Below are 115,259 nucleotides of genomic sequence, written 5' to 3'. Positions count from 1 at the left end.
AACAAGAATATACAATATGAATGAAACTGGCATTCATGCATCTAGTAATAAACCTCCGAAAATTTTGTCAAAATCAGGGAAAAAACAGGTGGGTGTAACTTCAAGCGCGGAAAGAGGGAAATTGACGACTGTTATCTGCTGCTGAAACGCGGCTGGATCTTTTATACCTCTATTTTTTTTATTTATGGTAGAAAAAGAATGGTTGGTAGATTGTTAGATGGAGCACCCTCTGGTTCCCTTGCTACATGCACTGACAACGGATGGATTAATGGACCGAAATAACTAGATTGGCTTCATCATTTCGTCGAGAATACCCGTCCAACTCCTGAGAAAAAGTAATCTTAATATTAGATAATCATGAATCTTACAAATATATTGAGGCCCTTGAATATGCTAGAAAAAATAATGTAATTTTTATATCGCTGCCTCCTCATACAACTCATCGCATACAACCTCTGGACCGTTCAAAACTTAGTTTGAACAAGAAGTTTCTACTTTTCAACGAAGCCATGTAGATGGAATAATTACTCAGTACGACGTAGCTTCACTTCTTTGAAAAGCATATTTAAAAGCAGATAGTGCACAAAATGCTGTTCAAGGATTTAAATCCTCAGGAATATGGCCTTTTCCCAAAACACTTAGTATGGTGTTTATCAAAAATTATATGATGAGATGCCTAATGTTGTTTTCCACGAAGGACTCCCGTCTGATTTGAATCAATATTCAGGTGCATTAATTGTGATTGATGATCTCATGAGTTAATTGGGAATTGACGAAATTATTTACAAAATTTTCCCACCATAAATCTCGCAGCATTATTTTTGTGGTTCAAAACTTTTTTCATAAAGGAAAGGAAATGAGTGAAATATCCTTAAATGCTCATTATCTTGTATTATTTAAGAATCGAAGAGATCAACCGCAAATTACACATTTAGGACGTCAATTGTACCCTCGAAAAGTTAAATTTTTTCAAGAATGTTATGCAGATGCCACATCAAAACCGTATGGCTATTTACTCATTGATTTAAAGTGTGATACCGAATAATCTATACGCATGTGTACTGGTATGCTTCCTGGAGATACTTATGTGTACCAACCTCGATAACTTCATTTCAACTGTGAATTTCAAGGAAATTAGATGTCAGCTTTAGTCATTGATTTTGAAGGTTTTCAACTTTCATCAGGGACCTACATTGTCAAAGAACTTGCTTTTCATGCCGTGAAAGGTAATCCCATTACCGGAGTGTGTACATTCCAACCACCGTTCCCGTTCGAAGAACTTCCAACACAGCAGAAAATACAATATTCTTGGATAGTTAGAAATATTCATCGAATAGATTGGAACCAAGGAGAATTACCCTACATTAAATTTCATACTATATTGACTTTTTTGTGTGATATGTATTCACATATCTATGAGATAGGACTCGAGAAACGGAAATTTTTAGAAATTCTAACCGGCAGAGTGTGTTACAGTTTGGAAGATTTTGGCTGTCCTAAAGTAGAAGAATTGATACCAACTTTATCTTCGTGCAATATACATTCACCAGATTTTAAACATTGTGCTCTCGTTAAGGCGAAAGCGTTTGGACGATTTCTACAAGACCTATAAATAGGACAAGCACTCGGAATTCAAATCATTTGAAGGTAAGATGTCCGTATGTAATGAGCGAACATTAGAGCTCATGAAATTGAACACTAAAACTAAACATTGCAAGCCTCTTTTCAAAAAAAGTGAAATAAAAACTTTGTGTGAGTGTGTAATGAATGTATTGCGTGGTAATATACCAATAACGAAATCTCAGAAAAATAAATTAGCTCCTCATAAAGAAAGTTTAAGAAAACTTTCTAAGAAGAAATTGCCATTGTATAAGAAGAAGAAAAATTCTTGTACAGGAAGGAGGAGGATTTTTATTACCTGTAGCTATATCTGTCATTAGTTATATCTGTCAAGTAGCGGAACACTTATCACAATTGGATCAACAAATGGAAAATATTCTACAGAAAAAGGACTTAGCAGATGACGAGAAAGCAGCTCTGTATTAACAAATATTGTAGAAGTATACGCACTTTTCAGTTTCGAGACCGAATAAACCAGAATCTCAAACCGACGAACAGGAAATTCCGAACATAGATGATCCTCTAGTAGAGTCTGCAGAAGAGATCTCTTCAAATATCAAAAAAGAAACTGAAGACTTGGAGGGAAACATTTTAACTGTTGTTCCAGTTCGATTTCAAGAAAAAGCTAAAGATATGTATCAATTCTTAAAAAATAATGAATCTCTCCTTTGGAACGCTAAAGGTGAAATTATTCATGAAGCCGTTCCTGGAAATAATATAGTAAATCTTATAAATGACTTTTTGCGAAATAGAAAATCAGCTCCAGTGGGGAGAAATATATTTTAAAAAACATTAAACGATGTTCAATTACCAGCACATTTATATGTAAATAAAAAATGGTATAGTAAAAATAAAATTTTTAAGAAACCTATGATGTGTGCCCGCAGAAGTGCTTGGGTGAAACTTTGCCCAATTTATCTGTTTCTAAAATTAATCATCTCGTTGAACATTACATTACAACTTGTGAAATATAATGTGCTTATGCGCATCGTATTTTTTGTAAAATAACTTACTTATACAGTTTGAAGATGGCAACGAGAGGAGTTTTTGTGGTTACCATGGTGATGGTTTAGATAGAATGTAAATAGTTTTTGAGTAAGTGATTTGTTTTTTTGGTACGGCGATGCTGCAATTTTGTTTAGTTAATAAATCTTCCTTTTATATTAATAGTAATAGTCGTGTTTTTTCAATTATTTGATTCGAAGTCCTTTGAGTTTTACTTGAGGTCAGTAAGTACTTTTCGACACCACTCAAGGACAACCAGTTAATACCCGCTCCCGAGTTTTAGATTATGAAAGGTTGCGTATAGCTAAACAAGAATTTCAATATATGTTAAACAACGATATTATCTGTCGTGTGCTATATGTGGTAAGCAATGTTTACGAACCACATATAGCACGACAGCTATCTAAAAAATGATATGGATGTGATTAACGCTGAAATGTTATTTTCTCATTGAGCATAACGTACCACTTACGGCCGCTGATCATGCAAATCAGTTCTTCTTTAGAATGTTTCCGAAATCAAAAGTTGCCAAACAGTATGGATGTGAATGAACAAAGACGTCTGTTCAAATGACTACTGATCATGTTGATACAATGGTAAAGTTGAAGCAACATAGTTCGTTTTCTACCGCTTGTATTAATGTTGATCATAAGTATCCGGTAGTAATCAGTTTCTTTAATCCGGCTGAAGGATAAATTCAGAGCAATCTTTTATCTGTACCCAATTTATATGGCGATGGAACTGGTGAAAATATTAGTGCATTAACATTAGATGAATTTAAGGAATTCCTTTTGAAAATTGTGTAGCATTTATGTCTGATAGGGTTGCTGCATTATAAAAGAAAAGAAATAGAGCTATTGTTTTTTTAAAGCAACAACACAGCAAGGTGTGCTAGCCATTTAATTTATGTTGCAGCTCTGTCTATTTATGTATATATGATGAGCCTACAAACTATGATGTGCCTCAAAAGGAGTTAAGATATTAATCTGTATTTTAATCCTTTAAGAAAATAATATTTTCTTAAGAAATAGCCCAGGATTTTTCATGATGAGTGCAGAATCATGATGAGTGCAAAAAGAATTTTTTTAAATTCCATAAATTGGTATAACCTCAGGAAAAAGCTTGCATTTCACAAATATTGCGATACATTACTGTGTTATGACAAATTCTAAAATATATACATTTTTTGCAGTGCCTCTGGACTTTTGATGACCATTTATGCATATATGATGAGCCTACGAACTATGATGCGCCTCAAAAGCAGTTAAGATATTAATCTGTATTTTAATCCTTTAAGAAAATATTACTTAAAAAATAGCCCAGGATTTTTTATGTGAGTGCAGAATTACCCAAAAAAGAATTTTTTCAAAATTCCATAAATTGGTATAACCTCAGGGAAAAGCTTGCATTTCACTAATATTGCGATACATTACTGTGTTAACGAGAACTAATACACTAAATATAATTACAATTTAGTGTTAAATACGCCCAATATTTTGAAATGCAAACTCAAATAAGCTCAATTGACCAAGCAGATCCAAGAGCTGATAACGTACAAAATCGTGCTCCTCGAAGGGAAAATTTCTTTGGTAGAAGCAGAGACAGAAGTAACTTGTGTAACCGTTACCAAGAAACTGGAAATGTTTGTTTTTATCGCATACATTTTGGGCAAAATGATAAAAAATGTAAATTAACTTGTACATATCGTGAGGTGGGAAACTAAATCGTAAACTAAAACGTGTACATTTAAAATAAGAAATGCAGATATTTTCAAAAATCGGCGGGAAACGGGACAATCCATCAAAAAGCGGAACTGCCCTGCCGAAATCGGGTCGTGTGGTCACTTTAACATAGATGGCAGCAGTGCTGTCATAAATATAATCTCTTATCTGTAAATAAAATCAACAGCAAGCGGCGGAAAGGTTCTCCCTTCCGGCCGCAAGCCAACCTCGACGAGCGACGAAGAAGCAGCGTTTAAAGAAGCGTTTTCGACTTGTGGAATTTCCACGCAATATTTTCCACCTCCACCTATGGATATACCTTCTGCTAAGAAATTCTTCCGACACATTACCATAGACCAAGAAAAACTGAAAAGTTTGAGAGAGTCATATTCAATATTGAAGGTGAAGTATGACCCGTTGGTCGCTACTTCCTCGCTCTTAGAAACAGTGCCTGGTTAGTCTACAACGAAAAGGAGAAAGCCCTAAAGGAACAAGAGCCCACTCCTGAATCCAGTCCACCAATGCCACAAAACTTGGCAATTAGTAAGGAGGTTTCTGCCTCCGAGACAGAAAATACATCGGAATCAAACACCAAAAAGAGAAAGAGGAAAAAAGAAGAAGAAATCAACTGATGTAGACTCGACAAAGCCTGCAAATTCTCCTTCTGATCCTCCAACTCCACCGGTGAATTCTACTCCAACCCCAATGGAAACCCAGGAGGAGAGTACAGAAAAAGATCTGGAGCCATCCACAAATGATCAGAGAGCTCAACCACCCAAGAACCTAAAAGTTCTCATTCGAGGACTTCCTTTGGACTTTAATTTGGACATTATTTTCCTTGAATTAGGGAAACAAAACTTGGAAATCCTGAAAGTAATCCAGTTCAAAAAGAGAGTGGGCGGGGCCTATAGACCACTCCCACTTTTCCTCATCATTCTACCTGAGATTCTATCATTCTACCTACATGAAGATCTACCACACTGAATGCATTAAGGACATCCCGATCAGTGTGGAGAAATTCAGAGGCGGCCGCTACAGTGTTTCCGTTGTCAAGGCTTCACAGTGAACCTGCACATCCGAACCAAGATGCATAAAGTGTGCCGGTGGCCACTACTCATTCCAATGCAAAAAGAGCAAAGATACACCAGCCACTTGCTGTAACTGCAATAAGGACCACACATCTAACTGCTCTGGGTGCGAGGCCCGCCCCAAGAGAAAAAGATTCACCAGCAAAGAAAGCCACTACTCCAGCAACCTCAGCTCATCGCTTGGTTACTCTAATGAAAGAGTTACAAGAACTTTTGAAAAATCAGGAGGCACTCAGCCTTCTTCATGGGAAAACCCCATCCCAATGAGGATTTTCTTCCGTGCAACTCAGGCCCAACATCTACAATGGACTTTTTTGTGTAGATATCTTACAAATATCTTGTGAACCTAGGACATTCTAATTTAGGACTTTTTAGACTCGATGAATCGGTTAGAAGCGCTTCGCGCTTAATGCCGAGATTCAAACAATTTCCAGCATAAATAAAATCATATGTGAGTAAGAATGCGCATGTGTTAGTAAAGAACAACATAACTTGATTGCTCAAATCCGAACTAAGATTTGTCCTGTTTAGGTACTTGCTTCCTCGAAGGAGGTTTTCAGGAAAGTCAGGATGTACAAATTGTAGCCGTCATATAACGATTCAACACAGTTTAAGCTGACAATTCAATAACGCAAAAATGGCTACCTATCATCACTACGGACGTGGTGGAAAGCGACAAACTGAAAGGCCAACACGAGATTCAACGATGCATGGATCCTTATTCCCGAAAGGGAAAGCGACTGACTGAAAGGCTTATACGAGATTCAATGACCGAACAGGAAACCATGAAATTTGCCGAATTATTGGAAAAGAGCAGAAGCTCCGTTGCAAACTGGGACAAGAAAAAGATAGGCCAGCATTCAAGGGACGCAGCTGAAACTACAGCGCATCCCACGCCAGAATCAATGAAGCCTGAAGTGCCGACTGAAACAGCTGTTGACCCAGCCATGGAAACTAATGAAGTGGACCTACATTTGAAACATAAGAATTAAGTGACAACCTCTGATTCCGAAAGCATCACCACAAATAGTACTGTACCTCCGTCCAAAAAAAGAAGAAAAAGCCATCTGATGACAAAAAACCTGAAGATTTCCTAATCACGACTACAAATAGCTGCTCTTCTTCGACGCTAGATACCGCCACTTCCTTACCACCACCTGAAACCACAGCAGATTCTTACATTGCTTCACCCATGGAAGTTTCCAATGAAGTCATAGACCCACCCACAACTCCAGCACAAGCATATTAAAATCTTATTAAAGTGAACCGACAGCAGAGTTTAAAACAGAAGAAATCTCCCATCAATTGGCAGAATTAAGCATCAAAACTTCTAAAGTAATACAGTTCCAGAGAAGAGTGGGAGAGGCCTTTTCAACCGTAGGTCTGACTCACAGACTTGTGACAATAATTAAAGAACTTTAAAAAAATGAGGAAGTGCTCAAATTGCTACAAAATATCATAAGGGAAACTACTCTTGCACAGTAATGTTATATTGCCTAAATTTGGACTTTTTATTTAACTCAGAACTCTAATTCATATTTCCATTACCATTCTGCTGCTTAATATACAAATATTGTTATAATCCAATTCAATCAAATTAAAGTTATTTCCTCCAGATGGCGCCACTATGGCTTGGCCAAAATTTATTTAATTCATGATTATCCATATATTTATCAACATGTTCAATTATATTTAATGCTTATTATTTATTTTTCTCTTCATATATTTATAGTAATCAATTTTTATTTTCTAATCAAGATTGTATGTAATGATGAATATATATTTTTCTAATCATGGTCAAAACTAAAATTGCTTGCACTATTTAAAACCATAAAATGTTTATAATGCTCAATATTAATTTTTCTAGTCATTTACCTATTGCAAATAATGCATAATTCTCTAATCAAGTCAGTATATAATGTTTATTTCGCTAATCATGGTTGTACAAAATGACTAAAATCAAATTGTTTGTACTTAAAGAAAGAAAAATAAAATATTAGTCCAGTTTCAACTTCCACCCAGGTATGTTGTTTCATTTCTTGCGACCTGTATGCTTGATTGTTGGGTTAATTGTTCCTGCGGGCTATAGCTTAGCTCATTTAAAGAACAAAAGGTTAACAGCGGTAGATGTTCCACAAGCGTCTTTGCTCTTTGTAGGCAGCTGCGCATTCCTCATTCCACCACGGCTTGCGGTGGCGAGAGAGCGAACTTGACGTGATGTTAGTTGTGTTTACGATTTTGTAAGCATGGATTATGGCGTGATTTTGTTTTAAAATTTGTAATAATGCCTCCTTAAGTTTATAATCAGACATATTTAGAATCTTATTCTAAAAGCTTTCCTTGCATAACAAATCGGAGCCCCAAGCGTTTTGTAATGTTTACGGACTAGATTTTAAAATAACAAATGGCGATAAAAGCTATATAAATGATCATATCATATACGCTCGTAGAAACATAAGAATTTAGCGGAATGAGTAAATAAAAATGAAAACATTAGCAAGTATTTTGCGTCTAGAAGTGATGAAATGTATTTTACTTCGTTCATTGTAAAGCGCAATCTATCTAATAGTGTTGCAGATCACGCGGGTCCTTTATTTAGGAAAAATGTTCCCTAAAAGTGATGTTGCAAAATAACACGATGCAGGATGAACAAAAACTGCTGTTATTGAGTCAAAAATAGCAGATGTTAAAAATGCTTCAATTGTTGAAAAAGCAACGATACAACTGCGCAACTTTATCCTATAGTGTTGCAGCGGCTGCTGCTTTTGAGCCAATTTCATGCTAAACGCCGAAATGTGACAAACTTACGTCGCCAGTTGGCAATAAGGACAATCACGATTGCAGACCTAACTGCACCTGTTTTTTCTTTTCAGTTCGTTCTGTGACGACGCCTGTGTATGTTACTGGGACAATCTGTCCGCCACGATGTTTAATCTAGAACTTAACTAACTTGTAACCTTAATTGTTATCCTTTTATTAAATTTATTATTATTTAATTATGGCTGGCATTCTGTTAACTAATCGTGCTAATTGTTTCTTTTCTTTAATCAACTTAATTATTCATTTTAGATCATCTCTCTATTTGAATATTATGTTTTTATTTTAGGAGCCGCGTTAACTTCCACGTGTGACACGAAAGCCGGCGAAGTCAAAATACCACTGCTTGCAGAGCCGACTTTTGATGCAAGCTCTACAAGACAGAACATCGGTAATTTGGTGTTAAATACTTCAAAATCGAAAAATATTCCTACTTGGTGAATGGTTAGGCACTTTGCTGAGATAACGCACCAGTGATGGTTGGGACAAAGAATGGTGTTGCTGATGTAATTAAGGCAGCCAATCCAGAAATTTTTGTTGTTTTGCCATTCAGTGCACATGTCCTTGCCATTATTATTAGTATGTTAGTTAGTCCTTGGCATTTAGTACACATTGCTGCTAAAAGAGGGGCTGCTGCTTTACCTGTATCAGTTAATGATGTTTCGGTTGATATTATTTTTTTTGTTTTTGAATTTAGAGAAGACTGCTAAAAAAACTTGAACTCAAAGCTTTATAAGTTTTATTTGATGCTGATACACACAAAATTATTTTGAAACATAGTTGCACAAGATGGCTCCACCACGTAGATGTTTAAAGAGACTCCGGGAACAATGAGATCCTCTGTGTAGTTTTTATGAGGATCAAAAAGATTCGGTTTTAATAACTATTCCATACCTTTAAAAAAAATCAGCAAATGACATGGAATTGTTCTTTCTTGCTGATGTATATAGACGTCTGCCATATTCGTCTTTGTTGAAATACTTCTAGTTTCTGTTTCATATATTTTTTCCTTGGAAATGTCAAGTAAAGAAAAAAATTGCTGATCTATTAAAATGAAAGTTGAAAACCATATAAAATTGGTCGAAAAACAGTTGATCGTGGACTCTCTTGTTAGTAAGGCTTGACGAAATAATTTAATATCTTCTTGCCGCTCGTCTGAAAGGTATATATATTCTAATATTGATCATTAAAAGTTTTTATATTTTTTTTTCTATCTACATTCTAGTTGTCTTTCTGGTAAAATATTACTTTTGAAAAGTGATCGGTAAAATTATTTCAAAGATGAAAATGTTCATATTTAAATCTAAGCAATAGTTTGTAGCCCTTTTTAATTCACGTTATCTCCTGATAAAAAGAAGATATAACACCAGGATGAGGCAGAAAACATTATGTGACTCTGCCGGTAAGGCATGGGGCCCCACTGTTTGAGGATAATCGGTTGATTCCAGATTTTCCTAAAAGAGCAACTGTGACACTTTTCCGCCTTACTACAGGCCATGACTGGTTTGGGCTTTGTGATTCTCCTTTTTGTCCTTTGTGTGAACAACATCAAATTTTTGATGCTCTACTTATCTTGACTTGTGTTTTAAATTACAATGTTCAGAGATATTGAAGGCCAGAGAACCAATGGCGTCACAACCAATCTTCTAGGCATTTGTAGTAAGTAAATGCACGATATTAAAAGAGTTTAAGAGGCCAAGTGAAAGGAAATGAATCTGCTCTTTAACATTCTTCAAAGCTAGATTGCTATATTTTGGGTTAATATGAAATGTATTAAAGTAACTAAATATTAAGAACAAATTAATTTTTGTCTTAAGAAAATGCCTAGCAATGTTAAAATTTTGAATTAGGATACTTAAAATAATTAGTTTTGATAAAACAATTTTCAATTATATATCAAATATCATCTAAATTTCAAGTATTTTTATTTTATCATAGTCAATTAATTATATGCATTTCAATCTAAATTAATAAAATATTTCTGGCATCATAAGTTGTTTGCAATCTACTGTGATTCAAAAAATTATTCTTATTTTGCAGATCTATAAATTCTGCTTCTGAAAATAAAAATTCTGAGAATGAATCTACTACCATCATAGAACCAAATGATACCAGCACTTCAGAAAGTATAAATGATTTGGAATCTAAAAAATTTCGATACTGAAAGTGATTTTAACTGGTCACTGTCTGAAGACAGTAGACTTTAGCTCTAGTGAATCAGATATTGAGGAATTAGAATCTGGTACACACTCTAATTGTAGTTCTAACACAACTATCCTTGCTACGAAGAGTAATTGTTGTTCAAACTAAGAATTTGGCCGTTAGGTTTAAGAAAATGTTAAGTACTTATAACCCAGAGATACCCCTTGATAGTAGAACTTCATTAAAAACTGCTAAGCAGTCGAATGTTGTAAAACTCGGAAATTGCGAACATTGTTATTTTAGTATAACAAACTATTTTAAAAGACTTAATCTAATTGCTTTCTGTCCTAACAAGGTAATTAATATGCGTTTTCATTTTGACGGTTTACCTATCAGCAAGAACACCGGACTTCAGTTCTGGCCCCTTTTAGGAATGATAGTATCTGATATCGATTTTCTTTCTCCATTCGTCATTGCTTGTTACTGTGGTCAATCTAAATCACTGTCTCAAAGTCAGTTTTTTGAAAACTTTATGTAAGAGGTAAAGCAAATTAAAAATAGCTTTCAATAGAACAATACTAATTTGAGATTTTCTATAGAGCATTTTAACTGTGATGCTCCTCCTCGAGCATGGGTTAAATGTGTGAAAAGCCGCAATGCTTTTTGGGGCTGTGAGAAAGGTGTCCATGTCTGTTGATGGACACGTAAAGTTTCTGGAAATGTTAAGTTACAAAAGAGCAGATGAGGATTTTATTTCCCATGCCAATCACGAACACCACAATGGGATTTCTCCACTAGATATATTTTTAGTTTCTCAGTTTCCTCTAGATCCTATACATCTGGTTGACTAGGGAGTGACAAGAAAGTTAATTCTTTATTGGATTCGTAATGGCAAGATACAAAAAACAAACAGTTGCCGAATAAGTGGTAGACAGTCTACAGAAGCTTCTCAAAAGCTTGCTTCATTAAAAGAATGTTTGCCTTCTGAATTCAGTCGTCAGCCCAGATCTTTAAGATCTAGGTGGAAGCCATTGAATTTCGTACACATTTTTGTTATATACCGGTCCCATTGTTATGAAAAATATTTTGCCTGAACCACTATACATACATTTTCTATGTTTACATGTAGCCATATCTGTTTTGTCTAATCCTTTATTGTGCAATAATGAAATTTACATTACCTTTGCTGAGAAAATGTTATACTCCTTTGTTGAAGACATGCAGAAATATTATGATGATGCTTCTATAGTATATAACGTTCACAATTTGCTGCACTTAGCTGAGCTGATGATGTTAGGCGTCAAGGCAGATTGCAACATTTTTTTGCTTCCAAATTTAAAAACTGTCTTGGCCAGTTGAAGCAACTTCTAAGAATAAAAAAACAAAGCATCTGGCTCAAATCAGTAAACATTTATCAAAGGATACTTTTTTCCTTAACCCAAAACTTGCCATTAAAGTGACATGGTTGCATCCCTTAGGGAATGTTTTCAGCAATTACACATATGATGCAGTTTTGTTTGATAATAGGTTTTCAACCATCAACTAAAAATATTCATTCATACAATTATACAGTAATAAGATAATGAAAATAAGACATTTAGATTTACCAGATAGTTTGAAAAAACCGAACGAGCATGCTATATGATCTGTGATATACGGATGTGATGTTCATATAATCAGAAGTTTTTATTCGTTTCCTCTTTTATTTAAATTTTTCACAGTGATATTGTTTATACCGAGGAATTATAAAAGATCAATAAAGAATTTACTGAATTATTTTTTAATTTATTGAATTCTTCTGTAATAGTTTGCTTTGTAAACATTTTTCTTTTAGTTTAATTTTGTCAACAAAAACAATTACGAATAACAGTTGGTAGTTTTTCTTAATATAATTTTTTGTAATACTAGACAATAAACGATAGGGATTTCCATACAATGATTGTGGATCATACAAGGACTAGGTATGCGGGACTGCACACGTGTCTTCTGGGTGACGGCTGTGTGGTTTTCGTGTCCGTGGGGCCTAGGTCCTGCGGCCCACCGGATGCGTGGGGGATATTGTTTACGCAGTGGCCACGAAAAGTCGTAAACCCGCTTCGCGGGTCGGCTGGCCATTTGCGGTGACCAAGCTTTTGCTTTCAGATTCGTTGTTTTGATAGCATATGATATGGTGAAACCATATCTGCGTTCTTGCTGAGCAGATGCAGAAAAATTCTAACAAAAAGCTTGCCATGCAGTATTGAAGGCTGGGTAGGAAAAGAAAGAAATCATTTGAAAACCTGCCTGCCATCACTAATAGGAATAGATTTACTAATAATTTTTAATACTCTTATAGGTTAAATATTAACATAATTTGTATTCTTCTGTAGCTGTTTAAAAAAATTATCAAACTTCTGCTTTTGTTTTCAGATTTGTTATTTTGACTGAAAGCAAATATCGTAAAACTATATCTGCCTTCTTGCAGAGCAAATGCAGAAGAATTCTAACAAAAGAACTTTCCATGCAGTACTGCACGTTGGGCTGGAAAGGAAAGAAATCATTTGAAAGGTTGCCTGCTATCATTAATGTCATTTGGGGATAAAATTGCTATGCAGTAATATTTTTCTTCCAGTTTTTAACGCTTTGAGAAAAAATTTGGAAATTTTTTTAAATTTTAAATTTCCTCTTGTTTTTTATTTTTATTTTATTTAACTTAGCAGAAAATAATTTGTAGTTAATCCTTAACATTTCTAAGTCTAATGAAGAATTTGTTTCATATATGCACCACTCACAATTTTTTAATCTGTATAAATGTATCACATTAATAGATTTTTATCTTACTCTGCAAGCTGTAGTTAAAAACAGAATTATTAGTAAATTTAATTTAAAATAATGCGAGGAAGAGATTCTCGATATTTGAAAGATACATGAAAGAAAAATTTGTTCCTATGGTAAGAAAACATAATATAAAAAGTTTTAGAAATTCGAACAGAAGAAAAATAAATGGCTTAAATAAAACACAGTTGTAGTCAGTTGTCTAACACAGTTGTAAGCCAATAGTTTTTGAGTCTGATCACAAAGAGAAAAAATAATTTTGCAGAAAAAAATGATTATATCTAAGAATTGAATACATTTGTAAATGCAGTGTACTTGTGTGCAATTATACTAGTAAGTACATGCAATCCTAAGTAATCAATATCAAATCTAAATTTTAAAATTAAATTTTACTTTAAACTTCGATATTTCTTTCTGTATTCACTTTCTTGAAAAGTTAGTTTTTTTTTAGAGAATGGTTTTAACACATAGAATTAAGAAATACAATTAAAGCTGAACAAGTTTTCTATTGTTGTATTGTATTAATCAAAAATACAGCATGTCGTTATTTGGACCTTGAACCGATTTTCTAAGCCTTTCATTCAATTCTCAAGGTTTCACTATATACTCACTAATAAATTATGTTCTGTTAGATTGTGTTTCAATTTTTATTTTCAACTGTTGCAATATTAATATGTACTCAATGTTTTGTTTCCAGCTACAGTTCTAATACGTTTTGAGGCAAATCGGCAGGAGTTTGCCTAACGAAAATCAAAGATGATCGACATCACCAATTCTTTTCCAATCCCAATATTCTAAACTTTAATTGGGAACATTAAATTTTTATAACTATTTTTTCAACTTTCAGTAAAGAAAATTTAAATGATTTGCCTAAAAGACAAACGCAAAGAAAATCTTTTATATGCATAGACGGCATCTCAACAAAATATGAACATAAAGTCTGCTGCCGCATTCGAGAACAAAATGAAAAAGACAAGGAAGCTTTAGAACGCAGTTATGAATTTCCTGATGAAAAATCAATGCTAAATTGGCATTCGGTAAGTTATTTCCATTATTTTATTTTTCAATTTACCTTATAATTGGTTTTACTTTTAAAAATGATATAAAAAAAGGCATTATATAAATAAATGGTTATAATGCTAAAGATTCACAATTAAATCAGCTAAATCATTAGAGGAGTAATTGGCTAAAGCTAAACCGGTTGAAAACCCTCTTTATGCTCACTTCCAAACTGACTCGCATGGAGAGAGGAAGCGTTCCTCAAACCTGGATTACCTTAATTTTTTACATTGTAAGCTTTTATTACATGTTTCCGTTATTCAATACATTTTCCCTAAACTTACGCTTTTATTCTTCATTTTTTGTAATTAACTAGATTAGTTTTTTAATAATGCAATTTATAATACAGCATGTGACTCTTAACTTTAGAGCACGCACGTGCTCTATATAATACTAGCAGGTTTACCTGGCGATACTTGGGTAAAAGGCACATTTTTGATTAAGTGATCTCTATAAACAATATGAAAAATTCTATAAATTAATATTTCAGATGTTGCTATTTTATTTATGTGATACATGTTTAAGAGAGGCACATGATATCGGCAGAAAAAATTTCCTTTTATCACAAGTGTTTATTTCTTGACAACAAAACAATACTTTTCTATTCAAATAACATGAGAAGTGAGTGCAGAAGTGTCGTTTTAGTTTTGAACCAGCGTTACAACCTGCGCGAACTGGATAAAGAAAGACACATTATTGATTAAGTGATCTACATTAACAACATATTCAGATGTTGCTATTTTATTTACGTGATACATGTTAAAGAGAAGCATTCATGGTAACCGCAGATAAAAATCTTCTTATCATAAGTGTTCATTTCTTGACAACTTTTTTTTTACTGGAACTTATATGTGTAAAACTAGCAACTTATACCCTGTGCGAATTGGATAGAGAAAGACACATTATTGATTAAGTGATCTATATGAACAATACATTATTTCAGATGTTGCTATTTAATCTGTGGTAGATGTTTAAGAGAGACACACGTTACGCGTAGATGTTAATTGACAACAAATGTTCACTAATTTTTTTGCACGTCACTCTTCTGATTATCTCACCTGGGGGAACCATTACCTGATGTTGTTTCCCAGTGAAGATTTAGGCCTTTTGATTAAAGAAATTAACATCTATGAAACGGATAAGAAACTAAATGAGAGTTTCTTACAGCTTATAGATAAGGTGTGTAAAGTGTTTCATATGAAAAAAGAAGATAGTTTACAAAAATTTAAATTTCTTTCAATTTTCCTCAAACCAGCATTATCTATTTTTACACAGGCTCTTGTTGGAGTATCCTTTAATATTGAAAACTACATGGCATCAAATTTAATCAACAGAAAAAAAAGATGTACAATATTTAAACCTAATGAGGTTATGAGTTAAAACACTCACTTCGTTCACTTGACGTTTTTCAGCAACTTATGGATGAAAAATCACTTAAATCACATTAGAAAACTGATAAAGAACATTGCTTTGTTGTCTTCCAGAAAGGAAAAAAAACCCTCCATATTACAGCCAAAGAAAAAAAAGCTTGTGTTTTCGTAACTCCTAAATGGGTCCAGGTGAACGGAAAAAAAAAAAGAATACTTTTCTCCTGGACGACCCGATCGAACCTGACGCTTAATTTATATCATTGTTCTTGTCCGATGCGAACCCCCCTCCCCCCAAATAGCATCTAGCTAGTAATTATTTGAATTTAGCAACAAATTCCACTCTGGCTGTTACGGCAGGTTTAATGTCATTAAATATTTATTTGTCTGAAATTAATTTAAATTTATTCTAGTGTTACCCAAGATTGTTTTAACGTATTTTTTTTTATTCATTTTAGCTTATTTTGTAAACCACTACACATAAATGATTTAAAAGTTCATATGCAATACCCCTTAACGCTTTTAAATTGCAGGCAAAAATACCAAAAATTTTGAAAACTTCGGTTTTAAAATGTCCACCACTCTATACACTATTTTTTTTATAGAGCGCAGTAGTTGGCAGGCCTATTATTTTCAGGATAAAAATAAACTAAAAGCTAGTGTCATTTGTTTATCTAATGTGCTTTAATTTGATTTTTTTATTTTACAGCTATGATACGAGAATGTATGGAAAGAAGTTCATCAGTATAATTATTGAAATTCAACATTTATGTAAGTCAAATACTTTTGTAAATTATATGTGTAAAATTAAAGGATCATTAAAAGATGTAGTCCATATACTTCCAGTAAAAACTTTAAGATACTCGTGTAAACTTCAGCAGTTAAAAAGATAATTATTGGTTTGGAAAGGATGATTTTCAAATTGTTGTTGTTACAGAGAACTCAATCGGAAAGCTGCCGTTTTTCCCAATCCATCAGAATTAAAATAAATGTTTAAACATTCCTGTGATTCAGAAAGACCATTTTTTTTTTTCGTTATAGACACTGTCCATTTACGTAGATGTATATGTAACGATTGGTTAAATAAATAAAACTGTGGTTGTTGTATGCATTATCCAAAATTTGACACTTTAAAACCTTTTGAGACTGCCTGTTTTAATTCTCTGAAAGTTTTAGAAAATGATGAATTAGTTAAATATGCCTATGGTTTAACAGTTAAAGCTTTAAATCCTTCAAACCTTGAACGTTAAAGTCGTTTGTAAAAATTGCCACCATATAATTTTGTATTTTGAGAGTTCTAGCAATCTATGTCAAAAAAATTCTTCCATTCCAAACTATTTTTTAATTGAAATTACTTGAAAGATATGGAATAAATATTTTTTGTTAGAATAATCAAGGCTTTATTTATAATGAAATACATTAAATCATTATTTAATAAATTTCATCGGTCAAGGGTTAATAATTATAGAAAGATAGTTAATTCTTTCGAATACTGAGCGTTTTTAACATTTAATCCAGGTGCGTGGGGGATATTGTTTACGCAGTGGCCACGAAAAGTCGTAAACCCGCTTCGCGGGTCGGCTGGCCATTTGCGGTGACCAAGCTTTTGCTTTCAGATTCGTTGTTTTGATAGCATATGCTATGGTGAAACCATATCTGCGTTCTTGCTGACCAGATGCAGAAAAATTCTAACAAAAAGCTTGCCATGCAGTATTGAAGGCTGGGTAGGAAAAGAAAGAAATCATTTGAAAACCTGCCTGCCATCACTAATAGGAATAGATTTACTAATAATTTTTAATACTCTTAAGGTTAAATATTAACATAATTTGTATTGTTCTGTAGCTGTTTAAAAAAATTATCAAGCTTTTGTTTTCAGATTTGTTATTTTGACTGAAAGCAAATATCGTAAAACTATATCTGCCTTCTTGCAGAGCAAATGCAGAAGAATTCTAACAAAAGAACTTTCCATGCAGTACTGCACGCTGGGCTGGAAAGAAATCATTTGAAAGGTTGCCTGCTATCATTAATGTCATTTGGGGATAAAATTGCTATGCAGTAATATTTTTCTTCCAGTTTTTAACGCTTTGAGAAAAAAATTTGGAAATTTTTTTTACTTTAAATTTCCTCTTGTTTTTTATTTTTATTTTATTTAACTTTGCAGAAAATAATTTGTAGTTAATCCTTAACATTTCTAAGTCTAATGAAGAATTTGTTTCATATATGCACCACTCACAATATTTTAATCTGTATAAATATATCACATTAATAGATTTTTATCTTACTCTGCAAGCTGTAGTTAAAAACAGAATTATTAGTAAATTTAATTTAAAATAATGCGAGGAAGAGATTCTCGATATTTGAAAGATACATGAAAGAAAAATTTGTTCCTATGGTAAGAAAACATAATATAAAACGTTTTAGAAATTCGAACAGAAGAAAAATAAATGGCTTTAATAAAACACAGTTGTAGTCAGTTGTAAGTCAATAGTTTTTGAGTCTGGTCACAAAGAGAAAAATAATTATATCTAAGAATTGAATGCATTTGTAAATGCAGTGTACTTGTGTGCAATTATACACTAGTAAGTACATGCAATCCTAAGTAATCAATATCAAATCTAAATTTTAAAATTAAATTTTACTTTAAACTTCGATATTTCTTTCTGTATTCATTTACTTGAAAAGTTAGTTTTTTTAGAGAATGGTTTTAACACATAGAATTAAGAAATACAATTAAAGCTGAACAAGTTTTCTATTGTAGTGCATACTTTGATTTCAAAAGAATTTATTAGTTAATCAATAATACAGCTTAAATATTCATTACAAAACCGTGTCTAATGCAGCACGTCTTTTTTCGGAGCTTGAACCGAGTTTATAAGCGCCTCATTCAATTCTCAAGGTTCCACTATATACTCACTAATAAATTATGTTCTGTAAGATTGTGTTTCAATTTTTATTTTCAACTGTTACAATATTAATATGTACTCAATGTTTTGTTTCTGGCTACAGTTCTAATACGTTTCGAGGCAAATCGGCAGGAGTTTGCCTAACGAAAATCAAAGATGATCGACATCACCAATTCCTTTCCAATCCCAATATTCTAAACGTAAATTGGGAACATTAAATTTTAATAATTATTATTTCAACTTTCAGTAAAGAAAATTTAAATGATTTCCCTAAAAGACAAACGCAAAGAAATTCTTTTATATGCATAAACGGCATCTCAACAAAATATGAACATCAAAGTCTGCTGCCGCATTCGAGAACAAATTGAAAAAGACAAGGAAGCTTTAGAACGCAGTTATGAATTTCCTGATGAAAAATCAATGTTAAATTTGCATTCGGTAAGTTATTTCCGTTATTTTATTTTTCAATTTACCTTATAATTGATTTTACTTTTAAAAATGATATAAAAAAAGGCATTATATAAATAAATGGTTATAATGCTAAAGATTCACAATTACATCAGCTAAAGTGGAAATATTTATGACAATAAATAATCTCGGCCATTTTTTTTCCTTTTTTGTTTTGTTCAGAAAGTGTCATTCCAATCGTCCCAAGCCCTCACTTTAAAAACTGTCTCCAGATGGCGCTCCGAGCACAGAGAAAAATAATGTTTTTCTTTTCTTTCTAAAACTTTCAAGTTAGTTGTTAGTGTGACATCAAGTCACAAGTTTAATTTCAATTCGGCACAATTTCGTTAATTCCTGTTACAAATCCTTATTTCCTGATATAATTCCTTTCGCCCAACCCTTTTTCGTAGAATTTTACAGATGGTTGTCGGTATCTTTGATGTCAGCGTGCCTTACTAGATCGGTGATGTGCTTCTTAACCGTAACGCTCGAAATATAATTGTGGTAACATCTCAACTTGTTAAAAATAAGCAATTTAACTTTAAGCATGAGGATAAAAAGGCAGAGCGCGAAAGGCGAGCAGAGTTATTCGAGTTTACATCGTCCATCTACACTGCAGTTGCCATCTTTCATGTTGTCTCCCATTTATGAGACGAACCCTTTTTTCGACCATTTTAAGAATTTATCTGACTGTCTTTTGCTTAAATACTACTAGAATAGAAGCTTCAATTTGCACTTAAATTAAAATTTGAATTTTGAACTTAGATCGCAAAATCTTCAACAGAAACATGAACGTTATCTTCGACTTTTGGAAAAATCTTATTTTGAGATGGAAAGCCGAGAAAAATCCCAAATTCTGGCGTATGCTCCAACCGCTGTTTCCGCTTCCGGTATCTGCTCAGTTCCCACTAAATGATGGGATAAAATGATCCAACGTCAACCTACAGTCTTCTGGATTTCATCTAAAATTTCCTTTTCCCTGAATGTCCTGCCCTTCACCCACTACTCCACCATTGGATACTATTTGCCTGCCTTTCAATATGGATCCCCCTAATAAAAAAAAACCTTTTGGTTTTTCTAAAGTGACCTATCTTTTTGAGTGATTTATTTATCTAGATCTACTAGAAGATAACTCCAGGTAGATACTTGTTTTTAGCCCTGTTTCTCCTTCAGATTGTTGTATGGGTTATGCTAACTATACGTAATTTTATTAATTCGGCCATATTTCTTCTAAGTTCGTTTGTTAATTTTATATAATATAACTTGTTCATTTCGATACTCAACCGTAAACAGTGCAGTTAGAATGAAACTCAAGATGCGGCTTGCCGCAACTTTCATCAGCTTGTTAAACAACATAAATCATTTCATTTAATATATTTTCCTCATCTTGTAGATCAGAAACAATAAATTTTTTATTCAGATTTAAAAAAGGCGGTCCATAATAAAAAGAAAGTGGAAACCTTCCATTATCTTTATTTAATACTGAAAAACTAAGAATTAGATTGAACACTAATATTGGCGAAATAAAAAACCATATCAACAGCCTGAAACATCAGCGTAATTCCTCTACTAATACGAAGAGTGATATAATAAATACATGCAGAATGTCTGTTCACATTCTTAGTAGAACACAACCTGCTCTTCAGTTGTGTAGATCATATTCGACTTTAATTGAAAAAGATTTTCCCAGATAAGGAACTTGTAAACGTCCAAAGATATGAAAGAACAAAAAATACAAGTATGGGAGAGCTTGCTGCGCATGTAATTGAAAAATTAAGATTTTTTTTTTTTATGTTGCTACTGATGGTAGTAACAATTTTGATTCAAAGCTGTATTCCGTGATTGTAACTTTTTTTAATCTCGAATCAAAATCTGTTGAAACTAATTTACTAGGCAAAAAATAAAATTATAGCATGGTAGGTGAGACATTGTGATAAGAAGCATTCGGTAACCGCTGATAAAAATCTTATCATAAGTGTTCACTTCTTGACAATTTTTTTTTTTTTTACTGGAATTTATATATGTAAAACTGGCAACTTATATACTGCACATATTGGATACAGAAAGACACATTATTGATTAAGTGATCTATATGAACAATACATTATTTCAGATGTTGCTAATTAATCTGTGGTAGATGTTTAAGAGAGACACATGTTACGCGTAGATGTTAATTGACAACAAATGTTCACTTAACCAGTAAAATTACTTGCAAAAAAAAAATTATTTCACCTGGGGGTACCATTAACTGATGTTGTTTCCGATGAAGATTTAGGCTTTTTGATTAAAGAAATTAACATCTATGAAACGGATAAGGAACTTAATGAGAGTTTCTTACAGCATAAAGATAAGATAACAGGTGGTGTAAAGTGTTTCATAAGAAAAAAGAAGATAGTTTACGAAAAATTTAAATTTCTTTCGATTTTCCTCAAAGCAGCATTATCTATTTTTACACAGGTGGAGGATCCTTTAATATTGAAAACTATATGGCATCAAATTTAACCAAGAAAAAAATATGTACAACATTTAAACCTAATGGGGTTATGAGTTAAAACACTCACTTCGTTCACTTGATAACGTTTTTCAGCAACTTATGGATGAAAAATCACTTTAGAAAACTGATAAAAACATTTTTTTTCTGGAAGACAAGAAAACTAACTCCATTCAGAGATATATTACAAAGAAGCAAAAAAAAAAATAAGCTTGTGTTTTGTAATTCCTGAATGGGTCCAGGTGGACGAAAAAAAAGAATACTTTTTTCCTGGCCGACTTGATCTTAATTTATATAATTGTTCCGGTCCGATGTGAAACCCTTTTTTTTTTGGTCCGCCATAAACACTTTGACTGATATGTTTACAGAGGTGAACGGAAATAGCATCTCGCTAGTAATTATTTGAATTTAACAACTAATTCCACTCGAGCTGTTAAGGAAGGTTTTAATGTCATTAAATATTTATTCGTCTGAAATTAATTTAAATTTATTCTAACGCCATCTAAGTTGGTTTTAACGTATTTTTTACACCACTACACATAAATGATTTAGAAGTTCATATGCAATACCCCTTAACGCTTTTAAATTGTTGGCAAAAATATCAAAAATTTTGCTTTCAAAATGTCCACCACTCTATACACTATTTTTTAAAGAGCGCAGTAGTTGGCAGGCCTATTATTTTCAGGATAAAAATAAACTAAAAGCTAGTGTCATTTGTTTATCTAATGTGCTTTAATTTGATTTTTTTATTTTGCAGCTATGATACGAGAATGTATGGGAAAGAAGTTCATCAGTATAATTATTGAAATTCAACATTTATGTAAGTCAAATACTTTTGTAAATTATATGTGTAAAATTAAAGGATCATTAAAAGATGTAGTCCATATACTTCCAGTAAAAACTTTAAGATACTCGTGTAAAACTTCAGCAGTTAAAAAGATAATTATTGGTTTGGAAAGGATGATTTTCAAATTGTTGTTGTTACAGAGAACTCAATCGGAAAGCTGCCGTTTTTCCCAATCCATCAGAATTAAAATATATGTATAAACATCCCTGTGATTCAGAAAGACCTTTTTTTTTTTGTTGTTATAGACACTGTCCATTTACGTAGATGTATACGTAACAATTGGTTAAATAAATAAACTGTGGTTGTTGTATGTATTATCTAAAATTTGATCCTTTTGAGACTACCTCTGAAAGTTTTACAAAATTATGAATTAGTTAAATATGCCTACAGTTTAACAGTTAAAGCTTTAAATCTTTCAAACCTTGAACGTCAAAATCTTTTGTAAAAATTGCCACTATATAAGCCTTTTCGAAAAAGCTTTTGAGCTCGGATTTATGCCCTAATATTATATCGGAGATCAATATTCAGGATTACCTCACATGCTACGAGATGTTTGGTATTCCCTAACCCAAGAAACTCTTCTAAATGGCATAAATCATGGCCAGAGTCACTATTTTTTTTTTAAAACAGAAAATTATGTTAAGAAATTTTCTTGATCTGGTCAAGAATACGAGTATAATAAAATAATACGAGGCTGATGATGAGCATAAAATATTTAACAACTTGTGTAGAAACAGTTTCTTCTGTTTTAAACCGAGGATAACATAAGGAAATCAAACAAATGTAATAGAATTGTATCAAGGTCTGCAGGCGTCTCTTCAAAATGGTGCATACTCAAATAACAAGAAGCTTGGGAAGTTGATAATTTTTCTCACTATCTTTCAAGTGTCTCCCTACGACATACAACAAAACTATCAGGATTCAATGGAAATTGTAAGGAAACTTGGGGATCTAGAAGTTTTCATAACTTTTACATGCAACTCAGCAAGGCCTGAAATTTACATGGCTAGCACCTCAAACCTGATATTGTAGGAGTATTCAAAATAAGAACTTTTAGACACTTTGAAGTATTATTTTATCATACATCTAGGTTATTGAAAATTAAAACCGAGGATTGCTGCACGCACATATTATTGAAATTAGATTCCACTTCCAAAATCCGAACAAAAGATGTCAACAAATTTGTGTGCCAGACATAGACTTTAATATACCCCCGTAATTTCAGGGATAAGGGTATAGCGATTTAATTGAGAAACCATCTGGAAAATCTATTTTTGTCTTAAACCCCTAAATTGTGCCTCTTCAGCCAAGCCTGAGAGGTCGGGATTAAAGATTTTTTATTCATTCCAGATAGTATCCCGTCAGCTATCAGTCGCACAAAGTTGCTTTTAAGTTTTAATAAAATTATATTAATTTTTTACAATCGTCATCCTTGTTCTTTCCACATATTGGAGTCATAAGAATAAGTTATTTGATTAGAGGCAAACAATTGACCCTTCAAGCCTATATATTGGTGATCGACTATGAAATAATAAAACTTCTGATTCAGAACAATGGCTGACGCCGCCGCCGTAGTCATCCCTCCTTCCATCCGAACTGACCCCGCCCTTGGTTCTTTATGCTGGAATCAACGTCCCCGTTAGCAGCTCCTAAGGCAATCACAGAAGCGATGACAAAATATAATTACATCGTCGCTCATTTGCCACCGGATACGGCGACGATCGTGCGAGACGTGATTATGCAACCGGACGTCACCGATCCCTACATGGATTTGAAATCCAAAATCATCGAACGCTGTGGAGAATCAAAAACAGAGGAGATCCGACGACTACTGGCCGTTATCTCGTGGATAGAAAACCAACCGAGCTCTTGAAGGATATGAAACGCAGAGCGGAGAATCACAAGATCGAAGACGAACTTGCTCTTCGAATTATTTAACCAAGCGATGCCTCTCCCCGTCCAAACAATTCTGGCTTCCATTTCCCCTTTGGTCAACAACTGCCGAAGTTGCAGACTTGAGCGATCTCGAATCCTCACAGCCCATTCATCCAAGAATAAAACAACCCTACGGGATTCTCAACACACCTTTCTCTCTCCTTCTTCATCAGGGGTGGATATTTCTCTCTCCCAGCTGTACCAGGAAATAAAATCATTACGGAAGCAGGTATTTCTGCTTTGAGGGTAAAGAACTTCGATTTTTTGGGAGGAGTTTTAGTTATGGAGATTATTACCGTTTCGCGCATTTTCTTCTTTTTCAATAGATTTGGGTCTTAAAACTAAATTTTTGGGTTAGAGATTTTTTAAATCAGTGCCAGGTCTGTTATGTTAACTTTCCCCCCTTCATCACCATAAGATCTAAGCATGGTTTTTGGATGACTCCCATGTTGGATATTAGGTCAGCTTGTTATTTTCTAGATTTTCCCATTTGTGTGTTGTACGCCTTTAGCTTCTGGAAAAAGTATGCTGTCAAGATTTGTTTTGGTTGGAGGTGTTTGATTTGGTATTTTGAATTGGTATTTTGGTTGGAGGTGTTTGATTTTGGTGATAGAACGCATTTACAATAGTGTATGCAATTTTTTTTTTATTTACAGCTGTACATTTAGAGTTTTTTGACAAACAGCACACTTTAACCTGCAGCAGGCTGGTGCAACGTGGCGAAATATAAAACGAAGAGATCACTAGGGCACCTCGGGGTCGTGGATCCCGTATTTACCTACTGAAGGTAAATCCCTTGAGGAGCGAAATGGAGATCTTGTGATTTAACATCCTATTAATGTCAGACAGCAAATGATATGTCTTTATGAAAGTAAAATGTTATTTCCTCAGCCAATTTATTATGCATAGTGCAGCACGAATCAAAATGCATAGCAGGTATTTTCTGATTCTTTTTCAGAACAGTATACATTTGTAAGTACTGTTCTGAATACGTAACAAATTATAACCGGTTATTTTAAATAATCTTATTTGAAAGATGAGGTACAATCTCAGGTGATGGCTTGAAGCCCACTCATGGATCTAGATACACTACTCTACAATGCTGGAAAAGACACTCAGTTTTTGACCTTTTTTTTTTTTAATTTCTCAAGAAATATTTAAAGGATTATTTTATAACTTAATTTTATAACTAATTTTCATATTTAGTAATAAGATTTAAAGCTTTTGAGAGAACTACAATAAACTACAAAGAAAAATAAGCATTTTTGAACACCCTATGCCAGAAAAATCAAGGGTAAAAAAACTTGTATCGATTACTTTAGTTATTTTTAATAACTACATAAAGTTTTGTAAACCTAGGGTTAATATTTATGGTTATATGGATACTTTTACAAAATTAATTTTTTGCTTTAACTTCATAAATATTCTATGGAATTAAACAAAGTTTTTGGAGAAATTTAAGATTAAATTTCGATTTAATATTTTAAAAAATTCCTTAAGAAATTAATTTTTTAAAAGGAAGCTCAAAACAATAAACCACAAATTTCATCTTGTACCATTACATAAGTATTAAAAATGAGACTGGCATTGTGGGGATACCCCCTCATAAAAGTATGTTTTCTTTCTCTATACCTTCAAAGTTTAGTTTACAGATGATTATTTTAATATATTATCATTTGCTATTAAATTTTGTCGTATGATACAAAATAAAATTTGCAAAAATATCCCCCGATTAATTTGAATTTGCTTTTGAAAAGTACAAGAACTACTTAGAAAATTGGTTGAAACTTTTTAAAACACTTAAATTAAAATTTTTTTTATTAGTTGCAAAAAAAGATTCCCTACAAACTTACTTTTAAACTTTTATTACTTTTTAAAAATATTTTTAATGCATGCACAGCATAAAAGAACTAGCTTAAATACCCATAATTTGTGCAGTTTTCAGCGAATTTTTTTAAAATTGTAAATTGACAATTTCATAATTAAATTGAAATTGCTTCAAAAATTTTGTTTAATCCTACAGAACATCTATGAAAATATGCAAGGCGAAAAAATTTTTTTTTTACAAACATGTTCAGAACTCCATAAATATTAACTCTAGGTTTACGAAACTTTTTGCAGTTATTATAAATAACAACTAAAGTACAAGCCTATTGTTTAATTTTCTGACATGGGGTGTTCAAAAATACTTGTTTTCTTTCATAACTTATAGTAGGCCTTCCTAACCTCTGAAAGCTGTGACTCTTATTGCTAAGTATGAAAAATCGCATGAACTAAACATCTCTAAAGTTACACAATTAATCCTATAAGCATTTCTTGAGAAATTTAAAAATGTACAAAACTTAAGCAGGGCGCGTAGCCAGATTCTTCAACAAAAAATAAGCACCTTTTAAGTACTTTTCAAACACTAAAAAAATATTTTTAATCACTTTTCAAAAAAAATAAAATAAAAAATCATAATTAGGATGTGTGCATTAATAAAGATTATTTTTTATATCGTTTGAAGTTCTTAGTTTATAAACATAAAATCAATAAAATTCAAAAACATACTTTACATAATCATGATTAAATAACTAGTTTCTGATAAATATTGCAGAGAAAAATCATGCTATTTTTGTAATTTATAACAACAATCGACAAGGCAGAGAAAAAATATCTTTTCAAAAGATAGAAAATTAAGCACTTTTCACAAACTCCAAATAAAAAAAAAAGCACCTTAAAGAGCTTTAAAAAAATGCAAATCAAAAATAAGCACCTTTAAAAAATGCTACACACACGTTAAAGTGTCTTTTCCGTTATTGTAGGGTAGAGTATATAAAGATATATTTATCTCAGATACTAACTTGTTTAGGAAATATAGGCAACGCTAATCACATTGAAACAATTATACCGTTGGTCATGAAATAATGGAGTCTTAACCTCCATAACACCCTGTTCTTTGAAATATTTCACATTGAATATCATATTTCATTATAAAGAAAATATACCTCATATGGTATAAAAATGGTAAATTTTTTTGCACCACCTTAACATCACATTAAATATAAACTACCATACAATATATGTTATATGAACTTACATTGTGTAATTTTTAACTATTTCTTATTAGAGAGCAACAGATTGTTAATCATGATCAACTGCTTAAGTTGGAGAGCCAGTGCCCTCCACCCCCAAAAGTACTTATGTAAATGCTAAAGGCATGTAAATCTGTCAAAACATGTACATACAAGACCGGACAGGTTCTTAGTGCCAATCTCTTGAAATCTGTTTGCAGATTACAGGAATAATTTATAATTGTGACTTCTTTTTATTGGAAATTTTGATACTTTATAGTAATTACTAATTTAGAAATGAAAGAACAACTTAATGAAACCATTAACTATAATATAATATTTTAAAGTACAGTACATAACCCGTTATCCGGAAATCAGAAAACCGGAACGAAATTCGATAAATTTTCCTGTCATTTTCAAAATTTTTTTTTTTTTCCTCATAAGATTTTAGGATTTTTTTTTCTATTTTGAAAGATGGTTACATTACCATCGTTTTGGAAAGAATCATTAGTGTATTACTTTATAGTTTTTTCTTCTTTTTCAGATTATTTCCAAATTTTTTTTTTTTAGTTGGGTTTAACAATAAAAAAAACGGCTTTTTGTAGCGATTCAGAAAACCGGAAAAATCAGTTATCCGGAATAGCGATGGTCCCGATCGTTCCGGATAATCGGTTCCCTACTGTATAAAAAAAATCCAGTTTTTTTATGTCAAAGATATATGGATTCTAGATTTTTAACTAGGCTGTAGTTAAGTTACCAGTTTTTTAGTGTTGACCAATTAAAATGCTGACTTACATCTGATTTTTAAAATTTTTTGTTATTGGTTTTCTTTTCGCATTAATTATGTGCAAATAAAGTACTTCTATTTAGTACAGATCCACAACGCAGATAACAGTTATATATCTTTTATGCAAAACAAATTTTTTCAGAATATTGAGACGCTGATAAACTAACATAACATCTTAAACATTTTATTTGAAATTACATACACTAGTTGTTACCTATAGCAATGCTAAACCATTTCGCATTGCACAACAAAATTGTTTTCAAGCGTAGCAATGGTTTTTGGTACAGTTATTACCAGATGATGTACTTTTGAACACTGCTCTAAAATCAGTGTTCTAACACACAAAAATTTTTTTTCTTTAACTCTTCTTAAAAAAAAAAAAAAAAAAAAAAAAAAAAAATCAACAAAATTTTTGTAAAGTATTTTTATTTAAAAAAAAATCAGATGACTTGAAGTATGCTAACCTTAATTAGAAATACAAAATTGTCAGAACTAATTATGTGACTGATATGTGAAATAAGACTAAGAGAATTTACTAGGCAATATTAAAAAAAAAAAATTATAAATACGAAGTTATTGCTAAAAAAAAAAAAAAAAATTATTAATAAAAATATATTAGTAAATTTAATCAACGCAAGAAAATTTCTGAAACCAAAAATGCAATACGCAATTGTAACTCAATAAATTAAAAATTTGCACCAAAAATCTTAATTAAGAGATTTTAATTCAAAATAAAAATTTAAAATAAACAGATTTTTCAACACCAAATCATCTAAAAAGAAATAAACAAGTACATAAAAAATCCTTATTTTAAGTTCACGACGGCCATTTGTGGGCCAGAGCCTTCTCTAGAATCATAATAGAATCTTAAATTGAATAGAATCTAATAGATTAAATGAATGACGGTCGTAACGGTAAAAATCTGATTATTTTTTAATCCTCTACTGCGCGATTGAACGCGTAAAATCTCACAATTCGATAGGGTGATAAATTCCCTGACAATTTTGGCATAAAGTTATGTTTTTCCTAGAATCTAGTTTTCCCCGACAATTTCCGGTATGTACAAACCCAGTAAAATATTTTTTTAACAAAAAGTCCACCCCAAAAGATGTAAAAGAAATGATCATATTCTATAATAAAATACATATGCAGTTATAAAGAATATTCCAATTTTTAAAATAAAAATGCATTTTTATTTAAGCATGATAAGTTTGAAAATTAACAATGCATTAATATTTTATTTACACATATGCAATGCATTTCATCATCATTCTGCAAAACAAATTGTTGTCATTATGAAACAAAATATAAGTCAAATTTTTCATACTTCAGAAAAGGGAGAAAAAAAATTATTTTACAATGATAAAACATTCTAACAAAAAATACAAATTTAAAACTTCTGATAAAGTATGAACAATTTTAATCTTTGGTCTCATAACTTTTAAGATATCAATAAGGCATAAATATTATAAATTAAACATAAAAATATTTAACTTAAGAATATTTACAAAATTTATACTACACACATATGTATAATAATAGCAGCCCCTTAAAAATGAGGATTCAATTTAAACACAGAAAATTGGGTCATTAGATTGTCCTCTTCGGAATCTGCAGAAAAAATTATGTTTGCAAGCTTGATCACACTGTGGCACAGCAAAATCAGTCATTTTTCTATAATATCTAAATTTAGAGAAAAAAATATTTAGTGAGTTTAGAAGAATCAAACAAAATTACTAAGCTAAATTTAAAAAAATACAGTTATTACGATAATAAAGAACACAGAAAATGTAATAAACAAAAATAAAAGTAGGTTTTATTATAGCACTAAATCAGCTGTATGTGTTCATTACATTATTTTTTTTACATTACTTTTTCCAAACACAAAAATGACCCTTCCTCTTTTTTTTACATTAAGGTAATACTCAAAAGCAAACAAAATACCCATACTAATTAGTTTTTATCAGGAGTGCAGTGCACAGAACATTGACTATAAGATATTACCAGTTCATGCACATTTTCACTAGTCCTTTTGATGTCTCTTAGTTTTTTTGTTAAGTGAATTGAAATGAAAAGCTACAGTATATAGAACATGTTATGTTCACAATTATGATGGAATATTCTATTTTGTGACAAGAATACAGATCAGAACAGGAAATAGAAAATGGAAGAAGAAAAAAAAAAGCCAAAACAGCATACCTGTCAATGTTGGAGAAATGAAATAACATAGATTTTACCAGACATTTTTTATGCTAAGATGTAAAGTTTTGATTTATCATGCAATTTAAAATTGAAATAATATAAGCACTTACATTTAGCGAAAAAATTTACTTACTTTTTTTATTTTTTATAAATCTTAATCTAAAGAAAAATGATTCAACCATTATTTATAATTATTTAAACTACTTTATTTTTAAACCATAGTTTGAACAGCCAACCCGATTTTGGGTTTATGACTACTAATGTTCAACTCCAAAGCCTTGTAATTTTGACCCCAATCCAGAAGACAAGGGAAATTCTGGATCAATTATTGAGAGAAGTTCGTCTTCGCAAGGATATTTTGATGGAACTAACAAACATTTGGGTTACGTGGGGTGAAAAATCACAAAATCTACCACTGTTAGCCTGAAGGCAAGGGAACTATCCCATGATCCGTCTACCACTGAGGATATTTTAAGTCAGCACTATGGTTGTTCTAGCCGAGTACAGAATTCATATAGACTAGCCATTGTTGGGATTCGAACCCAGTTCACCTCATTGGAAGACAAACACTCTATCCTCTGAGCCATCAGAGCTCTATATAAACTATTAACTTTCAACATACTGCAGTACTGGAAATAGCACTATCTGTTGAGGAGTAAGTGAAGTATTTTTGCCATTAGCGGATATTTTATCGCCAAAATATTTATTTTTTAAAAAAATTCGATAACAAATACGGAGAAATTTTAGAATATATGGGTAAACAGGAAATAGTTGTAAAATGCAGGAATCTTCATTAAAAAACAGGAGATTTGGCAGGTATGCCCTTTAAAGTTCCAGGGGGAAACTTATAATAATTTCCTGATGGTCCAAACCAAATTTTAGTGGTTCAGGTAAGAATTTTTTAACCTGCACCATTACTAAATACCTGGTTTATACTTCTGCACCAATGACTCAAACTTAGAATTCAAAATTTTTCTCACCATTCCATAAAAAAAAGGACTTATACAGCTTGAATTTTTTAAAAATTGAATTGGATGGTTTAAGAAATGAAACACAGAAAAATGAGCAAGGATTCAAGTCAAAACAGAACTGATAATGTACAAAGCAGAGATTCATCTTTAGATTCTTTGTCTAAGACATAATAATAAAGAAAGAAATCATTTATTAAAAGCACCAAAGTATTGCAGTGTGATGGCATACAAAAAGCTTAAAGTTAAAATAAAAGTTAATATTTTGTGGTACTACTAAACTATTATTATTATTCAGACTATCCAAGTCATTTACATAAAAAAAAATTTCAACATATATATTTACAAATCTTCATGCCTCTTGTGTAAATCTTACTAAATCAATTCAGCTACAAAACTAATGGAGATTTCATAATTTTTTTCAGCATATTATGTGAGAAAGGTATTTATTCCTTACAAAGAATCTAAACATGTGTCTCACGTGAATGATCAATTAAAAAAAAAATTAATTTCAAAATTTATTTTTTTATTAACAAAACAGTTCTTTTATTCATTAATTAAATGGAAAAATTAGTAAGAAACTAGCATTTATGAGAAAGGTGAAATATGATTTAAAAAATACTTACAAGTAGAATTTTTTAAACAAAATATCATCCTCTTGAAATCTATTCACTAAATTATCCCAATCTTTAGGCAATAAAGACTTCATATTATAAGCTTTCTTTGCACTATATTCAAATTTCCATGTCATTGTTTTACTCAAATTGGCTTCAGTTAAATTTGTGATATATGTTTCATGGTCTAACACAACCTAATCATTTAAAGAGAAAAAAAAATCAAAAATAAATATAAAATAAAAAATAATCTCATAATATACAATAAAATGGATAAAACATAAAAAAAAAAATCTATTTTAATTATGAAAGACACATTAACACTGTTTGAACAACTTTCACTATCTCATCCAAAGCTCATACTCTGATATCAAAAATCATGACTCTATAAAACTATATGAACAGAAAAAAAGAAAGAAAAAAAAGATTTTTTTGTCATTTTAAATTAATTAAAAAAAATTTCTTCCATATTTACCTACCAAAGCATTTGATAAAATATTTTACTATTAATTCAAAACAATACAGCTAAAATCATTAATATTTCTTATTAAAGTGGTTGTTATTTACAATGACACTTAAACAAGCCAAGCTATAGTTTGTCTACAGTAAGAACTCCCCTCACCACAAAGTCTGAGGCAGTCTGCTGCTATTGAAACAAGAAGAGTGCATTTCAGGGAGGGCAGCTTCTCTTCATTCTAGGGCTAAAACAATAGACAGAACAAAAAGATTCCCTTTCTCTCGCCAACCTATGCCAAAACCTATCCTAAACAGTGTCTGCCCACCCTAACTTGAAATAGTTATACCTCATTACCATAATCATTGCCATGGGTCCAAACAAATGGCATGGTGAGTTCTTACTTTAGACAAATTATAGACAGCCATTGGCCTTGCGAACTATCACGTATATACCATGTGTCTTTGAAGGATCGAACCATGGCTTCCCAGGAACGTAACTCTAACAAATGGGCAACCAAGATCACCAAAGTGGTTTAAATTATCATTTCATTATCGCAACATTAAACACTGTGTAAAACACATAGTTATTTCTGTTGAAGCTCAACAACCTTATGAATTTTAAAAACGGGGAGCAGGGCTAGAAAAACCACCCGTCCTCGGCGGTCAAAAATTCCCCGCGGACAATGATTTTCTCGAATCCGACGTCCGCGCGGACGGCCATTTTCCCGTTAATGTTGGTGATACATTTTCAATTTTTGTTATCTTACAAGAGTCTAACACCTCACTTCTAAAATGACCTCTAATCTAGAAATACAGCAACATACTGCGCAGGGTGGAATTGATGTTTTCTCTGTCTCCCGTACTGCAGCGGTTGAAAGGGGCTTTTCAGCAATGAACTTACAAAAAAAAAAAAAAAAAAAAAAAAACATTACGTACTGGTCTTAAAAAAGAAGCGTTAAACGCAATTACGAACATCTACCAAAATGGAAAACCCCTTTCAGATTTCTGTGCAGAAACCTCTGTAAATCATTGGCTTGATTGTTGGAACTGGCAAACGTCATATTTGATTCATTTAAAAAACGCAGTATCCTCGGATAAATTGACATTCCAGATAACTTGACAATTGTCATTTAAATTATTTCATAAAAGAAATAAATTGTTTCATAAAAGAAAGATTTTATTTTATAAAAGAAATACTAGGTTCCTATTGGTAACCTAGTATTCTTTTTATTACTGTATAATGCAATCCTATTTGTAATCCTAGTAACTACTAATACATTGTACAATTTATATAAATGTTTGTAACAAATAAGAGAAAATTATATGTTTATTTATTTAGAAGCTACGGGTTAGTTTCAAGGGAGGACGGGTACATTGTTGGATAAGCCGTCCTTGGGGACGCGTAAAATTTCTGAATTTTTTCGAGCCCTGACGGGGAGGCTATTTGTCAATTAGGATATTCAATAAGAGGTAAATTGGTTTAGATCCGAAAACATTATTGAAAAAAAAAAAGATTCATTTTAAGATTTTATATTCTGAGTAGAAGTCTTTCTTCATTATTAATATAAACTAACTACATTCTTAATAAGTTGTTAAAGTACTCTTTAGTCGTTGTTTGTATGTAAAGTTGTAAAAGTACTTTACATTCAGAAAATGGAAAATTATAATTTAAAAATTTCATCACCACTATTAAAATTTAATAAATGATATACATCCTCCTTTCATAATTTTTTAGGAATTAAACATTCACTATCAATGATATCGAATAATTAACATGCCATAAAGAATATGTTTTTTAATTTTATTGCATATTATTTTAAAATTATAGTTGATTTAAATCAGAAATTTTGATCATGATTTAAATTACGCCATCTCTGCACTCAAATGAAAAAATAAGAGCTTTTAAACACATTTCAACCTAATTGACATTTAGACAAGCTAATTCTCTAATACCCAATTCTCCGGTGTAACTTTAAGATTTTAAAATTCTTTAAAAAAATAATTGCACTAAATTATCGTGCATATTAATCTTATATCATGCATAGTAAGAACTTTTTAAAACCTTTTAACATAGTTGACATTTAGACAAACTAATTTTCTAATACCTAATTCTTCTGCATAACTTAAGGCAATATTTTAAAATTCATTAAAAAAAAATCCTTTAATTGAACTAAATAATTACAGTGCATATTTGCACTTACTCTGGAACTCTTTGGGTAATTTCCATCAACAGTGTAGATGCGGTATCCAGGATTTACACCATCATAAGTTGTGACACTTGGCCCGATGTACACAATGTTAGATGGCCTTGGAGTAGGACCAGACTTATCATAAAATATTTCAAACTCATCTTGATGTGTATGCCCAAAGAATTGTGCAGTCACAGTACTTTCATACCTGTTTATGAGCATTTCAAATTTTGTAAAGCTATTTATTTTACAGATTTATCTTATTTTCTAAAGTAATATCAAACAATAAGTTACATGCACTAACAAGATTTCAAGATTAAAATCCTTTAAGTAGGTAGTGAATATGAATTATTAGTATTATTATTATTTATTATAAATATTTTTTTTTTTTGGAAAAAAAAATGGTAAGGAAAGTTTTGACAATTTCTAGTTTAAATACACAATATTTTAAACAACATATTATTTTAAAACTGCAGGCATTTAATTTATTTAAACTGCAGGTAGTTTATTTACTTATTTTTAAAGTTTACGCAATATTAAGAAGAAATTGTTCAAATATGGGACAAAAAAAAAGCTGTTATTTAAAAAAAAAATGATTTTTCATAACTTTTTTTTTTAAATTTATGAAATTTCTTCTTTGATTTGTTTATTTTCTCCTTTTTCAGTAGTTAATAAAAAAAAATTTCAGTAATTTCAATAATCTCTATTTTCAAATTTTTGAATAATGCATCACAGTTACTGTTAGACAATTTTTAACACAGCAATATAATTTTATCTTTATTTTTAATAAAATCACAATTCTAATTATATTCATAAAATTTAAAAAACCAACACACACACACACATATATATATATATATTAAATAGCATTTCATCAAAATAAGAACATTTTTAAATATTAAAAGCAATAAACAATTAAAACAAATAAATTAGCATCCATAGGAAAAATTAGAAAAAAGATAAGAACCAATAAGATTGCAAAACTTAATTGATACTAGTTTAAAAAGAAAATTATTAAAAATACATATTTTAAACTTAAAACGTTTATAAAAACATATTATAACATATTAAAAAAAAGCTAACAAATATATAAACAATCCATGTTTAATTAAAATTAATGCATATTATATAAATAAAATAGAATAACTAAAAAATAATGCTTTTTATCAATGGACAAAATAAAATAAAGGATAAAAACACGATCTTAGCTATAGAATAATCCAAAAATATGAAACAAAGCTGCAAGGTAACAAAAAATAAAGAGAAATTAATTCATAAATTAAAAAAACTTTTCTACCAAGTTATCCTAAAAAAATAATACATTAATAAAAATATTATGCAAATAGTCTGTATTTAATTGAAATTAATTAATATTTAAATCAACTGAGCAACATTAAAAAAAAAAACTAAAATGCAATATGTTAAGATTTTTTATTTAAAATAATGAGTCATAAATAAGATGGATAAATAGATAGAAAAATATAGAGTGCAATGCTAAAACACTAAATAAGATTTAAAAAAATTTAAGAAAAATTATTTAAGTTAAGCCAAATCATACTAAACTAAAAATTTATTAAAATCATCAAATAAACCATTTTAAAACAAAATAAATAATTAAAAAATGAAATATATTTCATATCTGATTATAAGGAAAAAAGAAAATGATAAAATATATTGACATCTTATTAATCAAATTAAATAAAAATTACCATATTTCATTATACACCGAAAAGCCATTACATTATGACCACCCTCCATCTATAACAATGGACTCACCCAGGTTTTTATGGTTTCTCTCCCAGGAACAATGTTTCCATGGGGCACATTAGAACCCATAAACCTCATAGAACAATCGCTGACGTCTGTAAGCTACTTGAACATAGTTGCAGACCAGGGTCACCTATTCATGGCAACAGTTTTTCCTGCGGGGGATGGTGTTTACCAACATGATAATGCACCATGTCATAAAGGTCGAATCGTCATGGATTGGTTCAAGGAACATTCCAGTGACTTTCAAGTCATGACTTGGTCCCCACATTCACCTGACTTTAATCCAATAGAGCATTTGTGGTCCTACTTGGAAAACCAAATTCGTGCTGCCACGCTACCCCCTCGCAATGTGAGGGAATTGCAGGACCAGTTGGTGAGCGCTTGGTACCAGATACCTCAGACAACCTATCAGCCCCTTGTGGAATCAATGCCACTTCAGGTGCTAGCAGTTTTGAGGGTTAAAGGTGGTCCTACAAGTTATTAGCAGGCTGGTCATAATGTAATGGCTCTTCAGTGTATATACACATATATTTTAAAAATATTGGTGTACAATAATATTCTGCATTGAAATCAAATCATGTTTTAAGAACCGGATTTAAATTAAATATATAAATCATACTAACCTGTTGATTATTCTGTAATAATTACTACTCCATACACCCATACAATCTGGTTCTCCAGGAGGAATATGCCCAATAATATGCACCTAAATAAATAATTATTAAATATGAGTAAAAAAAGCTTTTTACAGATATTTTAAAATTGGGTTAAGGTCAAACAATAAAATACACTTATTACAAATTCAAAATGATCACTTTAAAAAAATTATGCAGTTAAAATTATTTTAGTAGTTACAAACTTTATCAAAATTGAAAAAAGAAATCGTGCTTTTGAGATATTTGAGAATTAAATTATTCTGGCTTTTATTTATATAAAAAGAGATAGTTTTGAGCAGTGGCACCTTTCACAGCAATATTAAAAAGTAAATTGAAATAATTTATTGTTTTTCTGTAAGCTATTGTTATTTCTTTAGAATGAAATATGCCAAAAGAATTCAACTATAGAACAAACAGTTAAGCCAAAGTATGATGTAATAAAAAAATAAATAAACAATTAAAATACAAAGTAGTCTCTGGAGTACAAAAACAATAATAATTAAACAAAACATGCTAATAACAGATTGAAAAAAGAAATGTTTTATTTACTAAGGTGCTAAACAGAGAGAGAGAATTAGATTATTATAGTTTCAAAAGAAGAAAAGAAAAAACAGTAGCAGTTAAACATTCCTATAAGTAACTAAAAAAGACAAGAACATCTTAACAAAAAGAATTAGTCAGAGAGGAAAAACCAAAGAGTTGGATAATTGAAGTTTCTTGCCACACGACTGAAAGCCTTTACATCATGCCAAATACAACAGCTATAAAACAAGTTTGACATAAGAAAAGATCACTTAGGTTCTCTGAATTTAAGTAGGCATATTTGAGGGCAATAATTTTTTTTAAAATTTGCTCATATTCAGAAACAAATCGAGCATTTTTTAGAAATTATTCTCATTTACTTCAGTTGATATAAATTTTGTCTTGATTTAAATATCAACAGATCAAAAAGTTTAGAAAATTAAATTCGAAATATGTAACCGATTTTAATACATTAAAATACATAAAACAGTTTTACTTGGTGTTCGCTTAAGTTGGCAAAAGTCATTTTTTTTTTGTTGCTTTCATAGGCCATTTAGGCAAAAAAGCGCAATTGTTATTTTTCTCAGTGGCGCCATCTATAGCTAAGAATTCGACTTATGCCACACCCACACGTTACACCTATTTATAAGACAGACATATTTCTGCATACATTTATTCACCCACAGATCTTAATTTTGATCTGCACCCGAGAACTATCAATCTCCAATCCAATATCCATAAAAGTACAATTTGTTATGGCAACATGGAGAACTTTGTGACCCGACAGATTTAACATGCACCAGTCACCATTTACTAGATCACTGAAAAAGAAAAAGCTAGATAGAAACCAAACAGAAATCATTCTTAATTTTTAAACAAAAGATTTAATGCTAAAAATCTTAATTCAACTTTTTTTTTGTTGCTGTATTTAGAAAAAAGTGACCATGATAGAATAACATTAATTAGAAATGCTCTTTAAAAATGCTACCAAATAAAAACACAGATAGAAAAGAAAAGTTAAAAAAAAATATAATAATAAAAGAGAAACCTTTAATGTTGAAAATAACAGCTTCTTATGCTACTAGTTATTCTTACTGTGCAAGAAAAAAATGACGATAAAAGAATAAAGTCTATTAAAAATGCTCTATTAATATGCTTCATTTTAGATTAAAAAAACAAGAAAAATGATGAAATTGACTTACCTGTGTATAATTTTTTTAAAAAAAGAAAAGATTCAGCATTACAAAACTCCCGGTTCAGTATAAAGTACTCTAGTTTCAATTCTACAAATTTCACTATTCCATGTACCTTTCAGAACATAACTTTTAAGTTTTAGAACTTAACAAATATGTGTAAAAACTATTTCTAATAATGTCTGGTAAAAAATACAATTTTAAATTATCCTTGACTGCTAATGATGGGATCATTAATCTTCGGGCTAAAGTGGCAGTTATATTTTTTTCTCTTTGGGAGCAGCATGCATGCAACTAAACAATGATTTTCTTTTTCCTTGCATACATCATGATTATGCTCTCTGCTTGCTGTACTTTCATTTCCTCCCACTGCAAATTTTTTTTGTGTGTGTGGATACTTTTTTTATATTAAAATAAATATTTTTAAAAAAGTATTTGCAAAAGTGGAGAATCACCACTAAAGTATATGCACATGGTGTGAGTCTATATTGTCTAAATATGGTTTAACAGACCTGTTAAAATATTAAAAAAAAAAAGTCTTCATGTAAATACACTTAGAAAAAAGCCCGAGAAAATATTTCGGAGTGCAGAAGTCTTGAGATTGAATATGAAAGTCTGAGAGACGGCAGGTCAGGACCTACTATAAAAACTGCCTTTAAAAAAATAAATTAATAAATACTAACTTTTTCCCCTCTGTCTTCTGCCAACTGGAGTTGAGTGACAAGCCAAGCTAATTCCCCTGTTGGATCTGTTGAATTGATGAGCAACCACCTACAAAAAGAAAGATTTCTTCAGTACAAAGGAAAAAAAAAAAAAAAAAAAAACAGAATAGTTAAACACTACAAAATTGTTATTAATTAGCGATATAATCAATTTAAGTCCATAACATTATTAGTAAACAGTGAATTTATCGTTTTAAAAATCTATTTTTAACTCAAAAGTAAGCTTACTTGACAAATATTATGCACATTTCAGATACTTTTACAGAGCTACACGAAACTCTTAAGTTTCTCCTAAGTTCTATAACAGCTGGCACCAAAACAAAATAAGTAATATTCATTAAAATATGGATATTTTTATATAAAAAAAAAACTAATTTCTTGGCTTCATGTCTTCTAGCTATAACTGTAAAAATACTGAATAAATTGAAACAAAACTTTTGGGGCAATTTTTATTTCATTAAAAAAACATTTAAAAAAATGCACAAGATTTGAGCATTTAAAACATTTCTTTTATACTAAGCATAAGCAGATAACTATTAACATTTTTTCTTCATAATTTTGTTGCGAATCCTATTTGGTAACTCATTTAAAAAAAGCGTCCAATCTGAGTGACTTCAATATTTAAAAAATTTCGAGCAATTTTTTTAAATAGTTTCTCTAAATTTTGTAAGAAAGCTCTGAAGGGTAAAAGGATTTCCAAAAATTTCATTTTTTACTTATTCTTCTTCTTCCTTATCCCCAAAGTTAGCAGGGCTAAGCAATGTCCATGAAATTCATGACCCAGAGGAAGTCGGCCACCAAAAGTGGGTTATTCTGAATGTCCCTTTTGTCCAGACCAAGACAGTCCAGGATATGTTGGAGAGAAGCCTGCGTGTTGTGGCAGCTGCTGCAGTTTGGGTAGATTTTAACACTAATTAAATTAGATTTATTAAAATTTACACCGCCATAATAGGAGACCATCCCCTATTAAATTATGTTTTTAACAAGTTTTCCTTTCTTTCACCATGACATTTCATTGTCCTGACAAATATTGTAGGATATTATTTTTTATTAAATTTTGTTTCATAATACAAAATGATATTGTGCAAAACCCTTCACTATTCACAGCTGTTTTCAAAAATTAATTAAACTTTTATGACATAATTTTTAATACTTTTTCAGTGGGTAATTTTTAACACTTTTGCACAGTAAGGAAGGAGTCCTTAAAGAATAGGATTGTATAGTAAGAAAATGTAAGGCAAAATTATTATTATTATTTTAAAAATCGATATCTTTATGAATCTTAAAGCTAAGTTTACACATTTTCATGCTGTTATTGTATAGAATAACCAAAGTAATTGATACAAATTACAAACTTATTGCTATATTTCTAGGCATAAGATGTGTAAAAACACTCCCCTTCGTATATAATTTTTAACTGGTCCCACTAACCTCTTAAAGCTTTAAATAAGTATGAGAAATCACTTGCTGTAAACACCCCTAAAGTTATAACTACTTCAGTATTTCAGGTCAAAATTACGATCTGCAGATGGATGTATAGGGAGTAAATATGTCCTCCCTGTAATATCAGGCATGACGTATGTGTGTGGCAGAAGTCTAATTCTTGGCCATAGATGGCACCACTGGAAAACAAGATGTGCACCCCTCTGCCTTAAAACAGGTTTGTTAGTATTGACAAGTTGCATAAGACAACAACAACATTAATTGTTCAGGAGATGCTCGTCTTCTTTAGGTGATTATCCTTACAAATGATAATGTGATTTTCTTTACAAATGAAGATCAATATATGTTTTTTAAAATTCACACACATAAAAAAATAAAACATGAACACTTACCAGTTTAAACTGTTACAATAATTCATATTTAAAGAAATAATGCGTAAGCCAGGGCTAAAAACTGTTGAGTAATAGGCTCCTCTATAAAAAAAAAAAGGCAAATTAGAAAAAATTAAGACAAAAGAATTCACTGTTTTGCGTGCTCATGGAAATGTTCTAGTTAAAAAAAGTTTACTTAAAACCTATGCAGTCAAAGAAACTTAACATATAATTAATTCATCTAATCATCAATGAAGATTATTAATGTTTCTAAAAAAGCTTTTTAATCGTTAAAGTTAAATATTAGAGCACAGAATAATTCTATTTCACTCACATTAGATTTCAACCAGAAAGTTGTTTCAAATATTTTTTAATGGAAACAAGCTCAATTAATTTAAAGTAATCATGAAATAAACACTCCACAACACAAAAACTAAATTTATAAAAAAAAAATTAAAAGGGGAAAAAAAACTTTCAATAAATTAGTTGCCACTTTTTAGTTTTCTAAATGAAAATATGAAGCAATTTCTTTAACATTTTCAAATTAAGCAATTGTGATAGAAATTTGCGTGTAAGAAGAGAGTTAAAATAAAAAAATATTCATTTTACTTTCCTTTAATAATGTATGTTAATAAAAGTAGATTCTAGCGATCAGATTGATCAATCAGGAAATATTAAATTTCTGAAATATCAAATGCATAGTGATGAAATGCAGCAGAGGAAATACCAGTTGGTTTTAAAATAAAACATTAACTTAATTTTTTCATAATAAACATTTTTTAGTTGTTAACTGACATTTGTTTATCAATTCTACTATTTATTTATACACAAATCAACTGAAAATTATTTGGTCAAGTCGTATCCTTTTTCTCATGGGATGCAGATAAATATTTGGAGCATTAGACTCTTCTTAGGAATAGTTCTACAAAATTTATAATTATTATTTATTAATTATGCAGTGAAACCTCTCAGGAGTGAACACTCCCTGTTCCAAAGAAAAATTGTCGTTAATGGAGAATGGTCGTTCTTAGAGATTATCCCCATTGATTTCGAAATGAATAAGACATTTTGAAAATAATTGAAAATTTTTCTTTATTTCAGTGTCATTTTCTTGGTGCAGAAATGGCACACGCGTTGGCATCATGAAAACCAGATCAATGACTAAAATAAAAAATTTCCCTACATTTATGTATAATATATTTTCTATAATTATGTGTAACAACAAATTTACAAAGTATGAATGATAGAACTATTTTAAATAAATAAACAATTATGTTTTTTGTTTAAGTTAGCATTTAATTTTATATCAGAAGCCTAAAAAGATGAGAAGATGTTTGTTTGTGATGCTCAGTTTTTTTAAAAATAGCTTTAATTTTCATAGCATCCTCTTTAGTGCATTCTGACGGCAACATGAGGTTGTAGACCTCTTTCAGAGATCTTCAAAAAGAACTTTCTAAATAAGAGTCAAATTTTTTTTTTTTATAAATACATTTTAATCTACTTAGTTTGTTAATATTTTTTGCTTATATATTTTTTCGTGTTACCTTATTTGAATTATTCTGCATTTGGAGCAGAGGTACTGGCGGAAGTTCAAATGGCCTCTCCTAAAGGTTTTCTTAAACACAAAAACCAGAAATTTGACTCAAAAGTAAGTTTTAGTTATGTCAAGAACCAAAAGTCTTATCAATTTAATTTACTTGTAAGACTACTTTTTTCATGAGCCAACTTTCATGGTTCAAAGAGTTAAGAGCATAAAAAATTGCATAAAGAAAAAAGTGATAATGTTCTAAAAATCCAAAACTGTCAACTTACTTACAATTTCACAGAAGATGGATTATTGGGCAACCACCGAGACCATGCTTTCTGAACCTCGTCATATAGCCAAGAAATAGAGTCATTTCCAGTTATAGAGGGAATAGGAAAACTAAAAGCAAAAACTTATTTAGTTTTGCAGTATTACTAGACATTATTACTAGGCATAATTTCCTGAAATAAGACATTTTTTTCAAAGAAAATGTAACAAAAATAGGCACATTCCTTCATACATCATTTTAAAATAATTTGTAACTACAGTAGCATATTTAGCATGACAATTAAGAATAACAATTCAGACTTGTATAAAGACTATCAATTATGCTGATTATTACTATTTAAATACAATTAAAAAAGCCTGGCTGAAGAGCATGCAGCAACATAGAAGTTTAGAAACAAGATGTTCCATAGTCCACTTAAAACTACACTTAAACACTACGTTAAACTACACTTAAAATTCAGTAGTTTCACTTGAAGTTATATGACTCATCGGTTGTTCTAAATCATCCTTTTAAATTCTCTGATGGAATCTTTTTTTTTACATAAATAATCTAATTTAATATTCTGTTCATAAAGTAATCAATAATCTACTGTTCATAAACTGATTATTTTGTATACTTAATATTTTTAAGTAAAGTGTTTCACTAATCTCAAGTGTAACTAAATATGAAAATAGTTATAATTTGTAGTATACATTTTCAATAAATCCAAGATTGTTGAATTGTAAATCAAATTAAAATCATTTTAATGAATTGCACTAATTGACAATTAAATTTTTTAGAACAACTTATCTCCTTCATGAAAAATTCTAAATGGTCTTCTAAATAAATTAAATAAGTAGATCCCCAATTGTTCTTCACAAAAGTTTAGGATAGAAAATATCATTTAATAGATTTTTTTTTAAATCCTATTATTCAATAGTCATAAAAATTCTAAAAAACATTTTTTAAACGAAGTAAAATAAAAGCAAAAATATGTAAAAGACCATATTATGCACTGTTTCGATATTTTTTAAATCACTTACTGTCAGAAGGAATTTGTATAAGACAATTCTTTTTCCTTTGACATTTAAACAAAAAAAATATATATTATAATTTAATTTAGAAAGACATCATTTGGTCTCAAATTACAAATTAATACTTATTATTTTTTGATTGTAATTTATACAGTCATTAACTGACTGGCAGAGGGGTGAAAAAGCATGATTTTTTAAACTTAATTAGTTGTTGCTACTTCCCATCTGGTCTGATGGGGTCAGACCAGATCAATAAATCCGTTGACAACTAGAAAATTCGAAACCAGAATGGGAGAGGAATGAATGTCGTTCCAGTTCAGCCCTAAACATTTCAAGATATGCTCAGGTGATGCCTGGTTTCGTTGGCATTTAGAGCAAAGAGGAAAGATCTTTTGATTAGCAGAAAATGTGAGACTTTTCAGGTGACCACTGGCCAGTCAGGATAAGCAAGTGTTGGTTTGCCTGTCACCAGGAAGAGAGAGTCCTGGTCTTTTTGCTTTATACCAATAGTGAGTAGGTGGAAGCAGCCACTTTTGTTTGTTCTGGGCCTTTTGCCTTGCGAAAAGTTCAAGGTATGTAAGCTCTGAGGTGGAGGGGACTGGATGGTCTAGTCCAGAGGTTCCCAAACTTTTTTTTCTCGTGGACCACTTTCAAAGTTTTACTATTTTCGGTAGACCCCCTGCTGTTACATTTCTACTGTATTCTAAAAATTCCAAAAAAATATCACCCTAAATTGGTGGTGTTAAGAAGAAAAAAAAGTAGCACACTTTCTTGTGTCCTATTTATTAAAATAATACTTGTGCTAATACAAAATTAATGCACATTTATTATTACAAGCAATCAACAATTGACAAAAAATCAACAATAAACTCTGAAATGTAAATCAACAATAAAAAATAGTCATACTTTTAATGAGACGGATGTAGTTGATGAATTGACAGAAAATTATCAATATTTGGCTTCAGTTTTGTAACAAGTAATCTGTGATCCCCGTTCTGTGATGTTCAATCTGCTCCTTTTTTTTGTTAACAGGTTGGTAACAGCACTAAAACTTCTTTCGACAAGATATGGCGAGAGAAACGCTATCAAAAATTTTCTCGCAATTTCCCACAACGAATCCAAGCCAAAATGTTTGTTCTTTATTGTGAAAACCAGAAAATTTTTCGTGGACCCCCACTTACAACTAGTGAACCCCTGTTTTCTTTTCACGTTTACATGGACCCCCGTGTGGTCTCCTATGGACCCCTGGGGGTCCACCTGGACCACTTTGGGAACCTATGGTCTAGTCCCTTCTTTGCAAGAGTGTCAGCCAACTCGTTGCCGTGGATATCGACGTGGGACAGGATCCATTGAAAGTGGACCTCATGCTGCTGGGAAATGAGCTTTACTTTTTGTAAGATCGAAAAACTGGTTTTATCTCCAATGAGGGCCCAATTTTTGAGGTGTTGAATTGAACTACGGCTGTCAGATAGTATCCAAGTATTTCCAAGGTGCCCTTCACTAGTCTAGTCCCCTGTCGATTGCAATTAGTTCGCTTCGAAAGACGGAGCAAAAATCGGGGTTTCGTTGATGAAGAGTGTAGTTCTCTAGAGGTGTTTCAATAAATACCCCACTGCCAGTCTGTCTATCCATTTTACTGCCATCAGAGAATATTTTGATGTCGTTTGGAGGGATTTTATGGATGATTTCCAGGGACAATTGTCTGAGGAAGTCAGGCACACAGTCTTTCTTGTCAAGCATGGTAGGGAGGCTTTCATGGAAACTAACATTGGAAAGATCTAAGCAAGTACTGAGATTGCTATGAAGATAAAGAGGTTCAATATTTTCAGCGATTAGCGGTTGTTGTTTAACATGACTAAAAGGATGTTTTTCTTTAGACTTTGATTGCAGGTCCAATTATTTAGGTAAATAGCAGTTAAATTGCCTAGGTCTAAACTGGAAAGTTTATTGTAATATTTCACTAAATTAGCTTGCCTTCTGAAGTTAAGAGGTTGCAGATCTGCTTCGTAGTTATGTAATATGTTTTATTCCCCCCACACTCAATTAGTATAACATAAAAAACATTACACATAATTTTGCTTTTGAAATAAATGCTTTAAAATGTGCTAATGATTATTCTATATGAAATAAATGTACCTAATAAAGCACTTAAAATAAAAAAATGAAAAACTGCAGAAATGTCAATTAACCTATTTACAGGAGAACTTTCATGGTTTCCAAGAGCTGGATAGATGGGCACTTGTCCAAGGTATTTATATACTAGGTTTGAAACCTCATGAAGTAAGTAGATAGCTTCAGATCTTGAATTGTTCCAAATATCATGGGGAGGAATGTCACCTGTCCAAATCACATAGTCCAACTAAAATAAATATTTAAAAAAAATAAGGAATTAAACAGTTTTACAGCCAACAGCAAAAACTAATACTGTATGTATAAGTCTTATGCTTATGTATATGACTTATGCCAGTGAAGTCGACCGCTGAAAAAAAAAATGAAAATTCCTAAAACTGAAAAACTCTTTAAAGATAATATTCAATTATCTTGGAAGGAATGGTCAATGGAAAGAGAAAAAAAAATTCTTACAAAAAAAAAAAAAAAAAAAAACAGACTGTTTTTATCAGGTGCTAAATGATGTCCACTAGACATGTGGCAAAATGATGACTTAAATGCTATTGCCTACTGTATTGGACTATGGGGCCAGTGGTTGTGGCTTCGAATCCCACTGTAGGCACGGATGTAACTTTTACTCTCTCTGTATGTTTTGTGTCTTTTCTTCTGCATGATTGTGTGAATGTAATCTGTCCTATAAACAGATTTGTGGTTGTATGACGTGGGCGATGCTACTCCACTACTGTGGCTTAGCCACAGGTTCCCACTGGGAAACGATAAGAGAGTAGCAATTCTGGTATTTCTGAGGGCAATAGACACAAGTACCTGCCATTACAAAAAAATAAAAATAAATAACTAAAATAGGGGTGCACAACCTGCGGCCCGCGGGCCAAATGCGGCCCTTCGACTACTGAAGTGCGGCCCGCGAGAGCTTCTGAACACAATAAAAAAATTTTAAAAAATGGCAATTTTTTATCGCACTTTTAAATCATCACGGTTTGACACAATCAATTTTAACAGATTCTTTAGTAAATGTACGTTTAACGCGCTTTCTTTCTTTAAGCCGATTTTATCGTAATTATTTTATTTTATTTTATAACCGTCGTTGAACAGCCGACCCAATTTCATGGGTTTACGACTACTAACTATCAACTCCGTAGCCTTGTAATTTTGAACCAATCCAGAAGACAAGGAAACTCCTGGATCAGTACCCCCAGAGGTATTGATTTGTTGTGGGAACATGGAGGACTTTGAGACTCGACAGATTTAACGTGCATCAGATTTAACGTACCCACGACCTCTTGGATATGGGCCCAGCGCCCTACCGACCAGGCTATCCCGGCCCTATCGTAAATATAAATGATTTTTTAAAACAGTTATTTCCGCTTTTCTACGTGATTTCAAAAATCCCGAATTTTAATCACGATGCGAGTTTCAGATCGCCCATTTAAATAATCACTTTTTGGTGCACTTTATTTTTGACGATTTCATCTTAAATATAAGTGATTTTTTATCTATTTTTTTGCAATTCTTTCTTTTTTTTAAAAATTTTTTTCAGCAGTTATTGCTATGCATTCCCACATATCATAAAAAATTCCAATTATTCTATTACGATATGCAAATTTTAAATCGTGCATTTTGACACGCTTTATTCGTGCTGAGTTCAGCATAAATATAAGTAATTTCCCCCCCCCCAATTATTTCTATACTTTTCCACATGATTTTGATGATCCCGTTATTTAACTATGTTATTACGACACGTGATTGTTAATCGCGCTATTAAATAATCACTTTTTGATACGGTATTTCGGCGCAGTTTTATCGTAAATCCTAGTTATTTTTCCTTCGTTTTTTTTTCCCGTAACGAATATGATTTGGTCGAATGTGGTAATGAATTGTGAATTGGTCAAAAACCAAATATTCGGCAAAAAAAGAAGAAAAAAAATCGACTGAACGCCGTACACTTGGAGCCAAATAGCAAAATCTTTTAGCAGCATAGCAACATTGAAACTAAAACTTCAATGCTCAGAATAATATTTCCTGGGAAAACGTATTCATAAATTAACTCTAAAAAATAAGGCTAATCAAGAACGTTTTTGAAAATATCGAAAAGCGAAACAGAGAACATAAAAATCAATCTTAGTTTTTGAAAGAAAATTTTAAAGCTGAACATCTCTGTTTTCCAATTACCAGAAAAAGCCAAGAAAAAAGAACTAAGTCAACAGAAATGCTATTGAAAATTACTGCTTTATAATAAAAACGTCTAAAAAAAGTTTTTTTTTACTTAAAGAAAATAAAAAGTTAGAAAAAACGTTCTTAATTTTTTTAATGAAAATCTTATGCTGAAAGTTGCAATTTAAATTTTTCTCATTGCCATAATTTTGGTAGAAAAAAAATTGCTATAAAATAAATTTTATTAGTAACTTTATTTTTAAAAAAAATGCTGAGTCATAATAAAAATGCCTAAAAAAGAAAAACAAAAAAAACAAATTTTTCTTAGTTCCAGAAACAAAACTTTAATACTGAAAATCACACTTTTCTATGTTACTGGTTATTTATATTACAGTACAGGGAAAGAGTGATAATAAATTAATAGTCTGAGACGTTCTGTTAAAATGCTGAGTTATAATAAAAACAGCAAAAAATGGAAAAAAATCCTTCTCAATTCTCAAAGTATCGAAAAAATGACAAAATTGACTTGTCTGATTATAATTTGAAAAAAAAGTAATATCTATAAAAATTCAAAAATGAAACAAATTTAGAAAAATACATTTCTAAAAAATATTCTGCCGAATATTTGACTGATCATTCAACCAACTGAATTTTTCACAGAAGGGCCAAATACTCGTTACATCCCTAATTTAAATGCAATGTTATTGCAACTTGAGAAATTCATAAAATGGCGGAAAACGTGAATTTTTAAACTGCTCACTGTTTGTAGTTTAAATTTCAATTTTTTGTTGCTTAAGTGATCTTTTTCGATAAAAAAAAGGAAAATTTTTACGATGTAAAAAAAATTTAATAATTAATAAAATTAAATAATAAAGTACATTACTAAATAAGCATTGAATTTTATTTTCCTATACTATAACAGTTTTGTTTTTATTTTAGGCTTTTGTTTGAATTTAAATTTTCCTCAGTTAAAATATTTTATTTGAATTTATTTTACTTAATTATGACTAAATTTTTTTCTACTTTCATTCTGCGGGCATTGCAGTTTATTTAGTTATTAGAATTTACAAGGCGTATCCAGAAAGTAAGTTTTCCTATTTTTTTTAAAAAAAAGAACTCATACTTTCAGGAACATATTTTTTGGCAACAAGTACAACAGTGTTTCAGCTATTTTTCAACATAGCATCATAGAATTGAGACACTTGTCGTATCATGGGTTCAACTTTTGTATCCCTCTGTCGTAGAACTCTGCCGCCTGTGAATGGAACCACGTTGTGAAACAGTAAGCGCTGACCGTTACTGTGAAACACTGTGGAAATTGCGACGTGCCATTCAAAACAAGAGGCGTGGAATGCTTACTGCAGGTGTTGTGCTCCTCCATGACAATGCTCTTTCACATACAGTTTGACACACAGCAGCTGTTTTGACGAAATTTGGCTCGGAGTTGTTTGATCATCCACCCTACAGCCCTGATCTTGCTCCCAGCGATTTTCATGTTTTCTTGCACCTCAAGAAATTCCTGTCCTCCGGTGAGCGTTTTGGCAACGACGCAGAGCTGAAAACGTCTATCACACGCTGGTTCCATTTACATGCGGCAGAGGGATGCAAACGTTGATACCACGATACGACAAGTGTGTCAATTCTGGTAGTGGCTATGTTGAAAAATAGCTGAAACATTGCTGCACTTGTTGCCAATAAATATGTCCCTGAAAGTATGAGTTCTTTTTAAAAAAAAAAAAATAGGGAAGCTTACTTTCTGGATGCATCTCGTAATTCAAAAATGAATTTTCGTATTGCATGATATGATTAAAAAAAACATTTCTTTTATTTATTTTGATAAATCTATTGTTCATATGATTAAAATAGCAATTTTTTTTTGTAAAAAAAAGTATAAATTTTTTTATTTTTGAATGAATTCAAAAAATGGAACACCTTTAATTTTTTACAAATATATTGCTAAGTTTATTGATAAAAAAAATAGAACACTAATGTTAAAATAAACATTGCTACATTTGTCATTAACATGTCTCAATACATGTGCGGCCCTTAGTTAGCCAACCTGCTGTGCAAGTGGCCCTTCACTCAAAAAGGTTGTGCACCCCTAAATTAAAATAAAAAATTTTAATTCTTGAAAATGAAAAGAAAAACAGATACCTGATGAGTTTTGTTGATATGATTAAGCATGTTTTCCAGAGTACGGAGAGGCGTGTCACAATTTCTATAATCTCCCCAATATCCAGCTTCATCTTCTGGGGTGAGAGGCGTCCCTGATCCTGGCCTGCAGCACAAAGGCTCTTCACATTTAGCATTACTGCCCTCTTTGTAGAAAGGATCAAGATGAATATCAGACAAATGCAACACTCTTAAAATGGGTGCTTTAGGCTAAAATAAATAAATAAACTGAGGATATGAACTTTGCAACTGTCGACAGCAGGTTCGAGTTTTTATTTGGATTAAACTAAAAATAACCAATGTAATTATATAGCAATATAAGAACAATCTAAGTTTAAGCAATAAATTATTAATTAATTTGAATTTAAATTTATTATAATACAAGTTTAAAAAAATTTCAAATCTTCTTTTAAAAAGATTAACAATTTTCATATTCATACTTAACAGCATCTAATAATATAAATATAGCTGCTATTTGTAATGGTAAATTCAGCGTGTGATTTGTAGTAATATGCTTAGCAGGATTCGTGATTTTTTTTTTTATTCCTTTAAAAAAAATTTGATTTTTATTCAAATACACTGTAAGAAATTTAATTTATGATTAAAAATACTTTATAAATGTTTAGTCAAAATTAAATTAACATTAAAACTATATTATAACAATATTTTAGGAGCTCTAACTTACTAAAATAATTTTTCGTTATAACACATAGCTTTGAATGCATGGCAACCATTTTGGAATAAATGCATGATTGAAATTTAAAGACTAGATGAAATAGAGAATTTAAAAAGTACATCAGGGGTCTGCTTAGGTTTTTCTGTCAGGTTTTTCTATATTTTGTGAAAATTTAGACATAATTTGCGAAAATAAAAAATTATATTAAAAATTCAACACAAAAATATTGTAAAAATATAGATTTATCCTTTCTTACGAGACACAAAAATAAAATTTTAAGAAAAAATATTTTGTGAAATTATTCTAGTTTTTCCTAAAGTTGAATTTGTGAAGGTACCGCTGAACGCTAGTAAGTTTTGCTTGGACAGACCCCTGTACTTTAACTACTAAAACAAAGTTTCAATTAGCAAATCATAATTTTAATTAAAAAATTGTGATTTCTTTTTTCCCTCTTGATTTTTAAAATGACAAAATAAATGTAACAGATTGTGTTTATAAATGTAGTCATTCATCAAAAAATAAATAAATATTTAATCTATATATTTTTATATTAAAATATTCATTTCTAATCCTACATCAATAAAATATAATGTAGATTTTAATTCCATGCTTTTTCAATCAAAAAGTCGAATTTTAATTAACATTATTTGCTTGGAAAAAATTCATGTTTATTAATTACGTTCTACAGCTATGCAAGTCTATATTAAGACAGCATTAAATGTTTACTTTTATCAGTACTTTCAATCTCAAGAATCAATAGATTTTTAAAAATGTAATTTCAAATGTGTTGGAATTTAACACACATCAAGAAAGAAAGTAATTACGTTAACAAAAATTAATTATAGCAATTTATTTAAAATAAATTTTAAAACTAAGAAAAGAAAATAATAAAAGTATCAATAATTGGAACACTGTTTTTTAACTTTTAAAATCAAGATATGTAAAAAAAAATCAGTTGATTTAAATCAATGATTTTTTAAAAAAAATCTTTTGATTTCAATCGTGATTTAAATCAAGCTGATTTAAATCAACAAACTCTGATGTTTAGTATATAATTTTTCTTTTTAAATTAAGTGACATTAATAAAATTTGATATGGATATTTTAACAATTATATAATTAAAAAAATAAGGTTTCGCTACACTCATTCATGAAGAATAAAGAATTAAAATTATTTTTAAAACTTAAAAAATCCATTAAATTAATTTTTTTTATCCAATTGCTACTTTTTAGCCTTCACATACTGATTTTTTGTTTAAATATTATAATAGTTGGGAAATTAATACTATTACTTAAACAAGCTTGTAGTTTTAAATTGTCCAAAAAATTGTTAAAATTCTTGAAATTTCTTTATGAGAAATAGTTCCTTTCACTTCAACTTGGATTGGAAGAAACCTATTTCTTATGGAGCAGTTTTATTCCGCAGTTCTTTTCTTAACACTGGGGCAGAAACCAGTGCCTGATTAAGGCCTGGGAGGCCCAGGAAGAATAAAATAGGTGTAAGTTCAAATTTGCTAATCATAATTTACTTGTGTCATTTCAATTTAAAAACGCTTCATTTTTAAACAGGTAAATTTTGTTTAAAGTAATGACCAGGGGCCTCCTGACAATTCTATGCCTAGAGGTCCTGCATTTTTAGAACAGGCAGAAACTATTGAGGTTGCTGCATTTCCATGCTTTCTTAAATAAAAATTAAACATAAATTAGAGAAGATTCAATACCTTTGGAGGTAGCGGCTGAATAACTGGAGGTTTTGGGAATGGTGTGAGGGGAACAGTCCAATTGTGAAGAGGACTCACGCCATCCCCACAACCAGCCACAATAAGGCTGCACACTTCATGGGGATCCAGTGCTACTCTAGCAATTATAGTCGTCACTTCTTTCTGTAAATTGTAAAATCCAATTATTAGTTAAGACATTTTAGAAGGTTGAAAAATTTACATTTAACAAACCCAACGAATTTTGATAATTTTAGTTTTGTGTGAGATGTTTGTTTGATGGTATATTAAAGAAACAAAGTGAAGAATTATTTACTTATACCTACAAGAGCTAGTTTACATAGAGAATTGATTTATAAAGTAAGCAGTTAAAAAAAAAAGTCTTTCTTCAAAAAAAAAAAAAAAATTAAAAAAAAAAAAAAAAAAAAACACTACTGTAAAATTTAAATTTGAAGAGATTAGCATGATTATGTTCTTTATGTAACATTAAGTATGATATGCAGGCACAAACGCTGTATGATAGGCAATGAAAAATCGCAGAATATTATCAAGATTAAAACACTAGAATAGGAAAAACAGCCTGATGGCTTTCCTTTCTTCTTATATCGACTTTCTGTTTTGGAATTTCCCCTATAAACCAAGAGTTACTCACAAAGAATAAAAGATAATCAAAATTTCCTGCCAGGATCAGGTTAGGCAAAAATCATTATTTTTATTTAAAAATCTTTTTTTTTTCCCCATTTATTTGCCAACTAAAGTTCTGTTGTTGTTGCTTATCCTCTTAATCTGATATATGTTAGATAAACTCCATAATGCTGCTGACAGCAAGAAAATCTGCAACAAATAGGGATTTGATGTAAGATCCACCTTAGAAAGTCCAAGACAAACCAGAATATGTTCTGGCGAAGCTGGTTGAACACAGCATTTTTTGCAAGATCTTTCTGCCTCCCTCCACAGAGTAACACACTTAAAATGGCCACTTGCAAATCTAGCCAAAGCAGTCTGGGTTCTTTGGTCGAAAATTTCATGATTATATTTATGACAGTTCTGATAAAATATATCAAAAACAATAATTAAAGTGATAACATAAAACAAAATTGAGTAATTTAAATGTCCAGTTTGTCTTAGCAAATTGTCTTACCTACAACTAATAACTTATAATTCAAATGTTTTGCATCATTCTTATTAACATGTAGTCTCTTTTATATGAACAAATAACACAGATTATCCTTTTCATTATTTCACGAGAAAAAAAAATCAAATCAGACTTAGAAAGTTTCAATAAAGCAGAGTTTTTGAAGAAAAAAAATATCAACCATAAGAATATACAAATTATATTGTTAAAATACATTTTTTAATTAAATCAATGATAGATTTAAAAAAATTTATTTAAATTTAAAAAAAATTTCATTTAAATTACAATTTATGTTATCCCTAATTAGTATTGACGGTCAATTTTTGGTAAAATATATTTATTTATAAAATCCTTTTCAGTATTTTATGCATTTACAATTCCTGTTGAAAAGGTAGCCCTTTTTAATTTTTAAATTCCACTCAAATGTTGTTTTTTGCAAAATCAAGAGAAAATGTGTTTGCTTCATTTTAGACATATTACTTAATTTTATTATTATCATTATTTATTTTTACTTAATGAATACAACTTTAGAAGTTGATTACTTAGTCTTTTCTGCATTTTATCTTTAAACTTACGAAGATTTTTTCAAAATGAATCAATGAATTTTAAGTTGGCTCATTTTTAATAATTTTCTATTCAAACGGCATCTAATATCAACTTGCAAAATACAATAGATAATTTATTACTATGATTTGAACAAACAAGTATATTAAGATGCGTCCGCACATACATGACACAAATGAGGACTTATAACTCTAAAAATTAAAAAAATTCTTTTGGTATTTGAGAAAGAAGTGTGCATACAAATATTTTTATAACAAAATATTTTTATATTACCTTGAACAGCCTCACGACACCATGACAAACATCTGGTTTTTCAATATTCAGGAACAGGCATACTTTCTTCACAATATTGCCAATCTCTTCCTCGGATGCACCATTTTCAACGTAATGTTGGAAAAGGGCCACAACAAATCTACATGCCAAGCATTCACTAGTGGACCCCATTCTGTTCCATAGATTGTTGAATGACTAAAAAACAAACACAAATTGATTAAAAGCATCCAAGGAGAACTGCACGAAAATATATCTTAAATTATATTATCGAAACGATATAAATATAAATTGAAAAAAAAAAAAATGCTGTTTCTACATAAAAAAGTGCCAAGAATAACTTTTTATACTCAAGACTACATTTCTCGGAAGTTTTAAACAGTCAAGAGAATTGTATTTTTCATTACTTATTCTTTTAGATATTTCATATAAAAAATGCTCATTTTACAGAAAGAGCCAAGCATGTAACACTAATTAACATTTCCTAGCAACCATGCTGAATACTAATTTAACGAGAAACCACAGAAGTTTTATTGAAAACACTGAACATGAAGTAAAAAAATTTAACTCTCAAAAGTACACATAAAGAGAAATCATACCCCTTGAGCACGAAACCAAACTAAGGTTATGATAATGAATAAGCAATATCTTAAAAGAATATACTAAGCTAGATTCAAAAGCAATTGTGATTTGTTGATCTGGGACTAAAACCTGAATTGTACCAGCAACCAACATAAAGGGATACTTTTTTTTTTGGTTTTGTGTTTGGTTTTTTTCTCATCAAATAGCATATTTCAACATAATTATGATTGCTAAATATTTACTACTCTGTAATTTTCATTTAAATTCACTTTATTAACTTTAAAAAAAATAATTGTAATAAAATAGAAAAAAATTTCTTAATTTCTACCGAGATGAATCTGACATGAAAGATAGCAATCATTCTATCATGCACCTGTTATATTGGACTAATCTATTTAGCTTCATGTATTGGTTATTATTTTTGCTATAAGTGTTATTACAAAATAAAGATTAACAAGATATAAACATAAGGAGGAATAGGCCAAATTGATTATTCAACGAAGACATAACCAAGTGCTGTTTATTTATGCCCATTTAAAAATGCCATCAACATTTATTAAATTTTCCCAGTATTATTACTATTATAAAAAAAGTCAATATTAAAAATAGTTTGCTCTTAGTATTTAAAAGCTAAAAAGTTTTAATAAACATTTAAAAGTTACGATAAATATTTAAAATTAACATGATAAAAATTACACAAAGCATAAAATACATCATCTAATTGCTCTGTATTAAATTAAAATTTTTCAGTTAAGGTTCTGTCAGTAAGTTATAAAAACAATATCCATCGCAAATAATGTTTTCATAAGTGACATAAGCTTATGACAATAAACCACAACTGTTAAGTAAAGCTTTGTTTTATTATTACCAGTATTTTCAAAGTAGAAGACGAAAATGGAACAAATTTTCAATATGAAATTTCAAAAATAATGAATTATGAAGTTTAAGTTAAAAAAAAGTTTTGTTAAAGTCTGAAAAGTTATAAAAGTCTGAAAGTATAAATTTTTATTTAAAAAGTTTCTTTTTTTTTAAATCTAATTTATTTATGGTAGTAATTAAGTAGTAGCACTTAACGCTCATGTGCAAATTAAAGCTGAATGGGACACAAGGTCTTTTTTAACGGGTGCATTGCTAAATCTTTCAACAAAAATAAGCATCTTCTAAGCACTCAAAAATACTTTTAAGCACTATATACAGTGTTTTCACTACAGCGCGAGAATCTCGCATATTTTTTTCTTTTCTCGCATTAAAAAATGATTAACGCGAGAAGTTCTCGCACTCTATTAATGAATTTCAAAATGAATGAATCTCGCGAATTTTGGAAAAAATTTTGTCTTCCGCTATTTTAAATGAAATCCGTTTCACTTTTCTTCCTTGATCTTTCCTTATTTTCAACATCGGTCCTTGTTATCAAGCTTTCCTATTTACCAGTATTGTTCAGAACCAGTGCGAAAAGCAGAACACATTTCTCTGCAACCACGTGTTAACCGTAGGTAAGGTTTCTTCATGTAAGACGTTTAAATTTTTTGTGCTTGAATGTAAGATGGACAAATGCCTTGTTAAGGCAACATTTTCTAGTCCGTAACGGACAAATCAAAATGAAACAAATGTCGGTAGGAACAGTCAAAACGAAGCAAATACGGATATTCCACGGATACGGATCAAATACTAGCATGAAGTATGAACATGAAAATAACTTCACTATTCTATAGCAGAAATAATTGAAAAGCCTATGCTGGCAGGTGAAGAGGATAGGAAAGTGTGTGCACAATGCTACAAATTTTCTTAGTGGTTCCGAATAGTTCAGCATCTGTTGCACCCAAAACCGATTGACTGATAAGCATTTGAGCAACCTAATGAGAATAGCTGATGAAAAAGTAGATATAGAACACTTTCCATATGATAATGCAGCAAAAATATTTAGTGCTTTAAAAATTAGAAGATGTTAAAAATGAAATATTTCTTTTCCAAGTCTATTTTTTCATTTTTAGAAATCTCACCTAACTTTTTGAAATCTCACCCAGTTTTTGAGAAAGGGTGAGAAATTCTCACCCACTTTTTTTCTGTAACGAAAACACTGTATATACATTAACAAAATGCAACATAATTTTCAAAGACTTTACATGATCATGATAAAAAATAAACAGTTTCTGACAAAGAACTCTTTTTCTTGATTATATTAGCCATTAAATAATCAAGAGAGTTTTTGGTTCTATATCAGAGGGTGCAAAATGAAGCCTGAAATCGTGAATATCTTACAAAATGCAGCAGAGTTGCATCTGAGAGTAAAAGAATCTCACCGAACTCAGCTCAATAGACGCACAAGCACACTCGCAAGTATTTCATCTAACATGTAAAATGATTGCCGCTTTCATACACTATGGACCACGAGTACACCTAAATAGATTATGGTTAGATAAATTGTGAAAACGTTGAATAGAGCAATGAGAAAATCATGCTTTTGCGTAATACGGGACGAAAATTGACATGGTAAAAAAATATTGATTACTAATATAAACATGATCATGAAAATATTGATACTAATTTTGGAAAAGGGAAAATTAAGCACTTTTTAAAAATACCCAATGAAAAAAGTACCTTTAAGGAGTTTTAAAAGCGAAAATAAGCACCTTTGAGCACTTTTTAAAACGCTACAAGCCCTGTTTTAATTAAATTTACAAAAATAAATAATAAAAAAAAAAAATAACTATTTTTAATATGATAAATTTGTTTCAAAAATATAACTTACCTCTTTGATGCCTCCTAGATTCCACCATGAAAATGATAAGTTAGGATTTTCATTTTCTCTATGATTGTTTACTTGATAAAATATCTCATTCTCAGCTTCAGAAATGGAAGACAAATTTAACTTTGAATTCTGCGATGGGAAAGCCACACACAAAGTAACAACGGATAAAAACAAACAAGACAACGAGAATAGTTTCAAAGTTACTGCCATCGTTCTTGTTTGCAATCACTGATGATCACAAAATCTAAAAAAAAAAAAAAATTTAATTAACATAAAGTTAGAGTATATTTTTTCTTTTTGCATTTTAAATATAAAATACCTATTTTTAATTCCAGAAAGGCTAAGATTCTGGCTACAAATATGGTTTTAACAAAATCAACTATATTGAATTTACACCTCAAAAGTTTCTAATGCAAAACTAAAATAGGGTGAAGGCTTTTTTACTGTTTCACCTTTAATATAGATATTTGTCTTATATAGAGAGGTTTTCCAAAATCAGAAATGAGACTCAATCACGAGCTTTGCTTTATGTATGTTTGAGAAAAAGCAAACTTCATTGCCTGCTTCAATATTTGTTTACATGCAGAGTATATATATATGAAAATATTTAAGTTTTGGGATAGATTATCGTAAATCTCTGGCAGAATAATGGCTAATTCTTGGTAACTTCCGATACTAAAACTTGGTAACCGAGATACTAAAAAAAAAAAAAAAAAAAGAACACCACAGAAAAGAATCAACTTGAAATGCATTTCTCTAAACCACTCCCTGGCCAACATCTACATGCTTTTTTGTTGTTTTTTAAAAATTTAAAAGTTCAAAATCTATTTGGGTCCCTCCCGGTTGTAGTTGGCGTAACAGATCACAATATAGAAATATTCCAAAGTTTTGGCTTTAAGCTTGGTCAACAGTTAACTTAGCTTCGTCACATAATGAAAAATTGACTAGTTGTCTGTTTAAAAATTTTATTTTATACCCAGTAAAACTATGTTAACATAGTTCTTTCATCAAGCTCATAATTTACTCTCACTTAACATTGTCTGACACACCATGACAACAAATAGGTTTGAATATAACTTACACTATTTATGGCTAAATAATGAACTGATTTCAACACATTCATTCACTTATTTTACTACAAAAGTTAGATAAGGACTCAGTAAACTGATTTTGGGCACTTATATTTTTAAGAAGTAGAGAAAATTCAATGTGATTTTTATTAAAATCAAACTAACATAATGTGACAAAAAAAAAAATTGAAAAAATAAGCTATTTATACAAGAGTTTTCTTTTTAGATAAACATATATATATTTTTTGTACTTAAAATTTGTAAACAATTCGTATACGCAAATTACATTTGTATTTTAAGATGTTTCTATAAATTACTCCTAACATAACGTTATAATAAATAAGTAAACCTTCATTAGTAAAGAATAAGTAAAATAAAAGAGATCAAAATCAAAACTAAGCATTATATTAATTATTCAAAAAGATGTGGAATGATAGGTAGATTTAAAAAAAATTGAATGTTGATGTTAATAAACAATTTGATACTTCATCAAATACATCTTTTCTTCTAAAAGGTAATATGCATTTATTTCTGAGAATAAAGTTCAATTAAGGAATTATTGTGATAGAATTAAAATGAAAAATTTTTTACCAATTGAAATGAAGATATCTCAACGCAAACAATTAGCCACCACAATAATCTGTAAAGTCGCAAAAGAAGGCACAATACTTTTCATTTATGTTATTGTATTTCAGTTTTTGCTTACAAACATATAATTTAATTATCTTTATCATATCTATATAAAGAACTATCACTAAATATATATCAAAATTTTTAATCTCCGAAAGAATTCGAAACTTAAAACGACAGTTAAACTATTTAAAGCGATAACAAAATCGGCGTTATGATGATTAATTTGAAATTTGATATTACTGTTGCTGATATTTCTGTTGCCATGTCATTTATTATAAATTCTGACTCATAATTGGAACTGGCTATAGATGGCGCTAGCTATCAAATGAAAACTATAGTAACACATGAGAGAGGCGCATTAGTATCTGACAGTGATCTCCGTGCCGTATTTAACGAGGTGCAAGAAAGGACATTTTAGAGACTTTAAATTTGACATTTGAGAGCCTTTTACGAGGACATTTACGTTTAAATACTTTCAATAAGGCATAAGGAGCGACTTCTAATGTCTTAAGTTCTTAGTTTCATGAAATAGTTATTATACTTGAGATTAAATTTGTATTTTACATTTTAACGAATTCAATTTTAATGAATTTAATATTTATGAATCTTAGTTTTATTTACTAATATTTTATTTGATAAAAATATTCTTAATTGCAAAAGAAAGGTTATATTTTATAGTGAGTGAAGTGTGAATGTATTTTTTTTTTATATTAGTTGTTCAGGATATGTTCATTCATGCATAATTATTAATTAAATTTAATGCGCATTTCTGCGTGTGCATTAAAATCTTAAATTATATACTTGGAATGCTTAGAGAAACAAATGTTTAATTGTATTTAATCTTTTTTTTCATTCATTTCAAAAGCAAAATGTAAAACAAAGATATAAGTTGATAATTATTTGCACATTGTAAAGCATAAAGAATTCATACATTGAAAAATACGAAGGAACATATTATGTCTATCAAAAAGAAAAGTTCAGTTCGTTTCCTGAATGTTAACAATGCTTTTATAAATTCCATTTATCAGCTTTAAAGCAAATTATGTATTATGTGTTTATTTATGATTTTAAACAAATCACGGTACTTATTATGCTTTATATTTTAAAAAGAATCATTACAGTTACTTCATCATTATGTTATTTATATGTATATAAACTGCATAATAATGTATGAAGAATTTTTAGAAAGAAAAGAACATTTAAGAGAATAAAGAACATTTGCTTTCAAAATATATAAAGAACATTCAGAAAGCAAAAAAAAAAAAAAAAAAAAAAAACTTAAATAGTTATTCTTATAAGCATGTTTTTTATTAATTCTATTTGAAACAATCAAGCAATATTCTTTCATCATATAATATATCTTATGTTAAGTATGCATGTAGAATATTAAAAAAAAAACTCAGTTATATTCAGGTGAAATTGGGTTTTTTTTATGTAAAAACCCAATCAAAACCGTTTTTTCTCGGCAAAATTGGGTTCTTTCGTAATAAACCAGAAAAAACTTACGTGGACTGGGTATTTTTCTTCTTCTTAAGAACCTGATTTCTGTGCATACCTTGCGTATCATTCTACATATTAGTAAAATACACCGTTAAATTTTAAACCAAATGAAATGGAAACTAATGAAGATATCGAATCACGCTATTTTAAAAAAAAAGTTATTTAAACTTTCCAAATCTTATTCAATGTAATTCAACAATTCAGTAATTCAATGGCAATTACATTGGTTTTAAGTTTTTATATATTACAAAACCTTAAATGGTCGTGAGTGACATCATTTTACAAGGGAGTATAAAAACAATGATTGTCCTCTGACGCTGTAAACTCTAGTTGTGCCTCTGTTTCTCTTGTCTTAATTTCGAAACCAATTAAAAATGCTGCATGGAACTCGACTGCATTAGGAATAGAACTAGTAGTTCTAGTGCTTAGAGTGAGTCTGAATATAGCAGAAATTTTAAAATAAATATTAAATAATCTAAAAGTGGAAAGATGTATTCTGCCATGCGATTGAAAAAACTGTGCTTCTCGATTGATTTCGAAAATAGACAACGTTGAAATAGTATTTCAGAAAAATTAAACATAAAAAAAATGAGTCTACGAAAAACGAAATTTCTTGCATGTTGTTTATCATGCAAAAATTCAAAATTTATACAAATCCAAATTTGGAATTTTTTTGTTTTGTTTGTTACTTTCGTTGATTTTTGTATTGTGTAGCAATTCCACCGTAAAGTGCTCGATTTCACGCGTCGGACAACCAACGCGGGGTTGCCGTCCCCTTTGCAGAGAATTGAAATTGTGATAGCGTTTCAATTCTCTGTAAAGGGGGGCGGCAATTGTGATAGCGTTTACATCCCCTCTGCAGGTGATCTTAATTGTGATGGCATGTCTTCGGATCATCCTCAGGGGTGTTTCCCAGACCGTCGTCAATAGCCCATTTGCGCAGCTCTAGTGCGACGTAAATTAACTACAACAACAACAGTGATAGCGTTTCTTCGGATCATACTCAGAGATGTTTCCATGACGGTCGTCAATAGCCCATTTGTGCAGATCTAATGTGACGTAAATGAACTACAACAACAACTTCAATTTAACATAGTTTCTAAAAAATAACTTATTTTAAACCAAGGTATTTATTTGTGTAGAAGAGCCATCAGAAATCGTCGTACTATCATTGACAACAATGATGTTTAATTAATGTTGGTAATATGTATTAATTGAAATTTAAAAAAAGTAACTTCTGAACTAAAAAGCAAAAATAAGGAGAAAAGATATTTATTCGCATTTTGGGTAACCGTAAAAAATCTGCATATTATTATCGACACTAATGCTCGATTAATATTGATAATGTGCATTAATCGATATAAAATGAAACAAGCTATGTGCTAAAACAGGGATGGGCAAACTTTTTGGGTCGTGGGCCAAAAATCTAAAAAAAAAAGTTTGGTGGGCCGAGTAAAAACTTCTGAAATAAAATAAAGTCAATTCATCATTGAGTGCACGTCACTCTACATCAACTTTGCGTTTTTTAGTTGCCATTTTGGAATAAAAAAATGTTTACAAATAACGCTTAATAGTAATAAATTTTAACTATCATGAATTGGTAGCGAGAAATAGCATCTTGTCAAGTGATGCTAAATACATTTTATCTTTATTCCAATGGTACGAATTACGAACAACGAGTTTTGCTTACTTCAATAACGTAAAGTCACCGAAGAATACAACACATAATATTAAATAATAAAAAAATTGAAATTATTTTAGCTATATTATTTGAAAACTTAGTGGAAGAGCCAGGTGATGGACATTTTCAGAACGAAAAAAGAAGTTTGTGATTTAGATTGTATTGAATTATTTTGCATTTAATTATTTTGTACTTAATTATTTTGTATTGAATTATTCTGTATTGAATTATTTTATTACCAATTTATTAGAGGGTGGGACTAATAATTCTTTGCTTTATTTTATTTGCCACTGCCTAATTTGAAATATAAAATCATGCAAGCGAATTAAAAACTGATATGGATTAGTTTACAAAACAGGAAAAGTCACTTTTGTGTCATCTGATGGCGTGTTTTGTTCTAATCGCATCCGATAAAACTTATCTTCAGTCTGCGTATGGAATAATGGACGTTGTCCTAATTCGACTCGTTTTAAGAAGAAGAAAAATAATAATAAATGCAGTTGTCGTCTTAATAAATCTTAATAAATGCAGTTGTCGTAATCTTAATAAAAAATTAAGATTACGAATTATTTTATTAATATAATTATTGATTTTTAAGCATCCCCAAATAGTGATACTTTAGGGGTAGTTCGAATATTACGTAAGAAAAGAAAATGCCAAAAAAAAAAACGGATTAGTTATGTTAAGATAAAAGTGAAAGCAAAAATAGTTCTGTTACGTTAAACATACCCATATTGACGCAACCACTTTATGTTATTTTCTCTAATTCATTAATTTCCCTAAAAGTGTCATTCACCTGGTTCTAAAATCAAGCTCGTTAATTGTGTCGATATATGCCTTGTAGTTTTGAGAACGATTGCGTTGTGTTTCTCAGTACTGATTGATTGATTTTTTTCTTTTATTCATTCACCCCGTACGAAGATACATTTATCAGTACATTTCCTAGAGATACATTTATCAGTTTGTTTGATTTTGCTATTTTAGCAGAAATTAATAATGTGTTTATTTTTTTAAAAACTTTTGTCTAGACTTGTTTACAAAAGTGAAAGGATATTTAAAGATAGCTTAAAACGTATTGATGATGTCACAGTTAATCGGAAGTTATAAATCTAAATGTTGACGTCCAATAAAATAAGATTCTTAGTATGTCTACTAGTAAAAATTTGAATTTAGGTAGTTAAATAAAAGTTAAAAATAGAAAAACCGCCGAGGTCACAAATATCAGTGCTGTTTCGCTCAACATGTTAAAAAGAGGATAGATTTCATGTTCATTACTAAACTAGATCTTCGTTCAGTATCTTCACTATTAAAAATGATAACCTAGAACATGACCATAATTTATAATTATCCATTAGTGAAATAGAACTTGATTCATTTCATTTTTGAAAATAAGACTTTAAGAAAAGTTTTATTTTCTTTTAAAAATCTATATTACAATTAAATAAAAATGATAAATTGTATTTTCATGTGACAGATAAATTACATAATATGATCCAATTTTCTCACTTGAAATTTCAAATTTCTTTGGTTGTCATTACAAAATCATTAAAAATTAAAGGAATTGTTTATTAGTAAAATACATCTTTATTCAGGTTTTAAACCTATAACATTTATTTATTTTCCTTTCTTAAAATTCTCCATTAATCATAGTGATTTTTGATTTTGCTTATTAAGAGATTAAAACTGGAAACTTTGTTTTTTTATAATAAAGTATTCATTTGATATCATCTTATTATACAGCAGTTTTTGTTAGACATGCTTTAATCGGTATCAATCAACCATTTTAAAATTACTGAAAGCTAATAAAATCTTATTTTATTTTATTTTATTTTATTTTATTTTATTTTATTTTATTTTATTTTATTTTATTTTATTTTATTTTATTTTAAGGTTCAGGCAAAACTGTACCCACTGACTAATAGGTAAAGGCAATTTCGATAGTGAATACAAAAATACAAAATATAATTAGGAATTAACATTTCGTACTATTACTAAATAATCTGTTGGGTAGAAAACACTAAATAAGTATTTTTAGGAAGAAAAAAAAGTATATCGGTGTTGTTTTTTTAAAAAAGTAACGCAATTGTAGAGGAAGTTACAATGGTATAATAGGTTTCACTAAATCGAAAACTAAACATGTGAAACAAAATTTAAATACAATAAAATAATATTATACAGTAAAACACATTGGATTATTTCAGTTGAGTATTTTTTAATTTAGCTGTAACGAAGTGTGTAGTGAAATAATATTAGACACAAGAATTTTTTAAATATAATTTAATGAAATGTTTGTATTCTTACCAAACTTTAGTTTGAGCTGTTTGGAAAAGGAGAGTAGCGAAAGAGTAAGAATTTTTTCTTGAGCAAGAAAATATAAAAAGATAAAAACTCAGTTCGAAAACCATCAACTAGAACATTAACTCCAAAATTCGCCTGATTTTTTTCATATGATATGTGGTGCTTTGTTATTTATGCTTATGCTAACCTAAATTCTATGATTCTTATAACTCTTTATTTATAATTATGGTGTTATTTACATTAAGTTGATCGAATCGAAAAGTGTAGGGACATGAAGGTAGTCGGATACCTTAAATCATTTTCGAAAATATTCCAGAATTTATATTTTTTGCAATCATTTGTAGTTTACGATAACTTATCTGTTTTGTTAATACTGCTAATTTCAATATTCAATTTCTTTTCGTGAAAATCCTTAAACATCAAAGGCTAGACAAATTTTAAAGCAAGAAAAGACACTTTAAAATTGGGTACAATCACTTCAAGAGGAAGAAAACCACGATACCCACACCTATGACGGCAGCTGATCGCTTACAAGTAAAATGGCGTGTTAAGCTGAGCTAAGTTTCTCCACATAAGTTAGAATGTTAATTAAAGAGAAGTTAATTAAATACAATGACATAGATTTATTACTTGTTAATGTATTTTATTGCAACAGTGATTTTTTTGTTGTTGCGTATCTGGCAACTTTGATGCATAATTAGTTTGCATATTACGCGAAAACTAGATGCATAATTAGATGCATATTACGCGAAAACTGCTTCAAAATTAATTTAATATTTGTGCTGGGAGCTCTTAAGAGAAAACTGATTCACCGTGTTAACCTAGATGGAGAACGGAATTTCTTTATTCTTTGTGAAATTAATTAATATTTTAAAGAATTTTTGTTTCATTTTATAGATTGAAATATGTTTTACTACACAGTAATGTGTATTTTTTTTACTAAAGTTTAAATTTTAATTGAAGCATTTAAAATTAATAACTAAGTTCCTCGCTGAGGATGCAACAACTTTGTAGTTACAAGAAAACGCATCTCCATAACAAGAGTAGTGTGGCATTTTGGCCTGATAAAATGGATATTTTCTATTATTAGCTATCACCTTCAGTTTCAAAAGAAAAAAAAATGACCACAATTGAATGATTTCAAACATTTATATTAACATTATATTATAAAGGGATATGTATTTAATAAAGCTAGGAATGAAATAATTAAGTTTACCACTTTTTAACTTCAATTAATAAGACATATTCCCAAAATGGGAACATTGACCCCAAATGGGTTAAAAAATATTGAAAACTTTAAAATTTGGTAACTAAGTTAAGTAGAACACTAGTATTTATAACATTGAATGAAACGAATTAATAAATATTCAAATAAATTAAATAGTTAGTTCAGTTTATTCTGAGACCAAGTTTTATATAATGGCAGAAAATTCTCTTTTTAATTAGAAATATGTAGTTTAGAAGAAAGTGAACTCATGAATGAAAAGAAATATTTTTATGAAAAAAAAAATTCAATTAACTTGAATAACGTTTTTAGTTATTTTCAATTATTTCTTATTAATTTTAATTTTTATAAATTTTTTGCATTTGTTAGGATATATTTTTAAGTGTATCTCTTCACATTTTAGTCATAAAAAAATCCATTAGATTCAAATAATGAGATTTATCAGAAAACTTTCTAAATGATTACTTGAATAAAATTTCTTAACCATAATTTTTTTTGTGTCGTTAAAAGTTCTGATCAACGAAGACAAATCGGAATAAATTTTTACATCAATTGACATGGGTAACTTTTTTAGTTATTTTCAATTATTACTTATTAATTAGTAAATATAAATTATTATTATTTTTTTTGTATTGGTTAGGATATATTTTAAAGTTTATTCTTCACATTTTAGTCATAAAAAAATCCATTAGATTCAAATAATGAGATTTACCAGAAAACTTTCTAAATGATTACTTGAATAAAATTTCTTAACCATAATTTTTTTTGTGTCGTTAAAAGTTCTGATCAACGAAGACAAATCGGAATAAATTTTTACATCAATTGACATGGGTGACTTTTTTAGTTATTTTCAATTATTACTTATTAATTAGTAAATATAAATTATTATTATTTTTTTTGTATTGGTTAGGATATATTTTAAAGTTTATTCTTCACATTTTAGTCATAAAAAAATCCATTGGACACAAATGATGAGATTTACCAGAAAACTTACTAAAAGTTTACTTTGTATCAAATATCTTAACCATTATTTTTTATTTGTCGTCAACGAACTTCGATTGATGAAGACAAATCGGAATACATTTTTACATAGACAATTGCTTGAAGGAAAAAATTTCAATTAACTTGAGTAACTTCTTTAGTTTATTTCAATTATTACTTATAATTAGCAAATTTTAATTTTTATAATTTTTTGTACTTGTTGTGATATATTTTAAAGTCTATTCCTCACATTTTAGTCATAAAAAAATCCATTAGACTCAAATGATGAGATTTACCAGAAAACTTACTAAAAGTTTACTTTGTATCAAATATCTTAACCATTATTTTTTATTAGTCGTCAACGAACTTCGATTGATGAAGACAAATCGGAATACATTTTTACATGGACAAATACTTGAAGAAAAAAATTTCCATTAACTTGAGTAACTTTTTTAGTTTATTTCAATTATTACTTATTAATCAGCAAATTTTAATTTTTATAATTTTTTGTACTTGTTATGATATATTTTAAACTCTATTCTTCACATTTTAGTCATAAAAAATCCATTAGACTCAAATGATGAGATTTACCAGAAAACTTACTAAAAGTTTACTTTGTATCAAATATCTTAACCTTAATTTTTTATTTGTCGTTAACGAACTTCGATTGATGAAGACAAATCGGAATACATTTTTACATAGACAATCGCTTGAAGAAAAAAATTTCAATTAACTTGAGTAACTTCTTTAGTTTATTTCAATTATTACTTTTTAATTAGCAAATTTTAATTTTTATAATTTTTTGTACTTGTTATGATATATTTTAAAGTCTATTCTTCACATTTTAGTCATAAAAAAATCCATTAGACTCAAATGATGAGATTTACCAGAAAACTTACTAAAAGTTTACTTTGTATCAAATATCCTAACCATTATTTTTTATTTGTCGTCAACGAACTTCGATTGATGAAGACAAATCGGAATACATTTTTACATAGACAATCGCTTGAAGAAAAAAATTTCAATTAACTTGAGTAACTTTTTTAGTTTATTTCAATTATTACTTTTTAATTAGCAAATTTTAATTTTTATAATTTTTTGTACTTGTTATGATATATTTTAAAGTCTATTCTTCACATTTTAGTCATAAAAAATCCATTAGACTCAAATGATGAGATTTACCAGAGAACTTACTAAAAGTTTACTTTGTATCAAATATCTTAACCATTATTTTTTATTTGTCGTCAACGAACTTCGATTGATGAAGACAAATCGGAATACATTTTTACATAGACAAATGCTTGAAGAAAAAAATTTCCATTAACTTGAGTAACTTTTTTAGTTTATTTCAATTATTACTTATTAATTAGCAAATTTTAATTTTTATAATTTTTTGTACTTGTTATGATATATTTTAAAGTCTATTCTTCACATTTTAGTCACAAAACAATCCATTGGACTTAAATATGGAAATTTACCAGAAAACTTTCTAAAAGGCTAAAAAATTCGATCGACGAAGAAAAATCGAAAGATATTTTTACATAGACAATCGCTTTGCAAAAGCATACAAATTGAAAAAATAACACTTTGTAAAAGCATACAAATTGAAAAAATAATGCTTTGTAAAAGCATACAAATTGAAAAAATAATCACAAAATATAATATTTTACGGGTAAAATTCTCCTAAATGGTGATCAATGTATTGGACGCTGGGTATTTAGGTTAATTGAATACGGAAATTCCATCCGTTTAATTATACACGAAGAAAAAATACAGAAGAAGTGTAACTCCTTTTTTCACGTTTTCTTAATTTCATAAAATCAAACTCTACCACGATTTAATTCATACATAAATGCGACTTACTTATTTATGTAATAGTCCAAAACCAAATTGGTTAATCCATATTGTATCGATATTAGAAGCCACAGCCTTGCGTGAAAAAGAAGAGAAAGGATTAAGAGAAAAAGAAATTGTTGGATTGAAAACGAGATAAGTGAAACGAAGAAGAGGTGAAAAAAAATTACTGAATCATCGACTTTCTCTGTAAGTAATACTTCTCCGGTTGTGACGTGAGCACTTAATTTAAAAGGAAATGAAAGTTTAGCAATCGTTCAGCCTTTTTGCATTCTGTTTTTACGAAAACATAGATGGAAATCGCAGTCGTTTTTTTCGTCAAGGTTTGAAAAAACAAACTGAATTAATTTTTATTGTACAACGCAACAAAACAGGAAAAGTTACTTTTGTGTCATCTGATCGCGTGTTTTGTTCTAATCGCAAGCGATAAAACTTATCTTCTGTCTGCGTATGGAATAATAGACGTTGTCCTAATTCGACTCTTTAAAAAAAAATTAATAATAAATGCAGTTGCCGTCTTTCTCATCAAAAAATTAAGATTACGAATTATTTAATTAATATGATTATTGACTTTTAAACCTCCCAAATAGTGATACTTGAGGGGTAGTTCGAATATTACGTAGAAACCAGGGGGGTGGACCTATTTGTGATTTACTTATTTTTGCTGTTAAGGAAAGAGGACTATGAGTAATGCATACGTAAGACAGTAATATTTCTTTATTTTCAAATTCAAAATAAAATGAAAAATGCCAAAAAATATGGATGAGTTATGTTAAGATAAAAGTGAAAGCAAAAAAGTTCTGTTACATTAAACCTACCCATTTTGAATCAACCACTTTATGTTATTTTCCCGAATGCCCCTAAAAATGTCGTTCACGTGGTTCTTCCATTTTTAACTGTGTCTGTATATGCTTTTCAGTTTTGTTTCTCAGTACTGATTTATTGATTTTTTTTTGTTATTGACCCCGTGCGAAGAACGGGTATTCAGCTAGTAAGACACTAAAACAAAAACGTGATTTTTTTGTCAGGATTCTTTTTTTTAAGGTAGTCGGATACCTTAAAATATCTTCCATGAAGTTATATAAACGTGGCTTAAAAGAGATAGTTCAGTTGCACTCGTGTGTGTGTGATTAACTTAGATAATATCGTTTTAAGCAGAACACAGAATGTTTAAGTATCATGAACATGTGAAAATGATGAAACTAGTTTTTAGGTTTAAGCACTGCTCTTTGTACGTTAAGTAGCAAATGTAATTTGAAAACAATTTAAATGACAATTCATGCTAGTTGAAAACGATTTTTTTTTATAAACAATTTGAGGCGCATTGCACGATACATTGAATTTACTTTAATAATTGACAATTTTGGGCAGGAATTTTTTACTTAATTAAAAATGTAAAAGGACTTGAAACTGCACACTTGCTTCCTATTGTCGCTTCGATGTAAATTTTGAATGAAAGTGGAAAATTCGTATTCTTTTCGCACAATAAACTACAGAGCCGGCCAAAGCCGATTTTTTTCCTGAAAAGGATTGAGTTTTCGAACAATGTAAATTAGGTATCAGACAATATTTAAACTGTGTGCAAATTACTTTTTCATAGGTTGGGAATTAAGGCAAGAATCCTTCAAGGAAATAGAATTCTGATAAAAATTTCATCAGAACTTTAGATTATGACCATTTGTCAGTCTGAACTTTTGAATATCTGTTTAAATAAATAATGGGCAAAATTCTTTTAATCCTAATTTACTTAAATATTAATACATTGACTTTGCTGTCACTAGAGAAAATTATTTTCTGTTGTTGCGGAAGTTGGATATACTTGCTATAAAGTGCTTTGAAAATTCTAAAAAAGTCATCATTTTTATTTATGTATACGTATTTAAGTGGCATGAAATGTTTAATTACAATTTCGAAAAGATACATTTGGTGCAAACGACATTTTTTATGTCCTGAAAAATTTATTATACGGAAATCGTAAGTTAGGGATGCAATAATTAAAAAAAAAACTTAAATGAAAAATTAAATTATGACTGACAATAATGATTCAATTCTCAAACTGTTAATTTTTGAAAAAAATTTTGGTAAATTCCCCGAAAAACAAGTTAAGTATTCTATAGTTCTGCGTTCTACCTTTATAAATTTTGAGAATAATAATAATTAAAAAAAAATTCTGAGGATGCAAATAATTTTTTTTAAGATGTTTTGCAGGTGTAGGTTTAATTTAAAAGTGCCGATAAGCTGAAAATTTACTAAGTGCATCTATTTTTTTTATAACCGTCGTTGAACAGCCAACCCAATTTTGGGTTTACGACAACTAATGTTCAACTTTATAGCCTCGTAATTTCGAACCCAATCTAGAAGACAAGGGAACTCCTGAATCAAGTATTGGGAGAAATTGCCTTCGATGAGGAGTCTTTTTAAAGAAACGAATCCTCATTTGTGTTGCAAGAAGAGGAAAACCACGAAGACCTAACACGATTATCCTGACGGCAAGGGGACTTTAACCCATGATCCGTCTACCCCTGAGGATATTTTACGTCAGCACTGTGGTCGATGCGAGCCGATGCGGAATTCATATCGACCAGCCATCGCTGGGATTCGAACCCAGTTCAATTCATTGGATAGCGAGCGCTCTATCCCCTGAGCCATTACGGATCGAACGACCTAACTGAACTTTTTGAACGACTTTCACCCTCTGTGAAAATTTCAGGACGATAGTATGAACTGTTTTATATTATAACAGAGCTACATACACGCGCACTAACTCTTCCATTTATTATGATAGAATTTTTTTTTTATTACTAATAGATAATTTCCCGCTCCGGATGGTTAAGCGATTACCAGTTAAAAACGATGCTTCATTTTACGAAATATAATTTTCTTTTTTTATAGTCTAAAGACCTTTAATTGTGATAAATTGCGTCACATTCTTATCTACAAAAATCGTTTGTTTACCAACTATCTTTGGGCAATGAATAAACATGAACCATTTATTTACCAACGATGAAGAGACACCGATAACGCTGGAAATGACATCTGTGTTTTTATCGTGTCATTAAATGATAAAGCTAATCGAAACCTTTTTGTTGGGCAAGCAGTGAGGATATAGAACAGAGATAATATTAATCGAAACATGATTTAATATGTTTAAAAAAATTATCGTTTTCATAAAAATATTCTGCCAAGTGATGAAACTGGCAAGGAATTCGATTGTTCTATACCCGGATTATTCTAAATTTGAAGGAAAAAAAAAATGTGTTGACGTTGACACATCTTCTTTTTCATTGATTTGGTTTTCTGATAAGCTTATTGCTTCACCTGCGAGGGGACGTAAACCGTGTAATCTACAGCTGAATTTTGTATTAAATACTGTATCAACGTGAAATTCATGAAAAACATTTCTGAGTCTTTCATGAATAAGCTAGCTGCAATTAATTGTCAGCTTCTAGAATATTTCACCTCGAATTAGTCGAATAGTTTCTGAGTTATTAAATTTAAAAAAAAGTTTTTTATTCAAAATTTGATTTCTCAAAAAATATGCCATCGATTGCTTCCAAATTTTGGGTTTTCCAATATACAAAACGAAAATAATGAACATTTGGATTTTCAGTGCGACGAAATTTGTTTTTTGGACGAAATTTGTATTTTCCAATATAAAATTTTGCATTTAAAATTCAACATTTCTCAACTATTATACATAATAAATAATTGATAATAATTACTAAATAATTATTAAAAATTATTTGCTTTATGGAATTATTTTTGGATAATCAAACTTTATAATTGTGTGCAAAAATGTTTTCAATTTCTCGAGAGATGGCTAATTACGCAAAAGGTAAAATTAACATTAAGGGGCTCTTATTTTTTCGACCGCTTTCCTGTCCAAACTATTGGGACCATATTTCAAAGAATGCGAATGCCCCCATTACTTTATTTTATAGCCATCGTTGAATAGCCGACCCTTGGGTTTACGACTGCTAATGTTCAACTCCGCAGTCTTGTGATTTTGAACCCAATCCAGAGGAAAAGGGAATTCCTGGTTCAAGTTTGGTAAAAGTAAAATTAGCATTAACTAACAAGACCAAACTTTGGATCGCTTTGCTGGCCAAAATTATGTGAACCCTATTTCCCAGATTTTGGCTATCACATATTTTAAATACATAAAGTACATTTTTGTGTAATTTTCGTAACTTAAAATATCGTCTGCACTATTTCTCTCTCTCTCGTACGCCTGTTTAGGCAGAGGGGGTGCAATTGTTCTTGTTTTCCAGTGGCGCCATCTATGGCCAAGAATTTGACATCTGCCACACCCAGACGTCGCACCCGTTTATAGGATGGACCCATTCACACATTCATTCATTCATCCACAGATCGTAATTTTGACCTGAATCAGAGAGCGATTGATCTACAATCCAGTACTCCAGAGAACCAGAGATATTGAGGACTTTGCGACTCGACAGATTTAACGTGCATCAGTCACCATTTACTGCACGGGGAGTCCTCGGCCGGCGGGGTTCGAGCACGCGAACGTCTGCACTATTTAATAAGCATATTTGAGGTCACCTCTTTAAACCATTAAGGTTGAGTTTCATTACGTGGAAATCCGATGGTCAGATCAAAAGTTAGTCAAGGTGTTCCTTTTTTTTAACTGTACATTATTATTATCTTTTTTTTTCTCCCACTTTTTAAGGCTTTCGAGCAATCTGAGGTTACACGTGCAATTATCCGTTGACAGTTGATAACTTTCACACTAAAGTTCGAAGTTTCCTACTGAAAGTTAAACGTCTTCCTTAACTCAAATTATTGGAAAGCAACAAAACAAAGTAAGAGAGCGAGAAGCTTTATCGCTTTATTTATCAGTTTCAAATACTACAATGAAACGCCTGCCTCGACGATATCCATTTTATAAGTGTCATGGTGCTTCTCAGCTTTTTTTCATTGGTATTGAGAAAGATTTATTACTGTTATCGCTATAGCGTAGACACATTGCTTTATATAGCCACTGTAGGTAAGACACATTCTTTATATCTTGATCGCATATTTTATGTGATTCGCAATGTTTATCGGTCGTATCAAGATAGAATCATTTAAAATATGAATGAATAGCATCTTTGTAATTGATAAAACAAAGCTATGATTGTTAGCAAATAGTTAGGAAGAGGATGTTGATAACTTAAAAGTATTCTTAGAAAATGCTATTAAAATGCATAAAAAAGACCACTAAAAACGATTAAAAACGTCCTAGAAATAAAAAAAAAAGAATGACCTTAAAAATTTTCGAAAGCATGTTTTATATTATATTTTATAATAAAAAAAATTATAAGTTAACTTGTAATTTTTTTTATTATACCTCTTCTTATTGTACCTTATATTTATAAATTCAAGAAAAAATGAAATAGAAATTGAAATAGATTTGTAATTTATGAATGAAATAAAATGTAAATAAATACATAATAAATAAGAATTAATTTATAAAAAATAATGACTTTAAAAATTTTCGAGATCCTGATTTATATAATATCTTTTATAATAAAAAAAATTAATATTTGAGTTAAAGAATTGTAAGTCGTACCTTGTATTTAAAAATTTCGTAAAAAAGACAGCAATTAAAATAAATTTGCAATTTATGAATAAAATAAAATTTAGATAAATACATGATAAAGATAAATAAGAATTAATTTATAAGAAATAATGACCTTAACAATTTTCGAAAGCATGATTTTTAATATCTTTTATAACAAAGAAAAATTTAATATTTGAATAAAAATTATAAGTCATACCTCTTGTACTTATAAATTTAGTAAAAAAAAAATTAAGATAGCAATTAAATAAATTTGTCATTTATGAATAAAATAGAATGAAAAAAGAATGAATGATAAAGATAAATAGTCTTCAAAAACATCGGAACTGCATTGTATTATCAGATGTTTTTTTAATATTTTTAAAATTGAATGATTGCTTATTGTCCAACAGCAAATTTTTTTTATTAAAAATTCTGCTCAACTTTAACGCTTGTTATTGGAGGAAATTTAGATCCAATGTAAAATGTTTACTAATTATAAAAAAAAAAATAATTAATGAGCGAAATTCTCTTAAAATGAAAAATACCATTTAAAAGTCGTAAAAAATGTTAAAAAAAGAAAAGTAAGTCTGAAAAATGCAAAAAAAATAAATAAATAAATAAATAAAAAAAGCATGGATAATGTTTAATGAAGGTAAAAACAATCACATATGCAAGAAATGCATTTCTTAAAATCGTCATGGGGAAATCTTCAGAGGAAGGCATTGGCTCACATTGGGCTGTCTGGCCAACTATGATGATGATGATACTAGCCCTGGTTATTTTAACATTTCAAAAAATCTTTTACAAATTTTTATTTTTAATTCTAATATAAATTTTATATGTTCGTTCTAGAAATTCTCACTCGCTAAATTAAATCTCTCTAATTCGCTGGCTAATTAAAACTCTGAAACTGATAAACATTGACCAAAAAATTTAAATTTCGAACATCATTTAAACTTTACAAAAAAAATCTGACCTCATTCAAATTTTTAAAATTAAATACGGTATTAGATTATGGTATAAAATTTTGAGCACAAAAAAATGTTTGATTTTTTTTTTCTGTAATTTTTTATTCTAGATTTTTCTTGATGTATCGTCAAATTATCAAAAAACTCTATTAGTTAATAGTTATGGTATTAAATTTAACAATTTGTTGAGAAATGACTGCAACTTTTAAGCTCTGTGTATGAATGGGAACAGTTTAAATTTTTAGTTATTTCTATTTTTTGTTGTTTAAACCAAATTGGATTTCAAGGGAGTGCAACGGCACAATCTTGACAACCCTCGCTAATGCGGAACACTCTGTATTTCAAAAATATACACTGAGACTAAGAGTGTGGGCAAAACTACCGTAATATGGTAAACGTATGAGCCAGAAAAATGGTAAAATTTACCGAGTTTCCGACTCGGTGGTAATATCAAAGCGCTCGGTAACTTTTACAGAAGTGCTTGGGTAATGATATAGGTGGAATTAAGAAATAAAATATGACTTTATAATGTGTGATAAAATTAAGGCAAATGTGATAAAATTTGGCGATTTTATCATTTTAAAGCATGGCATAAAAATTATTTATTCGGCTAAATTTACGTTTCAGACTTGTATTTTTAACTATATGTATGGTAATAAGAACTACAGTTTTTAAAGTCAAATGAACGAAATATGAATGTAAAATTTACCAAGAATGGTATAAATAGGTACAGTATATTTTGGTTTATTAATCAGAAATGTGATTTTTTTAAATCCGAAATGTCATTACCATACAGTGCGGAAATTTTATCAAATTTTTTCCTACCTGAATAGGTAGGTTGGTACTTTATTTACGTCGCAATAGAGCTGCACAATGGGCTATTGGCGACGGTCTGGGAAACATCCCCGAGGATGATTCTCTGCAGAGGAGATGGCTCACCTGCTTTGGTAGCCCGACGACCTGAGTCAAGCACTTTGCGGTAGAACAGTTTAACGAGTGCCGATACAGCGCACTCTTAGTCCCTACGCAGGTTGATCAAAGCGGTCATCCACCTGCTTACGGACAGCGGCCACTGATGCTTGACTTGGGTGTTCGACTGGTAACCATGTCCTTACGATCAGTCCACTGCGGGACCACTACCTGTACCACTTCGATTAGCATAAAAAATTTTTTCAGCTCTTCCAATTGATATGATATTAACTCAGTGTGCTGTACAAAAAATTAGATTTCTCATAACATTGACATAAAATTAGAAAAAAATGTGTAGATTTCAAGCAAGGATAAGTGCTCAATTTTAATATTTATAAGCATCTATATAGACTTAAAAAAATGTATGAAAGTTTAAACTCATTACTCCGATATTTTATACAATACATAAAAAAGCAATAATCACCACTGTATTTCTGCGCAGTTTATTATAATTTAAAAAAAAAGCTAGTTTAAATCTACTTAGCGCTTTGAATTTTTTTTTAAATTAATGGTCTGCTTACCACGAAAAACCATTTATGGTCCCCTATAAGGCAGAATTAACGGTTTAGCAGCCGTTAATTCTGTTCTACAGTGGCCTCAAGGAAACTAAATATAATCGTCTGCCAGTTATCAACCGATCATGATTTTTTTCGTCAAAAATTTACACCCCATGCGGAATTTATTAATATTATTTAAATTAATATGGAATAATTATGAGTATTCTGAAAAAAAAAAAAAAAGGTTTTATTTTGCGCTTGCTTTTTTTTCTTCTTCTTGTTACAGCAATGAGCTTTTTCGATGACTCAAGCTTTAGTTACATCAAAAAAAAAAAAAAAAAAAAAATCATATTTCCCCTTGACATTATATATCCACTAAATGTTAATTTGAATTTGTATGTCAAACAGTTTCTTCTCAAAACCTTGTTACGTCAATTTTTTTTCGAAATGAAATATGAATTTTTTCGGTAAGTTTATTGCGAACCAATTCTTTTCGATTTAATGCATAATTATTTGTGTCTCACTTTTAAAAATAAAATTATCATCGTGTTATTTAGACTTATAACCAACTATCATTACATACATATGTATTCGTAGTCATTATTATGTTTCATGTCTCTACATTTTAGATTAATATTTTAGAATATATTTTTCTACTTTTTGTTGTTGTAGTTTATTTACATTGCACTAGAGCTGCACAATGGGCTTTTTGGCTACGGTCTGGGAAACGTCCTTGAGGATGATCCAAAGACATGTTATCACAATTTTGATTCTCTGCAGAGGGGGTGGACCCCAGCTTTGGTAACCCAACCAACTGCGCGCGAAGTCGAGCACTTTACGTTCCGGTAGAGCAGTTTAACGAGGACCAATACCGAACATCCTCGGTCCCTTCGTAGACTGATCCAAGTGTTCACCCACCCGCAAACTGTCCGCAGCCAGTGATGCTTGACTTCGGTGTTCTGTTGGGAACCGTGCTTTAACGATCAGTCCGCTGCGGGACTTTCTACTTTTTAAAGAAATATTTAGTTCGGAACTTGTTATTTCGAAAACCCGCTATCTCGAAAATTGTTTAGCATCCCTTCAACTTTGAGATATTGAGAGTATACTGTACTTCACAACATTTCAAGAGCAACGCATTATTCATATCAAATTTTTATTTGTGTTAAATTTTTAATCTTTGAAAAAGTGGTCGCACTTAAAATTGCTACTCTTAGACACATCCTATATGATACATTGTTGCTACATACACTTTTTTTCTTCTCTTTTTTTCAGTTACAACTGCGAGCCTTATGGTATTGAATGCTGCTCTAAGTTTTTTAATATTATTGGAAGAATTCGTCGTGTTTTGCTTGATTTTACCTTGGATTCCAACAAAGAAGTAATAAAATATTCTATTCATATGATTATGTTTTAAAACGAATTGGGTGATGCTTTGTTAAACGTTGAATTACTTATCACGATAATAATTGTTACCAAGTAATGAATTCATTCATTGTATTTAATCAAGTTTATTTTTCTTCGAAAGATTATCCCTGTTTTTAGAAATTTTTTTCCTCTAACTGCATGACTCTTTCATCATTGTTATTTTATTTCCTCTTAGAGCATTTCAGTTCTCAAAAGGTTCTTAACTTTAAGCTTTCTCACACATAATTTAACATAATTTAAGTCACAGACAATTAATAATTACGTCTGATTCATGATGTTAACTGAGTCAACGTAACAACAAAAAAGGCCTTAATTTCAACAAATAAAAATAAGAAGGTTACTTCCGTGTAGTAAATGGGGACTTGTGAACGTTAAATTTGTCTGGTCACAAAGTCCTCCATGTTCTCTTTTTTTTCACAACTGCCAGCTTTATGGTATTGAATGCTGCTCTAAGTTTGTTGTTCGAACATTGTTTTTTTCCTAATCTATCCTCAGCAGATATTAAAATATCGAATAAATATAATAATATTAACGAAGAAATTAATATAAAATCGGATATAACAAATAATTCTGCCATTCACCAAAGCGACTATGCGATTGTTGACATTAACCGGTGAAAGTTGACATTCTCTTGATTTCGATCAATCACGTTAGCGTATATAAATAAGCTGAAAATGAATAAGCCGAATTATGATTTACTTCAAAATGAAAAATTAAGAGAACTGCAATAAACGTTGAAGATGGTTATATTTCTTTATTAAAGAATTTAATAAAGAAAGTTTCTGTTCTAAAGTAAATGATTACATACCTATTGAAATTTGTTGGGGAGGTCGGTGAATCCTATAAATTGAATAATGAATTCTAGGTTGGATCGAAATATAATGAGAGGATTTAAAACTCTTCACTGGTTATTAAAAATACAAACTCTCGGTAGCCCTAGTTGAATTGAAAAGCGTGATAGGAAATACTAATGCAATGTTTTATAAATGTTTGTCTTTTTCATAATTTATTCAATGTACTGTTATTAGAAATATTATATACTTTTTTTAAAAAATGCCGTCTCTATTTCATTGCCATTTCATTTGAAATAATTTCATAAAGGCAACCGAAAGATTAAATAAATTATGAATTCCAGATTGGATGGAATTTTAATAAAATGATTTAAAACTCTTCACTGGTTATTAAAAATACAAACTCTCGGAGCCCCTAGTTTCCCGTGGAACATCATTTTATAAGCGCTGTTCTAAAGTAAATGATTACATACCTATTGAAATTTGTTGGGGAGGTCGGTGAATCCTATAAAGTTGAATAATGAATTCTGGGTTGGATCGAAATATAATGAGAGGATTTAAAACTCTTCACTGGTTATTAAAAATACAAACTCTCGCTACCCCTAGTTTTCCGTGGAACATCATTTTATAAGCGCTGTTCTAAAGTAAATGATTACACACCTATTGAAATTTGTTGGGGAGGTCGGTGAATCCTATAAAGTTGAATAATGAATTCTGGGTTGGATCGAAATATAATGAGAGGATTTAAAACTCTTCACTGGTTATTAAAAATACGAACTCTCGGTACCCCTAGTTTTCCGTGGAACATCATTTTATAAGCGCTGTTCTAAAGTGAATGATTACATACCTATTGAAATTTGTTGGGGAGGTCGGTGAATCCTATAAAGTTGAATAATGAATTCTAGGTTGGATCGAAATATAATGAGAGGATTTGAAACTCTTCACTGGTTATTAAAAATACAAACTCTCGGTACCCCTAGTTTTCCGTGGAACATCATTTTATAAGCGCTGTTCTAAAGTAAATGATTACATACCTATTGAAATTTGTTGGGGAGGTCGGTGAATCCTATAAAGTTGAATAATGAATTCTAGGTTGGATCGAAATATAATGAGTGGATTAACTGATAAATCACTCGTTTATCAGTAAATCGAGATGAAGTAACTCGTTTTATCTATATCACTCTATTTATGAAAATGTACACTAGATGACGTTAGCAATAACTCGCAGTGATTAGAGTAATTCTGATTCTGCCCTTGTTTATTAGTCCCTTAGATATTAATTTTCCGATCACTTTAATATTTTTTTTTAAATTTTATTTTCACAAGGGATCTAAAAATATATGTTAAGTAAGGTATTTACGAAACATCCTTATATTATTAAGGTATGTCATCAAATAACAATTATTTTTTTATGAAATATATAAAGAAAAATTGTTAAAATAAGTGACATTTTTCGATTATTTATTTGTCTTAATAAATATGATAGTTTTTTTTCCTTCTTTTTTCAATTACAGGTTGGGTGATATTGTAAACTTCATCCGGAAGTGGGGATTTCCTACAAGAATACATTTCCTCGTATACATTTCTCTTGGCGCCCTTTTCGTAATCTTCTATTTCATTAGTAAGTATGAACGTAAATGTAGAGAATGTTTTTTTATATACATAACCACCTGCGTCTCAATATATTTGACGGCGTGGTGACTCAGGGGATAGAACGTTCGTCTTCGAATAAGGTGAACAGGGGTCGAGTCCAGCGATTGCTGGTCTTTACGACTTCCGCTCGCACCGACCACAGTGCTGATATAAAATATCCTCAGTGGTAGACTGATCATGAATTATAGTCCCCTTACCGTCAGGCTAACTGTGGGAGGTTTTCGTAGTTTTCCACTACCTAAAACGCAAATGAGGGATCATTGATCGCCCAAAATTAGGTTAGCTGTTCAACGACGGTATTGAAATATAATATACAATATATTTAAGAAAGCCGTACCGGCCCTGGGGCTAGGGCACTCGCCAGCCAATGAGGTGACCCCGGGTTTGATTCCCAGGGAGGGTTAGTCTATACGAATTCCGCTCCCTACCGGCACCGACCACAGTGCTGACGTACAATATCCTAAGTGGTAGACAGATCATGGGTTATCCCTTTGCCGTCAGTCTAACTGCGGGAGGTTTTCGTGTTTTTCCTCACCATGTAACTCATATCCTGGTTGGTTCGATCAAAAAGTCCTCCACGAAGGCAAATTTCTCCAAATACTTGATTCTGGAGCTCCCTTGTCTTCTGGATTGGGTTCAAAATTTACATTTCTACATTGGTAATCGTAAACTCAAATTTGAGTCGGCTGTTAAAAATAAATAAAATATGATATATTTGACAACAACATCTGCTATAATTTTAGAAATTTAAAAAAAAAAAAATTTAAATTTTAAGGCCATTTTTTTTGTTGTTAGTCTTTACAAAGCGATTGCCTATGCAGAAATTGCAATTGGTTTTATCGTCGTTGATCGGAATTTTTAATTAAAGTGAAAAAATTATAAGAATGGTCAAATAACCTTTTAGCTCAATTAACTTGATCAATTAACCTTTTTATGCCATATCTTATTATGGATATCTTATTATGGTCGACTGGATCCTGATTCATGACCAACATGTGAGGAAATACACAATAGAAATATCTTTATATTGTAAGAAGGGCTACGAATCATTCTTTAAGCAAAAATCAAAAATAATTTAAAAATTAACTAAGTATAATTAAGTGAATAAATATTTTATCGTATTTATTAGGTTATTTTTGTACTTAAAATCGCATTTTCTTCCACTCAAGAGGATGTACAGTGTGCAAACTAAAAAATTGATCACCCTCAATAACTTTCGATCTTATGATCGCATTTTCACGTTCTAAGACTCAATTTCAGTGGATCGAGGGGATTTCAAATATGCTTATCAAATTAGTGCAGACTATATTTTAAGTTACAAAATCATACACAAAAACGTACTTTCTCTGAATAAAGATACCTTTTTTTTCTTATCTTTTTTTTTTTTTTTTTTTGGCAGGTACAGTTTCCTGAAGCCGAAAATATAGGGAGTAGCCGCAATCTGGGAAATATGGTCCCCATAGTTTGGTCAGGAGAAGGGTAGTTTGGACCCTTTAATGTTGATTTTACTTTTAACCTATTTAGCCATATCTTAAGAACTTTTTAAGCGAATTTTTGCACAAAATTATAAAATTCATTTATCCTAAGATAATTCCATAAAAAAATAACTTTTAATAAATGTTAATTAGTTTTTGTTATTTTATTTAATATTGGTTAAAAAGATTTTGAATTGTAAGGTATACAATTTAATAAAAGATATAATCTTTTCATCAGCCCACACGATTATATCCGCCAAAAAGAGTGCCTTCTAATATTGTATCATTGTAGCCAAAGCAAAATATATCAATACAATAATGTGAGGAGCACTCAAAAAATTTTTTAAAAAAAATTACAACAAATAAAATAGAACACAATAAGTAAAAATAACACGTAAAAACAGAAAATAAAATAAAATAAAAATAAAAAAAACAGAATAAAACATAATACATGAAAAATTTTTCAAGATTGATTTAAAAAATATTTTCGTAACAAGATTGCTAGATTGCAAAATATGAAAACAAAAGCGCAATTTGAGCGTAACTAGAGGAGCTTTGTTTTAAAGTGCCTTTCTTACTGCATTGCTGAAATGCGTTTGATTTATTAGTTACCAAGGATGGGCTCGAAATGGATTTGCACATGGAAAAATTATATAAATTAACAAAGAAATCAAATTTACTAAAAAGATTTCTTTGTTAATTTATATAATTTTTCCACGTGCAAATCCATTTCGGGCAAGTTTTATGTTTTATTCTGTTTTTTTATTTTTATTTTATTTTATTTTCTGTTTTTACGTGTTATTTTTACTTATTGTGTTCTATTTTATTTATTGTATTGTAACTACCTACTCTTTTTTTTCATTTGTTTTTAATGCGAGTGTTAGTATAATAATTAAATGTAATTTTTATTGAAGGTCTAGAACTGCATTACCTTCAGATTAACGAGAATCTGCGAGTCAGTTTTGACGAATTTAGAAACTCTCTACTGACTGTCGTCAAACTCTTTATGTAAGTTTCCAATTTTATCGATTAGTCATACACACTAAGAATTAAAAAAAATGTTTACTTCCTGTTGTATGTAAAATATGCTGTTTCAGAAGTCAGTTATTGATTTCTGACGATGTAAGCATATTTGAAATCTTTATTTTTTTTATCGTAATCTGTAGAATGTGATATTTATAAACAGTCTGGAATTCAGGCTTATATTTTCAATAATACCAGAAACATTAATGGATTACAATGATTCGCATATTTCAGTGGATTTAAAAGAAAAAATGTTGCGTAAATATTGTTTAACAAACGAAAACAAATGGCACATACTTTAATGCAAAGATACCTAGCCTTGATAACAGAGAGGTGCAAATTTCGGATAGTCGTGATTGTTTTTAACGTAATTTTCTCGATTTTTTCTGACCTTTTTTTTTGTAACCGATGGCTTAAACTATAATTATTAATCTTTCAGTTCTGTTTTATTCATATCGATAAAACATATTGCAAAACACTTTTACTTTAGGAAAGACAAAAAACTTTTCAAAATTGTTTGATGATTTCCTTTTTTTAACAGTCCGAAGTTTTAGTAAACTTTTTAACAATTTAACATTTTACTCAGCAGTGTATTTATGCAGAAAAAAAGAAAAGAAAAACAAAAGAAAAGAGAAAAAAGGAGAGTTTCAAATTGAAAACATGAAGATACTTTTAAAATCAAGGGAACATTAATTATTTTATTGAAAAATATATCCGGAAATGAAAACTCTTTAAAAAATTATATTGCAGCATTTTCATTATTGTTATCTGATCAGGAATATAAAGTTTTTAAATAAATATTTTTAATACAATTTTTTAAACAACCATCTACTTAACTTTTCACCTTCAAAATTGATTTTATTTCGGCCTACATTAATGTCCTTTTTCAAACATATATTTTGAAAAATTTTATAATCTTAAGATAGTTAAAACAGATAACATTAAACGGAATTATAAAATGTCTATGCTTTCGTATAGATTTTTAGTTCATGTACCTGAATTTTTTTCGTTGTAAGGAATGCTTTTTTATAATCTTTTTTTGTTTTTTTCATTAGTCCTAAATTTAAATTTGTTGTAGACTAACATTATTATAGCAATATTTCGTCATATGCCCTTGAAAAATATATAAATTTCAGAATAACATACTTAAAGACTTCAGAATAAGATACTTAAATTATGAAATGGTTTTTTAAATGCGATTTATTTCCTAAAATGATAAAAACGTAATTTTCTATAATAAATTTAAAATATATAACTATTTCGAATTGCGTATTATCTATTCAGGGTCGTTATGCGGATGTAAGTTCTATCTTTTATTTTCCTTAATAAAATTGGCGGAATTTTTTTAGCAGAATTCGGCAGATTAGTGTTTGACATTTGAAACCGTTCAAGAATTAGTAAGCACCCAAAGGTAGGGGAGCAGTTTGTCATTTTTTTAATTTTTCCTGATAAGGGGGCAATGTTTACGCGAGACCTTATATTTTGAATTTAAAAAAAAATTCAAATTTTATTTAAAAGATCAAAAATAAAAATACAGCAAGTAAGTATGGAAGGAATTTAGAGTTGGAAAATGTCAAGGTTAAAAAAAAAAATTCATTAGGAAACGAAAAATAAATTTCTTCAAGGAATTTCAAAATTTTTTTAAAATTAATAAAAATGTAAATTTTGTTTTATGTTGTAAATTTTATTGAAATTTAAACCAAATATTATTAAATTCTTAAAACTAGATAACAGTAAAAACCAAAGTTTGTATAATTTCGAATATTTCTTTGTATATTTCCTTCTTATATTTCTTCGTAAAATAACTTCCAAATAGCGAAGTGAGTTTTCCATTTAACGAATTTTTCTTTGAGATCCATTTTCCCTATTTCCCTAAATATTTCAGAACATTTCAAACTTGTTAATGCATTTTATGTGGGAAATGAATTGGAATTGATTTTCGCGGACACTTAACTTGTAAAACATTCCGATCTTTATTTTTTCGATGTCTGCCTCAGATGACATTAACATTTAAAAGTGTAAAATGCTTTGGAGGAAAACATGGCAAAGCAAGAGTAACTATCATGCTAGGTGCAAGTATAACTAGCCCTGAGAAATTAAAACCATTAATTATAGGAAACAGCAATAATCCAAGATGTGTTAAGGCACAAAATCTTTGAATCTATAATAATCTACATATTCGGATAAATCCTCTTATTTTAACCCGAAAATAAAGCACCCAAGTGAGCGAACATTTCTCTGGCAAAGTGAATTTCAAATATTAGAAGTACATGACTGATAAACTTACTAACTTAGGCATTAGTACATTATTTATTTAAATTTTAAGGCATATACAAAAGAGCAACATTTAAACAATATTTTCTAAAATTTTCTTGCGAAAGTCTTAAAAATTCAGCCGTTGAGAATTTGTTTTTAGCGATCCTTCAGAGAGAAAAAAAAAAAAGAAAACTCGCGATGCAATGGGTAAATAATGATAGTTTTATGCTAAATTTAAAAAAATATTTTCCCCCCCTTTTAGTACAGCTTGAAATTAAGCTCGAATTAAATCGACGCAGTCATATCACGAGACAGTTAATATGTATTCCTAGTAGTATTGCTTTATAAAGCTGACACTATCTTAAAGTAATATACAAAATTTCAAATATATTTCGGCCCAATAACTGTTGATGAATACTGATCATAGACTTCAAACGAAATTTTGAGAAAACTACTAGTTTTCTGTTTCATAATGAAAGAGCTCTTTCTTATTCTCTTCTATAGTTATACTCCGACTAATTTAACACTTTTAAAAAATATTCTTAACTTATACTATGTATTACGAAAGAAACAACTTTAAAACTCCTTGAATACAGGATAGTTTGTGACACCGGTTTACGGACGATAATTGTAAAAACTTTAGAAATTAAGAAAAAAATTAAATATTAATAATTGTCATAAATTTTTTCTACCTTTATTAATGTATTTTTTGTTTCCTTCTTAGCGTTATTCATAGGTTTTTCGACCATTTGTGTACTGAATCCTCACTAAGAAACACCTGCAAAGTGTTACGGAAACGACTTAAAGACGAAAAAGTAAATAGACTTATCCTTGCTTAGTTCAAATCCAGTGGTCGGAAGTAGTGTGCTACAAGTAGCGAAGCTACTGTAGTCGCCACTTTTTTTCCGTAGAGTTTAGTGCAGTGAGTAGTTCGATACAAAAAATAGCTTGTAGCTATTTCTGGCAACTGCTCTTAACGTTATAAAGAAACAAAGTTCAGATGCAAAAGCTCTGATGGATGTAAATCCCCCGTCAACGTAAGCAATGAGAATGCCTCTATGGCCGAGCGTTAGTAAGATCTATGTTTGTTGCTCGGCATAATTGAGGCGAAATCGGTTTAAATATCTGACTTTTTTAAAATTTGATTTCACAGGAACTATATAGTGCGTTTTTGCGTCTGATGTCGTAACTTAAAATAACGAGTTCATTAATTAATTCGCATATATACTCTTCTTTTTTACAATTAACAAATTGTGCTATTAAATAGCAACTCGTTCTACCACGATAGCTTGGTTTAAATTCGTGAGTTTCTTATACCAGCTGTTTTAAAAAAAATTTAATGAAGGTTTTTTTCTAGGGTTTTTTTAGTGTAAAAAAAAAAAGGTATTTAAAATTTTTTTTTTTTAGTTGCAGCATTTGATAAATATATCATTCGCAGGAACGAGCAAACATCCTAGGAGAATAAACATTGTGCATAAATTAACATCTAATTAAGCATGGAACATAAAAAGATTAAATGATTATAAACGTTGCAAACATTACAGCATTAAAAATATTGTTTTGTTGTTGTTACAATAATGATCTAATTTTATTTTAATTTTGATGTAGGGCGAAGATTTCGATACTATGGAAACACTTGAAGCCATAGATGATGACTTGGAAATGGAAAATCTGCGGTATGAGCTGAAAAAGACGAAACTGGGTAAATAATAAAATCTACTAAAGACATAGAAGAGGGGAAAAAAAGACTAGCATAAAGGGAACGTTTACACTGCTTGCAAAATATTCGCGGAATCGAAATCGGAGAGGCGAATGAAAACTTGATTACCCGCGATAAACTTACTAATCAGGTTCTCGCTCGCACCTTCTAATGCGATGTTTTTCTCATACAGTTAGAATGGGCTTTAAAACTCTTATGGTGTTTTCGAACTGGGAAAAGAGTTCTTAATCATATGAGGAATCAAAAATTATATTATCCGACATGCCCGTGGTATGTTAAAGCTCCAATCGAGTATGCATTTTTATACTTAAAGGACATTCACGCTAGATACGAAAAAAGTCGCATAAGCGAAGTCAGAGATTCGAATGACACCCTGATCGACGAGTTTTTCACGGTACAGGGTACTTTAAAATGAATACAGCGATTACAAACGGCTATAACTATTGAATAAAAAAGAATTTATCAATAAAATTTACACAAAATGTAGAAGGAACTTCAAAATTTTACCTACATACTTCACCAATTTTCTATGTGACTTCCCTTGGTCAAACGGACAACATCTAGGTGGTAGTCCATTTCTCGACAGACATTCTGAAACATTTGTGCAGTCACCGACGCAAGCGCAGTACAAATGCGTTCTGTGAACTCGCTTCTTCAAACATCCAATGACATCTGCGTATGTTGTTCCCATTTAGAGGTTCTTGATTATTACGCTGACGAAATTTTCTCTGCACTATGATAACAAAATGACAATTGTTAAATTCTAACAAGTAGAATGCATTCTGTACCGGACTCATCATTTTCGCAAATGAACTTTCGCATGTGCGAAATTCCGCTTCACTGCTCCTGCCCCTTACCTAAAGAAATTTTGAAGTTCCTTCTACATTCTAATGTTAATCTTAATGATAAATTGTTTTTTCACCAAAGAGTTATAGCAGTTTGTAATCGTTATATTCATTTCACCTGCATATCGCTATATTCATTTTACACGCTTCATCACTATACTCATTATTCCTGTATTTCACCTATAAGTTCTCGTTTGCATCTTCGAATTTTCGCATTCAGGGTGAATGGTCTCTTTACATGCCGGTAAAATATATGAATTTTAAATCATTTTACCACTAGTTATCGATTAAGCATTCCTCGAAATCTGAAGAAAATTGGATGGGGTGAATAAACATCATTGAAGGAGAGGAAAAAAATCAATCAATCATATTTGACGAGACCTAAATGTTGTTGAATTTTATTAGAGAAATAGACATTTAATAGAAATAATTCTTCATTATTATCCTTTTTTTAAACTTTTGGCATGGTTATGATTAGTAAAAGAAACGATGTTGACCATAATCGCTGTGCACTGGAAAATAATTGAAAATAAAACTTGTGATATTATTTTAAAGCGTAACCTGTGGAAGTGCATGCTCTTGCTGATAATACTTAACAACCAGATAATACTGCTTCTTTGTACAAAGTAATGCTCTTCATTATCGCATTCGTGCTTGATATTTTTTTTAAAAAATTAACATTTCCAATAGATTTATACCAGATAATCATATGTTGTTTTCATTATTATTAAATCAAAAATTTATACGGGAACTTATGGAATAAATATACACATTAGAGATCAGTTAACAATACTTATGTAAGAAAAATTCTGTCTCTGACCAATTACTATCGAGATCAGTAAGGACAAGCAAGGAATAAAATTTGTTTAAAACCAGCTTTTATTTCCTAACAACAGTGTTTCGGAGTCAGTTCTTTAAATTCCCTGATTTCGTTTTGAGTCACATGATAATCCAAACCACTTTAATCTAAGATAAGATTCGCTGTGGATGCTAGTATTATAATACCTGCCTTTTAACAAACTAGAACCACTAATTAAGGGACTATGCTCCCTGCCTGCGATGATTTCGCATGCGAACAAAAACCATCAGATTAATGAAAAAGATTCACCCACGAAAAACTCGCCAATCAGCTTCAAATTCGCATGCAATAAATAAATAAATAAAATTTTTAAAAAATAGTAATAAATCCTATGCAGTTAGAATGGATGTTTATTGGATAGTTAACCATACAAAGCTAAGAAGAGGTGGTGCTGGTGACAAAAAAAGGAAGCTTCTGGGCAGGCCCGTAGACAGGGGGGGGGCCGTCGGGACAAATCCCCCCCCCCCCCCGAAATTCTGGGATTCAAACTTTTTAGCCTTTCTTTGAGCCTCTCAGTAAAAAGAAAAACAAAAACTGTCGAATCAAACCTTTTATTAACTAACTTTATTAAGCATATTTCGGGATATTCCGGTTTGTCCTAAAAAAGTAATCGAAAAATTTTCTTTAAATCCCCGTCGCATGTCTTTGTAAACTTTGTTTACAAATTGATTATAATTATTGTGTAATATTAATTGAAAAATAAGTATTATGTAATATTTTTTAATTACTAGTTTAACTTTTGCAAACAATAGAATAAACAATATTTGTTACAATGTTTTCCCCCTACTTTGCATGTCTGAAACTGTCCTTGCTTCTTACCATATCCCCCCCCCCCGAAAAAATATCCTGGCTACGGCCTTGCTTCTGGGTAACTATTTTAGATTAATTTACGCCGTCCTTACAATTTTTAAGAGTTGTAATTATCTAAAGCGGAGCTACCTGTTTTCACCTACTCAAAATATTTTACAGACCTTTTATTAACCTTTTTTCTTCTCCTCATTTTTAGAGTTGGATTGTTTACGTACATCATACTCCAAACTGCAGCAGCAAATAGAAGGAGAAGCATAAATACAAAAAGATTATCACAAAAAGTAGCGAATGTTGAATTTTCTTTAATTATAATTCATCATGTTAATACAACACTCAAAGAATCATCATTTCAAAATAGGAACATAATTAAGTGTGAAAGAATTTTTTCTTTCTTTCCCATCTTTGCTTTTATCATTGTGGTATGTGTCATGCATTTTTCTAACTTCATTGTAACATCTATAATAATAAAATGAAGAGTTTGTGTGTCTTCCTTCGTTTGCGTCTGTCTTATAATTCCAAAACTATCTGAGCTACGATCCTAAAGCGTGGGCAACAAGTGAGGGGGGGATATTTGTCAGCTAGAGATACACATTTGAAGAATATAATTTCCTAATTGGCCATTTCATAAATTAAACTCTAGACGATTCTGTTTCTTTCCTCCAAATATTTAGAGATAATATAGTTATGTTTCCTGGCTTGAAGCTCTATTTAATAAAAAAGGAGTTTATTTCATGTTCTTAATATACAATTGTTATCTTATTATAATGTTGCAAGGTACTTTAAAATTTCGTTGGCTATTACTAAAACAAAAAGTGTACAATACCAGCGGTCATTTTCAACGGAAAAGGTGGGAAGGAAAGTTAGCAAATCGAGGAAGCTTGGCATGAACGCGAGAAAAAGTTTTAGAACGATGCGAGATCAGGCACCTGGAGAAATAATTTGACAGGGTTGGAAGATGGCGAGTAACGAGATTAATAATTAATCTTTTTTTTTTATTCTAATCAAAATGCTGGGTTAAGATCTTCATAATATCCAACATTTTTTTTTTAAAATGAAGTATTAAATTTACTTCATGTTGTTTATTTATTTATTACATGAAGTAAATTATTTAAAAGTCAAGTTTTATATGATATAGTTATATATAATTAATATAATTAGTTATTGATTTATCTGCTATTATGCCGACGATTTCCATCACCATTTATTAAAAAGTATTTTAAGATTGAATCGAGTTAACACATTTTATATACAAGTGAATTAAAATTGTACTATTGTAGTGGTAGTTACACTACATTACTGTCCCACCAGAATCACTAGTTGATTCATTGCTGTTTTGGGAAAGACCGGGAGTGCTGTATTAAGTTCACCGGATTTTCATCGTTGGTGATTAGAGCTGTATTATGTTCATCGGATTTTGAGTGCTAGTGGTGAGAGCTGTATTCAGTTCATGGTTGTGTACGTGGTTGCTGTTGTGTTGCTTTTAGCAAGCTCCAGTAGTGTGTGATCGAGATTGAGTAGCAACAGAGCGAGGAAGACAATGTCTCAATCACAAATAGCAAGTCAACTGTTCAATATGCACCATCTATCGAAGCAGGCATGTTTAAATCGACATACATACAAATAAAATACTTTTATATCTTAGAAATATATAAGATTAAACATTAGAATCTCTATTTTTTTATGCTTTAGCATTCGTAAACAATTTTTAGACTTTTCAAAACGAGTTGTTTTTGCAGTTTCACTTTTGATTTACATAATTGATTTCATATGCATTCATTCGTCATTTTGTTAACAGTTATTTTAAAAATGAAAAATTTTTATCATTGATTGCTGGAAAATAAATTATAGGTTTATAAATATTTTTATGCTCTTGTAAACTCATTGATTAATCCTACTAGTACTTATTAAAATGTCCTTCAATGATTCGCAATTAATTTAGTGCTGAATTGTATTAATTCTCCTATTAACTGATTTATTGATTGGTAACATTTCATTCCTCAGTCTAACTTTATTCCCTAGCTGTATCTAAAATTTTTCATGAGGACAGTTCTCATGATGAAACAACAGGCGCATTTGTAATAAATTGTTTATAAAACATATCTAAAAAATAACCGTTAAAAATAAATCAAAAATGACCTGGTATAGAACACATTATTAAAAGAACGGACAGCTGCCATAGTAATATCAAAATATCAATTGATTATTCCTATCAAATAAATTTTGGGAAGGATTAGATATTCTCTACTCAGATTAATATTGGTATATAAAACTATGTATAAAAATAAATAAATAGAAACCTGTGTGCAGCGCTAAATACTACAATAATAAACGCTCAGATAAATCAGATGAATAAAGAAGTTGTGAATCCCGCTATTAGCAAATATTTTTAGACAAAAAATAGTCTTACTTTAGTTTCCCAGTAAAATCTTTCAATAATTATTTTAAATATATATCAAAGAACAAAATACGTAACATATTGTAAAAGTGCACATATGTTTACAATTGTTAACTTAAAATTTACTAAGTTTCTGGCAATTATCTGATCATCTTGGAAATTAACCTTTTGGTTTGTTTCAGAACAGTCCCAATTTCTTAAAAAAATCTGGTCGAGATTTGGATAAAAAACTTAAATTTAATTACATTGTGAGATGAAATAGAAGTATTTTCTACACAAAATATCAATATTTGTATAAGCAAATTCACATTACATTAGGAGTACTTTTGACACACAGACTAAATTGACACAAAATTTGAGCTCATGGTCCTTTTCCTAAATCACTCCCTCCTCTTTTTCTCTTGTATTCCCCTTTTGCGAATATTGTTGGAGAGTTTCCTCAATCAAAAATCTCTACAGAAAAGATTCTTCCTGGAAAATACGGAACTCATTCTTTTCAATGTCAAAGAAGTGATTTTTCTGCTGCGCTCTCTTCTTTCCATCTTTAAAGATTTTACTTAGAGAGCTTTAACCATAAAAAGTTAACTTAAGAATATTTAATTAATAAAAAAATAACCTATAAATATATTTTTAATATAACACAATTCTTTAAAAAGAAATAAAGAAGTTACAAAACATTAAATCTGGGTCTCGTTAGGCTCACCCTTTACCTGGTGATCCGGGTGATCGCACGCTTTGCCAACCCTTTAAGTCGGTCCTGCTTCCAAGATCATCTTATGTATGAGGCAAACATAAACAATCAAAGTGAAACAGCTGAAAAGCTCCGACACGCTCGCATTGTGTATTATGAACATAAATAAAGGTGCATACTTACAAGGGCGCCGGCAGAATAATATAAAAGGGGGTGCAACCCTCTAAATTAAAATATTCTGTTATTACATTTTGTTTTGTTATTACATATACTTTCATCTGTTAATTTTTTTCAAGATACATTTCTTCATTGTTAACTAGATATTTAAAAAAAAAAGTACGAATTTCTGGTACTTGCAAATTTTGCCTCGAGAAACTGTATATGGCATAGCTACTGACTTTGAAACACAAATAACTACTAACAGTAGTTTCGTATACTAACGTGTTTGTGCACGCTTAACATTGGTATTTATTGTGTTGATGAAGTTTTACAGTTGTGAGAAGTCAGTTTGTGTTATACACCTTTGTTAAACTAAATAACTAATAGAAAATATTATATATATTTTATTAAATGAAATTTAAAAATATAGCTCAGATATCTGCCAAGTTTGCGCATGCTCAGTGTGCATAAGAAAAGAATTAAATATGACTCAGAATTCACTGAAAAAGTTATTAACAGATTTGGGCAGCAAACAAGACGATAACAATTCTTGTTTGATTAAAGAATTTTTTAATTGAAATGTATCAATAATTACTTAATTTTTTGTTTTTGAATAAAAATATTTTTGATAAAAATTTTTTTATAACAAAATTGTTTTTCTGTATCTCTTTAATTGTTTAAAAAGAAAGCCAGGGGGGGTGCAAGTGCACCCTCTTGCATCCCGCTGCCGGCGCCCTTGCATACTTATTATTCCTTAGTTGAAAGGTGAACTAAATAGGGATGTTGAATGGTAAGTTATAAAATGTTAGGTTTATTTTTCGAAACTCTTAGGTTTTTTCCCCTCTCGTTTTTCAAAAACTATATCGCTTGAATGCGTCATCTGGGGAGAAAACTGATTCCATGTCTTAACCTTTCCCTTTCCACTCAGGAGTGTACCTAGATATTTTCCTCTTCAAAAATATTTTTCGCATTTAATTGACGAAAATATTTCCTAGTTTTAAGTTCCATATAGTTTCCTAACTTAAAAAATTTAAATTTGTTTAAAATTCATGACAGAATAATGGTAAAAGTATGCAAAATGTTGCCATAGGTAAAGAGTTCTACTCTGTACTCTCTGCAGACCTTCCATTCACTAAACCTCTAATCTTATTTCGTTTTAAACTGTTAGCGCCATCTGTACATTGTTTGCATAAGGTTTATCACAGAATCAAATTGCATTTTGTACGTAAATTATTCGGGTAGAAATAAGCAGTTAAAACTGTACGAAATAAATAAGCTTGAGAGTTATGTGTTGACAAATTTTTTTTTATTTTTTTGTTTAATTCAGCAGAAATTTAAAAAAATTTCTTTAGACAAGGTTATTAGCGCATAATAATTATTAATTATGGATTCCAGTATGGCTCAGCGAACGTGGGAAATGGCCAATAATATTGAAAACATTCAAAGTATTGATGACATATATTGTTATGACAAAAAGACTCAACAAGATATTTTGACCGCCAAGCCATGGGATAGAGAGTTAGTAACTATTATTAATTTTTGATGAAATGCATAATAATTTGACCATATCTTAGATGTATTAATTAATGAGGATGTTTCCTAATCGTGATCTCTATGATCACAATTCTTTTATAATCTCTCTCTCTCTCTCTCTCTCTCTCTCTCTATATATATATATGTTTAGCCTTGAGGAGGAGAGGGTAACATATTATCCCATCAACCAATCTGAAAATAAATTTGGATATACTTCGGATTCTTATTTTTGTGGTTCAATTTATCTCATTTTTTGCTTGAAATGAGTTATATTTGTATTTTGTTGATTTCTTTATAATGAAATGCTGTGTCGTTATAAATTTGGAAGATATCAAAAGGATTAAAGAAGACTTTATTGCAGTGTTAGCGAAAATGGTGTATACCTAATCACCTGGAAGATTTACTTACTTTGATCTATGCCAAAATGATTACCAAGTATTTGCATGAATAAATACTGAAAGACATATTTTTGTGTTTTAAATTATTTTTTTTGGCATTGTTTCCAACTTTAATATTGATCTGATCAAGGTTTATATTGCCATGTTTAAGGCATTTGTTTAAGGATGTGTGAAATAATGATCTTTTTAACTCAAAATTTTATCTAACGTTTCATATTTCAAGAATTTAAATACTTTTTATCTTTAGGATTGTATTTTATTCATATTCTCCTCATTATTTCGAGTATTAAGCTTTGTCTGCAATTTTGTTTTTATCTACATTCTCTCTTTTAAAACTATCTTTTTTATTTGTTTATATTAAAAAAATGCTTTATTTATGATAAATCTGTAACAATAAACTTGTATTATTGTTATTCCAATATTATACCTGTTATAAACTTAATTTATACTTTCCAGTTAAGTCTTAAAACTCTTATATAGTGTATTTGAAATTTTTTTATTATTAATTAGTAAATATTTAGAAAAAATCTGATTGGCGTTTGAACTGAATTTAAAATATATGATGGTTCAGTTTTATAAAGTGTCTTTTCAGATGTGGAAAACAGATAATTCAATAATGCATACACCCATAATTGCATACTAGTTTTTATCAATTATCAATCCTAATAATATGCTACTTCCCCTTAAAGTTAGTAACCTTTGTGTTTAATCATTGTGGCTGTGAAATATTCAAAATCTATAGATTATATTCAAAAGCAAAACATTATATATAACATAACTTAAAATAATTTCTATTAATGTATCCTACTTATTGTTTTTTCGTGTGTTTTGCAGTCCTCATTTCTTTAAAGACATCAAAATATCTGCCCTGGCTCTGCTGAAGATGGTTATGCATGCTCGCTCTGGTGGTACATTAGAAGTGATGGGCATGCTTATAGGAAAAGTCGATGTCACAACCATGATAGTGATGGACTCTTTCGCTCTACCTGTCGAGGGAACAGAGACAAGGGTGAATGCTCAAGCTCAGGCTTACGAGTACATGGCAGCCTATACCGAAAGTGCAAAACAAGTATTATTAACCTTCTTTCTTTCTGTCTCATTTACAAATGTGCATGTAAATTTATATGAAAAATTAGGGAATTATAATTAAATTGAAATAGATCAACATGGGACTTTATCAGGAGACACCCTGCATGCATTCATGCGGGAGCTTTCTGTGAATAATATACAGTCCCTGGTCAAATCATTAGACGCTCTATAAGATTCTAATATCAATAATGGTTTACTTGTTTTATACCATTTAAAATAAAAGTTAACATAATAATAAAAAAAAAAAATTCAAATTCATTTAATGTCAATCATGAATGGAAAATATTGCAGACCACTTATTAGATTATTAGTGTAATAAAGTTTTTGTATTTTGATGTCAGTAAAAATCCGCAAACTATGTGAAAAATATTTAAAATATTATGGAACAGTTATCATAAAATTTTTATTATTATATATTACTACTGGATTTTTTCCGATCATATTGTAGAGGTTTCCGTAAAATAATTGGTTTAAAATTTTTCTGGCTGATAGCATGTGTGAAGAAAGTAAAAAAAGCGAAACTATCATCTTTTTCCTGCTGCAACATTCAGAGAACCAGTTTGCTCAAAATTACAATTCTTGTTTTTAATTGCATTTGTAGACATTGGTCCTCTCCATAGGTTTTTTATTTAGAGGTAAGCACAGAGTGATGCAAAAGCATTGTTCTCAATCTAATAGAAGAGTTTTACAATCAATTTGGTTCCTTCTTGTTGATGATGTTCAAAATGCAGTAAAATCATTTCAAAAAGTACGCTTTTATAACGAAATTACTTGCACTACACATTTTTGCAAATGATTTTGGGGGGAGAGTAGAATTCACCATGGCAACTGTCTTCTATGAAAAGGTACCTCACCATAGTATTGAGTTAATATGTCTTATATACTAGTGAACTGGAATTATATTTTTGCTGTGGTAGATACACTACAGTACTCCCCTACCAGAATTATATCTGTGATAGAATTTGATGAACGGATGCCGCTATTTGATTCATTGCTGTTTTGTGTGAAGCCGGGAGAGCTGTATTAAGATCATCGTACTTTTTGAGTGCTGATTGTGATGGTTGTATTAAGTTCACGGTCGTGGTCGTTCCCGTGTTGCCTTTAGCAGTCATGTATATGTTGTACGTTATGAGTGATCGAGACTGAGAAGCAACAGCGTGAGGAGGATAATGTCACAAGTAGCAAGTCAACTGTTCAATGTGCACCATCCATCGAAGTTATCCTGACGAATTCCGCAACCAATTGATACCAAAGCAGGTCAGGTAAGGATTTGGTAATTTCCCATTAATACGTTGACAGTTTCTCGGAAGTGTCACAGTCACAAGTAGCAAGTCAACTGTTCAATGTGCGCCATCCATCGAAGTAGGCATGTTTGAATCATAGTGGGCGTTTCTGCCAAGGTAGGCTTGTTCACGTCCGAAGGTCTCTAATGTGGAGAAAGTAGTTATCAACAATGTCAACTTTCATCTATGTAAAGGTACCCCAACAAAGAATCAAGTTAATATATCTTATATACTAGTGAATTGGAATTGTATTTTTGTAGTGGTAGATACTCTTCAATTTTAGCAGTACAGTGCAATGTATTGAGAAAATTCAAAATATTTTTTTCGGCAGAAGCCTCAACCGCCTGATCTACCTAACATGTATAGTTTCATCTGTATACCTTCAATAGTACCTGAGCTACTTGTCTCTGAGTAATGTCAGTTTAACTTTAACCGCCCTGTACTTTTGGAGCAATGTTTTTATTTCTAGTTGCTTAAAGAGCCAGTAATTTAATTTTAAATTTTTTTGTTATTTAATATTAACTCTTTGATGTTAATTGTTTTAACTTTAGGTTGGAAGACTAGAGAATGTTATTGGCTGGTATCATAGTCACCCTGGTTATGGCTGCTGGCTGTCTGGTATTGATGTCAGTACTCAAATGTTGAATCAACAGTTCCAAGAGCCTTTTGTTGCTATTGTTGTAAGTAACGTTTTTACTTTTTCAACTTCAGTTCAACAGCCAGGTTTCACTATGATCAATTCCTTTGTTTTAATTTATCAATTTTCTAACCTAACAATTAAAATTTAAAATCATATTTAAAAAAAATTTAATCAATTACTTTTGAAAGAAGGAATTATTTAGAATACGTTTGTAACTGTGGCTATCTTAAAATTTTTAAATATTCTTCTGATGTTCATGTTTGTTATTAAGCTAGAATAATAGAATATTTTGTATTCTTTAGAAACTTATAAAATTGACTTGTTAAACTTCGAAATGAAATTTTAATTTGTTTTATATTTGATTAATTTATAATGTTTGTAAAAAGTATAAACTGTTTGCCAAATTTTAATAATTTTTTTTTTTTACTATCGTGTTAGTTATGTCTGTGATATTAATTGTTTTGAAATTTAATTTGTTTTATATTTGATTAATTTATAATGTTCAAAAAATTGTCTAATATTTACATTTGAAATTTATTTCAACAATTGGTAACCCAGGTTACCTATTCAATATGTAATGTTTCATTGATTTCTAAAAGATATTCTTGTTTTTTATTTGATTTTCTAAATTTTTACGATGAATTTACCATATTGTAAGATAATACTGAGCGTTTGATTATTGATTATTAAATGACTTAAAAATAGCTATTTGATATTAAGGTTGAAACTAAATACTTAAATATAAATAACAGAAGAGAAAATAATTTAGTTCCTATATAGTTATATAACAAAATGGATCTTAATTTGTGGATCAGTAAGCCTTAAGCATTCATTCTTAGTTACTTTTTTTTATTATCTATCTGTAATTTTCATATGGAGTAAAAATGTTAATGTTATTTTTATAACTATTGTACATATTTGAAGTCAATAAATAATATGGCATGTAAACTGCCACGGGACAGGGAATACCTGGAATTGTCAGGGAATTTTCTTTTGACTTTAAAAAGCAGGATATAGTCCAGGACATTTTTTTTTTTTTGGATCATTCAGTAACAGCAGGTAATAATTTATTGAGATTCGATTTAGATAATTCTAACTTCTATTACAATTATTTGTTGCAGAAATTCCACTTTTTAGTGATATTTTTATGTTTTCGTCCTCATTCAATTAAATTTTTTTCTCAGAAAATCTAATATTTGACATTTTAAATTAAAAAAATCAAAGTTTTCTGATAAAAAAAAATTGCATGGTATAGATAAAATGTGTTCTAGATTTACATTGAAATTTTCCTAATATAAATAAAAAAGTCAGGGATTTCTTTTTTCTTTCTGAAATTAAGTGGGTACCCTGAGACTGATAAAACTTTGAAGTTTGAGTGTGATTGTGAATCTTTCCTTGTTTAGTTTCATGTTATGCTTGTTTTTACATCCATTACATTAATATGTTTGTGTCCAAACGTTCATTATTATGGATAGTGAATGGGTGTAATGTAAGCTTTTATTTGTTGTTTATTTTTTGAATTAGTTAGATAAAATATTTTTTGCTAGTTCCAATTTTTATCAAGTATTGTGATGCAATTATTCAACTTTTTCTTTTTTTTTTTATTATGGACAACAAGATGAAACTGGGTTTCCATAATTCCAACGGAAATGACTTACATTTCAAAGACTTATGTCTTCGATAATTTTGCTTATAGGCAAGATATTTTGGATCATTTTTAAATTAAATATATAAAGAAAATAAATTACTAGAAATTTATTTTTCGATTGAATTATATTATGACAAAACAAGTTTTGTTATTCTGTGAAAAATTGAAATTCATGTACACAGTTTTAGGGAAAATACGCAAAAAATAAAAATTACATTTAGGAACTCATGTTGCTTTCTTAACAAAACAATTGGAACAATATTTTAAAGGTGTTTTTTTTTTAATTAAAAAGTGCTTAATTTTCTATCTTTTAAAAAGATATTTTTTCTTTGCTCTGTCGATTGTCATTCAAAATAACAAAAAATGCATGATTTTCACAATTTTTTCTGCAGTATTTATCTGAGACTAGTTATTTTATCTTGATTATGTAAAGTTTTTGAAAATGTTTTTGAATTTGATTAATTTTATGTTTATAAATTAAGAACTTTAAATAATAGAATAAAATAATTTTTACTATTGCACTGATCCTAATTATGCTTTTTGTTTGAATAGTGATTAAAAATATTTTTTGAGTGCTTAAAAAGTACTTAACAGGGGATTATTTTTTGTTGAAAAAATCTGGCTACGCACCCTGATTTATAAATTGATGCAAAACATGTAGTTTTTATGTGTAATAATTGTAATCCTTTTTTATGCATGTATTTTGTAATAAGATTATTTTGTTCAGTTTTTATTTTAAATACAAAAGAAAAATATTTTCATTAAAAAAATGACACAATCCTCTAATTTTAAAACAGAAAACATTGTGTAAACGGATCAACGCACCTTTGATGTAAGGTAGATTGATCCATTATTTTCAAAATATTTTCTTGATTAACATAAAAAGTTATTATAACTAACGTTGTTAAAAGATTCATGGCTTATCCAAAGCATGCAATTTGTCTTTTAAAAAGAAATCTAACTAAATTGCTATTTTTAAATGAGGTAAGAAAAAGGAAAACAAATTAATTTAGCTCATTCTACACATTATTACTTTGTTTTGATTTTAAAAACTACAAAGCTCTAAAGCTCTGCTACTAGAATAAATAATATTTAAGGCCTTCCGAAATTAATAAAGTGTCATTTGTAAACACTAAGTTTAATTTTTTTCTACCTAGATTGATCCTGTTAGAACTATATCAGCTGGAAAAGTCAATTTGGGTGCCTTTAGAACATATCCCAAGGTAAGTATTTTTAAGTAAATATTTTATTATTAAACACGAACTAAATTTAATTATATTTATCAAATTGTGTAGTTTTTTTTTAATAAAAAAACTACATCTTATTTCGAACTACTACAAAAAAGTCACAATTTCAGTATCTATCTATATATATGTCCGAAAAAGTATTACAATTTCAATCTTGATTTTTACGTCACACCCCTTTAAGAATCAAGCAAGAAACAAAAATTAATTTATTAGAGTTTTTTTTTTATTTTTCGTTTTACTCAAATGTACTGGACATATTGCATAGGATTGAACTGAGTTGATTTTCATCACTTTAATCATTTTTTTAATGATAATGGGGTTTTTGGTAGTTATAGCAACAGAGTTATACATAGATTTTAAAATCTTGATTTTATAATGCAATATTATAACAAACCACAATTGTGGAATCATGCATTTAATAACCATTTTTTGACCCACCCAGTGATGATTCCACCATAAATCATGGTTTTTCAATGCTTTTTTTCTAGTTATTGCTATAGATTCTTATATGATTTTTAAAATGGCTGTATTGAAATAAGAAAAGAGCACATTTTAGAGAGGAGAAGCTTGAAAAAATTTTCTTGTCGACCCCTGTTAACATTTGTCCTAAACACTTGCCCATTGCTGTCGCATTTGCCCAAGTAGATAATAAAAATAATGATATTATTGTCTTCAGAAGCTTCAAAGCTAGAAATGTTTAAAGAATCTAATATGCAACATTTTTAACAGCTTCATTTGAAACAACTAGAGTTTTTTATATTAATTATTAACTATTTATAGTCAACTTACTTATTTTTAGCAATTTTTTAATTAAATTGAAATTATTATTAATTATTGAACAATTTCTGATTTCAAAGGTTCATTAATAAAATACACAAACTTTTAAATTACAAATTTCTACTATGTTTCATTATAATGTACAATTGTGAGAAACCTAAAATAAAATATTTAATATAATAATAACTGTAAAAGAATATTCACAACATAAATTGTTATATGCTGAATCAACACCAACTGATTATTAGGCATTACCTAAGATTCATTCCATTTCTAGTTGTTAGATGATGGGAGAATGAAATTGCAATTTATCAGTAGCAGAAACATGAAAAGCTACTTTTTTTTAAAAATAAATGTAAAACAAAGGACTGAAAAATATTTCATGGTTCTTATTCTTTTAAAGTCCTCAAAGATTTGTCTTCGTTATTAAATTCTTTAACAAACTCAACTGTTTTCTCTATGGTGGAGATTATATTTTAATTTAGAAATGTATATATTATTTTTTAATTAAAATACATACATTTTTGTACTATTGTTATTTCATTTATAACAATTAACAAATATTATTTTTTTCCTGAAAACATGATATGATTTCACATAATACCTGAAAGCTTTTGTTCAATTTCTTTCAGTAATTCTCAAGATATAATTCCCTTAATAAATAAATTCAAAGCAATTAAATTGTTTATGACTAGATTTTTATGACTTAAAAAAATCCCTTAAAATGCTCTTAATAGCAAAATAAATAAATAAATTTTGCCCTGAATACCAAGGAAAAAAAAGGCCATGCAAAATGCAAATCTGGATTTGTAGGTTTTTAGGAAAATCATTTTTACTAAGGCATCATAAATTTAAACTTATGTGTGTGTTGATGATTTTAGGGTTATAAGCCACCTGATGAAGGACCCTCAGAATATCAGACCATTCCTCTCAACAAAATAGAAGATTTTGGTGTTCACTGCAAACAGTATTACTCACTAGACGTCTCTTATTTCAAATCAAAGCTTGACAGGCGTTTGTTGGATTCTCTTTGGAATAAATATTGGGTCAACACTCTAAGCTCTTCCAGTCTATTAACTGTAAGTTATACAATACTTTTTCTTTAAAAAATCATAATTTTTTTTGAAAAAAGCATAAATCTCAGCATTTTACAGCTATGAACTGGTATGGATATAAGCTTTCCTAGTTTTTCAATATTTGTATTTTAGTGTACTCAGGGATGAGATTTTTCCACTTATTTGCGGTTTTCGGCTTTGGGCCTCTTGAGTTTCAGCTTTTTTTTTTTTAAATCAAAATCTCCAATTCTCTAACAGTTAAGTTTTTTTTTAAAAAAAAATATCCTGTTTTTTAAAAAAATTCAGCCGCTGAAATAAAACAATTATACTTATTTCCGATTTTCAAAGATAAACAGAAAATTCAAACTATGTAGCTGCCAACCCTTGTGCGTTTTTAGTTATTTTCCCCTTATCTACTTATTTTTACTTATTTAGATCATATTTTGGTATTTTTGAAATCCAATATTGAGTTTCATATTCACATGATTTAAAAGTCACATACCAGGATTTATTTAAGTAGGATTTTATATCTAGGATTTATTCTCTCAATTTAAAATAAAATATTGCAGTACTTATTCACACAATTTTAAAATTCATGTGAATCATATTAATACAATTTTAAAATTAATCATCAGGATTTGTAATCACATGGTTTTAAAATCACACTTTTTTTGTTAAATTTTTGGATATCATACCTTCTACATATTATATATATAAATATATTGTCTTGAATTTCCTATTTTTTGATTTTTGACTACTCTCATTCCTGTGTATAGTGCGTAAATAAAAAAAATGGAATAACTTCTGATGTAGTAATTGGATTTTCACATACCACGACTCAATCTTAGTGGTTCAAAGGTTTGATCTCAAATATGCAAATCAATTACAGGATGTTGATTGAATAAAAATTAAGTTTATTTAAAATTTTAAATTAGAGAAATTTGATCTGAGAGACCATCCACTAATTGCAGAAAATATTTAAGGCTTCTTATCTATTTTACTAGCTTTGTAATTTTCCAAAATTTTAGCGCTAAGAAATTTAAATGAAAAAAATTCAATTTATCATGTCTTACAAGTTTAATAACATTCAAATTTAAGAGCCTTTCACTTATTTACTACTATTTTCATTAAACACAGTAACTAATCTTATCTGATTAAAATTGTCATTTCAAAAGAATTGAATCTCTTCATCGTTATATTTAAAAACAAAATATTATATTTTGTAAATTTTATTTTGTATATATTTATTTTTGTATTACATTGTATTTTGTATAATTTTATTTTGTATTATATTATATTTTGTATATATTTATTCAAAACAAATCATTATGTTTAAAAACAATTGTGTATATGTAATATGCAATTAATATAGAATTCAATGAATGCAGAATTATCAAAATGGTGATTTGAGGGGAGGGAACGAAAACTAATTTCTGTGTGTGTGTTTTTTTTCTCCGAAAATTATTAAATAAAAGTTTTGTTACTCGTGTTTAAAAAAAATATTGAACCCAATTAATAATTTTAGTAAAATATCAAATTTTTTATTTGGACAATTCACTATTTTTTAATTTTTTTTTATGTACTTAATTAATTTTAACATTTTTAAGTCTATATGATGATTGCATTAAATTAGCACTTTAATAATTTACAAAAATTTAACAGGGGTCATTCACTAATTTACTTATGTAAAGTGTTTTTACATATGTTTTCCTTTTCTGCTTAATTCACGACATTTTTTAACAGAAGCAGTGTCAAAAACCCGAGATTTAATTTTAGAAATATAATTTTTTTTTTGTTTAGACTTCTCAAAATCTAATGCTTAAAAAATAATCTTAATTGTTATCAATAATTTAGATCTATTATTATTTTTTTTTTCAGAAATTTAAATTATTTAAATTGTTAGATTTAAATAATTGTTAATTTTGCTTTCATTTAATAATTTTTTTATTTTATCATTCTTTAAAGTGATCCAAATTGCGTAATATTATAATCTTTTCTAATTATTTATTCTATTTATTAAATAATATACTTTTCATAAAAATTTTGATTTTTTTTCCGAACTTAATATATAATGTAAATTGATTTGGAAAACTTGAAAAATCAGAATTTTTTTTTTTGACACCCTCAAAATATCAGGGGTAAGTAGATGTAATTCGAGAAATACAGTCCGAAGACATGTCAAAAGTTTGGACTCTTTATTGTTAATTTTACTTTTTGCATATTCTGTCATATCTCAAAAACTTTTTAAGTAAATCAAATATTTTTTGCATGCAATTATAAATTTTGTTTATTTAAAAATAATTCTATACCAAAAAAAAAATATATATATATATATATTTTTTAAAATATGGTTGAAAATTTTTATTGACGAAAATTGTAAGGTACATAAATTAATTGTAAGGTACATTACTTCATTCTAAAGAAGTTCATTTTGTATGGCAAAATGCAAAATTTGGACAAAATCAGTTGAGTAGTTCTTGTGAAATCAAATTTTAAATATATAATTTTTTTAAAATTAGATAAGTCAGAAACAATCGAAATTTTTTTTGACAATTAAATAAAATAAGAAAAAATAATTATTTAAAATTATTTTTCTCCAGAATTATCTTTGAAAAAACAAATTTTATAATTGTGTGCAAAAAATGTTCAATTTCCCTAAAAACTCCAACATATGGGGAAATCTTTAAAGTAAAATATATATTAAAAGGTCCAAACTTCTGTTTGCTTTCTTGAACAAACTATTGGCACCATGCACCATAATTCCCATATTGCAGCTACTCCCATATTTTGAGGGTCAGTGGTCCAAATCCGTTGAAAAAAGGTATAGAGAAAGTGCCTTTCTGATTTTGTAACTAAAAATATTGTCTGCATTAATTAATTAGCCTATTTAAGGTTATGCCCTTGAACCATTAAGATTTAGTCTGAGTAGGGGAAAATCTGATCATTAGATCAAAAGTCATTTAGGGTATTTTTTTTTTTTTTTTTGCACATTGTAAATATCTTTGTTTTTAAAGCTAAAAAAAATGTTTTAGCCACTTCTATCATTAAACAGTAATTTAAACGGATGTTTATAAGATCTATTAATTAGGCAGTGGTGCTTTTAAATGCTTGTGAAGTAATTAACATTTAGCATGCTAACTCTTTTTAATTTGAATATTATTTTACAACAATTTTTGAAAATCTTTCTGGTAGGTAGGGTATTATAGTTGTGTACTCATAACTATCAATTCTATTGGAAAATCCAATAGATCATGAATTTCCAAACCAGGATCCATTCAATCCTTACGGTACCTTTTTCTACATTTCTGGAGAAATAAAATTTTTCAGCGCATTACTAGGTCCTAATCAAAATAAAATGCCCTGTCTATTACTGAAACTAGTATTAACAAAACTTATTTAACTTATATAAATGAAGGAAACAAACTGAAAAGAAAATAGGACGTGACAAATATTGTCAGGATTTGTAATAATGATAACTTTTGCAAATGTAAATAAATTTTAAATTTACTGTTTATGAACATTAAAGTAAATTTACTTACTAAAATAATCAAAATTACAAATTTTGACACAAAATATATGATACCTGAACATATTTGGTTACTTGCATGTATTTGATATTTCCAATTGAAAATATTTTTTTTTTTTTTTTTTTTTTTTTTTTTTTTTTTTTGCAACAGAGCTGATGACAATTATTAATTTATTTACTTTCATAAAGATTTCTTTTAAAAAAATGTAGTGTTGCTCTACATGTATGTAATATTTCTTCCATTTTTAACTGTTGAGATAAAATTTAAATAGTACTTGTCATTTGTAGATATAATTAGAAGTTTTGAAATATTTCACTAGTCTAACCTATTTTAAATATTCCATTCTATTTTAATTGATAAACACCATTTATATCTGTTTATTATACATTTCTATTATTTTATATTTAGATTGAAATAATTACTGAAATTTGAATAGCAGGCAATATTTCTTAGAAATATTGATTGATGATCACAATATATTACTATTTTAATTTGAGGGTAACCTTGTATTTTACATGCTTTGAAAGACTCTGCAAATAAGTTTAAATGCCTGTCATCTGTATTAATAGGAGTAGTAGATCTCCTCGAATAGTTGAATTTAAACCCAAGTCACATGATCAAACTCTTGATAGATTCTGCTGAGTTAAGCAGATGCCTGTCATCAGATTCATTCTGTACCCTGTGGCAGAATTTTTTCGAGTTATCTGTGACAAAACTCTCTAGGACTAATATCTTTCTGCGAGGTACTTTTAATAATAACAAACATCTATGTTACTCATTTAAAATAACAAAAGCGCTGTGTTTACTAAAATAATGTATAATTGTTTGTAATTGAAGATTTAAAAATTTTTTATTCTAATATTGTGGGTGATATTCTCGCATATTGCAAATGCACTAATTATTTCCTTCTTCGCATTTTGTAAATAATCACCGCAGTAAAAAATAAAAAAAAAAACATGAAATCCGTTGTAGTAATTGCCAAAAAAAGATCGACAATAAAATCACGTTTATCAGACTGCTCAAATGCGTGTTTCGTTTCGAGACTAGGTTGTTGTCATAGTATAAAAATATTGGATTTAAAATTTATGGAGAAATCAATTATAATAACTGCCAAAAATTCAATAGAACTACTGCCTTAAAAAGTATATTCTCAAATGCACAATTCATATTTTCTATATAGTTTGAAATATGTCATGATATTGAAAAACCATGTGAAAATCAATATCAATAACTGCAGAAAATACAATCAAAACATTATATCGATTTATGACGCTATCAGAGTAAATTGATCGCGTCAAAAAGTGCTTTTCTAAATGCTTGATTCAAATGTTACGTGTAAATTTCTGTTGAAAAGAAAGGTAAAATTTTTTACTTTTCAAAAGAAAATCTTTCTGCAAGAACTCTGTAACTTTGTGCCACAATGCTGCCGTGTTGCTGTGATTCTGCCACAGGGATTCTGAAAATTTAAAACGTTTTTTTACATTCCCTCCCTAATGACAGTTCTGACAGTAGAATTTGAGCCCTGATGTAGTAATTGCCAAAAGTTGCAAAAATTGCCTGAGACATTTTCATTCAGAAAATCTGTATTTTGAAACCAAGAAATTCTGTTTGGAGACGACCTTGTATTTTAAATGTTTTGATAGATTCTGCAGAGTCTGTCATCAGTTTTATTCTGAAAATTTGAAATGTTATTAATATTCCCCCTCCAATGAGAGTTGTAGATACCCTCAAATGGCAGGATTTGGTCCTGAATTATTTCAATACTAAATCCATAGTTTGAAGACTATACTGTGAATGACCGAAATTGGTGGTTGTTGACTTCTACTGGTGAATATTGACAATCACATAGTCACTTTGGTAAATATTCAAAATATATACTAGATCTAGTTAAGTGTCTTTGCCTGGTATACCCTACACTGATGTATTTTTAAGGTTCAGTGTGTCTGGTATGCCCTACAACAATGTTTTTTAAAGGTCAAGTGCCACTGCCCAGTATACATTTAATCAGTACTCCGAAGACTGATGTTTCTCCTAATCTATCCTCTGCAGATATTAAAATATCGAATAAATATAATAATATCAACCAATGAATTAGTATCTAATCAGATAAAACAAATATTTCGCACAGTCATCTAAACGACAATGTGATTGTTGACATTCAAAAGTGAAAGTCGACATTCTATTGATTTTGATCATTCATGGTAACAATCTATATATTTTGAAGCCAAGATATTGATTCAAATTTTTTATGAATTTTTAGAATGCAGATTATACTACTGGCCAAGTATTTGATCTCTCAGATAAACTGGAACAGTCTGAAACACAGCTTGGAAGGTGTGGTTTTGTGCTAGGTATGGACCCACATGAGAAAAAGACTGAAGACAAACTGGCCAAAGCTACAAAGGACAGTTGCAAAATAACAATTGAAGTAATACATGGGCTGATGTCTCAGATAATCAAAGACAGGCTGTTCAATCAGGTAAATCGGAAATTCTGAGCCCTCGGACAGTCCTGGATCAAGCCGAAGTTCCGTTGTTTTGCTTAGGATATGTAATTATCCGTTTGTGAAGTGTGATAGTGTTTTTTATAATTTCCTTTATGTTAATCATAATAAAAATATGTTCTTTAAAAGTTATTCTTTTTATTTTTATTCGACATTTATTATTACAGAAAAACTTCAGACAAGCAGACATCCTTGGGACTGAAAAAACTGTCCGCTATCTAGAAAGAGATGTTAATTGCAAAATCTAATGTTGTAAACTGTTTTAACTATGCTAATGTGATGGTCAAATAATGACATAATAAGAAATAATATTAATATTTAAATTTTAAACTATGATTAAAATAAAACTGTATAAAAGTACAATATATGTGCTACTTACATATTTCAAGCACTATATTTACACTTTTAATTGTTCCATCGAGGAATTTTTCTAAATACAACAGATCTTCGTGATGCATTTTTCAGTACTCTTAATATTTCAATTTAGTTTCTCTATACAAAATTAAACATTATGCACTGCTTTTAAATTAATCTCTGTTGCGGGTACAGCAAATTGGCCATAATTTTTTTACTGTTTAATTCTTTTAATTTTGGCATCAATATTGGAACTGGAAGGGGGAATATTGTGATCAATATAACCACAGGAGAAGATGTCCTCCGATAGATCATAAATTTATTTAAGCATCCTATATTTCTTAGAAATCTTAAGCAGGGTGGTTCTATGATCATGGGACAAACTTAGAGGGGTGGTTGAGCATACTAAAACAGCATACTGTATTTTTTGTCTAAGAATGCTGCTTTTAAAGTGACTCGTTAAGGCATGAATGCGCAGAAAAGTGGGTTTAGTTATTTTTTTTTATTTTATAACCATCGTTGAACAGCTAAAGATGCCTAGCTGCCAATTCTACTGGATTTTCCAGTGAATTACTGGGTTTGCCAGTTTCTCCTAATCTACCGGTATAATAAAAATTCTTCTGGTTTTTGTTCATTTAAGAAAATTTCCTAAAATTGAATAAGTTTCCTTAAAAAATTCCTATTGAAATAGAATTTTCGCACAGATTATTACTTGCTTAACTATTTAAATAAGTGCTACATAATGAAGGGAGCCATTTATAAAAATCAGTTAAAAAATTTTTTTATTCTAAAATGTTGAGTTTAATTTTTTTCAGAACTCCCTTTTTAAATTAATTTAAAAAAAAATCTTAAATTTCTTTGATGAATAAAATGCCTATTGCTATTCAAAATTATGAGTACACATAATGCATAACATTTAAAGTTCATTTAATGTTAATCATTACTGGAAAATACTGCAGTTTTTCTATTTTGATGACTATGAAAGTTCTTTAACTTCCCTATGTGTAAAAGATTTAGTATATTTCGCGACAATTATCATAAAACTGATTTTTCGTAAAATCTACTCGAGTTTTTCTTGCAGCTATGCAGATGAGTCATGTTACATGAAAGCCTAGGAAAATTTAATTACTTCATTATTATTCAAAGAAGAATAGAATCATAATATTGTTCAATAAATCATGCTCTTATAATCAATAAAGGAAATTATAAATAAAATTCTGTAAGATTTTGATATTTCATTTGTTGTGCTAAGTTGTTATTGTTTCGTTTTCCCACATTGTGTTTGTTTCTTGAATTTTTTATGATTTACTGTTATTTAATATGTTTATTAATGTTCATTTCATTTTTTGGTCCTTCGAGACACTGTAAACACTGAGCTATTGTTTATAATCGAGTTTTCGATTTTATTATTAATCGAGCTAGCAAAATTATTTAATATCTTTCTAGTTAATGTTGTCTTTGTTCTTTACTCTGTTCATCGATAGGTATTTAATCTTAAATTTTGTATACTGTAAATTATAATGGCAACTTTTAAGAAAAGATGTAGTATTTTCAATTATCCTATTGAATTGAACCCATATATTGACAATATTCTGAAACCAAAATTTGTTTCTGGGGAAGTTGAAAGAGCAAAATTAGATGTTTTTTTGGACCAAATGCATGGAATATGGGTGGACCTTAATGATATTCACATGGAAATTATAGTTGCTTGTAAGACTCTACAAAAGACTTTATAGATTATTTTGTAGAGAACTATCATCAGAACAAAAATTATTTACAAGTAAATTTATTATTATAAAAATCATAACACTTACCTATTTTATAAATCCAAAGAATTCCAAAATGAAATGTTCTTTGTTTGAAAATTTTATTCTCAAATAATATATACATAGATTATCTCTTCAATACTCTAAGATTGAATACCACTCAATAAAGATCTCGAGATGAACTTCAATAATTTAAAAGCAATAAGCTTATTTAACTTAAAAACAAAAAAGCTGAATTCTAGTTGAAACTAAGCATTGAAATGAAAAAATATTTACGAAAAAAAAAACGATAAAAATGTATTAATAATCAACGCAAATGATACTATTTCAAGTAATTCCGATGATTCTTTATTGTTGTTTTCCGTATTACGTAGATACAGAAATATATACTATTCTATAAAGAAGAAGAAGAATATTCTATGACTATTACAGTTCTACACATTCTGAAATCACATTTATTCATTGAAATGAAGTAAGCAATATGGAATTAAATAACTTCCCTTTAATTTATAATGAATTAAAGACAAGAGAAATGTATTTTACCCTAATACACACGTCTTTAACAGTATGTGATCCCGAAATCGGAAGTTAAAGGTTGTAAGTTTGTTGATAATGGAAAGGAAAAAATTATTGAGAAATTATTCTTCAAATATTGGGTGCTTTCTGTTTCCAAATGATTTACCTCTGTTCCGGGTCTTCTGCATTTTCTTTAGGGAAATTTTGCTTCTTATTTGCTGCTGAAAAAAAGAATGCCAATAATTCTGATAGAACTATATGAAAACTTAATAAATAAAGGCCTGAAAATATCCTCCCCGCCAGGGGTCGTAATCAAGCGTTGCGATCATGAATACTTCATAAGTGCTAACTGAAAATCTCATCAAAAAATGCTTATGAATCCTTTTTGTGCATTATAAGTCAAAAAGATGAAATAATTTTACTTTTGTTCAAAAGATTTTTATATTATTGCTTAAAGAAGTACAAAGATAATTTTAACTAAGTCAATAGTTTTCCTGTCATAGCAAAGATTCATATAATTTAAATTTATTGATTTAAAAAATAAAAATATATTTTTATTCAATATTAAATAAAAGTTTCGATTTAAGTCTAATTAAATTAAGAAAATGAATGTTTTAAATATATATATATAAATTCTAAATACATGTATATTCTTAAAGGTTGTGTGTGTGTTCATTAGAGGAGATTTTTAAGTCTAATTAAATTAAGAAAATGAATGTTTTAAAACTAAATAAAAATTCGAAATACATGTACATTCTTAAAGGTTATGTGTGTGTTTATTAGAGGCGATTTTTAAGACTAATTAAATTAAGAAAACATATGTTTTAAATCTGTATAAAAATTCTAACTATCTTAATAATACTAAGCAAAAAACTGTTAAAATAAGTGATTGTCTTTTTAATGATTATCTAAATTTACTTTTTATTAGATTTTTGATACAGTGTTTATCTACCTTTACAATTCATGTGTATGTTGCGCTTGGACAAAATTTAAAAATGAAATCATTCTAGCTTAGTAATATGATCTTGAATTATTTATTAATTATATCATTAGATGTAAAAAGCATTTTAGTTGTGATCTTGCTATTAAATAATAATAAGCATTAAATTAAGAAATATATATATTTATTTCAAATTAATGCATTTGAAATCAAAAACAAAATTATGCAGTTATAGAATTCTTTGTAAACTACAAAACATTTAGATCTTTGTTCCTTTGGATTAAGCTTAAAAATATTTTTTATGATGTATTTTTTTAAAAAGTTCAGGAAGTCTTACACTTTAAAACACTTATATTTGTTATCTTATAACTCAGTAGATGGCGACACTACAAATTTTAACAGTTCCTTAAAAAACCAAAAAACATAGTCATTCTAAATAAGTGTTAGAAATTTCTTAAAAAAATGTTAAAACTTCATGCTGATATCTGGTATAAGTTAAAAAATTTTCTTATGAATTAATTTTTTTATACTTTTATTTTTCTTTAATTTTGTTTAAAAAGAAAACTGAAATATCAGCTAACATCGCTTTTAGCACAAGCTTTTTATATTATATAGATGACTAAGCAATGTCGGCAAAAATTAATTATGACTATTTTGTTTAAGCGAGCTGATTTTATCGAGAAAAGAAGGTAGTTAATTGTGTTGAAGTAATTTAGAAGTGTTTAATTCAGTTTTTTTTTTAATTTATAAATTTTCTTCTATTTTCTACTAATAAAAAAAAAGAATAAAAAAATAAGAAATATTGGTATTTTAAGGTCGGTTTACACTAGAAATGCAGAATGGTCTATTGGTGATGGTCCAGAGGAAGAATCCAGTACAAATTTGTTTCTCTACAGAGGGGATACGGCTCCACCGCTTTTGATAGCTCGACGACCAGCGTGAGAATTGAGCTCTTTTAACAAGTACCGATACCACGCAATCTTGGTTCCTTCGCAGGCTTCTTGGCCACCCATCCACTCACTGACCGCTATCAGTGATACTTGACTTCGGTGATCTACTGGGAATCGTCTGTTACGATCTGCCACAGTAAAACAAAAATTTTTTTTTATTTTTTTTATTGCATTATTGCATCCGATTACCCTAAACTTGCGTGAATCGCATGTAAGGAGAATGCTCCCTAAGTTCTGCTTGTATCTATGGGAAAAATAAATACTAATACATTAAGTTTCGTTCTAATATTCGAAATTTCATCTGCAAAGTTACAATAAAGAAGTATGCTTAAATAAATTATATATATAAAAATAAATAAGTAACAATAGTTATAAAAACTTTTTCCCTTTTTACAGATTTCTTTTTAAGTGTCTTATTTTTTTTAATATATGGATGGTGTTTTCAATATGAATGTAAACAACAACAATCTCGAGCTCTTGATCTGCTTTACTTCCGGTTAGAAAGTATACAGCTGCTTACTACAGCTTATTCTGTGAGGCCATATTTTGAAGCAGATAATTTTGTCTTTAATAAAAGAAATAAAGTATCTAATTTTTGAGCTCAAATCTGCTGTATTTTATAAGATATTAATGATAATAAGTAATTCTGGTGAGTTTTAAGTGAAAATTTAGTTTAGTTAATTAGAGATGTATCGTTAAAAAAGGTGACATGGTTTCTAGATTTAGAAAGAACTCGCTTTTTTTGGCTATCCTGATTTGGTTTCTGTTTATTTGTTTGTTCTTGGTGCGAGCCGTGCACCATCATATGTTAGTGTTAGCATATTGTTCGAACATCGAGATTAAGTTCTTTTTACAAATTATCATTTAGGCTTAAATTTTTGAAGTTGGTATATTGTTAACAAGGTAAGAAGTGTTTTATAGCGATTTTTTTTTTCAAATGACAATTCTTACGTCTTGAAATAACAGGCCTTCAAATGACGATTCTTATTACGATTCTTTTTATTTTTATTTTTTTTTAACAGAAATAATAATACAAGAAATATTACTCATGAGAGTCTCAAAACACAATGATTACGTTGTGAGCCAACTGGTTTCAAAATACACCAAAAACAGTAACCTGGACGTGTAGGTAGTCAAGAGATTGCAGAGCCACCTAGGGTAGAAAGTACCATCCATATATGCAGAGTCTACTACCCTGTCGCACCCTAGGGAGTTTTTGTTTTGTCTCTTTTTTCAAGAAGCAGATTTGTTTATATCATTGTTTTATTTTGTCCCAGCGATTTCTTTTTTGCCGTTAACGCTTCTGACTCTTGTGATATATAATTATCTATTCATTTTTGACGAATCATTTTTAATCATCGAATCATTTTTGTTCTTCGAAGGACAAAAATGATTTCACAATAATCAAGTGCAGTGACGTTTTATCCCAAAACAGAACTCAAATCTAGACAGTGACATTTGATCCAAAAAGTCGACTCAGTGAAAAGTTAGCCTATTTTCTTTGCCCTTTCTATAAT

At 29.6% G+C, this 115,259-nt stretch overlaps 3 protein-coding genes across 7 annotated transcripts; 2 read left to right on the top strand and 1 right to left on the bottom strand.

Annotated features, from left to right (window-relative positions):
* Positions 1-29,266: 29,266 nt before the first annotated feature.
* Positions 29,267-80,161, bottom strand: LOC107443396 (sphingomyelin phosphodiesterase). 5 transcript variants are annotated; one of them, XM_087169424.1, is made up of 14 exons: positions 69,588-69,755; positions 69,427-69,492; positions 58,176-58,419; positions 54,848-55,042; positions 52,879-53,040; positions 50,465-50,692; positions 46,219-46,388; positions 43,019-43,126; positions 41,224-41,304; positions 39,350-39,437; positions 36,919-37,001; positions 34,538-34,733; positions 31,893-32,077; positions 29,267-29,779 (listed from the first exon to the last, which is right to left on the bottom strand). In XM_087169424.1, exons 3-14 carry the CDS (start codon positions 58,383-58,385, stop codon positions 29,665-29,667), a joined length of 1,821 nt encoding a protein of 606 aa, XP_087025550.1. In that variant the 5' UTR covers positions 58,386-58,419; positions 69,427-69,492; positions 69,588-69,755; the 3' UTR covers positions 29,267-29,664. The 5 variants fall into 5 exon arrangements, with proteins under 5 accessions (XP_087025550.1, XP_087025551.1, XP_071037071.2 ...); XM_087169425.1 differs by lacking the exons at positions 69,427-69,492; positions 69,588-69,755 and adding an exon at positions 80,104-80,161; XM_071180970.2 differs by lacking the exons at positions 69,427-69,492; positions 69,588-69,755 and adding an exon at positions 79,648-79,670.
* On the top strand, positions 74,173-90,758 carry LOC107446319 (uncharacterized). The gene is made up of 7 exons (XM_021147853.4): positions 74,173-74,425; positions 78,687-78,792; positions 81,145-81,251; positions 83,673-83,766; positions 86,762-86,852; positions 87,646-87,739; positions 90,468-90,758. Exons 1-7 carry the CDS (start codon positions 74,332-74,334, stop codon positions 90,527-90,529), a joined length of 648 nt encoding a protein of 215 aa, XP_021003512.3. The 5' UTR covers positions 74,173-74,331; the 3' UTR covers positions 90,530-90,758.
* Positions 90,759-94,681: 3,923 nt separating this feature from the next.
* Positions 94,682-109,348, top strand: CSN5 (COP9 signalosome subunit 5). Its single transcript, XM_043047743.3, has 6 exons — positions 94,682-95,034; positions 96,282-96,516; positions 98,371-98,499; positions 101,265-101,330; positions 103,013-103,210; positions 108,974-109,348. Exons 1-6 carry the CDS (start codon positions 94,901-94,903, stop codon positions 109,208-109,210), a joined length of 999 nt encoding a protein of 332 aa, XP_042903677.1. The 5' UTR covers positions 94,682-94,900; the 3' UTR covers positions 109,211-109,348.
* Positions 109,349-115,259: the final 5,911 nt, after the last annotated feature.

The sequence above is a fragment of the Parasteatoda tepidariorum genome, chromosome 8 (genome assembly GCF_982258835.1).
Source record: "Parasteatoda tepidariorum strain Cologne lab strain chromosome 8, Ptep-v5.0, whole genome shotgun sequence".
In the NCBI taxonomy this organism is placed as follows: domain Eukaryota; kingdom Metazoa; phylum Arthropoda; class Arachnida; order Araneae; family Theridiidae; genus Parasteatoda; species Parasteatoda tepidariorum.
Note: the sequence above shows the minus strand (reverse complement) of the source record. Positions and strands in the feature narration are given on the sequence as shown.

Excerpts from the sequence above, each read along its gene's own strand:
- LOC107446319 (XM_021147853.4), top strand. The coding sequence starts at position 74,332 with ATGGTGCTTCTCAGCTTTTTTTCATTGGTATTGAGAAAGATTTATTAC. Across the intron at positions 81,252-83,672 it reads CGTAATCTTCTATTTCATTA|GTCTAGAACTGCATTACCTT; the intron begins GTAAGTATGAAC and ends TTTTTATTGAAG. Across the intron at positions 87,740-90,467 it reads GCTGAAAAAGACGAAACTGG|AGTTGGATTGTTTACGTACA; the intron begins GTAAATAATAAA and ends CCTCATTTTTAG.
- LOC107443396 (XM_087169425.1), bottom strand. The coding sequence starts at position 58,385 with ATGGCAGTAACTTTGAAACTATTCTCGTTGTCTTGTTTGTTTTTATCC. Across the intron at positions 43,127-46,218 it reads GAAAGTTCTCCTGTAAATAG|TTTTCCTATTCCCTCTATAA; the intron begins GTTAATTGACAT and ends TTTTGCTTTTAG. Across the intron at positions 29,780-31,892 it reads TTGTTTAAAAAATTCTACTT|ATATTATAGAAAAATGACTG; the intron begins GTAAGTATTTTT and ends CTCTAAATTTAG.
- CSN5 (XM_043047743.3), top strand. The coding sequence starts at position 94,901 with ATGGATTCCAGTATGGCTCAGCGAACGTGGGAAATGGCCAATAATATT. Across the intron at positions 101,331-103,012 it reads CCTTTAGAACATATCCCAAG|GGTTATAAGCCACCTGATGA; the intron begins GTAAGTATTTTT and ends TGATGATTTTAG. Across the intron at positions 103,211-108,973 it reads GCTCTTCCAGTCTATTAACT|AATGCAGATTATACTACTGG; the intron begins GTAAGTTATACA and ends ATGAATTTTTAG.